The sequence below is a fragment of the Oncorhynchus clarkii genome, chromosome 29 (genome assembly GCF_045791955.1).
Source record: "Oncorhynchus clarkii lewisi isolate Uvic-CL-2024 chromosome 29, UVic_Ocla_1.0, whole genome shotgun sequence".
Classification (NCBI taxonomy): Eukaryota; Metazoa; Chordata; class Actinopteri; order Salmoniformes; family Salmonidae; genus Oncorhynchus; species Oncorhynchus clarkii.
This window is the reverse complement of record NC_092175.1, coordinates 23,017,209-23,158,230: the sequence shown is the minus strand read 5'-3', so window position 1 is coordinate 23,158,230 and position 141,022 is coordinate 23,017,209. Positions and strand designations below refer to the sequence as shown.

Sequence of the window (141,022 nt, the reverse complement as noted above, 5' to 3'; positions counted from 1 at the left end):
ACCAGGGGACCCCCTTTATGTCCCGTCTCATGGCGGACCTTTGTAAACTGTGGCAGGTGAAACAGTTGAGGACATCGGTTTACCATCCTCAGACGGACGGGCTGGTTGAGAGATTCAACCGAACCCTGAAGTCAATGCTCAGGAAGGTAATCGATAAGGATGGGAAAAACTGGGATTGCATGTTGCCGTATCTGATGTTTGCCATTAGAGAGGTTCCTCAAGCCTCGCTGGGGTTTTCTCCCTTTGAGCTGGTATATGGGAGGCATCCCCGGGGAATCTTAGACATCGCCCGGGAAACCTGGGAGCACCAATCCACCCCGTATACTAGTGTCATAGAGCACGTCACGGCAATGCAAGACAGGATAGCCACAGTCATGCCCATCGTCAGAGAGCACATGAGACAAGCACAGGAGCACCAGCGGCACACTTATAACCAACAGGCTACCCTGAGGGAATTTCAACCGGTAGATAAGGTGTTAGTGCTGATCCCCACGGTAGAGTGTAAACTACTAGCTACATGGAAATCAATTATCGGATCCGACAGCCAGGTCGACCGCCCCAGGAACAGATTTATCACATAAACCTGTTAAAAGCATGGAGAGAGAGAGAAACACTAATGGTCACATACCCCACACACACTCAGGAGACAGCCGAAGTAAATATTTCACCCACTCTGTCCCCAGTACAAGTACAGGAAGTAAAGACCCTGATCCAGAAAAACAGATGTGTTTTCAGAGGTACCTGGCCGAACTGAGGTTACGGCTCATGATATCGTTTCCCTACCAGGGAGAAAAGTGAGTATGAGGCCATATCGGGTACCCGAGGCTCGACAGGCCGCGATTAGAGCTGAGACGGAGAAAATGTTGACAGCTGGAGTGATCGAAGAGTCACATAGTGAGTGGTCTAGCCCAATTGTGATGGTCTCCAAGCCCAATGGGTCTTTGCGGTTCTGTAACGACTTTCGGAAGGTAAATGAAATCTCCAAGTTTGATGCCTACCCCATGCCCCGAGTAGATGAACTACTGGAGAAAATTGGTAATGCTCGGTACATTACGACCCTTGATCTGACAAAAGGGTACTGCCAAATTCCTCTGACCCCCAGGGCCAAAGAAAAGACAGCCTTTGCAACCCCTGACGGTTTGTTTCAAGACACCGTCATGCCATTCGGCTTACACGGGGCCCCAGCCACCTTTCAACGGCTCATGGACAAAGTCCTAAAACCGCACAAAGCATACGCCACAGCTTATTTAGATGACGTGGGGATCTACAGCCCAGATTGGGAATCCCACTTACCCCGGGTACAGGCAGTGTTAGACGCCCTTAGAAAGGCAGGGCTCACGGCAAACCCTGCCAAGTGTTATGTGGGGTTAGAGGAAACAGAGTATCTGGGATACACTGTGGGAAGAGGGTTAATCAAACCCCAACGTAAGAAGGTGAAGGCAATTAGAGAATGGCCAAAACCAGTAAATAAGAAGCAGGTTCGAGCCTTCCTAGGGCTGACCGGTTACTACCGGAAGTTCATCCCAAGTTATGCCACAGTGGCCGCCCCACTTACCGATATGACTAGAGCCAGAGGGCCAAACATGGTCAAATGGGATGAAAGGGCCACCAAAGCATTTAGGACATTACAGGAGGCTCTCTGCTGTAATCCAGTGCTGGTGGTACCAGACTTTGAGAGAGAGTTTGTGGTTCAGACGGATGCCTCAGAGGTCGGCTTGGGAGCAGTGCTATCCCAAGAGGTAGAAGGGGTGGAACACCCCATCCTGTTTTTAAGCAGGAAGCTGGAACCACGGGAAACCAACTACTCAGTCGTTGAGAAAGAGGCGCTGGCAGTAAAGTGGGCTCTGGAAAGCCTGAAATACTACCTGCTGGGGCGCCACTTCACCCTCATCAGTGACCATGCCCCACTCACCTGGATGCATAGGGCTAAAGAGAAGAACGCTCGGGTGATGCGGTGGTTTTTGAGTCTCCAACCGTTTCATTTTGACTTGAAACACAGAGCAGGGAAGGAAATGGGAAACGTGGATGGGTTATCCCGCATGCACGCATATTTTGCTGCGGTAGCCCGACCTAGGGGGTCGGATCTAGGGGGAGAGATGTGTGGCAAAGAAGGGGGTCGAGTGATAAATGGCAGATATGTGAGAGCAGAACTAATAAACGGGCTCTGCCCGATCACTAAAATGGCCACCCCTGTCAGAACTACAGATCACAAAATGGGTCAAGAAAAACCAGGAAGAGAGAGAGAGAGTGCTGGAAGGATCTATGAACAATAGAGAAAGAGACAATAGAGATTGGCTGGATTTACCGTGTATGAGCTGGATTGTTTTGGACTTACCTGTTGGCGTTTGGACCTGGACCTACCGAGAACCCGATTCGTGTACCGAACCCTGCTATCCTTGACCTCGCCTACGACCTGGGTGGACCAGGACGGAGAAACAAACACACAGGTACTGTCCTGTTCGAAAGAACTCTCATTCTTGGGTGATTTGGTGACAATTTACCACTTAATTTGTGACAAACGCTCCTAACCTTGAAGAGGTTTGCCACACTATATATATTTATTTTTCTTGTTGCTAAAAATGTGGACCATGGTAGTTTGTTGGTGATGTGGACACCAAGGAACTTAACTCTCAACCCACTCCACTACAGCCCCGTCGATGTGAATGGGAGAGAGATCGGCCCTCCTTTTCCTGTAGTCCACGATGAGCTTGTTTGTCTTGCTCACGTTGACGGAGAGGTTGTTGTCCTGGCGCTACACTGCCAGGTCTTTGACCTCCTCACTATAGTCTGTCTCATCGTTGTCGGACACTGTTGTGTCGTCAGCAAACTTAATGATGGTGTTGGAGTCGTGCTTGGTCACGCAGGCGTGGGTGAACAAGGAGTACAGGAGGAGACTAAGCACGCACCCCTGAGGGGCCCCAGATATGTTGTTGCCTACCCTTACCACGTGGGGGCGGCCCGTCAGGAAGTCCAGGATCCAGTTGCGGAGGGAGGTGTTTAGTCCCAGTTTCCTTAGCTTAGTTATGAGCTTTGTGGGCAATATGGTGTTGAACGCTGAGCTGTAGTCAATGAACAGCATTCTCAGATAGGTGTTCCCTTTGTAGTCCATAATAGTTTGCAAGCCCTGCCACATCCGATGAGCATCAGAGCCGGTGTAGTAGGATTCAATCTTAGGCCTGTATTGACGTTTTTATTGTTTAATGGTTTATCAGAGGTCATTGCTTTAGTATCCTATGGTACCATTGGTGCCAATTACATCTATAGTGCCACCAACTGTTCTGGTGCAGCCATCTAAGGTTGCAGTGACTTTATATTCCCACAGATTCTAAGGACATACATAAATTTAACATGCAAAATTTCATGGCCCCGTCAGGTCCATCGGTTCAGTTCTTATAACCCTGATGTGATATGGTGACATCTAGTGGTGTAACGTGGCCGGCTTCGAATGTAGCAATGAATCATTCTCAAATTCATTAGAGACTAATTCATTAAGTCTATATACAAAATCTGGAGTCAATCTATTTTATGGTTCATAAGTCAGATGACATGTGGCCACCCATGACTCCAGTGCCATCATCAAGTTTCCTAATGACATGACGGTGGTTGGCCTGATCACCAGGGAGGAGGTCAGAGACCTTGTAGTGTGGTGCCAGGACAACAACCTATCCCTCAATGTCAGCAAAACCAAAGAGCTGATTGTGGACTACATGAATCAGGGGTGGGTGCACAACCCCATCCACATCGACAGGGCCGCAGTGGAGAGGGTCAAGAGCTTAAAGTTTCTTGGTATCCACATCACTGAGGACTTAACATGGTCCTCTCACGCCAGCACAGTCATGAAGAACGCACGGCAGCACCTCTTCTCCCTCAGGAGGCTGAAACAATGGTATGGCCCCTCAGATCCTAAGGAACTTTTACAGCTGCACCATCGAGAGCATGGTTGTATAACAGTCTGACCGGAGTCCCTAAAGAGGGTGGTGTGAACGGATCAGCATATCACTGGGGGTGAGCTCCCAGCCATCCAGGTCATACATGCCAGGCGGTGTCTGAGAAAGGCCCAAACAATTGCAAAATACTTTTATTAGTTATACTATTTTGATATTGAATATTGCACTATTGGGGAGGGCTTGCAAGTTAGGCATTTCATTGCAAATCAAATCAACAGGTGTAGGCTAACAGTGAAATGCTTACTTACGGGCCCTTCCCAACAATGCAAGAGAAAAAAAGAGAAAAATAATATAAAAATAATAACACAAGGAATAAATACACAACGAGTAACGATAACTAGCTATATACACAGGGTACCAGTACCAAGTTGATGTGCAGGGTTACGAGGTCATTGAGGTAGATGCTGTATGTACATATACAGTGCCTTCACAACCCTTGACATTTTGTTGTCTTCCAGCCTGAATTGAAACTAAATTAAATTGAGATGTTTTGTCATTGGTCTACACACAATACCACAATGTCAAAATGTTTACATATTAACACAACATTAAAAGCTGAAATGTCTTGAGTCAATAAGTATTCAACCCCTTTGTTATGGCAAGCTTAAATAAGTTCAGGAGTAAAAATTTGCTTAACAAGTCACATAATAAGTCGCATGGACTCACTCTGTGTGCAATAATAGTGTTTAACATGATTTTCTTAAGACTACCTCATCTCTGTACCACACACATACAATTAAAGGTCCCTCAGTCGAGCAGTGAATTTCAAGCACAGATTCAACCACAAAGACCAGTGGCCTCATTTATAAAAATGTTCTTAGATTTATACTTGAAATTAGTCAGTCGTAAGTCATACTTAAGATCAAAATTGATCGTAAGTCCATTTTATAAATGAGGCCTCAGAGTACCATATACAGTTGAAGTCAGAAGTTTAAATACACCTTAGCCAAATACATTTAAACTCCATGCTCGCAGACGCTTTATCAGTTCTGTCCACAAATGTTCTATGGGATTGAGGTCAGGGCTTTGTGATGGCCACTCCAATACCTTGACTTTGTTGTCCTTAAGCCATTTTGCCACAACTTTGGAAGTATGCTTGGGGTCATTGTCCATTTGGAAGACCCATTTGCGACCAAGCTTTAACTTCCTGACTGATGTCTTGAGATGTTGCTTCAATATATCCACATAATTTTCCATCTTCTTGATGCCATCTATTTTGTGACGTGCACCAGACCCTCCTGCACCAAAGCACCCTCACAACATGATGCTGCCACCCCGGTGCTTCACGGTTGGGGTGGTGTTCTTCGGCTTGCAAGCCTTCCCCTTTTCCTCCAAACATAACGATGGTCATTATGGCCAAACAGTTCTATTTTTGTTTCATCAGATCAGAGGGCATTTCTCCAAAAAGTACAATCTTTGTCTCCATGTGCAGTTGCAAACCCAAGTCTGGCTTTTCTATTACGGTTTTGGAGCAGTGGCTTCTTCCTTGCTGAGCGGCCTTTCAGGTTATGTCGATATAGGACTCGTTTTACTGTGGATATAGATATTTTTGTGCCTGTTTCCTTCAGCATCTTCACAAGGTCCATGACTGTGGTTCTGGGATTGATTTGCACTTTTCGCACCAAACTACGTTCATCTCTAGGAGATGCATCTACTTCTTGAGCGGTATGACGGCTGCGTGGTCCCATGGTGTTTATGAATGTGTACTACTGTTTGCACAGATGAACGTGGTACCTTCATGCGTTTGGAAATTGCTCCCAAGGATGAACCAGACTTGTGGAGGTCTACAATTTTTTTTTCCTGAAGTCTTGGCTAATTTCTTTTGATTTTCCCATGATGTCAAGCAAAGAGGCACTGAGTTTGAAGGTATGCCTTGAAATACATCCACAGGTACACCTCCAATTGACTCAAATGATGTCAATTAGCCTATCAGAAGCTTCTAAAGCCATGACATCATTTTCTGGAATTTTCCATGCTGTTTGAAGGTACAGTCATCTTAGTGTATGTAAACTTCTGACCCACTGGAATTGTGATACAGTGAATTATAAGTGAAGTAATCTGTCTGTAAACAATTGTTGGAAAAATTACTTGTGTCATGCACAAAGTAGATGTCCTAACCGACTTGCCAAAACTATAGTTTGTTAACAAGAAACTTGTGGAGTGGATGACAAATTTATTTTAATGACTCCAACCTAAGTGTATGTAAACTTCCGACTTCAACTGTACCAATATTCCATAACATGTATCCAGTTTGCAACAAGGCACTAAAGTAATACTGCAAAAACAGTGTTGTAATACTGTAATACAAAATACAAAGGCAAATCCAATACAACACATTATTGAGAACCACTCTCCATATTTTCAAGCATACTGGTGGCTGCATTATGTTATGGGTATGTTTGAAATCGTTAAGTACTGGGGAGTTTTTCAGGATAAAAAAGAAACGGAATGGAGCTAAGTACAGGCAAAATTCTAGAGGAAAAGCTGGTTCAGTCTACTTTCCACCAGATACTGGAGATTAATTAAACCTTCAGCCGGACAATAAACTAAAACACATAGCCAAATCTACAACCAATTTGACAGAGTTTGAAAATTGTAAAAAATAATAATGGGTAAATATTGTACAATCCAGGTGTGCAAAGCTCTTAGAGACTTACCCAGAAAGACTCGCCGCTGTAATCACTGTGAATACTTATGTGAATTAGATATTTCTGTATTTCATTTTCAATTAGTTTGTAAACATTTCTAAAAACATGTTTTCACGTTGTCATTATGGGATATTGTGTGTAGATGGGTGAAAACAAAAGTTTAATTCATTTTAAATTCAGGCTGTAAAATGTGTGGAATAAGTCAAGGGGTATGATTACTTTCTGAAGGCACTGTAGGTAGGGATAAAGTGACTAAGCAACCAATAATAAACAGTAGCAGCAGCGTGATGAGTCAAAAGAGTTACTGACCTGTTGCACCCTCTAGTCTACAACCACTGTGATTATTATTAGACCCTGTTGGTCATCTATGAATGTTTGAACGTCTTGAAGAACAATCTGGCCTTAAATGGCCATGTACTCTTAAAATCTCCACCCGGCACAGCCAGGAAAGGACTGGCCACCCCTCAGAGCCTGGTTCCTCTCTAGGTTTCATTCTAGGCCACTGTACTTCTACATCTGTATTACTTGCTTTTTGAGGTTTTAGGCTGGGTTTCTGTATAGCACTTTGGGACATCTGCTGATGTAAAAAGGGCTTTATAAATACATGTGATTAATTAGTGTAAAAAGGGTCAATGCAGATAGTCCAGATAGCTATTGGTTAACCATTTAACTAACTATTTAGCAGTGTTATGGCTTGGGGGTGGAAGCTGTTCAGGGTCCTGTTGGTTCCAGACTTGGTGCATCGGTACCGTATGCAATGCGGTAGCAGAAGGAACAGTCTATGACTGAGGTGGATGGAGTTGTTTACCATTTTTAGGGCCTTCCTCTGACACCACCTTGTATAGAGGTCCTCGATGGCAGGGAGCTTGGCCCCAGTGATGTACTAGGCTGCCCGCATTACCCTCTGTAGCTCCTTGCGGTTGGATGCCAAGCAGTTGCCATGCTAAGTGGTGATGCAGCCAGTCAAGATGCTCTCAATGGCGCAGCTGTATAACTTTTTAAAGATCTGTCTAGCCTTCTTCACGACTGTGTTGGTGTGTGTGGACCATGATAATGCCTTATTGATGTGGACACCAAGGCACTTGATGCTCTCAACCCACTCCACTACATCCCCGTCAATATGGCCCTCCGTTTTCTTTAGTCCACGGTCAGCTCCTATGTCTTGCTGATGTTGAAGGGTAGGTTGTTGTCCTGGCACCACACTGCCAGGTCACTGAGCTACTCTCTATAGGCTGTCTCATCATCGTCGGTGATCAGGCCAACCACTGTTGTGTCGTCAGCTAACTTAATGATGGTGTTGGATTTGTGCGCAGCCACACCGTCGTGGGTGAACAGTGAGTATAGGAAGGGACTAAGCGCACAGTGTGGTGGAGGGTCAGTGTGGTGGATGTGTTGTTGCCTACCCTCACTACCTGGGGGCGGACTGTCAGGAAATTAAGGACCCAGATGCAGAGGGAGGTGTTCAGTCCCAGGGCCTGATGAGGATGAGCATGGAGTGATGAGCATTGGGGGCACTATGGTGTTGAACGCTGAACTATAGTCAGTGAACAGCATTCTCATGTAGGTGTTCCTCTTGTCCAGGTGGGAGAGGGCAGTGTTGAGTGCAATAAAGATGGTGTCATCTGTGGATCTGTTGGGCAGTATGCAAATCAGAGTGGGTCTAGGGTGTCTGGGATGATGGTGTTGATGTGAGACATGATCAGCCTTTCAAAGTGTTTCATGGCTACATGTGTGTGTGCTAAGGGGCGATAGTCATTTAGACAGGTTACCTTGGTGTTCTTGGGCACAGGGATTATGGTGGTCTGCTTGAAACATGTAGGTATTACAGACTGGGTCAGGTAGAGGTTGAAAATGTTGGTGAAGACACATGCCAGCTGGTCAGCGCATGCTCTGAGTACGCGTTCTGGTAATCCTTCTGGCCTTGCAGCCTTGTGAATGTTGCTCTGTTTAAAGGTCTTACTGATATCGGCTACGGAGAGCGAGATCACACAGTCTTCCGGAACAGCTGGTGCTCTCATGCAGGGCAGTTTGCGGCGGGGTTTCCTTTGATAATTTGCAAGCCCAGCCATATCCGACGAGCATCAGAGCCGGTGTAGTAGAATTCGATCTTAGGCCTGTATTGACGTTTTTATTACAGTTTATCGGAGGTCATAGCGGGATTTCTTTGTCCAGATTAGTGTCCCGCTCCTTGGAAGCGGCAGCTCTAGCCTTTAGCTCATTGAGAATATTGCCTGTAATCCATGGTTTCTGGTTGGGATATGTACTTACGGTCACTTTGGGAATGTCTTCGATACACTTATTAAGTGGCATTGGCTCACAGGCAAACAGGCAAGGGAATAAAAAAAATATTGCGAGAACCTATTTCTTGAATTCTAAATAATAATAATAATAATAATAATCAGACATTTGAAAGCTCTAGTTTTGACCTTCATAATACCTCTGATGACAGTAACTTTACAAGCACTAATTATGGTAAATTTAGCCTGAGAATAGTTAAGAATAGTTAATAATATCTAGTTATGGTAAGGGGTGAAATAAGTATAGCTAGTTATAATTGTAACGTTTTGGCAGATTATAAAAAAAGAAGATCAGTATTTACATAGCTAAAAGAAAAGGAATATAACATATACTGTTTACAGGAAACTCACTCTACATCCTTAGATGAAGTTGCGTGGAAAAAGGAATGGGGTGGTGAAATAATTTTCTGTCATGGACAAAGGAACTCAAAGGGTGTGATGATATTAATTAGCAAAAATTTTGATCTGAAGGTGCAAATAGTCAGGAATGATTCGCATGGAAGGTGGATCCTTTTGAATATGAAATTGGATGAAAAAGAGATTTGGCTCATTAATCTATATGGTCCAAATCAGGATGATCCACACTTCTTTGAAAACATTTATATCAATTTATTAACTTACAGGCAACAAATGATCTAATCATTATGGTAGGAGACTATAACACAATGTTAAGTACCTCAATGGACCGTAAAGGTAATCACTCTACAAACTATCATCACTGTGCCCTTAAGGAAATCAAAAATACTATGGACACATTAGAAATAGTGGATATTTGGAGACTAAAAAACCCCGACCTAGTGAGACATACATGGAGGAGACTTAATCAAGCTAGTCGTCTTGACTACTTTCTTGTCTCTTTCTCTCTTGCATCAAAGGTCAAACAAGTTTTAATAGGAGACAGAATGAGATCGGATCATCATCTAATTGGCATTCACATAATTCTTATAGATTTTCCACATGGACGGAGATATTCAAAATTTAATCAAAGTTTACTGGAGGACAACTTCTTTTTTATTAAGACAAAATAATTTATAACTGAATTTTTCAAGTATAATATTGGTTCAGCAAATCCCCTTATTGTTTGGGATACCTTTAAATATACCTTCAGAGGTCATTCAATTCAATATTCATCAATCATAAAAAAGCAGTTTCTGGCTAAAGAAATAAGACTAACAAGGGAAATCCATGAACTAATAGTACAGGTAGATAGCAATAAAAACAATACTACAGAGATACAAAATAAGTTAGAGATTCAAATTGTACGTTAAACATCATAGCATAGTTGAAAGATATGTGTTGCGTCGAAACACAAAGTGGGTGGCCAGCAGAGATAGATGGGATGGGCTGAAGGGAAGCTGAGGGTTGGTATGTGGAATTGGAGACAAGTGGGAGTGGAGTTGCTGTGTGTGAGAGAGAGAATGATGGTCAAAAGATAAAGGGAAAAAAAGTCAAAATAAAACATAATAAAAGTACATTTGAATGATACTAAGTGGCAGTGTTTTTACAACTAATGCCGGTTTGCCTGAGGCTGATGCCGTGCAGGTGTTTGTACACACGCATATACACCCACTCTCATTCAAATAAACACATACAAGAACACACACATACATGTAATAGTGCCAGACATGCACACAAACATATAAAGTAGGCATTGCTGTTATGATTTCAGTAGTCCTTGATGTCCTTTGTTTTAAATGTATTATTTTGTGAGAAAAAAAATGTAATTGTTGTTTGCTGTTTTCTTCTGTCTTCTGCTTTTTTCTCTCTTTAGTTCATTCTCTTGGTTGTTGGTGCATTGGGGGGTTCTTGGGGGTGGGGAATGGAATTGATGGTATTTTTTTTAAAGTATTTATTCCCGGGGGGGGGGGGGGGGACTGTGGGAAGGGTCTCGAATGGTTGAGGGACAGCTATTGGGGAACTGTGGGGGGATCTTGGAGGGTTGGGCTTCACAAGATTGTGATCATGAAAAAGGAAACTATGACATATATTTTATATCACTATCATGCACACGCACCCTCACACATAAGGATGGCTCTGTTGCGGAAAGACTGATACATGTTTGATAGTGTCTTGATGCTGTATTATTTGTCCTTCATGTTCTAATATTTTAATGTTACCCCTTCCTTGTGTTTTTTTGTAATAAATAATAATAAATAAATAAATAAACCCGGTGACTGATGTGGTAACTTCCTGTCTTATCCGCTTTAAGCTATGGTGATCATCTGCCTCTAGAAAATGATTACAGTGCAGAATTGGAGACCACTATTTCTTTAAGAGATGTGTTCATTACATAGTTTTTATCATGTGAGTCATGAGTCAAGAGATGACTGGAAACATTACATATAGCCTGCAGTCTGGGGATGGCACATGTTGAATGAAAGTGTCCTACCAAATGAGGATTGGAACAGTCCCCCATCTGAACTGTCCAAATTGGTCATCATCGGGGTTACCTTCCAGGGGTTGGTGGCTATCAATGATCCCGGTCAACACGTCCACCAGCTCATCTGTCTCTGGTCTTACTGGGGTCCTGCACCAGTCTTGAAAGGCTCCCTACGAGCAACAGCGTTTGTCTTCTTTAAGTTGATTTTTGTTTTTCCACAGGACCTTAGAAAGACTAGACAATATAGAAATTATATCCGAGATAATGCATGATATCGTTTGTGTTACAGTTTTGTCACACAAATACATTTAGGCCCCACTGTGTTGTGCTAGACAAGAAAAGTGCCATTTCAAAGTGACCTTTTGTTTACTTTTAATTAATTACAAATGGTAGTCCGGGCATTCTTTTTTTGTTTTCTGTTGATGAGTCATGCTGTTCTAGATAATTGGTTGGTTTGACACAATTTGCATCAAGAGGGTTTTTTCAAAGTCACTGAAATTCTTTGAACGTTTTCTTTTACCTCCGTTCATTGTTTGGTTTAGGTGACTTGTTCCAATTCCATAAAATGCTTATGTATTAGTGTCCCATCCCTGTTTTTTAAAGCATCCTCTGGTCAGCACCAAGTACTTAACTGGTTAGTCCTTACTTAATTTAAGTAGAATTGGCCTCTTAAATTAAACTCTGTCTGGGAAACCCCTGGGAGACGTATCTGTCACACAGGCAGGCAAATACAAGCTATGCAGTGCAATGCTGTTTGCATTCCATCATGGATGCATGTATGAATAATATTGAATGTAAATAGGTGAAATAATATGTGACCTTTGGACAAGACAAAAGCAGAGGATGGAGGAATTATGATTACGTACAGTGCCTTCAGAAAATATTCATACCCCCCTACAGTTAATTAAAAATCAATTCAATAGATTTTTTTCTCACCCATCTACACACAATATCCCATAATGACAAAGTGAAATTTTAGCAAATTTATTGAAAATTGAATACAGAAATATCTCATTACATAAGTCAACACATGTTAGAATCACATTTGGCAGCTATTACAACTGTGAGTCTTTCTAGTCTCTAAGAGCTTTGCACATCTGGATTATAAAATTTTTGCACATTATTCTTAAACAAATTATTCAAGCTCTAGTTGGTTGTTGATCATTGCGAGACAGCCATTTTCAAGTCTTGCCTTAGATTTGTAGGATTTAAGTCCTAACTGTAACTCGGCCACTCAGGAACATTCAATGTCGTCTTGGTATGCAACTCCAGTGTATATTTGGCCTTGTGTTTTAGGTTATTGTCCTAATGAAATGTGAATTTGTCTCCCAGTGTCTGTTGGAAAGCAGATTGAACCAGGTTTCCCTCTAGGATTTTGCCTATGCTTAGCTCTATTGCATTTATTTTTATACTAAAAAACTCCATAGTCCTTGCCGATGCCAAGCATACCCATAATATGATGCAGCCATCACCATGCTTGAAAATATGAAGAGTGGAATTCAGTAATGTGTTGTGTTGGATTTACCCCAAACATAACACTTTGTATTTAGGGTACAACGTTCATTTCTTTGCAACATTTTTAGCAATACTAAAGCAATTAGCAATACTAAATACTAATACTTTAGTGCCTTATTGCAAACAGGATGCATGTTTTGGAATATATTTTACTCTGTACATGCTTACTTCTTTTCACTCTGTCATTCAGGTTAGTATTGTGGAGTAAAAACAGTGTTGTTGATCCATCCTCAGTCTTTTCCTATCACAGCCATTAAACTCTGTAACTGTTTTCAAGTCACCATTGTTCTCATGGTGAAATCCGTAAGCAATTTCCTTCCTCTCCGGCAACTGAGTTAAGAAGGACCCATGTATCTTTGTAGTGACTGGGTGTATTGATACACCATCCAAAGTGTAATGAATAACTTCACCGTGCCCAAAGGGATATTCAATGTTTGCTTTTTATTTTTGACCCATCTACCAATAGTTGCCCTTCTTTGAGAGGTATTAGAAAACCTCCTTGGCCTTTGTGGTCGAATCGGTGTTTACAATTCACTTCTTGACTGAGGGACCTTACATATCATTGTCTGTGTGGCTTAGAGAGATGCACACTATTATTGCACACAAAGTGAGTCCATGCAATTTATTATGTGTCTTGTTAAGCACATTTGTACTTATTTAGTGTGCCATAACAAAGGGGTAGAATACTTACTGACTCATGACATTTCAGCTTTTAATTTTGTATAAAAAATAAATTAAAATGGAAAACATGATTCCACTTTGACATTATGGGGTATTGTGTGTATGCCAGTGAAATCAGAATGTTATCAATTTTATGCAGGCTGTAACACAACAAAATGTGGAAAAAGTCAAGCGGTGTGAATACTTTCTGAAGGCACCGTAAATGCCATTTTCCCATCTGCTGAGACAGACTATCCCTCCTTTGTTCCCGTCCTTCTTCCCCGTAAAAGGGGAGACACATGCAACTTTGTGTGTGTGTGTTTGTGTGGTCAGCTGTGATACATGTATCTCAATGGGTTTGCCCTGAATAAATAAGGAAGCTGTTGTTTCAGCTTCATTACTGATGAGTAACTGCGGACAGTGAGGCATATTGATGGAGTGGAGTCATGTAAATCAATGGTTTTCAGGTGGTGGCTACCAATCAAATTTGTGGTCAATGAGTCCAAATACAGCCATTACTTGGGTTTAGCACATGGACATGTTCTGAAAAGCATCCACCACAATAAAAAAATTAATGTCACACGCACGCACGCTCACACGCTCACACACACACACACACACACACACACACACACACACACACACACACACACACACACACACACACACACACACACACACACACACACACACACACACAACAATATACCATAAGTCATGGCAAATTGTATATTAATGGGCATGCATAAACAACGCAGGAAAGACATACCACTTTTTCAGAAGTCCACATCTTATAAAGACTATCCAGCCATCTTCTTAATTTAGCAAATTAGACTGGATAAATTCAAACACTGCATGAAAAGATTACTTTCTTGTCATCCTTGTACAAAACAAAACATGCTGACTTGCACTAATGCAATATTACATATACACACACACACACACACACACACACACACACACACACATATACACAATCTGAAAGCAAAAAGGCTACAGCTTAAATAGTTTGGTTGCCAAGTCCATAATATCACAAAAAAAAAGAAACAAAAAAAGACATAGCAGAAGACCAATAAATGAAATACATGAAGGCATACAGTAGGTAAAAAGCCTTTGATATTGGGTATAATTCATTTTTTGTACATGCCAGTGAACATTCCGGACTTTACCCAGCAAAGGTTTACTCAGTGACTTTTACCCTCCAAAAGACATTACGTTTGACTCACAAAGGTACACACATAAGAAATCTTGCATGGAGGCATACAAACACACACAGACATATTGTCATGCCCTGACCTTAGAGATCTTTTAATTCTCTATTTGGTTAGGTCAGGGTGTGACTAGGGTGGGCAATCTATGTTGTCTATTTCTTTGTTGGCCGGGTATGGTTCCCAATCAGAGGCAGCTGTCTATCGTTGTCTCGGATTGGGGATCATACTTAGGCAGCCTTTTTTCCCTTAGTTTGTGGGATCTCGTTTTTGTACTGTTGCTTTCCAGCCCTACAGAACTGTGCGTTTCGTTTTGTATTTGTTGTTTTTTCAGTGTCATCAATAAAAGAAAGATGTACGCCTACCACGCCGCACCTTGGTCTACTCCTTCCAACGACGAGCGTAACACATATGCACACACACAATCACCCATATACACACACATATGTCACAGTATCAATGGTAACCCCAAGCCTGATGCACTGTAGTTGACTTCACACAGACGTTTTTCAGTTACTCAGTGAGGCATGAAATCAGCACCATAAACTAACTGTGTCTATCTGCTTGGTTAATGCTTAGATTGCAGCAGAGAAGGCAAACAATGTGGAATATACAACATACAGATCTATGATGAAACAGCTTGCCTTAAACTAATCAAAACTATCTTTGGATAGGATAAATATTTAACCTTGTAGCAAAATCCCTGATCTTCAAGACAACAATCATGTTTTTGTTTAACACATACAGCACAAAGACAGCAAAAATCTATTCACATTTGGAGTCCAGTCCACCTGTTTCTCAAAAATGTGTAGTTTAAACAAATGAGAGTTTCCAGCAGAAAAATACAAACAACATAATTGAAAGGAAATCAAGATAAAGCCTATACGTAGGTCTAATGCAGCCTTTGACAGTAGGCCTTGATCAGGGAAAACTCAGATCACATCAGGAAGAACTCCTGGCCCTGTGTTCAGTAGAAGGAGCTCCAGCTGAGGGTCCCTATAGAGATGAGAGTTTGACAGGTGCTGGACGACAGCCACACTGTCTCCACCAGGCTGAAGTGCAGAAGGCCCAGGGCGAAGCCGCACGCCATGTCGGTCAGGTGGTGTCTACCCAACAGCACCCGGGACATACCCACCAGGAAGGCCCAGAGCACCAGCAGGATGCGAAGAGGGACGGCCAAGACCAGGTGGGAAAGCAAGAACTTGGACACCATGGCGGCGCGGCTGGCGTGGGCCGCTGGGAAGGAGTACACATCCATGACACAGTAGTCCAGGAATCCCGGACTTATCTCCCAGGGTCCTTTGCGTTTGATCAGCTTCTGGACTCCGGCCACTGTCATGACGTCAAGCAGGAGGGCTGAGGAGAGAAGATGTTGGATGAAACAGCCAAACTAAATAAATTAAGGTCAGTAAACCACAACACACACTATCTCCAGTCAAAAACCCATGGAGACCAATTAGCTTATAGTTCATGTAATTTGCTCTATATCTGTTATAGGGCAAAGCATCAGTAATGAAGCAATGAGGCAGGCCAGGCGGTACCCCAGCAATGACACAGTGGCTGGTAGCCCTTTCCTGCAGTCAAATGACCTTGTGGCCTCATGGTGGAATGTTATTCATATTTTTCATAATTTCATAATTAATAAACATTATTTAATTTTTTTAATCTGCAGAAAATCTGGTGTTTCTATGTCAAAGTTTTGTTTTATTTCAGTCTTCTGTGATGTACACTACCAGTCAAAAGTACTCATTCAAGAGTTTTTCTTTATTTTTACTATTTTCTAGTGAAGACATCAAAACTATGAAATAACATATATGGAATAATGTAGTAACCAAAAAAGTGTTAAATAAATATATATTTTATATTTGAGATTCTTCAAATAGCCACCCTTTGCCTTGATGACGGCTTTGCACACTCTTGGCATTCTCTACCAGCTTCATGGGGCAGTCAATTGGAATGCATTTCAATTAACAGGTGTGGCTTCTTAAAAGTTATTTGTGGAATACATTTTTTGAGCCAATCGGTTTGAGCCAATCGGCTGTGTTGTGACAAGTTAGGGGCGTTTACAGAAGATAATATAGACTTGGTCTTTTACCAAATATGGCTAAGGCAAGAACCGCTCAAATAAGCAAAAAGAAACGACAGTACATCATTACTTTAAGACATGAAGATGAGTCAATATGGAACATTTCAAGAACTTTGAAAGTTTGTTCAAGTGCGGTCGCAAAAACCATCAAGCGTTTTGATGAAACTGGCTCTCATGAGGACAGCCTCAGGAAAGGAAGCCCCAGAGTTACTTCTGCTGCAGAGGATAAGTTCATTAGAGTTACCAGCCTCAGAAATAGCAGCCCAAATAAATGCTTCACAAACTTCAAGTAACAGACACATCTCAACATCAACTGTTCAGAAGAGAATGCGTGACTCAGGCCTTCATGGTAGAATTGCTGCAAAGAAACCACTACTAAAGGACACCAATAATAAGAAGATAATTGCTTGGGCCAAGAAACACGAGCAATGGACATTAGACTGGTGGAAATTTGTTCTTTGGTCTGGAGTCCAAATTTGAGTTTTTTGGTTCCAACCGCCGTGTCTTTGAGAAGCGGTGTGGGTGAACAAATGATCTCCGCATATGTATTTCTCACCGTAAAGCGCAGAGGAGGAGGTGTTATAGTGTGGGGGTGCTTTGCTGGTGACACTGTCTGTGATTTATTTAGAATTCAAGGCACACTTAACCAGCATGGCTACCACAGCATTCTGCAGTAATACGCCATCCCATCTGTTTTGTGCTTAGTGGGACTATCATTTGTTTTTCAACAGGACAATGACCAAACACACCTCCAGGCTGTGTAAGGGCTATTTGACCAAGAAGGAGAGAGATGGAGTGCTGCATCAGATGACCTGGCCTCCACAATCCTCCGACCTCAACCAAATTGAGATGGTTTGGGATGAGTTGGACCGTAGAGTGAAGGAAAAGTAGCCAACAAGTGCTCAGCATATGTGGGAACTCCTTCAAGACTGTTGGAAAAGCACTCCAAGTGAAGTTGGTTGAGAGAATGCCAAGAGTGTGCAAAGCTGTCATCAAGGCAAAGGGTGGATATTTGAAAAATCTTAAATATAAAATATATTTTCGATTTGTTTGTCCTATTGTGCTATTTAATAGTTTTGATGTCTTCACTATTATTCTACAATGTAGAAAATGTTCTAAATAAAGAAAAATACTTGAATGAATAGTTTTTCTAAAAGGTTTGACCGGTAGTGTATATAAACTCAAAATTGAATGCATTCCAACTCTATATCCGACATGTACAGGTGTCTTCTTTTTTGAAAGGCCATAACCATGTGTGTGAAGTGTATGTTTGTTTCAAAGTAGATTTGTTTCAGACTACCAAGAAACACTCTGTGTGACCCTGATTTAGCCCACTTTAGTAAAAGGTTAAGAAGAGCCAAGAGTTTGTGGAACAGGTGCGCATCGCTACATCCCCTCTCTCTTCCCTGTGTGTGATCAGAATGTATAAGCCTCTGTGCTATGGCATCCCAATCGGCCACATTATCAGGCTAGCAGTCCAGTTACTCTCTAAATAGGTCTGGAAGCTAGCACAGAACTGAGAGCACCTAGCTTATAGTTCAGCTTTGGCTTACTGTATGTGCACTTGGTGGAATGAAGGAGGTTGGAAGCATGGAATGAGAGAGGGTGAGATGTTGGAAATGAAGGAAGGAAAGATAGGAAGAAAGGAAGGAGTTAAGGATGGAAGGATGAAAAAGGAAATTGAAAGAAGGTAGAGAGAGGAGAGTGGACATCATGGAAGTGAGTATGAGGTACCTTTGGGTCATTCTGGGACAGTGGGGGCACAGTGCTGAGCTGCCAATGAAAGTCAATGGTGCTCTGCCCCCTGATATAGCCCACCTCAGCACTACTGAAGGTGAGGGAGGAGGAGAGCCAAGCCACGGATTTCACCAGCCTAGAGTCAATGTTATCTATGATGCACTTCCAAGCTAAAAATATGTACACTACTGTTCAAAAGTTTGGGGTCACTTAGAAATGCCCTTGTTTTTGAAAGAAAAACAAGTGTTTTGTCCATTAAAATAACATCAAATTGATCAGAAATACAGTGTAGACATTGTTAATGTTGTAAATGACTATTGTAGCTGGAAATGTCTGATTTTTAATGGAATATCGACATAGGCGCACAGAGACCCATTATCAGCAACCATCACTCCTGTGTTCCAATGGCACGTTGTGTTAGCTAATCCAAGTTTATCATTTTAAAAGGCTAATTGATCATTAGAAAACCCCTTTGCAATTATGTTAGCACAGCTGAAAACTGTTGTCCTGATTAAAGAAGCAATAAAACTGGCCTTCTTTAGACTAGTTGAGTATCTGAAGCATCAGCATTTGAGTTTGATTACAAGCTCAAAACGGCAAGAAACAAAGAACTTTCATCTCAAACTTGTGAGTCTATTCTTGTTCTGAGAAATTAAGGCTATTCCATGCGATAAATTGCCAAGAAACTGAAGATCTCGTACAACGCTGTGTACTACTCCCTTCACAGAACAGTGCAAACTGGCTCTAACCAGAATAGAAAGAGGAGTGGGAGACCCCGGTGCACACCTGAGCAAGAGGACAAGTACATTAGAGTGCCTAGTTTGAGAAACAGATGCCTTACAAGTCCTCAACTGGCAGCTTCATTAAATAGTACCCGCAAAACACCAGTCTCAACGTCAAAAGTGAAGAGGCAACTCCGGGATGCTGGCCTTCTACGCAGAGTTGCAAAGAAAAAGCCATCTCAGACTGGGCAATAAGATGGGAAAAATAACACAGACACTGGACAGAGGAAGATTGGAAAAAAGTGTTATGGACAGACAAATCTAAGTTTGAGGTGTTCGGATCACAAAGAACATTCGTGAGACGAGGAAAAAATGAAGATGCTGGAGGAGTGCTTGACGCCATCTGTCAAGCATGGTGGGGGTAATGTGATGGCCTGGGGGTGCTTTGGTGGTGGTAAAGTGGGAGAGTTGAACAGCCAATTTCCTCCCACAACAGGACAATGACCCAAAGCACAGTTCCAAACTATGCAATAGCTATTTAGGGAAGAAGCAGTCAGCTGGTATTCCGTCTATAATGGAGTGGCCAGCACAGTCACCGGATCTCAACCTGAAGGCAAAATGAAGCGAGATAGAGATGCTTTTGTGAATGATACTGCATTCACAGCTGCCTTAATCAGGATGCTTGTTTAAACACGGTGGTTCCCTATCCTATCAAGGATCACTATTAATAACCTGAACAATGACCTGAACATTGCTACAAACACAATAGCCCAAATTTGACCAAATTAAACAGATTATAGACTGAACACAATATAGATTTAGTCCACAGATTTGCAGTGTTTTTCTGAGTAATCACGCTACTGGTATAACACACACAACCCTCTCACACACATCAGCCCAAAGCAACCAGGCATCCAGCACAGGAGTAACAATAAAATCCCTCAAGATTTCAGGTGTCAAAAGGGACATGGTGAATTCACTGGTATGAACCAGCCCATATTGGAAGCCCACAGAGAGTGAGGAATACCCGTTTAACGTCCCATCCGGAAAAGACAGCACCATACACAGGGCAATGTCCCCAATCACTGCACTGGGGCATTGGGATATTATTTTAGACCAGAGAAAAGAGTGCCTCCTACTGGACCTCCAACACCACTTCCAGCAGCATCTGGTCTCCCATCCAGGGATCGACCAGGACCAACACTGCTTAGTTTCAGTGGCACATAGCTGAATGGGAACAATGTGTGTATAGTACTTTTGAAGTCTCTCTCTCTCACACACACGCACCCCCCCCCCCCCAAAAGAAAATATCTGCACAGTGGCCCCAATTTGTTCTGAGAAATGCATAAATTGACACTATCAGTCTGGGGTATAGCTTGCTGGTTTCCTTCACAGACATGTGTCAAAATAACCTCATAAAATTAGTTCACCATCTACAGTTGAAGTCAGGAGTTTACATACACCTTAGCCAAATACATTAAACTCAATTTTTCACAATTCCTGACATTTAATCCTAGTAAAAATTCCCTGTCCTGGTCAGTTAGAATCACCACTTTACTTTAAAGAATGTGACATGTCAGAATAATAGTAGAGTGAATGATTTATTTCAGCTTTAATTTCTTCATCACATTCCAGTGGGTCAGAAGTTTACATACACTCAATTAGTATGTGGTAGCATTGCCTTTAAATTGGTTAACTTGGGTCAAATGTTTCGGGTAGCCTTCCACAAGCTTCCCACAAAAAAAGTTGGGTGAATTTTGGCCCATTCCTCCTGACAGAGCTGGTGGAACCGAGTCAGGTTTGTAGGCCTCGCACACGCTTTTTCAGTTCTGTCCACAAATCTTCTATAGGATTGAGGTCAGGGCTTTGTGATGGCCACTCCAATACCTTGCCTTTGTTGTCCTTAAGCCATTTTGCCACAACTTTGTATGAAGACTGTTTGAAGACTGCGTGGTCCCATGGTGTTTATACCTGCGTACTATTGTTTGTACAGATGAGCGTGGTACCTTCAGGCATTTGGAAATTGCTCCCAAGGATGAACCAGACTTGTGGAGGTCTACATTTTTTTCTGAGGTCTTGGATGATTTCTTTTGATTTTTCCATGAGTTTGAAGGTAGGCCTTGAAATACATCTACAGGTACACCTCCAATTGATTCAAATGATGTCAATTAGCCTATCAGAAGCTTCTAAAGCCATGGCATCCTTTTCTGGAATTTTCCAAGCTGTTTAAAACTTGTTAGGGATAGCCCCCTTCTTTTTTATTTTCGCCTAAATTACATACCCAAATCTAACTGCCTGTAGCTCAGGCCCTGAAGCAAGGATAAGCATATTCTTGCTACCATTTGAAAGCCAACTTTGACGTTTGTGGAAATGTGAATTGAATGTAGGAGAATATAACACAATAGATCTGGTAGCAGAAAATACAAAGAAAAAAACAACAAGTATTTTTCTTCCGCCATCTTTGAAATGCGAGAGAAAGGGCACAGTTCTAGCTATCACTTTCATTGTAATTATGATAGCGTCCACAAGATGACAGCAGTGTTTGTGCAAAGTTCCAGATGGAGAACTTGAAGTATGAGTGAACTACAAGACTTTTAGTGTGAAGTCGCCAGGCACATTTGGGCAAATCGTGAAGGAGACATTCGCATTCATATGAAAGTTTTCTGCAAGAATATTGTCAGATCTGTATACTTGGACTTTGATTTAGCTTTACATGTATTAGTAGCCATATTATAAGTTCAACATTTGCAAAACAACCCATTTTCATAACTTCATAACTCTGAAAATCCGTATAATTGTTGTCCTAAATTGAAAGGATAGCTACATTTTACGACATATACATGGTTTCCGGATACTCCCGTAAAGCCAGATCATTGGCTATCTAGCTAGCTTTGTTTGACCCTGATTGGTCTAGATACAGTCTAGCTAGCTTTGTTTGACCCTGATTGGTCAAGATACAGTCGGTCAAGTGATGGCCGCCTGCGTCATCAGCGAGCCATGAAGGAGTCGCTCTCTGACCAAATATGGTGTCCTATAGGATATACTACACCCCTAATGACATAGTGAAGTCTTGTTACCTTCTAGAATCTCTGAGGAATACATACAAATGTGATTTGAGTTGTTGAAACAATGTTTAGGGTGAGAGTTTCACAGATTCCTTTCTTTGCAAATTGAACGAGTGTAAATACAAAATCGATCGTGCATGCTATATGGACCTTTTTAAGATATGAAAAATGATTTTATCTAACAAAACGACACTACCTGTTACCTCTGGGACCCTTTAGATGATAAATCAGAGCAAGATTTCGGAATGTAAGTACACATTTCACCTTCAGAGGTGAATTTATCAAACCTATCATGGGGAAAAAGGTGTTTTGTTGTTAGGAGCGCTCCTCAAACAATAGCATGGCATTTTTTCGCAGTAATAGCTACTGTAAATTGGAGAGTGCAGTTAAATTAACACGAATTTAAGCTTTCTGCCAATATAAGACACTTATACAGTGGGGCAAAAAAGTATTTAGTCAGCCACCAATTGTGCAAGTTCTCCCACTTAAAAAGATGAGAGTGGCCTGTAATTTTCATCAAAATGAGAAAAAAAATCCAGAAAATCACATTGTAGGATTTTTTATGAATATATTTGCAAATTATGGTGGAAAATAAGTATTTGGTCAATAACAAAAGTTTATCTCAATACTTTGTTATATAACCTTTGTTGGCAATGACAGAGGTCAAATGTTTTCTGTAAGTCTTCACAAGGTTTTCACACACTGTTGCTGGTATTTTGGCCCATTCCTCCATGCAGATCTCCTCTACAGCAGTGATGTTTTGGGGCTGTTGCTGGGCAACACAGACTTTCATCTCCCTCCAAAGATTTTCGATGGGGTTGAGATCTGGAGACTGGCTAGGCCACTCCTTCGTTGCCCGGGCGGTGTGTTTGGGATCATTGTCATGCTGAAAGACCCAGCCATGTTTCATCTTCAATGCCCTTGCTGATGGAAGGAGGTTTTCACTCAAAATCTCACGATACATGGCCCCATTCATTCTTTCCTTTACACGGATCAGTCGTCCTGGTCCCTTTGCAGAAAAAACAGCCCCAAAGCAGGATGTTTCCACCCCCATGCTTCACAGTAGGTATGGTGTTCTTTGGATGCAACTCAGCATTCTTTGTCCTCCAAACACAACGAGTTTAGTTTTTACCAAAAAGTTATATTTTGGTTTCATCTGACCATATGACATTCTTCCAATCTTCTTCTGGATCATCCAAATGCTCTCTAGCAAACTTCAGACTGGACATGTACTGGCTTAAGCAGGGGGACACGTCTGGCACTGCAGGATTTGAGTCCCTGGCGGCGTAGTGTGTTACTGATGGTAGGCTTTTTTACTTTGGTCCCAGCTCTCTGCAGGTCATTCACTAGGTCCCCCCGTGTGATTCTGGGATTTTTGCTCACCGTTCTTGTGATCATTTTGGCCCCACGGGGTGAGATCTTGCGTGGAGCCCCAGATCGAGGGAGATTATCAGTGGTCTTGTATGTCTTCCATTTCCTAATAATTGCTCCCACAGTTGATTTCTTCAAACCAAGCTGCTTACCTATTACAGATTCAGTCTTCCCAGCCTGGTGCAGGTCTACAATTTTGTTTCTGGTGTCCTTTGACAGCTCTTTGGTCTTGGCCATAGTGGAGTTTGGAGTGTGACTGTTTGAGGTTGTGGACAGGTGTATTTTATACTGATAACAAGTTCAAACAGGTGCCATTAATACAGGTAATGATTGGAGGACAGGGGAGCCTCTTAAAGAAGAAGTTACAGGTCTGTGAGAGCCAGAAATCTTGCTTGTTTGTAGGTGACCAAATACTTATTTTCCACCATAATTTGCAAATAAATTCATAAAAAATCCTACAATGTGATTTTCTGGATTTGTTTTTCTAATTTTGTCTGTCATAGTTGAAGTGTACCTATGATGAAGATTACAGGCCTCTCTCATCTTTTTAAGTGAGAGAACTTGCACAATTGGTGGCTGACTAAATACTTTTTTGCCACACTGTATGTACCGACATTTGTTGTTTCTCTAAAATCTGTGATCTTGACAAAACGCGCTGCATGATTTACAACTGTCCCATTGACGGAACACCAATCCATCATTTTCTGGAATTTTCCAAGCTGTTGAAAGGCACAGTCAACTTAGTGTATGTAAACTTCTGACTAACTGGAATTGTGATACAGGGAGTTAAGTGAAATAATCTGTCTGTAAATAATTGTTGGAGAATGACTTGTGACATGCACAAAGTAGATGTCCTAACTGACTTGCCAAATCTATAGTTTGTTAACAAGACATTTGTGGAGTGATTGAAAAACGAGTTTTATTGACTCCAACCTAAGTTTACTGTGTAAACTTCCGACTTCAACTGTAGGTTGATTCCATTCACCGCTAGTTAGAGAAATCTGTTACATTCGCATTACTATATCTAATGTAGGGAAAACACCTATTAAGGAAGTAAGGATAATCAAGTATATTTACTTAAATAAGGTACTTTGGAAAATTATTCTACTGTAGATGTTGTACCAACTGCCATAGTGGGGATAAGAAGTGCTATGCTTGACACTGATGATAATGACTTCACTGAGTCTTTCGATGTAGGCCCCTGGCTTGGTAAAATGTCTACTTATAGTTCTTTAGTCCAAAGTAAACTTGTGATATGTGGAGCCTAGCACCTGTTCTCCAGGCCTGCTTCTGTGCTGGGTGAAGGAGAGAGGGACCATGAAGGGATTTCCTAATTACCTGCTTCTGATCCTCTACCATGGGATGCTTTAAATTCTGGTGGACAATGACATATTTTAGTGAGAAGCATTAACAAGTTAACATTTCATGGCATAAATATTAGCCTATTGACATGGGTTATATAGGCCTAATACAGGCCCTGGGATAATGAAGTAGAGATGTGATCATATCAGTAGACTGCCTAGCCTATACCTATTAAAAATGCATACATTGATAGACACACTATAGCATAATAACAAAACCATTAAATAAGAGCTGAATCATACATGTACAATTAAATAACTGAATTATTACACTATGTGTTTTGGGTAGAGTGAGGCGTGCATTTACCAAGTAATAGATTGACCAAGACCTCTTGTCCCGCCTGCGTATTACTCCTTGTCAGACACACGATAGTGCCAATGATCCACGTGATGCCGTGCCCCGTGAACGCAAGTAGGGTGACCATGGAACGAACCGTGCCCCAAGACGACGACGTATAGGCGCAGACCCCCAGACGCTTGGACAGACAAATGTCAATGGCGAGGAGGGAGCTCATCGCTATCCCCTTGAAGGAAGGGTTCAGCTGGATACAGTCCTCCTCGGGCAGTTTCGTGGGCTCTTTCCGATCCTTGTTGGCATTGTCAGTAGGTTCCTGCGGGTCGCACGGCAGATTTGCTTGGTGTTTGGGTTGACCAGGTCGCCTTGAGTTTCCCTGGCTCTCCGAGTTGCCGCTCCAAAGGGGCTGGTTCAGGGACATGAACTCGGGTCTGCTCAGGACGTTGTTCCGATCCCGCGTCCTGGACCTAGAACTCGGAATTGCGGGCATTTTGGGTTGGCCCCACTTCGCCTCCTTGGTGAAAAAAGTTACTGTACTACGTACGTTTCAGAAGGTCAATTTCTCGTTTTAACCACGAAGCCTAAATATCCAGAGCTAAGCCCTGTCGCCCTCTCCTTCCCCCACTGCGTCCCTACCAGATATATTTAGGCCGGTTGGAATGCGCGCTGCCCATGCTGCTGTGTTAAGCCTACAACCGGATCCATGCAGGCACAAAGAGGCTTGACTGGCATCTGCCTGGGCCAATCAAACGAGTTACAATCTAAAGTGAAACATCATCAGCTTTTAACATGTCATAAACTAAAATATACGACCATCAGCAACTAACATGGAATGGCATAATGTTTTGTTTTGATCCTGAACGGTAGAAACTAAATACACTGGTTTTACTTTGTCTGTTATGCTCAACGACAAAGACACATTTTTGTTATCGTCTTACCAGGCCAATGTATAAGAATGGGCTATCGTTCAGATCCCTCTCGTTTGGAACACGATTGGAATTTGGAGAACGCGTCAAGGAATTCTTAGTTAGACAGATAGACTGTAGCCCCGATACTATTAAAGTCAATCAAGGAACAAGCATCCATAGTCAGCTCGGCGAGTCATTCAGTATTTACAAAAGATGAGAGCTCTTTTTTTCGATCGTCAGTCATTTTCCGTGGACATGACGTAGCCTACGCACAATCCCACTTCCACCGCGCTCTTCTACGGACGCGCTCTTCCAGATGGGAGTTCTCCAAGGTGCTTAAATGGACAGCGACAGAGACGCTCTCAGCACGAACCAAAATAGAAGAAAGGAAAATAACAAACATTAAATTATGAAAACGTACTTTATCCTATAGAAAATAAAAGGGGTTTTCTCAGGAGCATTCAAAGTAGGCCTACATTTACATAATTTATTTTGTTATTGAATATTCACCAATTTATATTTTATAATTGGTAATTCATAAAAATTGATGTGAGCTATAGCCTATAGCCTATAACATCGCTCAAAAATATTCAATTACATTAGGGCTATTCATTTCACTTTGACTGATAGAAGTAGGCCTATTATAGCCTGAATTATATGTAATTTAATAAATATAGCAAAAAAGCCCATCACTACATTTCCCAGAATGCTTGCAATGGCGAGGGGAAGTGTCGTCTGAAAGGTAGGCTACTTAAAAGGAGCTGCAGCTCAAGCTGCTGAAATAGACCAAAGCGGGAGGGTGAACCTGCTGTGGCCGCAATGGGACAAGCGCAGAGAAATAACAGTCTGTTCTGGAATTGGGACTAAATTATACCCAAAGGACAGGAATCGAGGAGGGAGCCTGGTTGGGTTATCGGACATTCCATGATTAGAATTAAAATAGGTTTTTATTAGTTGATCTACAAGAAGATAGGGATCCAAACGGAGAGGGGAAAGTTGACCTGGTTGCCTTTGAATGTTGCGCGGTGTTCATTATAATAACCGACGATGAAATAACTGTACATTGAAATGGTACCACTACTGGACCTTGCAATTGATCGTAACAATAAAAGAGAAAGGAACCAACTGGGAAGAGAACGGAATTACCACTCAAACCACGTGCGCACGCATATAGGGCAGTCCAATAAACTGTCTTGAGGGGACAAGTCAAAAAGACGGTCTTGCCTTGCATTGTTCAAAAGTGTGGTGAACCTCTATTTCTTTTAAATAGAATATATTGGGTTTATGCTACAACAGGCGTTTTGCAATGATACTACGTCCAATTGTTTAATTTTAAGCTAACCGTTTCACTTGCCCTATTGCCTTTTGCATACCATGTCTAAAATGTTCGTCGACTTCGGGTACGGACAGCAATATTTATTCTTATCTCTCATATAATCCCTGTGCATAGAGTTATTATAGGATTGCACGCGGGCTGTGTGTATGTTGTAAGTAAAGACCTTCAGCAACTTATTCTAGATGGGTTATTTATTATGTACATGCTCCTCATGAGGTGTGCACCTCATTTAGTCGTAACGTATTTTTGATGTGACATTGTTATAATTGTCGTAACACTGGGGTCAGTGAAAGGGGGCTTATTACTGTGGCATTAAGTGTTAATCGTTTATTGTTACATAATTAAGACGTTGCTCAATGCAAGCCGTTGCTGGCTGCGGACCTCTTATCCACACAAAAATATTTTTGGGGAATAAAAACCTTTCACCAGTGACCGAACTGGTGGCTTATGGAAAACAGAATGCGTATCCGAGGGAAAGTTGATTTTACGCACACTCAGGAGGATAATGAAAGTGGAAATGAATAGGCTCACAGATGAGAGGCGCTGAGCTCCGCCAATATGACGTCGAAATGTTACGTTAGCAGTTTTTGTAAATTATGCGTCACAATTAGCTATTTCGTCTGCTTTATTAGATCACAAAGTAGGCCTAAATGTGAATCTTTTCTGGTGTACATCTCCGATGGTCGCAAGTTGCCAGTGATCGCGGGCGACCTCAAGCTTCTTGTGGGGGTGAAACAGATCATACAGCACAAACATCTGAATAGGCACTTCTATTGATGGAGGAAGCTTCAAGACACGGAAAAGAAAGTTGCATCGGCCCTTTTTTGGTGATGTGAGCGGATCGCTAACGAAAAGCAGAAAGCATACTGCTGTGAATGTATTCACAACAGTTCCATTATTGAGTAAAACACTACATTTTTCTTCATAGTGTTGGAATACAGAACTGGTTGAAAAATGCATGGTTTTTATGAACATGTCAGCAAAGTGATAGTCTAGTCATTCTCAACGGAGAACAGTGGAGTGGCCATTTGCCAGTGCCACCCTTTTTCGTTTTTTTTGTATTTTTTAACTATTGAAAATATGGATGCAATTGTGAATTAGTTGCTGTTTCCCATGCGTCTTTCTCCTCCAGATCTCAGGACGTTGTTGTGGATTGTGTTGCTATTTAATGCAATGGGCTGTATCCAGAGTATCAGGTGTAAGCCCAAGTGTTTCCGTGAAAGTATCATCGTTCTCGAGGTGAACTCCTCCATCGACTCCAATCCAACCAGCATCGACGAGTCATCCAACGTGGTTCTGCGCTATCGAACACCGCACTTCCGAGCCTCTGCTCGAGTATTAGTGCCGCAGGTGGCCGGTAAAGAGACGTGGACTGTTGGCTGGATTCAAGCATGCAACCACATGGAGTTCTACAACAAATATGGAACCAAAGGGATGTGAGTATAAACCTAAACTCAACTCACATTACAAGGGAACGTAAACAATCATGTGAAATGTAGGTCTAGGTCTACTTCAAGCTCACCAACGGTGCAGGTGATGGGACTAGGCTACTTAGGGCTACAGTTTGATCATGTGCAGAGGCAATCACATTTGAGTAGACTAAGACCTAATATAAATAACCCTGAATTAAAATTCCAGACCATACCTGCCATGCGTAATCTACTTCATTTTTCATATTCACCTCTCAATGGCGCTGGGGCTTTGACACCTCCAAGATATTTTTGGAGATTGGAGGGCTAACTTCAGAACGTCAACAGTCTACCGTACCTCGATGCTGGAACACACTTGCGTCATGATTATTTCCGGAGAAAAGTTCGAGAAAAGTTTGTGGAAATTAGGAAAGGCAGAAAAGCCAAGGCACATTTTTATTCATATTGCAAATCCATGCTTTTGCGAAATCAAATCAATTATTAGATTGAAAAAAACCAAACCATCAAGACTTTACAAAAATCCACTTTTATATCCCATGTCCATGGGGATAAACCTTATGTCCCTATATCATTCAAACCCTCAAATATTAATAGGTAACTTTTAGCCTTTTTGATAGAAATGTAATACATACGTGAGTGTACAAAACATTAAGAACAGCTTTTTTATTATTGAGTTGGTTTTGGAACATTGCTTGCTTCCATTTAGCCACAAGAGCAGTTGTGAGGTCGAGCACTGATGTTGGGCAATTAGGCCTGGCTCGCAGTCCCAATCCATACCAAAGGTGTTTGATGAGGTTGAGGTCAGGGCTCTTTGCAGGCCAGTCAAGCTCTTCGACACTGATCTCGGCAAACCATTTCTGTATGGACCTCGCTTTGTGCACAGGGGCATTATCATGCTGAAACAGGAAATGGCCTTCTACAAACTGTTGCCACAAAATTGTAAAGAATCGTCTAGAATGTCATTGTATGCTGTAGCATTTAGATTTCCCTTCACCTGAACTAAGGGGCCTAGTCCGAATCAACAGCCCCAGACCATTATTCCTCCTCCATCAAACTTTACTGTTGACACTATGCATTCGGGCAGGTACTATTCTCCTGGCATCCGCCAAACCCAGAATCGGCTGTTTGCATATATAGTGTATCAATTCACTGTCTCTGGTGCATAGAGAGGTGATAGTGTCCTTGAAGATGCAGTACGCTTTAGCACTGTTGGATTCTATAGAGCGGTGGTGGGCAAGGACTGAGTCCACAATTTTCTCTAAAGCCAAGGCTTTCATAAACACTCTGTTAAATTGATCCATTCAAGCTGGGTTTCATTGTTAGGTAGGCTACTGGAGTCAACAGAAGCTGTATGGTATGAGAAATCACATTATTTTCCAAATATTACGAAATGAGTTAAAGTGAGCTCAGGCAGTTAGCTCAAATTGACTTCCCCCTGTCTATTGACAGATGTCTGTGACTTACACAAATTCAGTTCGTCCCACATCCTGTGGCAGGGGACCATAAGTTGACGTATAGTGCCTTCAGAAAGTATTCATACCCATTGACTTATTTCACATTTTGTTGTGTTACGGCCTGAATTCAAAATGGATTCTTATTTTTATTCCTTGCCGTTCTACACACAATACCCCATAATGACAAAGTGAAAATATGTTTTTGGACATTTTTTGCAAATGTTTGGAAAATTAAATACAGAAATATCTAATTTACATAAGTATTCACACCCCTGAGTAAGTACATACCTTTGGCAGCGATTACAGCTGTTGAATCAATGTTTGAAATTCACTGCGCGACTGAGGGACCTTACAGACAATTGTATGAGTGGGTAACAGAGATGAGGTAGTCATTCAAAAATCATGCTAAACACTATTATTGCACACAGAGTGAGGCCATGCAACTTATGTGACTTGTTAAGCACATTTTTACTCCTGAACTTATTTAGGCTTGCCATAACAAAGGGGTTGAATACTTAATGACTCAATACATTTCAGGTGTTCATTTTTTGTTAATTTGTAAACATTTCTAAAAACATAATTTCACTATGACATTATGGGGTATTGTGTGTAGGCCAGTTACACACAACATCTCAGTTTAATCCATTTTATATTTAGGCTGTAACACAACAGAATGTGGAAAAAGTCAAGGGGTGTCAGAGTCATTTAAGAACAGTGGGTTTGGAGTCAGGCGCGGAGGGTTCAAATAAATGTACATTTTATTACCAGGAAGAAACTGTCACGCCAAAAACACAAGGCGCATCAACTGGCGCATGCACAGGACCCAAAATGTCCGGAAAAATAAAATACAATCGAACATCCACAAACTCACAGAATAACAATCCCGCACAAACCTAGGCAGGCCTAACAGGCTTAAATAGACCAAATCAAGAAACACAATAAGGAACAGGTGCAACTAATAAGACCAAACGAACAGAAAAGGAAAAAGGGATCGGCGGCGGATAGTAGACCGCCGAGCACCGCCCGAACAGGCAAGGGAGCCACCTTCCGTGGGAGTCGTAACAAGGGGTGTGAATTTTTATTTTATTTATTTAACCACGCAAGCCAGTTAAGAACAAATTCTTATTGATAATGACGGCCTAACCCGGCCAAATCCGGACGACGCTGGGCCAATTGTGTGCCGCCCTATGGGACTCCCAATCACAGCCAGATGTGATGCAGCCTGGATTCAAACCAGGGACTGCAGTGACGCCTCTTGCACGGAGTTGCAGTGCCTTAGACCGCTGCACCATCGGAAGTGAATACTTTCTGAAGGAACTGTATATCCAGAATGCAGAGGGTTTATCTACACCCGTTGCAGCATGGGATGTTTCGGGTCTGCATGTCAAAGATTACACACACTGTCCCAATATTACAATCCCCAACATAACCTCCTCCCCTTGCCCTAGTCTGGCTATGTCAAATTACATTTTATTAGTCACATGCGCCGAATACAACAACCTTACAGTGAAATGCTTACTTACCTAACCAACAATAAGAATACGAGATAAAAGTAACAAGTATTTAAAGAGCAGCAGTAAAATAACAATAGCGAGACTATATACAGGGAGGTACTGATACAGAGTCAATGTGCAGGGGCACCGGTTAGTTGAGGTAGTATGTACAGTTGAAGTCGGAAGTTTACATACACTTAGGTTGGAGTCATTAAAACTCGTTTTTCAACCACTCCACAAATGTCTTGTTAATATCAAACTATAGTTTTGAGAAGTCGGTTAGGACATCTACTTTGTGCATGACACAAGTAATTTTTCCAACAATTGTTTACAGACAGATTATTTCACTTAGAATTCACTGTATCACAATTCCATTTGGTCAGAAGTTTACATACACTAAGCTGACTATGCCTTTAAACAGCTTGGAAAATTCCAGAAAATTATTTAATTGCCTTAGAAGCTTCTGATAGGCTAATTGAAATCATTTAAGTCATTTGGAGGTGTACCTGTGGATGTATTTCAAGGCCTACCTTCAAACTCAGTGCCTCTTTGCTTGACATCATGGGGAAATCAAAAGAAATCAGCCAAGACCTCAGAAACAATTGTAAACCTCCACAAGTCTGGTTCATCCTTCGGAACAATTTCCAAATGCCTGAAGGTACCACGTTCATCTGTACAAACAATAGTACGCAAGTATAAACACCATGGGACCACGCAGCCGTCATACTGCTCAGGAAGGAGACCCGTTCTGTCTCCTACAGATGAACGTACTGTGGTGTCAAAGAAGGACCTTGTGAAGATGCTGGAGGAAACAGGTACAAAAGTATCTATATCCACAGTAAAACTAGTCCTATATCGACATACCGCTCAGCAAGGAAGAAGCCACTGCTCCAAAACCGCAATAAAAAAGCCAGACTACGGTTTGCAACTGCACATGGGGACAAAGATCATACTTTTTGGAGAAATGTCCTCTGGTCTGATGAAACAAAAATATAACTGTTTGGCCATAATGGCCATCGTTATCTTTGGAGGAAAAAGGGGGAGACTTGTAAGCCGAAGAACACTATCCCAACCGTGAAGCACGGGGGTGGCAGCTTCTTGTTGTGGGGTGCTTTGCTGCAGGAGGGTCTGGTGCACTTCACAAAATAGATTGCATCATGAGGGAGGAAAATTAGGTGGATATCTTGAAGCAACATCTCAAGACATCAGTCAGAAAGTCAAAGCTTGGTCGCAAATGGGTCTTCCAAATGGACAATGACCCCAAGCATACTTCCAAAGTTGTGGCAAAATGGCTTAAGGACAACAAAGTCAAGGTATTGGAGTGGCCATCACAAAGCCCTGACCTCAATCCTATAGAAAATGTGTGGGCAGAACTGAAAAACATGTGCAAGCAAGGAGGCCTACAAACCTGACTCAGTTACACCAGCTCTGTCAGGAGGAATGGGCCACAATTCACCCAACTTATTGTGGAAGGCTACCTGAAAAGTTTGACCCAAGTTAAACAATTTAAAGGCAATGCTACCAAATACTAATTGAGTGTATGTAAACTTCTGACCTACTGGGAATGTGATGAAAGAAATAAAAGCTTAAATAATTCTCTCTACTATTATTCTGACATGACACATTCTTTAATATAAAGCGGTGATGTCAGGAATTGTGAAAAACTGAGTTTAAATGTACTTGGCTAAGGTGTATGTAAACTTCCGACTTCAACTGTAGATGGTGAACAAATTTTAGGTGGTTATGTAGGTAGAGTTATTAAAGTGACTATGCATAGATGACAGCAGAGAGTAGCAGTGGTGTAAAGGTGGGGGGGCAATGCAAATAGTCTGGGTAGCCGTTTGATTAGATGGTGTGTCTTAAGTCTTAGCTTGGGGGTAGAAGCTGTTAATAAGCCTCTTGGACCTAGACTTGGTGCTCCGGTACCACTTGCCATGTGGTAGCAGAGAGAACAGTCTAGGAACAGGGTGGCTGGAGTCTTTGAAAATGTTCAGGGCCTTCCTCTGACTCCGCCTCGTGTAGAGGTCCTGGATGGCAGGAAGCTTGGCCCCAGTGATGTACTGGGCTGTTCGCACTACCCTCTGTAGTGCCTTGCGGTTGGAGGCCGAGCAGTCGCCATACAAGGTAGTGATGCAACCAGTCAGGATGCTCTTGATTTTACAGCTGTAGAACCTTTTGAAGATCTGAGGACCCATGCCAAATATTTTTAGTCTCCTGAGGGGGAATAGGTTTTGTTGTGCCCTCTTACAAATCAGAGTACCGGGGCATTCTTCTTTTGAACCCCAAACCAGCAGAAATGTGTCGCTTAGATGAAATAGGAGAGGCACATTTACTTTGGCCATTGATCTGCCCAGAATAGAGGATGTGTGCAGTATTTGTGCCATATGAGGTGATAGCTGCTCTGAGATGTGTGTTTGTGTGTTTGTTTGTTTGTGTGTGTGTTTGTGTGTGTGTGTGTTAATCTCTCACACTGGGCCTAAAGAGCTACTGAATGGAAAAAACAAAATAAAACAAATAAAAATACAATTATGCTGTGTGGAGATTAGAGAGACGTCCCTCGGCTCTGCAAACGAAACATAATATGAAAAGAGAGGGTAGTGAGCGAGAGAGCGAGAGAGATGAAACTGGTATTAACAGGTCCTTCTCTCTCTCTCAGAGCAGCTATCCCCCCAGATGGCACAAATACACATCTGTTGGGTTCTTCCTATCTATTTCAATAGAGCACCTCCCATGGTTCTGAATACAGTACTGAAAATAGAATAGTACTATAATAAAATACAGTCCATAAAGAGTAGGTAGATCTTGTAGTATCGTTAGGCCTCCAATAGAGGGAGAAAGAAAAAGCCAAATGTTCTCACTCTGGGGCATGTTCTGTTCTCATGAAACCATGTGTTATCAAGATAAAAATACGGGGGGTGCTTTGTTGGCCATTGTCTGTAGTAGTTGGCCCTTCACAGTGAAATTGATGTTACAATTTGGCTCCTGTCAGAGATATATTTATAGATGTAAAGATTGTTCAAGTTATTTTGGAGCCAGATCGATAGAGGGGATAGTGATTTGTAGCGACAAGAATGGACATGGATAACACACACACACACACACACACACACACACACACATGGGGGCTTGCCTAAAGATCACAATCTAGAACCTCTTTGAATAAATAAATAAATCAAATTGATTTACAAAGCCCTTTTTACATCAGCAGTTGTCACAAAGTGCTTATACAGAAACTGAACCAATGTCCATGCAGACCTGTCATGTGACTGGTGATCACACTGTTATCTACAGCAGTTCTGCTGATCCTCCACTTCTGGGAGAAAGGTAATTTTCTTCCTGCCGAGTGGGCGGACAGGATTGTTTATGAGGTGCCTCTGTCCCACAATTTCACCCGCTACATCTCAATACTACAAAATTCACCGTCACTTAATTCACTCAGATCTAAATTAAGGGTGGACGAAGCAAAGCAATCCCGATAGGCTTAGGATGTATCGCTTTCACCTATCCTGTGTTGACAGATCATTGGTCAGTGAGAAATGAGAAAAGGAAGCCATTTGAGATCATTGACATGCATCTAGTGACTTACTACACAGGAGTGGGTTAGACAGGCTGTTAACAATGGGAACCTGGTATGTGCTGTGATTGTGCTGCCCTGATTCTCAATAACAAACCCACTCAGCCAGGCTGTTTGAGCCTCTCAGGGAGATAGTCTCCACCTTTATCCTCTAGCCATTATTTAACAGTGGGTAAGAGCCTATTATGATTGACACATCTCTCAAACAAGTTTTGTCAGGAAAGCAGTAACCAAATGCAGAGAGATTCCCACATGTAAAACAAGTCTCCCCTTCTTGTTTCCACTTCCAGGTTAAAGGAATACTTTTTCCAAAATTCACATTAAAAAGGTGCTCTAAAATCGAGTTCCGTTGACAGTTCACACCATCTGTTGTTTAGATTTAGCTATATATACACACAAGGATACTTCAATCCCATATGAATGTGAGTGATTGGCACCATCTTTGATTTTGCCGTGAACTTTAAACCTCACTCTGTTTTTTAACCTTCCGGGTTAAATATAACTATAACCTGCCTTTCCACTTCCAGGTCGAGCTGGGAACTCCCTGACCTGCGGGATGGCAAGATCCAGGCCATCAGTGACTCGGATGGCGTCAACTACCCTTGGTATGGCAACACCACGGAAACGTGCACCATTGTGGGCCCCACCAAGAAGGACACCAAGTTCACGGTCAGCATGAACGACAACTTCTACCCCAGCGTTACGTGGGGAGTTCCTGTGAGCGACAGCAACATGCCGCAGCTCAGCAGCATCCGCCGCGACCAGAGCTTCACCACCTGGCTGGTGGCCATCAATCAGGCCACGGCCGAGACCCTGGTGCTGCAGACCATCCGCTGGAGGATGCAGCTCCACATCGAGGTGGACCCGGACAAGCTCCTGGGCCAGAGGGCTATGCTGCGTGAGCCCGTGGCCCAGGAGCAGCCCCACATCCTGGGCAAGAATGAACCAATTCCCCCCAACGCCATGGTCAAGCCCAATGCCAACGACGCTCAGGTGCTCATGTGGCGGCCAAAGACCGGGGAAGCCGTCGTGGTCATCCCGCCCAAATACTGACTGACCTCTGGAGGTTAAACGCTCTTTCTCTTCTCCCACTCCTCTACCTACACCTCACTTTTCCTTTCTTCTCTTTTTATCTACTTTCCTTTTCCTTTCTTCTCCTTTTAACCTTCCCTCAAGCTCCTTGCCTCTATTTGCCTCTACGTTTCCGATCTCTTCTCTCGCTTTTTGTAAAAAATTGAGCGAGAGAGGGAGAGAAAGTGAAACAAGGACAAGAGCAGCTTGGAGAAAGAGGACACTCGTTGCCTATAAGTGGGAGCTGGAGCAGACTTTAAAAACAGGAATGAACAAACTGCAACCATTCTACCTTCAATTGGGGTCGGGTTTCACTGTGCTAGATGAAGTCATTGCAAAAAAATACCCACAGAAACTTTGCATTTTTTGTTCCATTTTGGGGATTGTAATTTGGGAGGGTTGGGGAGTGTGTGTGGGTTGAACAATTAACATAGTATTCATGTTCGTGTTTATGTACATGGTACATGCACAAAGTTGTGTTTTTATTTATGGTCTTGGAGAGAGTGCACTTTTTATGAATAAGCACTCTTCTGTGCTCTACATGAGGGATAGTGAATAGGAACCACATCGGGGAGACGTGTAGTTTTAGTACCTTTTTTTTTAAAAACATGCGAGACATTCAATCCATGCTGCCTTAAGTTTACATCGCTTTTAACTTTGAGCCTTTAATCATGTGCAATGCAATATTCCTTGACATGTCTTGTCTCTCCTTCCATCCAGATTGTTGGTGCTGTTGTGTGTGGATTTAGGAATGGAACAGTGACAACAGAGTGCAAATTATACCGTGACATGTTTTTATGGGTCTAATAGTAAACACACGTCATTTAAATAGTTGAATATATGACCTTTTCATGTGGTATGTACACAACCAGTCACGATGGTTTCATCTGATTGTCAAACAAATCTCTTCAAAAAGTAGGCTACCTGCACATGTTCGTCCACACCAAAATAATTCCAGCATCCCAAACACCCATTTGATATATGGAAAGAGGCATCTGTTACAAAACACCAAAAAGTGTAATGACATTCAGCAATTGTCATTTTTGTAGAAATATTTACCACTGTAGCAGGACAAATAGTATTTTAAACAAATTAGCATTATTTACGGGGTTACAGGGAACCAAATTGGGTCCTAATACTGCTAGAACTCTTTACTCCCACAGAACATACAGAGAAAATTCATTCAAACAAACCCTTTCACAATGCCAGTATGCTCATCTCATCAATGCAAACGCACATGTTATGTTTGGCAGTGTAAAAGGTTTTCTGACAACATTCAAACCCATTGAGTGACATTCAGCTGACTTTCAGATAGACAGCAAGGGTTGTCAACAACCTCCCTTTACAGAGAGAATACTCTTTCATCATGTTATCTTTTATTTGATTTATCACCACTCCCTCCATCTCAGGGCCCCTGCCACTGTAAAGTGTTTGTCACACACACCTCCCTCGCCCCATCCATCCATCCCTCTGCCTTTCTTCTCCTCTCTACAGCTGTCAGAAGAGAGGGGTATGCTAGCACCTAATCAATATTGGTATTAATAAGCAATCACAGCAAGCAGTAGCCAGGGGAAATGACTGTGTTTCAAATCCCGGGGCAATAAGAAAGCAGTCCTCCATGCAATGCTATTGGAGACAAATAATCTTGGCTTTAGGGTCCCTGTGTGTGGGGTGGCTCTGCAGAGGTTAACTGGATGTATCCCACTGCCTTCCCTCTCTATTCTCTCTCCTTGTCCCCCCCGCTCCCCTCACCCTCTCTCCACTTCTGATGTTCTTCCCCATTTACCCTGTCCCCACTTTCTCCTCTCTCTGCTCCCCTCGATCCATCTCTCTATTTCCTCCATCCCTCCTCTCTTCACCCTCTCCTCTATCTTCCTTGTGTGGAGGAAGGGCAGGCAGTAGTAGAAAAGTGAGGCTCAGCCTGGCATATAGAAGACCCACTTGAGGGGTAGCCACCGGTGTAGAAATGCGGTGCTTTTTTTCCCTCTTCTCGCAGAGATAACGCAGAGCCCCGGCTAGCTAAATACCTCCATAAACGGGACAATGTCTAGTCATTCATTTATCTGTGGGAACGGCAGCTTTACCCCGGGCTGAAATCTCTCTCATGGAGGGAGGGAGGGAGGGAGGGGGTGTGGTAGAGGGATGACTGTGGGGCAGAATTTGGCATCAGGCTTTTTTATCTCCTTATAACATCATCAACGACAACAACGCGCTAAGAAAAAAGGAACAGGGACCGATGTTTGTGTTTTGTAACACCGGGGTCAAGCTGCCATTTTGAAGTGGTTGAGAAAACAGCATCTCCACTTTTGTCACTGATGGTATTTTTTTATGAAAGATGCTATGCCATTGTGGTTTGAGGCAAAGCTTTCTTAGTAGAGTAATATTACCATCAAATGCCACCAACAACTGGCCAAAAATGTGTTGCGTCACCATTGTTTCCTTCGTTATTTTAGCCTACCTCGTGGTTTGGTTTATTTAAAATGACTCAAATCTGTTGACGTCTCAACCAAATATCAACCTTAATTTGACATCTTTGCCTGATGAGAAAAGACAGAGCAGCCAAGTGTATAGCAGCTGAACATAATTAAAAAAGGGTTAGGAAACTAGATAGACTGATAGCCTCGCCAAATGAGATCTTCAGTATGATAGCTATGATACAGTATGTATACTGCAGCTCTCCCTTGTTATAATTACATTTTGGACCCGCATAATAGCCTAATCAGATGGCCCTCGTTGCCCTCAGCTCTGTGAGATAGCCCCTGCTCTGGACTCAATCATCTAGGCTGAGGGAGGAGGGGACTGGAAGTGCTGCCATTATTATATCTGCTGTGAAATACTGAGCCCCCTTCAGATACACTGTGTTCGGTTGTGCCAAGGGTGGCTGGAGTGATATACGATGGGCTCTTAGGGCTAGAGGGCAAAGGTCAGTGTTAGAAGGGGTGGGGCACACACACACTTGTCATAAGACAGCAGGGACAGAGGCCCCCGGGGACGGTCTCTCCTTGCATCCTACCGGATCGTCACAACATCACACTGGGACTGAGTGTGAACAGCGCTTATTGGCCCCCAGCAAAACACACACACGAGAGGGAGGTCACAGAGGAGACGATTGCCTCAATGTGTCTCTGATTCTGACCGTGTTGTTATGTGCTACTGATGAGGCCATCTCATAATGTACAAGTGCTTCCTGGAAACACACCACTTACTGAGTTCTGTTTTTAAAAATGGACATTTATGTAAACGTTCTTATGAGATTACGATAACATCATTGAATGAGTGAAATTCATTGACTTCATGTTTCTCCTTCTGGGGTTGTGCCACTGGGTAGAACCTTCCTTTCCTAAACCCACAACTCCTAGTTGAGGGCTACCCCCTTTTCTATGGATCTTTATGTAAAAGAGTCCTGTAAACAGTCCAGCAACTCTTCAGAGACCAGCAGAAAAGATGTAGCTTTAGTTCAACCAATACAGGCCCAAGCTCACTCTCAGGATTGCCCATCATTATTTCCTATCCTTTGCCATTGGCGTACCCCATGTAAACAAATGATTTGATTGGATATTCCATTTGTCTGTCCATCTTACCCTTCGCTCCCTTCACCTCTGACTAGGTTTTCAGTAGAGTAGCCCCATGGCTAACTGTAGCAGATTATACACAATAGGCTATGTATTTCTAATTTCTTTGGGTTTGTTGGTTTGTCTTCTGAAAAAGGCTCTAATATATTTCACAGCACTGAAACAAAAATACAGTATTTTCTTGTTGTGCTTTGTCATTGACACTGATACTCGATACTTGAAAATGGAACAGTACTGGCAAATATTTAAAACCGTGAAAATGCACAATGATAAAAAAAAAATACTGAAAATTAAAAGTGGTATTTTTCATGAATTAAAACAATTTGCAAATGTTATTTGTTCCCTGGCATCTGTCTCCTAAAGTGTTGTGATGGGAGAATATGCACCCTGTGACATGGTGATTCTATCTACAAAAGCACCTTGCCAAGATGCTTCACACACAGCACCCACAACACCCTAGCTTTTATCAACTCTGATACCATGTCATACATTATGAAGGAAAATAGTTGGTGACACTTATTTGAAAGTCTGCTTATAAACTATTTCTTAACCATAATCAATAGTCAAATATCCATTAGTCAACTTTGGAATACATAATATAACATCTATTAACATCAGTAAATACAGTCATTTTCTTGTTATTTTTTCACTAAAGCAGACTTGGTTTAGAGTTTGAGAGTATTAATTAAACTCCCTATTGAAGACCAGAGGCATTCGTCCTTCCCCTCTGCTCTGGCCCTGCTAAGATGATTTTCCCGGCTTTGATCAGAATGCCAGAGCTTTAATGGGCAATTACCACTGTATGTATTTGACTAATTAGGCTATTCACCCCAATCTAGTGTCATACTTGTTGACCCTTTGACGCATATGATCATGTATTTGTGATCATTGTTGAGTGGTCCCTGCAGCGAACGATCTCAAATATGTGATTGGAACAGTAGCAACATAACGTATGACGCAACAAATGCGGCTAAATAGCATTGATTTCTAAACATCATCTAAATATTATTTTTGTTGTACTGATGGAAAATAAAGGTCTTCAACTTTATTACTCAATTTGACCTTTTATTGTCAAAGATAAAAGCGAACTTCATCATCCAAGCATCACACGGAACACATCCACAGCCAACTAATTCCATAACACAGTCTAAATAGTTTAGCCACTTAGTTTAGCCACTTTTCAGCATATTACAAATTGTCAATGTACTTGTTACAGTGTATACAAGAACAGGAGCACGTGACTTGACAAGTTGTTTTCAGTTTTGACCAATCACAAAGCAAATAAAATGTTATCACCTCACAGATCATCACCCAAAACCATTTTAGTTTTTTTTTTTGGGGGGGGGGGACAAATGTATCGTGGGGGGATATGATGCAGGAAATATTACTATGATGGGGGATTTATCATTAAATGGGGGGCAAACACAAGAGAAGTTTATACGCCAAATAAAAATAAAACCCCTGGAAAGGGGCTGGCAACTCTGAAGTACCAAAGTTACAATCTGAAAATAACTGGGAACTTGGAAATCTCCAACTTCAGACTTCACTGTGTTCAAGACAACTGGGAAAAATAGTTTTGAATGGTCATCCAACTCGGAATTCCAACTCGGGACCTCGTCTGGCCCCGCGGCTTTGTGAATGTTGACCTGTTTAATGTTCTTGCTCACATCGGTTACGGAGAGCGTGATCACACAGTCGTCCGGAACAGCTGGTGCACTCATGCATGCTTCAGTCTTGCTTGCCTCAAAGCGAGCATAAAAAGGCATTTAGCTCGTCTGGTAGGCTTGCATCACTAGGCAGCTTGTGGATGGGATTCCCTTTATAGACCGTAATAGCATCAGGACCGGTGTAGTAGGATTCAATCTTACACCCGTATTGACACTTAGCCTGTTTGATGGTTCGTCTGAGGGCGTAGCGGAATTTCTTATAAGCGTCCGGATTAGTGTCCCCCTCCTTGAAGACATTACCACCATGACAGAGCCTTAAGATAGAAATGTATTGTGTACAACAGAAATGATTGTATCAGCTCTATACATGACATTTCTCTCTGCAATATTTTAAACATTGTACTCCAGTGCTATGAGTAAGGCTGGGGTATAGTATAACAAATTACATCATTGAGTTATTTGAGTAATGGGGCACAATTTTGAGCCAGACTGATTACTAGGACATGTACACAAAGCATGTGCAGACTAACTCAAACAGACCACCATAGTCCCTGTGCCCAAGAAAGTGAAGGTAACCTGTCTAAATGAATACCCTGTAACACTCACGTCGGTAGCCATGAAGAGCTTTGAAAGGCTGGTCATCGCTCACATCAACACCATCATCCCGGAAACACTAGACCCACTCCAATTTGCATACCGCCCCAACAGATGACGCAATCTCAATCACACTCCTTTCCCACCTGGACACAAGGAACACCTATGTGAGAATGCTTTTAATTGACAACAGTTCAGCATTCAACACCATAGTGCCCACAAAGCTCATCACTAAACTAAGGACCCTGGGACTAAACACCTTCCTCTGTAACTGGATCCTGAACTTCCTGACGGGCCGCCCCCAGGTGGTAAGGCAACATTATATCTGCCACGCTGACAAGAGAAGACAAAGGAGCTGATCGTGAACTACAGGAAAAGGCGGGTCGAACAGGTCCCCATTAACATTGACGGGGCTGTAGTGGAGTGGGCCGAGGGTTTCCACATCACCAACAAACTATCATGGTCCAAACACACAAAGACAGTCGTGAATTATTATGTTTTATTTATTTAACCTTTATTTAACTAGGCAAGTAATTTAAGAACAAATTCTTAAGCATTTCGCAGTATTTGCATGTGACAAATAAAATGTTATTTGTATTTTGATTTAATGTTGCGCCACCCTGACTAAGTGGGTGTCTATGCAAGGATACAAGGACCACATATCATGTGTCTGCTGTTTATTTTGTCTCCTCCTCTATACTGCCGATTCAGAGTAAAATCAGAGCCCAACACCACAAATGTAGTTTGAGGAGTTAGTAAGGTAACTTTGGTCAACTCAGAGATCAACTTGGAATAACCGGTACCACGAAAGTGGCTCACCTTTTAGCCAGGTAAATTGCTATGGCAACGAATCATTCAGATCTAACCTGCCCCGGGGCAGGATAACTCAGGACTAACTCCATTTATTCTGATGAAGTGTCTGAGCCCCGAGTTGAGGACCAATGAAATCAGATTACCCCCCTCTCGCAAAGATTGCATCATCATCCACTTCATTTGAGGACGACAACTGATTAAATATTTTATTATTAAATGTATGTGTGTGCTAAAATATTATGTTAAAATACCTATTACATTACACATTCAGTAATGGCAAATGCATTTGAAACTTCATGCACAGTAAAACTTTTGTATGACTTAATACAATTATTTTAAATCGATAGGAGTAGAAAAAAGGTGCTTGTGCATTGATAACCACACCCAAACACACCAAAGTAATAAAATAAAGACGGCACTTCTAAAAGCCTATTTCACACCACAGCCTGCTGAATTTGCAACATAATTTGTCTTTCATTTTGATTTCGGCACAAATAAAAACATGGCACTGAATTGCCTATCGATTGATGTTTTAGATTTGTCTCAATGAAGAGTTTGGCGTTTGGATAGCCACGTGCGACATGCACATGCCGTTGCAAGCCTGTTAGTTAGCTGCAGGAGGAGAGCAATATCCACAGCCATTGTACGGATGAAGCCTTAGCTGGAATGGGAAGCTAACTGAATCTTTAGAAAACCTGAGAAGATCTAGCTTGTGTCGTCGCATACCCCCAGGTGCGTAGACACCTCAATGACTAATTTACCTATAGTGTCAAGGGAAAGAACCCTGTATGCATCAGGGCCCCTTATGGCCAGGGGTTGGACACCTTGCTGTACATAGGACACACATTGCTGAACATGACTTATTTTGATCTCCTCAGTTCTGATGATGTAAGCCTTGTACAAACAAGAGGGGGGCGGGGGGGGGGGGGGCGGAAAGAGTGATAGAATAGGGGAGGATGAGCGAGGGAGAGATGGTCAAGGAGAGAGTGTGAGAGAGAGCAAGAGAGAGAGAAAAGGGAAAGAGGGGATTGGCAGGTTATTAATGATGCTGCTCGGGCATTGGGCCTGGTGAGTGCCTCTGCCACAGGGGAGCAATAAATCAATGAACTGATGTGCATGGGCTGTGAAATACCTCTGAAAAACACCACTACTGTACAGAGACAGACAGAGTGAGAGAGAGAAAGCGACAGAGAGGAGAGAGACAAGGATAAACCTGAGGGATAGATACAAAGATAAATATAGAGAGAGATTGATAGAGAGCAGTATAATCTGGGAAGAGAGATGTGTAAGCACAGAGATGGGAACACAGTGGTGATGATAACCTCTGACATCATCATCAACATCCAAAGCCATGACAGCGACAAGCCTGTTCTATGACCAGAAACCTCCATTACACCACCTCTACAGCACTTTCTTTAAGTGGGGGGACAAGAACTACTGCTACATCCAGAAGAATAAAACAGATGTGTATTTGTGGCACTATAGAGTAGTCTTTAGAGTTGTCCTGGATACATTTGAATCCTTACTATGCCTAGAGGAAATATCTTTACGTTTTATACATCTATGTGTCAGTTGGAGGGAGAGAAATCTTAAAGGATGTCACCCATCTTGGGTTGATAGTGATGATTTTGTGACTAGACTTCAAGACCAATGCCTCTGTTAAAATGACCAGAATGAGATCAGCAACCAACATGGAAAAGCTTACTTGATTGATCTGAACCTTCCTCATGCGTGTGCACATGTGTTAGAGAGTATGTCTGCCAAGCCTCCATCAAGGAGCAAGCAGCAGTCCAGACTGATTGAAATATCACATCAAGCAGACCAGCCTTGGGGCTTATGGTATTAGAGGGAGAGGTGACATTTAGATTGGATCCCAAGGCTGCTCCTCTGAGATATCTTGACAAACTGTATGAAAGGGCAGGCAAATAGAATTACAGCCACCACACCGTCAGCTAGTTTTCAGACATTCCAAAAGTATGTCTTCTGAAGATTGGGGGCTCTATAGTTTTGCTAAAGTCGTGTGTTCATGAATTATGAATTACATTTGTATAGAATAGCTTATGTTATACATGTTTAATTGACATGCGCATATTTCTACACTGCTTTAATATAACTACACAGCACGAGTGATATAAAGGCATGTACTATATAGTATGGTGTGTGAACTTCAATGGATTCAATCAGGGCAGGATAATCAGTAATTTCATCCAGTGGCAGCTCCTTTCTCTCTTCATCAACTACCTTCTTTTAGCCATTAGTAGTGAATGATCGACAGCCCATGGTTGTGTGGATTCAATCATTTCCTCTCTGGGTGATAAAGTAAATAACTGAAACAGTAATGATGGATCTTCTTTGATTGAAGCCAAGTCCATGTGACTGACTGGCTGGTGCTTTTGAAGCAGGGGTGGAGTGTGCTGTACCGTCTGCTGCGGTGAGCAGAATATCAACTCCCCCACTGGCCCAGCTGTAAACAACCTTTAAGGGAGGGAGACAGTCACTCCATCGCTCTACCCTGTTCTCTCTCTCTTCCTTTTCATCCCTTCTTTCCATCTCACAGATCTTTTTTTCCCCAACTCCGGGTCTCTCCCTTTTTGGGAATAGCCATTCCTTTCTCCTACTGTATGAATGAAAATATTCACTGCTCTGATTGTACAACCATTTGTTCCCCCAGTAGACAGTAAGAATGTCTACGTATATAAACAAGTGGGTAGAGAATTTGGAGGCGCTATTGACTCTAAAATGCTAAATTATCACGGTAAAGTGGAAGTAAAGGTAGACAGACATTAAGCAAGACAAATAGCTGCTATCTCCCCACCTATGCATTGTCTGTAAGTCCCTGTCCCCTTGGACTTGCACTACTGGGCTCTCTGCCTAACTGTCACAGTGCTGCCAGCGTGGTGTGGGGCATGACTAGTGGCACGGAACATGGACTCATACGTGTGTCAATCAAAGTGCACCCTGTGTCCCCCATGGAGAGAGAGAGGAGCGCTGGGATGGAACGGTCCGCTCTGGGAGGCACCAATCAAATGTCGGATACTGGCTGTGGCCATTCCACTGGGAGTGGAGTGGGGATGCGCGTCACATGACAGACAGAAAGGAATAGATGTGGCTAACTAGACAGGCACACAGGGGAAATGACAACAGAGAGATATACTGTGTGTGTATACAGCGCAGATTCCCATAGTGTATGTCTAAGAATCATAGTGCTAACCTACAGAAATACACCCTGAGGTACAAACACAAACAAACAAAACACAGGTTTGTAACATAACACACTGGCACCTAGAATCAAAGTCTCACAGTGGTGTACACAGATCCAGTGTTTCTCAAGTGCTGTGCATACGAAGACAAATTGAATTCGGTGGCACAGAAATACTCACTCAAAAAAAGCATTGAGAATGAAATACTGTGTGTACTCTGCGGGTATCTTTGGTTTAATTTTCAGCCTTATGTCCAAAAGATTCTAAAAGCACACCTTCCAGTGTATTGATAAAATAGCATATCATCCCAGTATACATGGAAGAGGGTGGAGTTTAGAATAAGCTTTCCAAGAGGAGAAAAAACTATTTAATACATTTTAGAATAAGGCAAATGTAACAAAATGTATAAAAAGTTAAGGGGTCTGAAGAATTTCCGAAGGCACTGTATGTGATGGGATGTATAGACATTATGGACAGTATGTGGAAAGAATATGTAGTATATATGAAGAATACAAAAGGATAGAATAGTAAATATACAGCAATAGTTGAATAGGATGGTCTTTTCTAGAATACAGTATATACACATATGAAATAGGTAAGTACTGTATGTAACAGTATGTACATTATACAAGTGACCAGTGTTCCATAATAAGGAATTTGAAAGGATTTATACTTTTACTTTTGATACTTAAGTATATTTTAGCAATTACATTTACTTTCGATACTTAAGTATATTTACAACCAAACACATTTAGACACGTACTCAAGCAGCATTTTACTGGGTGACTTTCACTTGAGTCAGTTTGTATGGTCAAATCAAATCAAATTGTATTTGTCACATACACATGGTTAGCAGATGTTAATGCAAGTGTAGCGAAATGCTTGTGCTTCTAGTTCCAACCATGCAGTAATATCTAACAAGTAATATAACAATGCCCAACAACTACCTAATACACACCAATCTAAAGGCGTGAATGAGAATATGTACATGTAAAGTATCTTTCCTTTTACACTTGGGTACTTTTTCCACCACTGGGATCATAGCTTTCAACTGGATTCACCTGGTCAGTCTAACACCTTAGCAACAGCTAACAGTCTGTGTCAACAGCTGCCAGTGAGAGAATCAGGTGTTTTATACCTGTTAACAACTTTAATTATTTAAGCTTTGTTGCAATGGTGGTAAAATGAATGACATGCTGTGTAATGGGTGCAAAAACAGTTCCTTGGAAAAAGATAGATCTGTGTAGAAAACCTGGCTGCGACCTTCATGTCTACATTATGTAACAGATTGATCGATGCTTCGTGGGCAGATTAGAGTTGACAGAGTGCAGCTGGGGTAAACGGCATGGGTAACAGAGAAAAAGTAGATCTGGTGAAAGGCCAGCTTGACTAATGATACTACAATACTGTGTGTCAAATAAATCACAACGCCTTTTGAAATCGGATCCATGCAGAATTCAATTCACTCAGCATAATTTGCAAGACTAACTATTACGACCAATACAAACACAGTAAAAGTCATTTAAGCATAATATACTTAACCAATGCAATTTATTTGAGAGGTTGCATCTGAGATCAGTTGCTTCAACACTGCTTTCAAATTCACCAACGCTTCCTTACAGATTACTGAGGAAAATAGGCTTGTGCAAGGGATCTTCTCCTGTCAGAGTTTTAAGCTGACACTGTCAGTCCTGCACCCACACACTGCCATTAATAAAACATGTGGCCGCTTCCTCTCATTTCACCCAGATCTTCCAATCCCCCACAGTTTATCATCCAACAGGGATTACACGCAATGGGGACCGAGGTAAAGAATGACAGGATTAAGAAAGGTGGGGGGGGGCACCACTGCCGACTGGCATCTGTGTGTGACAGAACAAGGAGTGCCCCATTGAAACAATATACTTTCCATGGTCAGAATGGGTTGTGTAGAGTGCACGTCCGCATCCAGTTGCATGTGCCTTGCAATAGTACCAGCATATTAATAAAACATTCTGCACATTGAACCTAGATTACACTTCTCCAGGCCATTATACGGTGCACACCTACAAGTGTGGGTCTAATCGGCGTGCACTTCAAATTCCACATGCCCGTTTCATGTGTAACACCTTACAACATCCACAACAACCGGTGTTGCCTGGTCACGAACATGTTCCCTACTATTCCCATGCTAAAGCAAGGCAGCTGATCGACAGGCAAGTCTTATTTTTTTAATGGTAAAGAATGAATGATCACCAGAAGCAGTTAAAGATCTGCCTCTACAGTGCTACAGGTAATAATTCTGCTATAGATTTGCTGGAACATAAAGGGAAGCTTTGAGAAGGAATTAAACTCAAATGAGATGTATTCATATTGTTGTGGTTCTTATGCAACATTTCAGACCGTGAGGTGTGACTCTTCAACAAGCAAGGTTTGACATGAAATATTCACTGCGCTGGAATTTTATGGGACTAATTTCTCAACCATCACTATTGATTTTGATATCAGTATGTATATTGTGCCTTCAGAAAGTATTCAGACCCCTAGACTTGTTCCACAATTTGGTAGGTTACAGCCTTATTCTAAAATGGATTATTTTGTTATTTTTTTCTCATCAATCTACCTACACACAATACCCCATAATGACAAAGCAAAAACAGGATTTTTTTGTTGTTGCTAATTTAAAAATCAGGCTGTAAATATTTGTTCATGTGAAGGGAATTTAATCACAACTCTGCTATTTTTGGATAAACTCCTATTATGGTGTCCTGGTAAGGTCAATAATGTGCTACTGTTTCTGAAAACTGCAAGGGTCCAGTGTATTTCTTGCCTGGCTACCCACACTCCTTGTTCAGGTCAAACACTACACCATATGCCCACGGACGTTAGTTTCTTCTCTGCAATGAGTCTGCATCTGAGTACCTCCTTCACCGAATAGGAACACATTTGGGGCCGTCTGATTGGTCCAGAAACCTATGGGTTGGGCCAGAGCCAGAACACACGTGAGTAAAGCGGTGGTTTGAAAGTTCGTCATTGGCTTTCATACTCTGATTGGTTAGAGACAATACAATTGCTGATTACTTCTTGTACAACACCTCGTCACCACAAACAACTTCAATGATGGCAGTCTTAGACTAAAGTATGTAGTGAATGACAGAACAGCGGAAAAATTGTGTGCGGTGTCAGGCTAGTGTTTTTCAGCATAATCCCTCACAATATTGTAAAGGTACAGTAAAGCATGACTGCCACAAACATCAAGTTTGAGTTTAATTAGGCTCTTTTCCTGTGATGAAAAATAATATATATATAATTTCTTTATGGATACTGTAGACCAAGCTTACATAATAAACATATTGTGGGCCAAAATAACAGATCTCCCTCCCTCCAAAATTAAAACAGCGTAGATTCTTTATTGTAGTCCAGGCCATCTTGGTCTGTAAAAGCACAGAAACATCAGTGTTAGACACGGCATGGCTGCACAGGCCTCCATTATTAACTGTAGCAGGTTTGTTCTCAACTTGAAAACACACCATTTAGTTTCCTCCTGGATTAGGGGACCTCACTGGATCATCTGAAAGAAACAACTTCTTTTTAGGTTATTTGTGTTTAAAGACCATTTCCTACTTGATAAGCTAATGCCCAAACAATGAAAGTGGGGGGCACCATTAACTGTGACACCAACCAAGGGATGAGTTAAATAATTGGATGAAATAAGAGGGGGGCTCAGCGGATAGTGGGCTAAGGCTAATATTTTGTTATCACATGGGATGCATTCAGCAGCTGAACTCACAGCAAGCAGTCTAAACACATGGATATATAAACCTACACATTGAGGACTATATTATCAGACGGGAGTATAAAGAGAGAGAAGGTTGTTTTTACAGTAAAGAGTGTTTCCACTCCGGGCATGAATACCTAGCCTCTGCTAAAAGCGCAAAGACCGAGAGCCTCTTAAATAACAATAGCGGCCTTCTTCCGGTATCAGTGATGAGCGTGGACACTAATTGTGATTCCTTTCATTTACGATGTCTGCCTGCGGCACTCTTATCTCGGCTGAGGTACATCCACACAGAAACACTGACAGCACACAGCCTAAGATATGGAAGGTTATTTCCTCTCTCCTCAGTTAGTGGATTGTGATCAGATAACTCGCTGGCTGATGTGATGTTAAAGTCAGGGTCGCATGGCTGATTTCACTGGCGCGCCCTCACACAGACGGCAATCAAATACAAAATGTCTGCATGTAATTACTGTAAAAGCCCTAGAGGGCACACAGACTGATTCCTGCACCCTTACTGTCCAATCAGACAAGGCAATACAGACTGGGAGTAGGGTCAACTATCTATCTATCTCACACACAGAAAGAGCGAGCAGTATTTCAAAACCTCTGACCACGTGAAGGGAACATTGGCTACATGCACTTGGCATGACATGGTGTTGTTGGGATAGCACTGGGCAGCGGGGAGATGGCGCGCACACACACACACTCATCTAACTACACCTCTAATGCCACTGTATATCAGGTAATAAGAACGCAATCACTGTTTGATTTGCGAATTTGCAAACCTCTCACTGATCTTGAATTTGGAGTCTCCGGTGTGCTCTCGCTTGCTTGCGTCCCGTTACATAATAAAATAAGCTGCCAGCCACAAAGCTAGACCATAGTGATTACTGACTACACTCTCCAAATCAGACTTTAAAACATCTGTTTACCTCTCTCCCTGTCCAATCTGTGTGGTGGGGAGAAAGGGATATTTTTTACCAAGGTTATCAAACGCTACCCTCACTGGCACCCATGCCTCTGTTGCTAAATGAGTCACTGGGGATTTGAAGACAATCAAATCCAATTCTCCTAAGATGAACGAGTTGAAAAGCAAATAAGCTCTATTAGCCAGTGACAACAGGCGACCAAACCTTCAACTTAAAGCGAATAACTTTCCCATAACATAAAAGTGGCGAGAAAACAGGACAGGTGCCATACCTCTAAATGCTAGCTACATACAGTTGAAGTCGGAAGTTTACATACACCTTAACTAAATACATTTAAACTCAGTGTTTCACAATTCCTGACATTTAATCCTAGTAAAAAAGTCCCTGTTTTAGGATCACCACTTTATTTTAAGAATGTGAAATGTCAGAATAAGAGTAGAGGGAATGATTTATTTCAGCCTTAATTTCTTTCATCACATTCCCAATGGGTCAGAAGTTCAAATACACTCAATTAGTATTTGGTAGCATTACCTTTAAATTGTTTTACTTGAGTCAAACATTTCAGGTATCGTTCCACAAATTGGGTGATTTTTGGCCCATTCCTCCTGACAGAGCTAGTGTAACTGAGTCAGGTTTGTAGGCCTCCTTGCTCGCAGACGCTTTTTCAGTTCTGCCCACAAATTTTCTATAGGATTGAGGTCAGGGCTTTGTGATGGCCACTCCAATACCTCGACTTTGTCACCACCACAACGTGATGCTGCCACCCCCGTACTTCACGGTTGGGATGGTGTTCTTCGGCTTGCAAGCCTCCCCCTTTTTCCTCCAAACGATCTATTCTATTCTATTTTTGTTTCATCAGACCAGAGGACATTTCTCCAAAAGGTATGATATTTGTCCCCATGTGCAGTTGCAAACCCTAGTCTGGCTTTTTATGGCGGTTTTGGAGCAGTGGCTTCTTCCTTGCTGAGCGGCCTTTCAGGTTATGTTGATACAGAACTCGTTTTACTGTGGATATAGATACTTTGTACTTGTTTCCTCCAGCATCTTCACAAGGCCCTTTGCTGTTGTTCTTGGATTGATTTGTACTTTTCACACCAACGTATGTTCACCACTAGGAGACAGAACACATCTCCTTCCTGAGCGGAATGACGGCTGCGTGGTCCCATGGTGTTTATACTTGCGTACTATTGTTTGTACAGATGAACGTGGTACCTTCAGGTGTTTGGGAATTGCTCCCAAGGATGAACCAGACTTGAAGAAGTCTACAATTGTTTTGATTTTCCAATGATGTCAAGCAAAGAGGCACTGAGTTTGAAGGTAGGCCTTGAAATACATCCACAGGTACACCTCCAATCGACTCAAATGATGTCAATTAGCCTATCAGAAGCTTCTAAAGCCATGACATCATTTTCTGGAATTTCCAAGCTGTTTAAAAGCACAGTCAACTTAGTGTATGTAAACTTCTGACCCACTGGAATTGCGATACAGGGAATTATAAGTGAAATAATCTGTCTGTAAACAATTGTTGGAAAAATTACTTGTGTCATGCACAAAGTAGATGTCCTAACCGACTTGCCAAAACTATAGTTTGTTAACAAGAAATGTGTGGAGTGATTGAAAAACGAGTTCTAATGACTCCAACCTAAGTGTATGTAAGCTTACGACTTTAACTGTAGGTCTCTGGGTACATCAACATAGGTTGACCCCCCAGAAATCAGCTCCGCATCCAACACTGGGTAGGCTTATTGCATTACACACTCTGCCGGCTTGTAGACAAGCCAGCGAGCAGAAAAGGCTGGACTGATGAAGCAGCGAGAGCGTGAACAATGCCAATCATCCCTCTGTAAAAAGAGGGAGAGAGAAACCGACCGAGTGGTTGTTTTTATCTGAATTCCTCAAAAACAGCTGCTGTCCCCACGGGTGCTTGTATGACTGCTCTACTCTCCCGCTCTCTGTCAGAGCAATGACAGAGGGAGAGAAAAGGACGAGAGAGAAAAGGACGAGAGAGAAGGCATTGCTGCACTCTGGGAGTTGTCATTGTTGAGCACCACAGGACACGGAGTACGTATCAGCGTTGCGCAGCAGCAGCAAATCCACAACACAAAGTAGACTGTTCTTGATTAAGTCAATTGTGGGAAGGAGGGTGGATACTGTGCTGTAGCCCGTGTAGCAAAATGTATAATTAATTGCCAAGTGAGATATTGAAACGGATCAGATATTCCACATACGTATACCCATGACTGACATTTCACACACCACACAAACACACCTCCCCTTGGGCAATAACAGCAAAACATACAGTTAAGTGTTGACACACCTACTCATTCAAAAGTTGTTCTTTATCTTTACTATTTGTAGAATAATAGTGAAGATATCAAAACTATGAAATAACAAATATGGAATCATGTAGTAACAATAAGTGGTAAACAAATCAAAATATATTTTAGATTCTTCAAAGTAGCCACCCTTTGCCTTGACAGTTTTGCACACTCATGGCATTCTCTGAACCAGCTTCACCTGGAATGCTTTTCCAACAGTTTTGAAGGAGATCCCAAATATGCTGAGCACTTGTTGGCTTATTTTCCTTCAATTTGTGGTCCAACTCATCCCAAACCATCTCAATTGGGTTGAGGTCGGGTGACTGTGGAGGCCAGGTCATCTGATGCAGCACTCCATCACTCTCTTTCTTGGTCAAATAACCCTTACACAGCCTGGAGGTGTGTCGGGTCATTGTCCAGTTGAAATGCTGTGGTAGCCATGCTGGTTAAGTGTGCCTTTAAATTTGAAATAAATCAGACAGTGTCCCCAGCAAAGCAACCCCACACCATCACACTTCCTCTTCCATGCTTCACGGTGGAAACCACACATGCGGAGATAATCCGTTCACCTACTCTGCGTCTCACAAAGACCAGGCGGCTGGAACCAAAAATCTGGGTCTAATGTCCATTGGTCGTGTTTCTTGGCCAAAGCAAGTCTCTTCTTATTATTGGTGTCCTTTAGTAGTGGTATCTTTGCAGAAATTCAATCATGAAGGCCTGATTCACGCAGTCTCCTCTGAACAGTTGATGTTGAGATGTGTTTGTTACTTGAACTCTGTGAAGCATTTATTTGGGCTGCAATTTCTGAGGCTGGTAACTCTAATGAACCTATCCTCTGAAGCAGAGATAACTCTGGGTCTTCCTTTCCTGTGGCGGGCTTCATGAGAGCCAGTTTCATCATAGCGCTTGATGGTTTTTACAGATACACTTGAACTTTCAAAGTTCTTTAAATGTTTGACTGACTTTCATGTCTTAAAAGTAATGCTGGACTGTCACTTCTCTTTGATCTGTTCTTGCCGTAATATGGACTTGGTCTTTTACCAAATAGAACTATCTTCTGTATACCACCCCTACCTTGTCATAACATAACTGACTGCCTCAAACACACTAAGGAAAGAAAATCCACAAATGAACTTTTAACAAGGCACACCTGTTAATTGAAATGCATTCCAGGTGACTACCTCATGAAGCTGGTTGAGAGAATGTCAAGAGTGTACAAAGCTATCATCAAGGCAAATGCTGGCTACTTTAAAGAATCTCAAATAGATTTTGATTTGTTTAACACTTTTTTGGTTAATATATGTTTCCATGTGTTATTTCATAGTTTTGATGTCTTCACCATTATTCTACAATGTAGAAAATTGTAAAAATAAAGCAAAACCCTGGAATGAGTAGGTGTCTCCAAACTTGACTGGTACTGTACATTAGTATGAAAGATAAGCGGTAGAAAACATCCAGAAGTCCAATACAAATGTAACTCCCTCTCTCTAGTCTTGCCTACCTCTGATACCACTGACTGTTATCCATCTCTAATATTATCTGCCCTGAACACAGTGTGTGTGACCAATCATATCCTAGCAAACAGGGGAGGATAAATTCAACTGTTACAGTGGGAAGCTAGGACTCTAGGTCACATGTGACTGCAACATTCCCCAATCACTTGAGTGTCCGGGCTTGCAACATTCCCCCCATTGCCAGGCCCGCCAGAGTTAAGGGGACAGAGCGACGGTGACATTCTCAATTGCGGTGACCATGGATGGCATTCTGGTGACAGCCACAAAGACCAGATACCACTACAAAACACTAGCACCCCTCTTTTCACTATACACTCATTCCTGCAATGTCTTAGGCTTACATCCAAATGTCTAATACTTAATAAGGGCCAGTAAATTCCTCCACATCCTCCACCCACCTGGAGCTCCCTTACCTTACTTATGCTGCATTCAATTACTTCATTTTTCGCCAGCTAATGCCAGAGACAACCCTCTTCAGCAGCTCTTCTCTGATTCAAATACTCTTAATCCAAGGTTGATTAATTAATTACATCAATTAAATACATCAACTTACATGATACTGCCACAAATGTGCAACAAATTTTCCCCACGGATACAATAGACAGTAAAGTATTTAGTCCAAAGACATCTAATTGTTAAACAGCAAGCTAATCATATATGAAATCTTGTTTAATAAGCAGACAGACATACTCCCGAGTGGCGCAGCAGTCTAAGGCACTGCATCGCAGTGCTAGAGGCATCACTACAGACCCTGGATTGATTCCGGGCTGTATCACAACAGGCCATGATCGGGAGTCCCATAGGGGGGGGCACAATTGGCCCAGTGTCGTCCGGGTTAGGGGAGGATGTGGCCGCGGTAGGCCGTCATTGTAAATAAGAATTTGTTCTTAACTGACTTGCCTAGTTAAATAAAAAATAAATAAAACAGACACAAAGGCAATAGGAAAATAGCCAGAGGCTGTCATCATTAAAACAACAAAAGGCGATCAATTAGTGCTCATCTTCAGTGCGTTGTCAAAAAAAGAGAGACTACATTAGATACAGATTTGAGAATTGCCAAGTTTATTTCCCATTTTCCATGTATAAAATATACATATTTATAGGAATGGGGGTACCAGCAGTAGGCATTATAAAAAGCAAAATATTTTCTCATATTGCAGTTCATTGTACGCAATCAAGAGTTGATACTTCTATCAACGACCTGCCGAAGTCTTGCCTGGAGTCAGTAAATTATGAATTATTGTTGCGGAGGATGGTATTTTCTACTCCATTTAGTGAGACAAGACATGTTTTGAGAAACATTAAGAACTTGATTCTTATCAGAACTACTAAAGCTTGGAATATAAGATATCTTAAAACTTCAATTGAAAGTTTAAAACTTTCCCAGATTCAAAATATGTGCGAACGAGGCTCAATTAGAATTAGAATTATTTTATAGAGGAAAACAAAGTTCATATGGATGAACAAATCTATTATAGCGTTACAGCCAACTGTTCTGATTTGAAAAACACAAAATGTAAATTCACTCATCCAAATACACATTCCACATGGTAGTCACCACTGATGTACTTGACATAAGACTATTACGATGGTCTATAAGATCAGTCTACATACTTTACAACTAGTTTGGTCTGTCTCACCTCAACCCCCCTTCCTTCCACCCCCAACCTGCGCACCCTTCCTCCCCCTTCTCCCTTTAGGTGTAGTCTACTCAAAGAGCTTGATTGCAGAGAGCAGTGTTGCTGGTCACACACACCAGGGGTGCACTCGCACGGGGGCGGGGGGGTCAACAAAAACTAGCTTCTCCAACCCGGACCGGCTCCAAACGTTTGAGAAGATGATCTGAAGAAAAAAAACAAACAATGAAGACAGAAACAAAACAAAAAAAACTAAATTCTGCTTGGAAAGTTAGCTACCTTATTATGTGATGGTTTGGACTTTTCCCCCTAGGCCCTGACTGATGATTATGAGGAATACTACTGCTGTCTGACAGTACTGTGACGGATGTACGTACTGTATACACAGGGACATACAACATATATGAAGAGGGAGTCCTGGAGGGCACACGATACATATCAACACATAGCACACTAAAAAGGGAAGATGAAGGCGTAAATGGATGGGTGGAACAGAGAAGGAGAGAGAGGGTTGAGATAGGTGGGCGAGGGGGAGAACTGAGGGAGGTGGAGAGAAGAAAGTAGGAATGGGACTAGAAGGAGGAAGAGCGATGAGAGGCACTTGAGATATGTCCAGGTATTTAGAGTCATACTAGGATGCAGCTACATGAAGAGTGGCATCAGTTTCTATGGGACGGAGGGGGGAATGAAATTAACTTCACTTAAGAACTACATATAGCTGCCGTTATGTACTGTAAATTCTGTCTACATGAAAACACTTTGCCTCATGAAAATGTATTCAGAAGTACATCAAGACTTATAAAAAAAAAACAACGCAATGCTTGCTTGTGTCAGAGTATTAATATAAACCATGTTTCTTTAAGCATATACATTCTAGTTGCATCAAATGAAACTAAAACATACACAGAGGACCCATCTGAGAGCATTTGGCAGCATTTTGCTCTAATCAACAATTATAAAATGGGTAAGATGAGGGGATGAGGAAGAGGAGAGGAGAGCGAGTGAGAAGGAGAATTAGGAAGAAGGGGGGGATGAGGGAGGGAGCAAGGTCAGAAATGGGTGTGTTAAAGGAGGGACGAGGAAGAGAAAGCAAGCAATAGAAGACAAGAACAGAGAGAAGAGGAGGGAGAGGGTGAAGCGGAACAGAGGGAGACAGAGGAGCTTATCTAACAGCGTGTGAATGACTGAGCTGGGCCGTGTTGCCACACTCTCCTGAGCACTTCAGATCACATTCCACTGCAATGCACCCTGGGGGATACACAGGGGCCATGTGACACAGCAGCACAATGAGAGGAGGCACGGGATAGTGGGAGGAGGAAAAGGAGGGCAGAGACAAAAGGAGAGAGGGAGGAGGCAGGAAGGGAGAGAGAGTGAGAAGCAGGAAGGGAGAGAGAGTGAGAAGCAGGAAGGGAGAGAGAGTGAGAAGCAGGAAGGGAGAGAGAGTGAGAAGCAGGAAGGGAGAGAGAGTGAGAAGCAGGAAGGGAGAGAGAGGGAGGGAGAGAGAGCGGGAGGGAGGGAGGAGGCAGGATGGGAAAGAGAGAGGGAGGGAGGAGGCAGGATGGGAGAGAGGGAGGGAGGGCAGAGATAAAGGAGGGATGAGGCAGGAGATAAAGAAAGGAGGGAGAAAGGGAAGAGGTAGAGGTAGGGGGAAAAGGAGAGCGGTAGATGAGGTAGGGGGAAAAGGAGAGCAAAGAGGGGGAAGCGGCTCGAGTAGGCGAGTGTCTGGGGTGAGGCCTCGAGGGTGAGGAGATCAGTGGTGTTAGAGATGAGAATGGTGAAGGGTTGAATAAGGTACAGGAGGGACAAAGGGGGAAAGGAGGGATGATATATTAGGGCAGCTTGTTATGAATTTGTGCTGCCCATCAGATTCTTATAAGTGGGCTGTGGTCACACTTTTCCTTCACACGCTACTGCCAGAGACACAAGCGAGTGCGTATAGGGAGGGTTCAAACACTCAACATACAAATGTATACACTCAAGCAAAGACACTCATGAACACAACAAATGTGAACAGACCCCAAACACCCATCCACACACACACACACACACAAAGATGAGTGATACTTACTGATTCGATCCAAAACCGCCAGCAGACCCAAAGCCTGCAACAAAAAAAAAGACACAAAAAAACAAAACACACTTAATTTAGATCAAACTCTTTTTGCCCCAGGGGCACTGAAAAATGGTTCGATTTTCTTGTCGTCAAAATGTGAAATTTTTGGGGGGTATTTTCAGTGCTCTGACTGTCTAGCTTTCATTTCAGTGATTATTAGCCAGCTGGACACAGTCAAGAAACTGTATGAATGTAGGTTCAGTATCATTTCTACAGTTTCAATTTGGTTTTAGTCATTTTAAATTTTATTGAGTTGCCTGCCACCCCCGATTTGTTTAACACCCTTGATCTAGATATAATTATCAGTAGAGACTATTTAAAATGACTCTGTAAAATGTTTACTGAATAACACAGAGAGAAACCTGGGTGAGTTACTACTACTTCCACCTTATTACCTCTGTTCCAGAGCCAGTCAACCACTTGGTTCCTCTAGACCTAACAGGATTTGAAATAGGCCCTAATCTATGAATTTCACATGATTGGGAATACAGATATGCATCTGTTGGTCACAGATACAGTACCAGTCAAAAGTTTAGACACACCTACTCTTTCAATGATTTATATTTTTATATATTTTCCACATTGTAGAATAATAGTGAAGACATCAAAACTATGAAATAACACATATGTACTCACCAAAAAACAAATCAAAATATATTTGAGATTTTTCAAAGCAGCCACCCTTTGCCTTGATGACAGCATTGCACACTCTTGACATTCACTCAACCAGCTTCATGAGGTAGTCACCTAGAATGCATTTAAATTAACAGGTGTACCTTGTTAAAAGTTATTTTTGTGGAATTTCTTTCCTTCTTAATGCGTTTGAGCCATTAAGCCGTTGTGACAAGGTAGGGGTGGTATACAGAAGATAGCACTATTTGGTAAAAGACCATGTCCATATTATGGCAACAACAGCTCAAATAAAGAAAGAGAAACGACCGTTCATCATTACTTTAAAACATGAAGGTCATTCCATTCAGAACATTTCAAGAACTTTGAAAGTTTCTTCAAGTGCGGTCACAAAAACCATCAAGCGCTATGATGAAACTGCCTCTCATGAGGACCGCCACAGGAAAGGAAGACCCAGAGTTACCTCTGCTGCAGAGGATAAGTTCATTAGAGTTACCAGCCTCAGAAATTGCTGCCCAAATAAATGCTTCACAGAGTTCAAGTAACACACACTTCTCAACATCAACTGTTCAGAGGAGACTGCGTGAATCAGGCCTTCATGGTCGAATTGCTGCAAAGATACCATTAAAGGACACCAATAAGAAGTAGAGACTTGCTTGGGCCAAGAAACACGAGGAATGGACATTAGACCGGTGGAAATCTGTCCTTTGGTCTGATGAGTCCAACTGAGATTTTGGGTTCCAACCGCTGTGTCTTTATGAGACGCAGAGTAGGTGAACGGATGATCTCCGCATGTGTAGTTCCTACGTGAAGCATGGAGGAGGAAGTGTGATGGTATGGGGGTGCTTTGTTGGTGACACGGTCTGTGATTGATTTAGAATTCAAAAGGTACACTTAACCAGCATGGCTACCACAGTGTTCTGCAGCAATACCATCCCATCTGGTTAAATCTGAGTGGGACTATCATTTGTTTTTCAACAGGTCAATGACCCAAAACACACCTCCAGGCTGTGTAAGGGCTATTTGATTAAGAAGGAGAGTGATGGTAGTGCCACATCGGATGACCTGGCCTCCACAATCACCTGACTTCAACCCAATTGAGATGGTTTGGGATGAGTTGGACCTCAGAGTGAAGGAAAAGCAGCCAACAAGTGCTCAGCATATGTGGGAACTCCTTCAAGACTGGTTGAGAGAATACCAAGAGTGTTCAAAGCAGTAATCAAGGCGAAGGGTGGCTACTTTGAAGACTCTAAAATATATTTAGATTTGTTTAACACTTTTTTGGTTACTACATGATTCCATGTATTATTTCATAGTTTTGAGGTCTTCACGATTATTCTACAATGTAGAAAATAGTAAAAATAAAGAAAAACCCTTGAATGAGTAGGTGACCAAACTTTTGACTGGTACTCTACCTTACAAAAAAATGGGTCTCATAACAGGCCTCAGGATCTCATCACGGTACCTCTGCATTTAAATTGCAACCGATAAAATGCAATTGTGTTCGTTGTCCGTAGATTATGCCTGTCCATGCAATAACTTCACCATGGGGCATTCTGTTCACAACATTGACATCAGCAAACCGCTCACCCACACAAAACCATACACGTGGTCCGCGGTTGTGAGGCCGGTTGGATGTACTGCCAAATTCTCTAAAACAACGTTGGAGGCGGCTTATGGTAGAGAATTCTCTGGAAACAGTTCTCGTGGACATTCCTGCAGTCAGCATTCGAAATGCACGCTCCCTCAAAACGTGAGACATCTGTGACATTGTGTTGTGTGACAAAACTGCACATTTTAGAGTGGCCTTTTATTGCCCCTGCACCTGTGTAATGATCATGCTGTTTAATAATCTTCTTGAACATTTCTGGCTCATGAAACATGGGACCAACATTTTACATGTTGCATTTAAATTTTTGTTCAGTGTAAAATGCTGAAAGAGTTCTTCCCACCCTCCTCTACCCATCTTGAGAAAACTGCCATATACAAACAAAAAAGATAACTTGCATGGCGGCATGTGACCGCAGTAGGAATGTGCGTTAATAGGAAGCCACTTGTGGGATTCCACCATCCCCACGGCTAGCCTAGCCTAGCCTAGAATGAACCTAGTGCTACATCTTGTGGCCCTGTTGTACTGCACAGCAGACAGAGTGCTGGGGATAGTATTAGCCACTAGGCTAAATGACTGCTATTTAAAACAGTCACTAATGGGCTTAGGAGGGGGCGGCAGGTAGCCTAGTGGTTAGAGCGTTGGGCCAGTAACAGAAAGGTTGCTGGATCGAATCCCCGAGCTGACAAGGTGACATCTGTCGTTCTGCCCCAAGGCAGGCCGTCATTGTAAATAAGAATTTGTTCTAAACTGACTTGCCTAGTTAAATAAAGGTTACATTAAAAAAACAGTGGCTTTACTTCAGGGGAATAGGGGAAGGGACTCACTGGCAAGGCTTCAAACAAGGACCTTGTTTATTTTTCCTTATTAGCGTGGCTGGGGGAGTGGGGAGGAGACTGCAGGGGCAGAAATGACTAAACTGGGGGTTGGACTCCTTTCATACAGTTTAGTCACAAGAATAGGGAGGGGAGGGAAGAGAAATTGTCAATTAAGGCTTGGGGTGCATCAGGATAATCTGGAGCAGCGTTCCCATGCAATGATCTGAAAGAACTGAACGGGTGAGATATTACTACTCACCTCCTCCTCCCTGCTGTCCGAACCCAGAGAAGCCACTGGGCTGAGGAGCTCCGAACCCTGACCCCTGCTGCTGCTGGGCCAGGTTACCAAATGATGGGGCACTCTGGTTGGCCAGAGCACCAAACGACAGTGTGCTTTGTTGAGTGGAAGCAAAGCTGTGAAGGAAGAGAAATGCACATATAAGATTAAAAACATTAAAAGACTGAATATTCAATATTACAGTCTAACAATAGCCTAATAAACATTTCATGGAAATGTGTTGAATAACCATTGGTACATTTGATTTCTTACGTTATTGAGGCACTGGTCCGTTTACATCCACATTATAATACTCTATGTCTACGTCAGTCCTGAGACCATACAGTCAGAGAAAGAATTACTATGCTCTGTGCTCCTTAACTCCCTCTCCCTCCAGTCTGTAGACTGTTTAGTACAGCTAGTCTAGCACACTACCCCAGTCACTCTACTCTGTCCCCATTACCATTCTAACCCAGAGAGGAGAGGTAACCTAAAATATGCAGAGGAACAGCCTTGCCTGGAATAATATCAGAGCCCATTACATCAAAGCATATTGCAATAAGCCTTGATTTAAATGACAATGGAATAAGTCGCTAATGCTCCCACGGCTCTTCCCCTACTGATCTGGGATCTGTGTGTGGAAGCTGCGACAGAGTTTGTTTGATGTTTTATTGAGTTTAAATGTAGTAGAACAGTGTGAGGGGAAGCTACTTCTGACAGAGGCTTCAGGTGCCCTGAGCGAGACAGACAAGACCAGTGCCAGTCACACAACCGAACCAGGATTATTTGACTAGAGTCATCAAACATCAGCAGAGATGAGGGGATGAGGACGAGTGAAGGAGAGACATACTATACTATGTGCATATGTAATAAGTGTGTTGCAGTAGTCAGAGGAGACAGAGAGAGAGGGGAAGAGGAAAAATAGACAGACGAATAAAGACATGAAAGAAGAGAGCGAGAATATAGAGGGATAGTGAGAGAGGGGTAGAGAATAGTCCGGGCCGTCCAGCCAGCTCAGTTGCTCTGCTGGTTTTAATCTTGGAGGCAGCATGGGTAGACCCCTGGACAGAAATAAAGGCTGACCTCTGACCCTAATACAGGAGCCAATCTTTTTCTGCTCAGCCCGCCCACCTCTACCGCCCTTGGGTCAATCGCCTCATCACTAGGTACGGCAAACTGCTAAATTGAGGAGCGACTTTAAAAAGATAGGGAGGGTGACATTTACTGGTTGTAGGGAGTCATGAAATACTGTATCATCGAAACCATCTTTCAATAAATATTTGCAGGGGTTTGGAAAACAAAACTAGGACCGACAAGACGGCAGGGTGATAACAAGTGAGAGACTGCAAAAAAAAAATACCTCACGAGTCCTGACATAATAACACAAAAAATAAAAAATCGAAATAAGCGTGACTGAATGGAGGAAGGGAATGAATGAAAACACCAAGCCACTTGGCCTGCTGCCATCTGACAGCCCAATAGGATGAAACCCTGACAACTTAAATAGAGAAAGGAGTGAGAGAATGGGAGAAGAATAAGAAAAACAGAGAGATGAGTTCACGCACGGCAAGGCTAGCTCCCATCTCCCTGCAGCCAACAGGACCCGAGGCGGAGGGTGTAAATCGTGTGTGTGTGTAGAGTGTGTGGTAGAGAATTGAGGGGTGGGGGTTTAGTTGGCAATTCCCTCTAGAAGACATGTGCCTAATACAACAACCCCAGGGAGAGAGAGAGGGAGGGAGGCTAGAGAGAAGGGGGAACTAGCCCATCTTAATCTGCTGGCGGTATGACCTCAGAGTGGGATTATCTGGAATAATCTAGCTCTGCATGCCTCTGTGGTTTGGGGCTTGGCAGAGGTGCCCAACGCCTCAGCAGGCCTGCACATGCCAGGGGGCTGCTCCAGGGGGAGAGGGAGCTGAGCGGGAGGGGCTGAAGGAATAATCCCATTTTCTCCCATAATTGTACAATGAGGGTTGAGGTTAAATTCAGAACAAAGGTTGACTCTGCAGGAGGTCTGGGTGGTTATAGCTGACTGATTTCCATCCCCTGATGTATAGTGATAAACAAATACCAGAAATACTTAAATACTTGATGTAAATGCAGTAAGTAAATCTTCAATACTCATCTACTGTGGACTTTTCTAAATTAAATGTCAAGCTCATTAACGTGTGCCAGTGTAGCCGAGCAGGGTTTAGGGTATTATGCCCCAAGTTGAGAAAGGAGGTTGGGGGTTAGCAAGGTATTATTTACTTATCAGGGAGTGTTGGTGACAAAATCCGTGTGTTAATATGAAAACAGTGGCTAGGAGGTGTCAGCGTGCTCTCAGTTGGAATGGCTAAAGCCCCTCGTCCCTATATTGCTTTCCTTTAATTTGTCAACCTTAAAATCATATTTTTTAAATTTATTTAACCTTTATTTAACTAGGGAAGTCAGTTAAGAACAAATTCATATTTACAATGATGGCCTAGGAACAAACTTGTTCAGGGGCAGAATGAGATTTTTACCTTGTCAGCTCGGGGATTCGAACTAGCAACCTCTCGGTTACCCGCCGCCCCCTAGGCTACCCGCCGCCCCCTAGGCTACCCGCCGCCCCCTAGGCTACCAGCCGCCCCTAGGCTACCCGCCGCCCCATACATAATATACATAACAAAATCAAGACAATAACCAATATACAGCAATAAACGCATAAAAACTTTGCAAGACATTCTACAGCCTTTATGGTCAGTATTATCAAGAATATTGACATCTTCTACACTGTCATTTTAGAACAATACAAAACATCGCACTCTGCATATCCAATAAATGTCTAAGAGGGGTGTCTCTCTTACCCGAATCCTCCCACGTTGGCGGCTGCCGTGCCCTCTCCAAACACCTTGCTGGCTGAGGAGCCCATGGGACTGCTGAAGGACGGGGTCGAGCCAAACGCTGCTGACCCCCCAAACGCTGGGGAGCCCCCGAAAGCAGGGGGGCTACCGAACACAGGGGCGCTCCCAAAACCACCTGAAGGGGTACAGATAGAGGGGTGTGAGGAAGAGTAAGTTGGCTGACTTTGATTTGATAACAATACGTGAGCGGGACGGTTACATGAATAAAGCTGACACGTATATGAGCAATATTCTGGAATTCGTTGAGATGGGCGGGCAGGACAGAATGTCTCAGGGGACACTTACCACAGTCTAATACTAACCATACATAAGTAAATACTTCAAAAATAGAAGCAAACACAGGCAATGTTTATATTCTTCCTCAACTTTGATGGATGTGTATGTCACACCTGCTGTTGCCCTGAAACTAACAGCACCAACATGATTAATAAAGTTTTTATTTGCTCTACAACACCTCCATTTCTGTTCAGGGACAACAGCGCGCACACACACACACACACACACACACACACACACACACACACACACACACACACACACACACACACACACACACACACACACACACACACACACACACACACACACACACACACACACACACACACACACACACACACACACACACACACACACACACACACACACACACACACACACTCTCTTGCGGCTATGAGGGCTTGATGGGAATCAATTTCCAGCCACACACTCTTTGGGATGAAAAGAGAGTCATAAACAGAGGGGCTCACTGAAATGACAGCCTGGCTACGAACACGGCCCAGTGAATAATTGATTGGGTTAATGTAATGGGATTACATTCCTTGGAGCCTGGCCAGTGATAGTAGCTATAGAAGTGACAGCAGTACCAAAAAGACACAGGTTCCGTATTAATAAAGCGTCTCAGAGTAAGAGTGCTAATCTATGATCAGGTAATGAATAAGAGGGGTGACCTGATCCTTGATCAGCACTCCTATTCTTAGATGCTTTGTGAATATGACCAGAAGAGTTTAGGGGTAGATGCTACCGCTATATAGCTAGCTGAGTAAAATGCCAAGACAAAACTGCAGTGGTGCTAACTTTTAGGGAACGCTATGACCCTAATTGCTAAGATATGCTATATTATTTGCTAAATTGAGAAAATATAACTGCGTTGACAAAATTGATTGATGCTTTGACTTCTTTAGCCAAGTAGACGCCAAGACTGTTCATTAGCTCGGAAAGATGCTACATTGTGGAATGTAGCCTAACCATGATCCACTAGTGCTGTACTGGCAGAGAGAGAGAGATAATGTGACTGTAGCTATAACTCAGATGATAAAGGAGTACAGAGTGAGTCTCTCCTTGGGGAGCAAGCAGTGGCGGCAGCTGAGGTTGCAGGGAGTGGATCTGCTGCTGCCACAGGGCCAAAGAGGAAGTGATGCGTGTGTGGAGTGTTCATCCACAACCACCTGCCTTTCTCTCTGACCCTCACACATCACAGAGCCGCCCGCCGCATCAACAGCCCGAGGCGGACAGGACAACAGAGACGGAGCCAAGAATGTAAATGGCTGTTACTATTACAGTCAAAGAGACTGGAGGGGATAGTGATGGGGAATACGTTCACAGAGGGTAGAAGGTATTGTAAAGAGACCGCTGCGCTACTCGGGAGGCCCAAGGCACTGCAGCATAGTGCTAGAGGCTTAACTACAGACCCGGGTTTGATTCCGGACTGTGTCGCACCTGGCCGCGACCGAGACCCATGAGGCGGCGGACAATTGGCCCAGCATCGTCCGGGTCAGGGGAGGGTTTGGCCAGTCGGGATGTCCTTGTCCCATTGTGCTCTAGCGACTCCTGGTGGCTGACCGGGCTCATGCACGCTGACTTCGGTTAAGCGGGCAGTGTGTCAAGAAGAAGTGCGGCTAACAAAAGAAGGGTTATTTGTAACATTGTTGGATAACACTTTTGAACATATACAGTACATTACCATGGGCACAAAAGCCTGGGGTTGACAGAGCTGGGTGACTTGTCACTTGTTTTGGGATGAGGGTGTAGCCTACCTGTTTGTTTGGTGGGGGTGGAGAAGGATCCGAACCCCTGAGCGGCCACGCTCCCCCCTCCCGTGCTAAAGGTTCCACTGGCCGTCTGCTCCCCCCCTCCGAATGTTGACGCTGGTGAGCCAAAGCCAAAGGTTTTGGCCCCGCTGTTCCCAAACAGGGTAGTTCCTCCTGTAGGACAAACAGAGGTTAACAGTGGATTTATAGCAGTGCTAAACTGAAATAGGTGCCTGTACTCATTTTGAGTGCTGGGACTGTTCATATTTAGGTGCAATAGTTTTGAGCTAATATTCTATAAGAGGTGTAGGAACTCAAGCAGCAGAACATTTGAAGGGCCGGTACTCAGTTCCAGTTAACTTATAGTTAAGTCAACAGCCTTAGTGTTTCCAATAGATAGAGAGGAAAACAAGAGTTTCTACACAAAAGTAAATCAACCATGTGTTTCCCATAAGAGTTCAAATGAACCCAAAAGATTTCTAGACAGAGCGCCACTGAGCTAAGCATCCTGCATAAGAAATGCTATGGGAAACCATTGACAGCTTCACAGAGCTCTCTTTCCTGCCCATGATTCCTCACTCAGACACATCCATTTCAAAATCCTAATTATGCGAGGAAAATCAGCCGCCTAACTTCTTTCTCTTTCTCTCCATCCAGCTCCCTCCAAGCTCATTAGATGTTCATCTCTAGACCGATGTGGTGGAATATTGTTTGGGGGTGTCATGAGAACAACACACTTTCCGGTTGACCCAGGTCTCCCTCTGTCTTTTGATCTTCACAGTGCAGTGCATCTCACTTTTAAATGGCTGGGAAGTCGGCCTCTTCATCTGACTTGGGATCAGCTGCAACCTCACAGCCCACTGGTCACTTTCTGTTCCGACTGCACTGGCAGATGTGGCCCCCATGTCAACGCTGCCAATGTTTCAATACTCATGTAAATCTTTCCTCTCTTTTTGATAGAGAGACACTGGAGAGATGTTTAAAAGTCTTATTTCGGATCGTTAAATTCTAGTTTTCGAATTAAGGTTTCCTGCTCATGTTCATTTCACACATATTTTCCAAGTCCCAGACATCATATATCAAATCAGCATAGAGTCCAGACTCTTTTCTAGGAGCCATTTTCATACTTTTTTTGCACAATGCTTTCACCATAATGGTAATACTGAGCATGGAAAGTACTTGTGTGTAAATGACACGCAACACTGAAATCTAATTTGAGATGCAATTTAGCACTTCACGCTTCAACAATTTGCAACATAGTAACTTGAAAGCAAACAACATGAGAGAAAATAAAATAATCACCTTTCAAATCAAAATGGATTCTCCTGTGGCTGGGTGGTTACATAGACAAGTTACCTGACTACCAGATAAAGGGGGTCACTTTTCATCATAAGAGACAAGGAGGGAGGAAATGGATATGTGGCTAAATGGTATTAGGTGTGTGTGGAAGACATTGGGACGGACACTTGATGTATTACGCAGCATGGCACAACGCCTACTGTCAGTTAAGAGCTACTCAGGGAAAATAGTCATTTGCAGTGCTCTTCCTAAAGGTGATTGTGTCCAAGAGACAATGGAATTGAGGAATTTGACTAAAAGCTAATGGTCTGCATGCAGCAAAGACATGGGTGAAAATGTGGGTAAGAATATGTTCAGGGAAAATGTAATAGAAAGCAATACGAGTGCCATTGCATGACTTATCTCATAAGAATCAAAGCCGTGGGCAAACAAGCGATATACTATCACATAGTCCCTATGAAATGGGTCATACATATTCACATAGCCATAATCAGAATACTGCACCATTTCAATTCGGAACAAAAGAGGGCATAGGAGGACAGAATGGGGGTGGATATTTCTACTCATCAAACCTACATGTACAGTACCACAGTGAAATATAGCTTGGAAGAAAAGCAGATTAATGATTTCATTAACATTGTTTAACACAAATGAATCACATACCACCTCAAGGTCTCAAAGGTTGAGAAAATATTAACATATTTGCATTCATCTACAGAACAAACATGGATGATTCGATGCAGTTTATGTGCATTAGAGGAATAAGAAAACAAGAGATACAAGCCTATTTGCTATGGAAAACTATGCCAGTCTGTTGAGCAGTAACATATGACCGGGAGCTATAGAGGATGGTTGTGTTGACTCATGTTGTGTCATAGATAGGACAGCACAGATACATACGCTGTCAGTGTCTCCAGCTGCAACAGGCTAAATCACTGCTCTGCTTATGAGATTAAGACTAGCAGCATAATGCTGAGGAAAATCAATTTACGCGAGGCTGTGTTTAGAAACAAAAAATATGATTATATTCGCTACCCCCCCCACATGAAAACATCGGTCTTGATAACATTAATGCAAAAATATTTGAGCTATGAATTTATTGCAGTGGACTTTGTCATCCTTTTTCAAGAGGGATGTCAATCAAAGGGTTCCCCCCTGCTGATGATAACTGCACCCTTCCGTCTTAAAATTGAACAGGAAGTTTAAATCTAAGATCAGTCATCCTTTCTGCTACAACCCCTCTCGGCCCCTGTTGGTTCTCCCACCTGTCTGGTTGGGCTGTCCGAAGCCCCCGGTGGCAGCGGCAGTGCCGAAAGGGTTCTTGTTGGCGGCGTCCTCACTGGGTTTGCCCCCCAGGCCACTGAAGAAGCCTCCCCCTGCCTGCTGGGAGGTTGCAGCCGGGGCAGAGCCAGATCCAAACAGACCCCCACCGCTGGATGGCTGCTGCTGGGTAGGATAGGGGGAGGGGTGCACAGCCACGGTCACAACAAGGTCACAATGATCAGTGTTGGTTATGTAGTAATAAGTACATATGAGCCTCCCTGATGAGTTCTCTCCATGATTCTTACCCAAATGCATCTCATGTGTATGTGAGTGGTGCGGCGTGTGCACATTTGAAGAGGGGCATTTGGGAGTCTTTCCCTGAAGTGTTACATATCAAAATGGTATGATGGTTGTCTATTTTGTACACACTGTCAAATGTGAATGTTACCTGTCCAAAGACACTCCCAGTACTGGACTGTTGACCGAACACTGAGGTAGTGGAGGAGTTTCCGAAAGCTGGGAGGGAAGAGGACAGAAAATAATAAGTAGCACATAAAATACATTAAGCAGGCTCTGTACAATACAACCATGCAAACTATCACAATTTGCCCTTTAGACGTACAGTCATTTAAGGTTAGCGATGATGACAGTGGTAGGAAGTCAGAACTGTGTGTGTGTGTGTGTGTGTGTGTGTGTACACGCTGATAGTGCAGTCGTTTTATGGATGGTCTCGTTCCAGCAGCATTAGACTATGGCGACAGAACTATTTTCTTTGCAGGTTATAGATGACTGAGAGGGGAAGACAGTGGAGCAGAAAAAGACAAATCCCCACATTTACCTCTGACACAATGCCACCATGTACACTGGATATGTATGCAGTGTGATAAGCCCTCTGACAAACTCTAGATGGATGCGTACATGCTGTGTGTGTGGCAGAGCGTAAGCTGTGTGTGTGGGCGTGCCTGCGCGTGTGAGAAAGAAAGGCATACTGGCTGGTGGATATCTTCCACCAGTCAACTCCACATTTCCCTTTTATTCCACTTCCATTTTTGCCTGGGCCTCTGCTCGTTTTCCCTTTAAATTGGTGGCTTTTAGAAAGCGGGCTGTACGACTGTCCATTAAATCCCTCATGCCGAGAGTCAACTCCCCTATAATAAATCAGGCGGAACATGAAATGTTATTCTCTCAGAGTATGGGGACAGGTCTACAAATTAATGCTGGGACTGCCTTTAGTCTGGACCTGGGACTTGGCAATGACTCATTCATTCATGACACCCACCCTATCATTTACTGTGGCTTGAATTAGTCCATGTGGTGACCTTGTTTGTGAACAAGTTTAGGGCGTAGATGAAATGCTTCTGACTGTGTATGCTAATTTTCTATAAAAGAAACAGGCTGACTCTATTTAGTCGACTGGTCGATTGTTTGGTTGATAGGCTGTTGGTCAATCGAGAATATTTTAGTTGAGCAGTTGTAGCAACAAAAATGTATTGCACATGTCTTGACTGACGCCTGTCTGAGTGGACTAATCCATTGTGGAGAATGCGGGGATGGCACACCAGTATCATCAGCAGTACATGTACTGTTAATTCCCATCATATATCATCTACAATGTTTGTTTGGTTACAGTAATTTCTGTTAATGCATTCAATATAGGCGTTCAATATTACAATATTTTACAGTTCTCATTGTCGGAGGGGATACGTTGTTTGCAGAGCGCACAACCTAGGTTACACTTGGTTTATTTCATTCCATTTACGAGTTGTCCATTTATTAATTGTGTTTCGTATGGAGGGCTCCTGTCAATGTTGAGTAAGGACACGTACCTGATTACACAGAAGTAGGCCTTGGCTACCTGGCCTGGGGGCAAACATAGGCTTATAAATGTGCCCATTTGGGAATCTGATAGTATTTCTGATTTAACTCACCACCACTACTGAGCTGTGGAGCGTCAAAGGAATGTTTTCTTCACCGCAAACAGCAAGTAAACTCAGTCTGTTTTTACATCCATTGAAAATGCCAATAGTTCCTCAATGTAGCCTATTTGAAAAATCTTTCCAGCTCTCTCCCATTCAAAAAAACTGAACTGAACTGTTCCACAAGAATGTGCATATGAAAATCATAACTGGCACACAGATTGGTAGAAATGGTAAGATAAATTGGCACTTCAAATGGAAAAAGGTTACCGACACCTGGTTGTAGCCTATTACCGGCAACTTCTAGAGCGTAGTTTCAGACTCTGCGAAGGCTAGCAGCAGAGGGAGGAGATGATTCGGGAACATATTTATTTATTTTGGTTAGGCTATCTTGATCTCTGTCTCCCTTGAGACATTTGTGTGTTAAGTATTTAATCACAGTGGGCTTAAAGCATCAGACAAGCTCAGTAGCCTACATATTTAGTTGATTTGATCAAATCACATAAGGTGTGTCTATATATGGTGTGTCTATATTTTTTCTGACCAGTCGATTGGTCGAAATAAGTGACAAGTCTTTCCCCCCCCCCCCCCCCCTCTCCCCGGGGACAGCCCTAAGGAACAGTCAACATTAATTTTTATGAACGAATACATTCACAAATGTTCCTGTGCAGTTTGCGGGCGACGGACGTGCAACAAAATCAAATGTAACAGCAGCCCTTTTGCTAGTTCACATAGCTATGCTGACAATATACTGCCTGAAATAACTAGCCAGCCGTGAAGGGGACAGAAATAATACATGGGAATGCATAACAGATATCCAGACTCAATAGGAATTCTAGGGCCATTTATAGCGTAACACCTGTTGCTGTCCTGGCGTTGGTAGCTAGTTGGCTATTGTAGCTATAAGACTGGCTGCTGTCACCTCAGACCTGCACAAAGACATTTAGAAACAAACATGACCCTGGTTATTAACACTCCCTTAGATACCCCTAACTGCCCTCTCTACCAAACTGCTAATAGAGTTAAGAGAAATCACCCCTAGGCTTACAGAGCAAAGCCAAAGTCTCTCCGATTTCTTCCATGTCTATGATGTAAAATTGAGCTTTCTTATTAGACAAGTTCAGGCAGTTCCTCCTCTGTTTCAAGACAGATTTAATGTAGTCTGGTCTTTGGTTATACCATCTTAATCCAGCTCTGTTAAGAGCGACATCGACCAGGCGTGCTCTGATGCAGGGTAAGTAGGCCTAATTCATGTTTAACCTGCTGTGGGGCTCCGCGGATAAATGACTGGCCAAGGGCTGCTCTCCTCACATATTGCCTATCTAATACAGTAAAGACCGACAAAGGCACCGACAGTGGTACAGACCATGCGCACCAGTGAGCTCAATTAACCCCCATCACAACCTCCTCCGTTACAGATAACTAGTTCAGATTTCCTGTTCACCACATCACTTTGACAGCGTAACTAACCCTGCTTCCACATTCAATTCTTTGTGTAATTAAAATGAAAAAGTAACCCAACGTGGCTTTGAAGTGTAAGCCTATCTCCACTATTAGTACATGCATATGGCCAGACAGACACATTGTCACTATGATATAACAGAAAGCCTATCTGGGTGGGAACACAGAGCCCTAGGACAGTCAGAACCGAGACATTGCTTCAGTAACTGCTGAGTTGTTGTGACACACACAGACAGGTCAACTGTCTTCCCGCGGCCCAGCACCTCTTAGCATGGATGGGAAATCAGAGAATCCCTGGGAATAGGGCAACTCCCGGCTCAACATTACTTCACCACTCAAATTATTTTTTAACGTGGTGCCATAATAATGGCTTAAAGTGGAACTGACAGTGTTTTAACTACTTTGCAATTATGAAACAGAATCATAGCAGTAAAAAATATAAAATTCCCAGTTTATGCTACAAAACCAATGTTACAAGAGGTTTTAAAAACAGGTTTGATTTGATTCAACATTCCATGACATACAGTAAGGCATTTTTGGCAGAATAAATGGATACAGTTCAATGAATGATTAATATAATTTACCAATACATTTCTTGGTAGTCCAAAAAATATTACTATCAGGTTATAAATCACAGCTGGCCTGGTACATTGTTTGCGGCCTCCATTTGGGATTCACTGTTTCAGTTTCAATTACTCAATATGCTGGACAAAAACAGACGACTGTAACGAAGGCTGGGAATGTCAATACAATCAAACTAGCCAGAGCAATGATCACAAGTCAGTCATAACATGGCAAATAGGCTAGCATATCTATTTATGTAGCATGCTCAAAACACAGAGCCTAATGTTTGCTAGCTAGGAGGATGTCATTTCATTGGAGGAATGGGTGAGTGACTGACTTTTTTCCACTCATACTGTTTTTCAGTTCCTACATAGCTAGGAGATACAGGTGTCATTTGGTTAGCTAGCAAGAAATGTAAATATCTTTGCTTTGCTAGCAAGCTATGCTGAACAACTGTTATCCAGTTATCATATCTCCTGCGTTTGCAAATTATCTACTCCAATTTCAGAGCACTCATCTGAGTGTTCAGAATAACTGATGAACTTACAAATGTGCAACACCCGCTGAATATGACCAGTGTCAGTAAATGTAGGCAAAAAAGTAAGTTAGTCACGAACGCTCTAGATAATCAGCTCTGCTGGGGCGAGTAAAACGGTCAGAGTGAGGTGTTCTCTTTGTGTCTGGAAGTAGCTAGCTAGCAAGTTCGACAACTTTAGCCAGTTAGCTTGGGTGCTTGGTTGGGCCAAATATGCATTGGCAGGCAAGCTGCAGATGGACAAACAGGCTACCCATCTTTTATCAGTGAAAATCTGATGGCCAACTAGCTGAAAAAGTTTGAAAGGATTTATTGAATGTTCCCTCGTTTGATTTTAGTTCATCTCGCTCTGACTAGCATTAGTTGTTGATCTTATTGTTGATCTGCATAACTGAGGGAGAGAAAGCCTATCTTTTCATGGTTGTTTGACCAATAGGACTGTAAAGTAAAAAAATGTAAGAGAACTTGTGGTATTTACATTTTTTTTAAAATCCATTCAGGTGTATTTTGTGGATTTTGGTGAATGCGTTTTAATGATCTAAAGTCGCCAGTTGCTACTGCCTGTAAACATCCAGTACAGTTCAAAGTGAATGATGGCAGGACCGCGTGGCAAATGGGTTATTTGTATAAAGGCCTACTGAAGCGCCGATTGGCTATGGCACACCGGTCTCCATAGATTCCGGTCCTGGAGGAGAGGCGTTTTTATTAGGTATTCTTTCCTGCAGTGTCTATTAATTGTCCAAACGCACGGCTGCTTTCCCACTCTATATTGCTATCGAATTTTCACAAATGCGCTTGTTTGGGAATTATGTATACTTTCTAAGAATTTATGAAAACGTGAAAATGACCATATTTAAGTGCTCGTTTGTCAGAAAAAAAATAATGGTGTTATATTCTTCCTGGGGGTGTATATGAACAGATTATAATAAGTTTTAATGTTGCTAAAATGCTATCATTTGCATAATCAAACAAAACATAGAATCTTCTCTAATTTGCAGTTCTGAAATTTTTGCTAACATGTATAGTAGGGTTGTGACAATACCAGTAGCGCGAACATTTTAAACAGTAACTCTTGGTTCTTTAAAAACCTGCAGTATGTACATTTTGTCTATATTTTGGAAAATAAATACATGTGATTCTGGATATAAACAATGTTTGTTTCCAAAATTAGGGCTGTTTTCTAAAGAAGTTAAATTTGCCTTGTTTTTGTTTTCCTTGTCACGATACTAACGACTATCGAAATACTGGTATTATCCCGGCAATAAGTAGAGTGTTTACCTTATACTTGCGTTAACAGGGTCAAGGTAGAGCTTACCCCTAGAAGTAAACATCAGGGATCAGCTAACCACCATCCTCAACCCTAACCAGATCGGTACCAGGTGAAACAAAACTGACCACCCTATACCAGTGGTCAATGCCAACTTCCTCCAGCATAGTGGTTTAGAGAGGCCTATGACCCATGGAGGAGAAAGGATCTGCTGGTATTGGCTGGCAGACCAAACGGGCCCTGATGGATGGATGGGATTGGACTGGATAAGACCATCAGAGAGTAGTGGCCTTCTCCTAGTGCTCCATTATCCTAATGGCGTGATAAATACCCATCCTAATGATGCTGCTCAGTCCCACAGAGGGAAAACAACTACATTAATTTAAGCACTTTGGCAGCAGCTCTGACTGGATGAGTAACTGAGGTAACTGCCTTTATCAGGATGCCCCATTGCTTCGTTCCCTAGATACTGCGCCTTCGGAAAGTATTCAGACACCTTGACTTTTTCCATATTATGTGCCTTATTCTAAAATGGCAATAAGAATTCCTCAAAAATCAATCAAAAATACAGTATAATGACAAAGCGAAAACAGGTTTTTAGAAATGTTTGCATATTTATTAAAAATAAAAAACAGAAATACCTTATTTATGTAAGTATTCAGCCTTTGCTATGACACTCGAAATTGAGCTCAGCCCTGTTTCCATTGATCATCCTTGAGATGTTTCTACAACTTGGAGTCCACCTGTGGTAAATTCTATTGATTGAACATGATCTGGAAAGGCACACACCTGTCTATATAAGATCCCACAGTTGACAGTGCATGCCCATGAGGTTGAATAAATTGTCCGTAGAGCTCCGAGACAGGATTGTGTCGATGCACAGATCTGGGGAAGGGTACCAAAAACATTACTGCAGCATTGAAGGTTCCCAATAACACAGTGGCCTCCATCATTTTTAAATGGAAGATGATTGGAACCACCAAGACTCTTCCTAGAGCTGGCCGCCCAGCCAAACTGAGCAATCGGGGGAGAAGGGCCTTGGTCAGGGAGGTGACCAAGAACCTGATGGTCACTCTAAACTCTTCTGTGTCCTTCCAGAAGGACAATCATCTCTGCAGCACTCCACCAATCAGGCCTTTATGGTAGAGTGGCCAGACGGAAGCCACTCCTCAGTAAAAGGCACATGACAGCCTGCTTGGAGTTTGCCAAAAAGGGACCTAAATCACACAGCCAAGACCATGCAGGAGTGGCTTCGGAACAAGATGTCCTTGTGTGGCCCAGCCAGACCCCGGACTTGAACCCAATCTAACATCTCTGGAGAGACCTGAAAATAGCTGTGCAGCGACACTCCCCATGCAACATGACAGCGCTTGAGATTATCTGCAGAGAAGAATGGGGGGAACTGCCCAAACAGGTGTGCCATGCTTGTAGCATCATACCCAAGAAGACTCGATGCTGTAATCTCTGTCAAAGGTGCTTCAACAAAGTAGAGTAAAGGGTCTGAATACTTACGTAAATGTGATCACATTTTAATTGATTAACTAAGCAAAATTTTAGAAAACCCTGTTTTCACTTTGTCCTTATGGGGTATTGTGTGTAGATTGATGAGGAAAAATCCATATTTCATACATTTTAGAATAAGGCTGTAACTTCAAATGTGGAAAAAGTCAAGTGCTCTGAAAACTTTGCGAAGGCACTGTATGCTGCAATTATATAGGTCAACATACCATGGCTGAAATAATACCAGCCTAGTAGTCCTAAATATGGATTTTGGAGATCAATCAAAATCAACTAGAATCTGGTAATCCAATCCATAAGCATTTAAGGTATCATCTGATTCCTAAAGAGATTGTACATCTAGTCAATAAGAAAGACAGGTTGGCAGCTTGAGTGGCCATCTGTGTAAATGCTAGAGGCTTAAAACAACTTAATATAGTGTCATGGTGATGTCCAAGGGATGCTCTTCCAATAAGACCACTGTCCTGAGCTGTCTGCCACATATAAAATATATAACATTACATTGACGATTAATTTCCAGTTTTGTGATATGGAATGCAGAGGCCTAACAGCTACTTCGTATTAGTGCATTTTCACAAACATGTGACATATCACAGATACACTCACCTGCAGGCTGTCCAAAGCTGAAGCCAGTAGAGGATGTGGTGGTTGTGTTGCTTCCAAACATAGAGCCTTGTCCAAACCCAGCACTCTGCTGCCCGAAGGCCGGGGTTGCGCTCGGCTGCCCAAACAGGCCCGTGCCTGTACTGCTGGCCGTACTGGCGCTGGGGGAGCCAAAGGAAAAACTGCTGGCATTGCTGGCACTGGGGGCTCCAAATAGACCACCTCCACTAGCAGCGGTACTAGCAGCTGCAGCAGTGGTGGCCGCTGCAGGCTGTCCAAATCCAGGGCTGGCCCCGAACGCAGACTGGCCAAAACCGAAGCCACCGGCTGTGTTAGGAACAGGTTGGCCGAACCCGCCAACTGTCTGCCCAAATACAGGTTTTCCAAAGCCAGCCCCTGCACCTGCAGGTGGAGCACCAAAGCCGGTGGAACTAAAGCCGCCGGCAGTCACTGGAGCAGGCTGTCCGAAAACTGTGCCTGTGGCCGGGGCTGCGGTGTTTATGACCGTCGTGAGGCTGGTGACAGCTATAGTGGTGCTATCTGTGGTGATGGCAGGTGGCTGGGTGAAGATGGAGCCAGGTTTGTCAGAGCTGGGGGCCGGGTAGGCTGGTGGTGGGGCCTCCGGAGTAGGGGTGATAGTGGGTGGTGATGCCTCGGGGGCAGGGTCTGGGGTAGTGCTGGGGGCTGCCTGGGCTGGTGGGGTGGTAGAGGCAGGGGGGACAGGGGTGGTGGAGGCAATGGGGGGAGCTGGGGAGGGGGGTGAGGCAGGGGAAGTTGTGGCCTTTTCAGGGATGGTAGGGGTGGGGGTGACTGAGGACACTGTGGAGGTAGTAACCTCAGGCTCAGCAACAGGGGGGCTGACAGAGGGGCTGGGCTGTGAGGGAACAGGCTCTGTGGGTGGAGTGGGGTCTGATAAGGGGGTGGGGGCTTTGGGGGGCTCTTCCTCCAAGGTGGGGGAAGGAGAAGAGAGGGGTGCAGCTAGGAGGCTGCTGAAGGAGGTGGCTGCTGACGTTGAGAACGCAGGCTTGGTGATCGACAGGGCTGCCAGTTCGGGAGGCTTGAATGCAGTCTTGGATAAGTCTGTCACGGTAGAATCCGCCTCACCAAACGCAGCCTCAGCTGGCTTTCCTTGCTGGAGGGTCGACCCGAAGCTAAACTGGGCCGTGCCCGTGCCTAAACCTAGCCCCATTCCATTGTCCGGCTGGCCAAAGCTAAACGCGGCCGCTGAGGGCTTCTCTTCGTCCCCCTGGCCCACGCGTAGACCCGAGAAACTCCCCAGGGTCTCTCCTCCTACCACCTTGGGTGCCTGGGGCTCCACTCTGAAGGTGGGGGTGGGCCTCACAGGCTCCCCTGACATGCTGGGAGGAGGGGAGCTGGTGCTCCCCAGGGTGGGGGAAGTGGATTTTGGGATGAAGGAGAAGGGTTCCTCTCCGGCAGAAGAGCTGAACATCATCTTGCCGGTGGCACCAGCGCTGCCAAAGAAGAATTTACTGGCGTCCTTCACTGGGAGGAAGAAACATGGACAGCAGATTTACAAACTATGCCAGACATTGAAACACTTTGAACAAATAGATTTAATACATGACTACCGCAAAACTTCAATTAAACGCTGAGTCTCAAATAGCCGCCTATCCTTTTTAATAGTCGGGCAAACGCACACATTTAAGTAAATACTCGCTGTTTCAAATAAATGGCGGGTCTAAATTAATTGCTTACGAGGTTTAATGTTTTATTTGATAATTGATTTAAATTATGTAAGTGAATGCTGGAATTAAACAATTAACTATGCAAATGAGAAAAAGCTGTGTGCATTAAAGAAAGAGACATCTGGCTCAAATAGAAAGGGAAATGGGAATACCTAGTCAGTTGTACAACTGAATGCATTCAACTTAAATGCCTGTCTCTAATGCGTCTGTCTTCAGTAATTTAAGAAAATAAACACCCGGGATATTAATTGAAGTTACTGTATTCATTGATATGGCATTCAATGAACTATAGCACTGACTTTAGTGTCTAATAACACCAATGAGAGGCATATATGGCGGTACATTTGAGAGAGGTACCTGGTGGAGCTCCTTGGGGCACAGAGGAGAAACTGAAGGCCCCGGCAGACCTGTCCGAAAGCATCATAAAGTATGAGAAAACACAGTCAGCCAGAACTAAAAAAAAAACATTCCTGTTTTCCCTCTCTGACCCCTCTCTGACCCCTGACCCCCAGTGACTCACGCTGTGGTAAAGGAGGAGAAGGCTTTGCTGCTCTGCTCCCCTATTGACGGGGCTGAGCTGGAGGAGGCCAGGGAAACTAGGGCGTCAGGTTTAGGGGGTCCGCCTGGGAGAGAGGGACAGTAGGAGATGACATTAAAATAAGCATGACAAAAGAGTTCTAACACACCTTATACAAAGAGCTAATAAAATATGTAATATAATGAATGTAATCAAATGGATGTAATGTATGAATGGTTCAACCAGAAATTGTGTATATTTGTAGTATATAAAAACCATAGAAACAAATATTACCTGGGAAAAGGTGGAAGGCATTTTCCAATGTGTCTTGATATGATGAGCATCTAAAACATCTTATCTTTATGTACTTACCAAACACAAAACCCTGGGGGGAAGCTGAGCGGATACTCTCAGCAGACACCTTCAGTATGCCTTGAGTAGAATTCTGAGGAGAAAAACAACAGAAGGAAAGTTTATACATCTCTCATTGCCATGGCTTCAAGAATAACTACACACAAAGTAAGAGGGTGTTTTAGAGAACCTAACAATCAATGTTCATGTTTATCTTAAGTCAAAGCTAAATGTAATTTAGTTCATCTCACTACTCAGACTTTGGAGTCTGTTTCTTGCAAAACAGTGTTTTAGTGTTATACGCAGTGTTTTCTGTGAGTGTTTCTGTGTGTAGGTTTATGAGTCATGCATCCCATGAACTTGAACCTGTTTCGGACTGAGGTGTGATGTGTGAGAGAGTTCCCCTGTATGAATCCGTTCCCACCCAGTCGCCACTTGTATCACTCCTCCGCCGGCACATGGGAGAAACCTGGGGCATTTTACAGCCCTGTCATAATGACCTTCCACTCTATGCTATAACATCGCAGGCCAGCGGTCAGCCAAGTACACTGGAACTCCAGGAACTACACGGAGTTGCTGAGTTCTTAGAGATGGGGTGTACAAGAGATATTCAGTCTCTGATAGCGGAAAGCACACAGATGATACGCCTTGACAGTTGGGAGGATGTTAGATGGACTCTTCATACTCACTCGTTTGGCCTGGTTGGTGTTGGCTACCGTTGCCAAAACCTGCTGAACAACCTGACCAACCGGGGCTGGGACTGACGAGCTGAAAGAGAGAAAGAGAGAAAGAGAGGGGAAAGAAAATAATTGAGCAACGACCTGGATTTACACAGCACATCAAATTTTAAATGTTGCCTAATTTCTCTTCTCCACACTCTCTCATCAGGATTTGCTTTCTGAAAGTAAGTGAATGCAAGTCAGTCATGAGGAGACATGCACATACCTACAAATGAGGTATGATAACAATTCATGCCACGTTGATTAATTGGGGTGTGTGTGCGCATTAGAACTTTGTATCAGCCTATAATTTACTGCCCCATCTGAAAATACGTGGCATAATCCAAGGCTAATGTCGTCCCAGATAAAAGCCACAGAACACAGAAAACAAAAGCTATGGTGAACTGCACTGCCTCACTAATTATTCTCCAGCATCAACCCTATAACTACTGCCACAGACAGACCATAGCCAACTGAACCATACTGACGTGGATAGACACATTACAGGCCCAGTGTTGTGACTGAGAGACTGACTGGCTGGGGAGTGCATCTCTAAAATAAGCCCCCTATCTGACTGTTTGGCTGGGGTGGACTCGTTATTGTGAGCAGGGCTAATTTGGAAAATGGCCCCAGGGGGAGTCCTGCCTAAAATGTATTCAACCTCAACACAACAGTGGAACGAGGCCTGGCCCAGCAGAAAGTGAGAGAGTTTCTGCATTAATTACATAATCTCAGAGCGATAGAGTTGGCGAGAAAGAGAGAGAGGAAAGGGGTGGAAATCAGGGCTGAGCGATTAGTGGTTTTTGAGGTCTGTTCGGTTCGATTACTTAAAAATAAATCACCTTTAGAGATTTAAATTATTTTTCTTGAACATTAAATGCATTATGAAATAATGACAAAAATTATAAAGAGCTTTTTAATGGAAATTCCAAAGCCAAAAATATTGAATATTCAATTGCCAAAATATTGAAAATGTTCCACATGGAGAAAAAGGAAATTACTATTAAATAACAAAATATTTCAGTCGTGTATATTACTATTTTAATTTGATGACTTCATAAAACTTTAAATTCCTTAAATTCATCATCTCATCTCTGCTTAGGCAGTAGCAGCCAGCCAACCAACCATCTAATGTTATCTCTGTTCTCCCCATACTGTACAGTCTTTAATCAACCTATTTAGCTAAGCTAGCCTGCCTAAATATGTTGCAGAGCTGTCTGATTAAATCATTTAACTAGTAAATAAGACATACTTTCAACTCTCTATCCCATTCTCTCGTTGTGTTGTGTACATTCCTCTCTCATGCGGTGGCTTATGCGGTCTGTGTGTATCTAACTTAAAGTAGCAGGCATAAAAGTGTATCCATCTGTATCATAGACGGAAAAGAACAGGCACAATGGATTATGGTCAATTACCATGTTTCTGCGCTGAACTAGGTTGAATATTTGTTTACTGAAAACTACAACTTCCTTCAGCCCAGTGTCCCATATAGTTCTAGACTTCAACTCTCTTGTGAATAAATTCCCTCTGGAGAAACGGTGTGAATAATTGCCCGATGTCGGTTCACTTGTTTAATAACCCCCACAAAATAATGACAATTTGGTTAATCGATCAGCACTAGCATAGATGGAAAGAGAAAGATTTTGGGAGAAGGCAGAGAGAAAATGAAAGACAGTGAGCGACTGGGAGAGAGAGATGGGAGAACCAAAGATGAGGGAGGGAGGGGACAGACAGCTGTTTGATTGAGAGAATGGGAGAGGCTGAAAAAAAAAGAGTGATAAAAAAGGGAGATTGGAGCAGTGAGTGCTGTGAGGGATGAAAGAGGGGGAGAGACAGTTGGGAGAGGAGAGAAATGAGAGGAGAGATGCACTCAGATTGTTAGCCTATGCTTGCAGTGAATCAGATGCGATGGAGGCAGTGACCCGCTATCTAGCTGGGGTCTATTTATCTCGGCTGAGGGCCACATACACAAACCAGGGCTGATGGCTCGTTTGATGGACTCACCTCGACTGTGCCATGACTCTACATCAGAGATACTGTATATCAGCCTGACTAGGGGCATAGCTCATCTCCCGCTCTAGTGGAGATATGCCAGGGAGTGTGTTATAAGAGTGTGCGTGTGTGTTTCACATAAGGTTGGTGGGTTGTGATATGGAATGTGCATGCTTTATTACTATGAAATTATGGACAGGGCACCAAATAGTTACAATTATAACTAAGGTTAAGTTACAATTCTGAAGGCAATTATGTTCTTAAAATGACAAGGCAATGCAAGACGGTAGATATTTTACCAAAATAACCAGCGTAAAGCAATGAATGTGCAGGATAAATTAATAATGAATATTGTGATGGCAAAATGATGTACTAATGTGATAAGCTACAGAATCAGAGTCAGACAGGGAATGGGGATTAGAGGGCCTAAGATCAAACAATTATTCTTTATATTTCAGAATGAAACAAGGCAGGAAGGGATTATAGGAGAAATATAGATAGTAATTATAAAAGTAACGGATACAGGTTACACACACATTCAAAGCAGGGAAAAGATAGGTGAGATCGAGCTGGTTACTCATTCAAGGGTTTTTCTTTATTTTTACTATTTTCTACATTGTAGAATAATAGAAGACATCAAAACTATGAAATAAAACAAACAAAAAACTTCAACAAATCAAAATATATTTAATAATTCTTTAAAGTAGACACCCTTTACGTTGACAGCTTTGTACACTCATAGCATTCACTCAACCAGCTTCACCTGGAATGCTTTTCCAACAGTCTTGAAGGAGTTCCCACATATGCTGAGCACTTGTTGGCTGCTTTCCCTTCACGCTGCAGTCCAACTCATCCCAAACCATCTCAATTGGGTTGAGGTCGGGAGATTGTGGAGGCCAGGTCATCTGATGCTGCACTTCCTCACTCTCCTTGGTCAAATAGCCCTTAGAGCCTGGAGGTGTGTTGGGTCATTATCCTGTTGAAAAACAAATGATAGTCCCACTAAGCACAAACCAGATGGGACGGCGTATCACTGCAGAATACTGTGGTAGCCATGTTGGTTAAGTGTGCCTTGAATTCTAAATAAACTACAGACATTATCACCAGCAAAGCACCCCCACACCTCCTTGCTTTACGGTGGGAACCACACATGCAGAGATCATCCGTTGACCTACTCTGCGTCTCACAAAGACAGAGCGGTTGGAACCAAAAATCTCAAAATCAGACTAAAGGACAGATTTCCACCGATGTAATGTCCATTGCTCGTGTTTCTTGGCCCAAGCGAGTCTCTTCTTATTATTATTATTGGTGTCCTTAAGTAGTGGTTTCTTTGCAGCAATTCGATTATGAAGGCCTGATTCACGCAGTCTCCTCTGAATAGTTGATGTTGAGATGTCTCTGTTACTTGAACTCTGAAGCATTTGTTTGGGCTGCAATTTCTGAGGCTGGTAACTCTAATGAACTTATGCTCTGCAGCAGAGGTAACTCTGGGTCTTCCTTTCCTGTGGCGGTCTTCATGAGAGCCAGTTATCATAGCGCAATGGTTTTTGCGACTGCACTTTCAAAGAAATGAAATGTTCCGGATTGACTGACCTTCATGTCTTAAAGTAATGATGGACTGTCATTTCTCTTTCCTTATTTGAGCAGTTCTTGCCATAAAACGGACTTGGTCTTTTACCAAATAGTGCAATCTTCTGTATACCACCCCTACCTTGTCACAACACAATTGATTGGCTCAAATGTATTAAGGAAAGAAATTCCACAAATTAACTTTTAACAAGGCAACTGTTAATTGAAATGCATTCCAGGTGACTACCTCATGAAGCTGATTGAGAGAATGCCAAGAGTGTGCAAAGCTGTCATCAAGGCAAAGGGTGGCCACTGAAGAATCTTTTTTGGTTACTACATGATTCCATGTGTCATTTCATAGTTGGTCTTCACTATTATTCTACAAAAAAAAAAAAAAAAACTTGAATGAGTGAGTAGGTGTGTCCGAACTTGACTGGTACTGTATATCTGTCTGGAACCAATGTCTTCAGAGGACATTGGCAGGCAGTCCAAAACAAAGCACTTCAATAGTCCGGAGAATTCTTGCAATGTCCCCGCGTCGGGTGTCCTTGGACTGTTTTGTAGTTCATAATAGTAACCATATGGCTGGTCGCCGTCCGAACACAACAGTCCTTATTCTGAGAGCCCATATGAGTTTGAGTCAATAATAATAATCTATTATGTTAGCCTGAAACGGGCGCGTAATCTGTAAATCCTTATTGTGAATTAAGCCTATGAAGTTGTTCCTTATGATCAGACCCACCCTGTATAGGATTCGTTTTAGGTTTCGTTTTAGGATTATTAGAATAATCGCTTGCCTCTATCCTTAGTTTAGCCTAGTTGAATATATCCCTCCTCCCAGATTAGGAGCCAAGGCAGTCGTGCATGATTCATACTCTAGTCCCTATTTCTTAGACAATTCTATTGTTGGATTCTATTGCATTGTGTAACCTATGGACTTGGACAAATCATATTATTCTGATATTGTAACTTGGTGGACATTGTGTTGATCCCTTTGGACAAGGCGTACTTTAAGGTAGTGTTTTAATTAAGTGATGATTGAATTAGCCTAGCTCCTCTGCTAAATATAGTGCCTTTGAGTTGAGTTACTGTTTTTGGAATACATATCTAATTAGGCTGTCCAGTATCTGACTGGTAGCCTACGATTATTGAATTCCTGCTAGCAATAGAGTAAGGTCTGATCAACCTAACTACCGTTTTTATTTTTCTGATAGTGAGTTCAAGGGGAGCTGCCATACTCCCTCACAAAGACTACAGCAGACTTTAATTAGTTTAATAATTGTAATTTTGACCCTTGTAGTAGGTGATAAGCTATATATTTTGGTACCCTTCTCTTTTAATTAGGTGTCCAATGTAGTTTTATCCAGGTAATATTCAGTGTCCGCTGGTATTGCTAATGATTTTCTGCTAGTTAATGAGGCTGCTCAACCTCCATTGCCCATACTAGTGTAACTTGACCTTGAGCCATAATTTTGATTTGAGACTTACGTTAGTTGACAACCTATAACTGTTGTCTGAAAGTGCCCTGCTCTTTGAGTTAGGCGTAAAATTTTTGTTTGCGTGACCACGTTAGCATTGCTAGTGATCAAAGCCTATACGTGACAGGGTACACAACCTGAACCAGTCATAATTTATATGTGTATTTCCCAGAGCCAACAAGCTCTTTATATGTACATGCAACTCTTGCAGGAGGATAGTCTCTCAACATGCAATACACTGCTCCAGGTAGTCTATTGGCCACAGATGACACAAGATGGCCCTAAAGAGGCAAAAGCTGCCTAGTTTGTTCCCAATTTCAACCAGTCCCACCCACTTTGCAAAGCAACTCAAAAAGAGTTCCAGGGGGGTGACCATAATTTTAATGCCCCAGGGTTAACCAAACCCCATACGGTCTTCCTCGTTCTGTAAGCCAGGCACTCCCTGGTCGATGTGCATTCAGATAAACGCTAAATAGTATATTAGTTACTATTGGTTATCCATAAACAATTGTCTTGGTTGTGTATTCTAATCTTCTAATCTTTGAGGTAAAGCTCTATAGTGTATAGTCCTCGTAGTCAACTTGAAGTCAGACTTTTCACACCATTAGAATTTGTGTGTGGGATTAGCACTCCTCCTGTGTCAATTGTTGTATTATACGTCAGGTCATAGACCCGATGAACAAGGTATTGGGACTTCAAAAACCTACTCCCAACTGACATGAATTTTACATGGTATTTCTTTCAAAATGTTTGACTAGAGTACCAGTCAAAAGTCTGGACACATTCAAGGGTTTTTCTTTATTTGTACTATTTTGTACATTGTAAAATAATAGTGAAGACATAAAAAATATGAAATAACATATGGAATCATGTAGTAAAAAAAAAAAGAAAAAAAGTGTTAAACAACTCAAAATATATTTGAGATTCTTTAAAGTAGCCACCCTTTTCCTTGATGACAGCTTTGCACACTCATGGCATTCTCTCAACCAGCTTCATGAGGAATGCTATTCCACCTATCTTTTCCCTGCTTTGAATGTGTGTGTAACCTGTATCTGTTACTTTTATCATTACTATCTATATATTTCTCCTATAATCCCTGCCTGCCTTGTTTCATTCTGAAATATAAAGAATAACTGTTTGTTTGATCTTAGGCCCTCTAATCCCCATTCCCTGTCTGATTCTGATTCTGTAGCTTATCACATTAGTACATCATTTTGCCATCACATCATCCTGTACACTCATTGCTTTACCCTGGTTATTTTGAAATACATTATTTATTTTGTAAAATATCTACTGTCTCCAATAATGCATTGCCTTGTCATTTTAAGAACTAAATTGCCTTCAGAATTCCATGTTAACTGAAGTTGCATTGTAACTATTTAGAGAGAGACGCAGAGACAGAGAAGAGCAGGTGGCAGAGCTGGGGATGATCACTCAGCTCATCAGCCGCTTTCCTCATGGCCGTCTCAGTGCTGCATCAGTATGAGCACCACGTCACCCTGGGGAGCCCGCATGGATCAATAGACACACAAGCAAAGGACTGTGTGTGTGTGTCTGTGGAGGAAATAGCCTAAGCACTAAACAAGACAGACACACTGAACAGGCTTGACAGATATGCAATCTAAACGCTAATAGATCCTGGATCATCCGCTATAGACGTATAGCCAGTGAGGTTAGAGACAGAGGAGGATGTGTAGTGTAAAGTGACAGCTGGTCTTCTGACAAAGTTTAATCACATGGTGATGAGTTTGAACTGTGGGGTGCCAATGCTGTCATCTTGAAGCCCACACTCACTCAAGCATGCCCAAGTCAGGCCAAGAAAAGCCAGTGAAATCCCATTGCCAACAGGGTCCCTTCCAGGGATAAGCTCTCTCATCAGGCAGTGCGAAAGATACTGGTAACTAGAGGTCGACCGATTATGATTTTTCAACACCGATACCGATTATTGGAGGACCAAAAAAAAGTCGATACCGATTAATTGGCCGATTGTCATTATTACAAATAAATAAAAACAATTACAACAATACTGAATGAACTTATTTTAACTTAATATAATACATCAATAAAATCAATTTAGCCTCAAATAAATAATGAAATATGTTCAATTTGGTTTAAATAATGCAAAAACTAAGTGTTGGAGAAGAAAGTAAAAGTGCAATATGTGCCATGTAAGAAAGCTAACGTTTAAGTTCCTTGCTCAGAACATAAGAAAGCTGGTGGTTCCTTTTAACATGAGTCTTCAATATTCCCAGGTAAGAAGTTTTAGGTTGTAGTTATTATTGGAATTATAGGACTATTTCTCTCTATACCATTTGTATTTCATATACCTTTGACTATTGGATGTTCTTATAGCCACTTTACTATTGCCAGTGTAACAGTACAGCTTCCTTCCCTCTCCTCGCTCCTTCCTGGGCTCGAACCAGGAACACATCGACAACAGCCACCAGAGAAGTGACACAGTTTCACCTGCTTAATATTGCCTGCTAACCCGGATTTATTTTAGCTAAATATGCAGGTTTAAAAATATATACTTCTGTGTATTGATTTTAAGAAAGGCATTGATGTTTATGGTTAGGTACATGTTGGCGCAACGACAGTTCTTTTTCGCGAATGCGCACCGCATCGATTATATGCAACGCAGGACACGCTAGATAAACCAGTAATATCATCAACCATGTGTAGTTAACTAGTGAGTATGATTGATTGTTTTTTATAAGAGAAGGTTAATGCTAGCTAGTGGTTAGAGCATTGGGCCAGTAACTGTAAAGGTTGCAAGATTGAATCCCCGAGCTGACAAGGTAAAAATCTGTCGTTCTGCCCCTGAATAAGGCAGTTAACCCACTGTACCTAGGCCGTCATTGAAAATAAGAATGTGTTCTTAACTGACTTGCCTAGTTAAATAAAAGGTGTAAAAAAAATGATATATATTAAAAATAATATAATAAATAAAATCGGCATCGAAAAATAACGATTTCCGATTGTTATGAAAACTTGAAATCGGCCCAAATTAATCGGTAATTCCGATTAAATCGGTCGAACTCTAATGGTAACTAACTCAAGATCTGTCACTGGTGTCGTTTTCAATGGGAGCAAATTAAGCATAGTGCGCAGAACAAGCAAGGTGGTGGGCATTGCCAAGCACAAGCTAGCGAGATCACATTGGTGCGTTTTAGCATATTTCCGTTATCCAATAACTCAATTCACCCATACACTCCTAAACAAAACCAAACAAAACCAAAACCAATGGATTCTAGTTTTGGGAACAGAAACCTGAATTGAGATTGAATGTTTCATCAATGAGAAAATTAGCAGAAAGTCAGCCAAGTTTCATCTAGTTCCATCTTCTCTCACTTCACACCACTAGACTAAACAGGTGTTTCAGATTGCTACATCTTGTGAGACATTTGGCTCCTTCTTCCATCTGTGGCAGTACGGTGCACTGGAACACGAGTAGATAAGTAGTTAACCAACAGTGAAGCATACAATAATTCAGAATTACTCCAAGCACGGTAAGGATTAGATAGGTGTAAGCAAAATGATGATGGCAGGTTTTTATTGGAGACTCCTCCATTTTGCTTACACCCAACTAATGATTTCAGATCTGCAAAGGCCGCGGCTAGGTGTTGTTTCTCCATGCTACAACGCATCCATAGTTAAAAACATGTCAGTTTGGTGAGCAGCACCTGGGTGTTGACCGCTCCCCCTACGGCTTGCCTTGGGTCAGCCACACCCACTGAATAATTCAGTGTCTCTCCATCAAAGTTGCATGGGCAGGCCTTAGCAGTGCATTAACTCAGATGAGAGAGAGCTCTGCTGTCGCCTGCTCTTTCCTAGGTGCTATAAAAGTCAAGCAGACACACGCGTCAGCTCTTCATTCCCAGGAAATATGAATAAACACACTTTTTTTTTTTTTTTTTTTACCTTTATTTAACTAGGAAAGTCAGCTATGAACAAATTATTATGTACAATGACAGCCTACAGGGGAACAACTGCCTTGTTCAGGGGCAGAACGACAGATTTTTACCTTGTCAGCTCGGGGATTCGATCCAGCAACCTTTCGGTGCTCTAACCACTAGGCTACCTGCCGCCCCATGATGGTCTTCATCCATAAGTCGGTTACATGGTAACTGAGCCAGCCCTACACACGCACGCACACAGCGTAACCTGGCACCAACAGACACACACATTTACAAGCACTGCTATGAATCAGCCCAGGTTTACAAGTCAGCTGGCTTTGACACTGCCAGCCAGGCTAGGCCAGGCACCAGTGACCACCCAACTCCAGTGCAATGTTCCTGCTGTTAATTGGAACATAGTACACTGTAACTCTATCACACAGGCACTGAAGCTTGAAATTAAAAGACCACCCACGGATAAAATGAAATGAATTAATCAAAGTAAATCTTAATAGGAAGGATAGGAAGCTACAGCTGGCTATATGCTTGGAGGTGCTCTGCTCAAAAGACCATGACTGGCATGTTTAAGTAAGATACATTTTGTCAGTCGTGTGTGTGTGTGTGTGTGTGTGTGAGTAAGTAAAAGGGCATGAGATGACAGATGTAGTAACAAGAAAGAGAAATACAGGAAAGGAAGGACAGAAGAGAGAGAAAGGTTTTGTGAGAGAAAACACTATTACTGCTGCAGTTAGGTTTCCCCCCCCCATACACCAAATCCCATTCTCCGTCCGGACGTTGGCACGCCATCAAGTGAAAGGTCACAGTGGCTCTTGGCATCTGGCTGGCAGCAGCAGCTCTGATAATCTATACTATGTCCCCAGTTACACACCGTAGCTGGGGCAGGACAACACCACTACTGCAGTAAAGACAGGACAGGCTGGGGACATGGGATTAGTAAATGGCTGTTCCTGCGTACAGCTCTTCTGGGAAGTAATAACCTGCTTATAGGTGACTATTAGCCATGGATGATGTAGCTTGATGCTGTGGTGAAAAATAGGGAGCAGTGTCAAAGTAAGAGACAAAGAAGATCTCCCTAGACAAGGATGATGGGTAATGTGCATTTGACAGTCTTAAATGTAATCAAAATGTAAGGAGTCGTCTGAATAAATCAATTTATTCAAACTATTTCATTCCCAAATACCAGTTACTGTCTACAAAGAGTAGAACATTTGTGGGTTTATTCGTTATCTACACTTCAGAAGCATAAAATGCACTTTCAACTGCTCCTTCCCCCAAGAACAATTATTATGAAAACAGAAACTGCTGACGGTACAAATTGAAGGTCCTCCTCCACCCTCCAGTCTGAATGTGCTGTGACATTGGGGAGTGACATTCTCTCTCTGTCATTATGACAACAGGGACACAGGCCTGTATTAGGGCTGGGAATTGCCAGGGGCTTCAAGATATTACAATACTTAAGTGCAGATACGATATGTACTGCGATTCTCTTGATTCTATATGTAATGTGATTCGATACAGTGATTTTTTATTGCGATTCAATGTTCCAAACATATTGCTCACCGTATGTCTGCTACAGAGGGACAAGCGAGAGCATGAGGAAACGAGTTTTGATCAGTCATGGAAATAAAAGTGCTGAAAGCAAATTTGCCCCCAATTTAAAAAGATGGAGAACAACACTATGAAGGAAAAATACTGGAGTTTTGGTGCAGGTACAACTAACTAACATAAAAATAATATTGCGATATCAAAACGATACATCATCAAAAATAATATCCCGATATGTAACTATTTATCCCCCATCACTAGCCTGCACCCGTATGCCAGCTGCCAACATCTGTCCATTCTGTCCAACCTTGCACCGCTCAGTCCCTCTGGCATTGACAAATGACATGCACAGCTGTCATCAACAGCCATTTATATCAGAAATTGCAGTGACACAAGAGGTCAAAAATTGAGCACACTCACGCAAGCATGACGGGAGTCTGTGTGTGCATCCAATGTATGTACTTTTTGGGAAGTGTGCGTATGTGTGTGTGATCTCAAAGCTCTAATACACATCTCAAATTATTGAGCAACGTTAAGTCTTTAATTAGCAGCGTTCCATCTGACTCTTTAAGTCACAAGGTCAGGATGTCAGCCATCTAACCGTCACTCTAGGCTCTAAAGGCACCCGTATAGTAGGTTCGGTTTGATCTTAGCAGAAGGCGACACAAACGTCTGTTCCTCCAAATACTCCCTTTAAAAGAAAAAAGTGTGTGCCTGAACAGCCTAAAGAAACCTGACGAACGCAAAAAGTCCGAACACTTCCATAATTTGTGCGCAAACTGTTTCCACTGGGAAGCATGTGACAGGCTTATGGTTGGTAGAAATCTACTGTTTTATGAATGCTTCTCTAAGCATGTTTGGAGGGTCTTGATCTTGCCAATCCAACCTCAAAAACAGCTGGTTACATGCTCTGGAACTTTGGTGACTACTGAAAATTGTTTTAAACCTCCCGCTTTGGGCTGAATGTGTCAATGTGTACTTCATACAGTGGGGCAAAAAAGTATTTAGTCAGCCACCAATTGTGCAAGTTCTCCCACTTAAAAAGATGAGAGGCCTGTCATTTTCATCATAGGTACACTTCAACTATGACAGACAAAATGAGAAGGAAATAAATCCAGAAAATCACATTGTAGGATTTTTAATGAATTTATTTGCATATTATGGTGGAAAATAAGTATTTGGTCACCTACAAACAAGCAAGATTTCTGGCTCTCACAGACCTGTAACAACTTCTTTAAGAGGCTCCTCTGTCCTCCACTCATTACCTGTATTAATGGCACCTGTTTGAACTTGTTATCAGTATAAAAGACATCTGTCCACAACCTCAAACAGTCACACTCCAAACTCCACTATGGCCAAGAACAAAGAGCTGTCAAAGGACACCAGAAACAAAATTGTAGACCTGCACCAGGCTGGGAAGACTGAATCTGCAATAGGTAAGCAGCTTGGTTTGAAGAAATCAACTGTGGGAGCAATTATTAGGAAATGGAAGACATACAAGACCACTGATAATCTCCCTCGATCTGGGGCTCCACGCAAGATCTCACCCCGTGGGGTCAAAATGATCACAAGAACGGTGAGCAAAAATCCCAGAACCACACGGGGGGGACCTAGTGAATGACCTGCAGAGAGCTGGGACCAAAGTAACAAAGCCTACCATCAGTAACACACTACGCCGCCAGGGACTCAAATCCTGCAGTGCCAGACGTGTCCCCCTGCTTAAGCCAGTACATGTCCAGGCCCGTCTGAAGTTTGCTAGAGAAGAAGATTGGGAGAATGTCATATGGTCAGATGAAACCAAAATATAACTTTTTGGTAAAAACTCAACTCGTCGTGTTTGGAGGACAAAGAATGCTGAGTTGCATCCAAAGAACACCATACCTACTGTGAAGCATGGGGGTGGAAACATCATGCTTTGGGGCTGTTTTTCTGCAAAGGGACCAGGACGACTGATCCGTGTAAAGGAAAGAATGAATGGGGCCATGTTTCGTGAGATTTTGAGTGAAAACCTCCTTCCATCAGCAAGGGCATTGAAGATGAAACGTGGCTGGGTCTTTTAGCATGACAATGATCCCAAACACACCGCCCGGGCAATTAAGGAGTGGCTTCGTAAGAAGCATTTCAAGGTCCTGGAGTGGCCTAGCCAGTCTCCATATCTCAACCCCATAGAAAATCTTTGGAGGGAGTTGAAAGTCCATGTTGCCCAGTAACAGCCCCAAAACATCACTGCTCTAGAGGATATCTGCATGGAGGGATGGGCCAAAATACCAGCAACAGTGTGTGAAAACCTTGTGAAGAATTACAGAAAACATTTTACCTCTGTCATTGCCAACAAAGGGTATATAACAAAGTATTGAGATAAACTTTTGTTATTGACCAAATACTTATTTTCCACCATAATTTGCAAATAAATTCATTAAAAATCCTACAATGTGATTTTCTGGATTTATTTTCCTCATTTTGTCTGTCATAGTTGAAGTGTACCTATGATGAAAATTACAGGCCTCTCTCATCTTTTTAAGTGGGAGAACTTGCACAATTGGTGGCTGACTAAATACTTTCTTGCCCCACTGTATATGCATAATCTATGAGCAGTACTACTGTGTTACCTCAATTAGCCACAAAATCCAGTTTGAAAGTTACTTTTTCTGGAAACTTATGTGCCATTTTCCCTGGGCGAGCCCCCTAGCAATTCGATTTATAGCCAATGAACTTCAGCCCCTCGCTATTTGAGTGACAAATAGCAAGATGCACACACAGCAGAACTACTGGCTAAAAAGTATACAAAAGTACCGGAGAATCTCTTTAATGCTTAGTCTCTAGACATATTCACATAAAAATACTTGATGTCTTTTTGTGTGTGTTGATCTTAAGGGTTCAATATCATGCTTTAGTCTAGTCTATACACCAATGCCCTTCACATATACCCCATTAGCGTTACAACCTGGGTGTCCTACGGTTGTTTATTTCACCCTTGCGTTTTATGATTGCTCAATTCTGTGCGCATTTGTGCTCTCAGATTAATTTATCAGTTTATTGCTGGTCATCTTGTCCTGATAAGGGAGACGAGGGGCGAGGTTTTAAATGTCAGACCTAACACACACACAGAGACAGAGAGGCAGAGAGAGGAGAGAGTGAAAGAATGGCAGTGCTATGCCTTGTGCTGTTGTGGCCCCCAGCATATGGACTAGAGGCCTGGGATATGCCAGCTGTGATGGAACTCGCACAAAAGATCCCAAACCACACATATTGTACATGGGCGTATGCAGCCACACGCATAGACAAACGGCATAGGCTAGTACCCCCCCCCCCCCCAGGACGTAAACTCACAACACGCACACACTCTCACACACTTTATATCATGGTCCATTGCCCACGTGTATGCCCATCCCCCACATACACATCCCCCCCATGCAGCGCCAGTCTAGTGCTGTGACCGTCTATGTGCTGGACCAGGGGAAGTATTTCACAGTATGTTTTGTGTACTGTATATGGCACACTCGCTCCCCACGTTCTTTTCATTGCCCCTATTTGTATGTGGCTGTATCTTTCTGCCTCAGCGAGTCACTGTAAACATGCCTCACCAAGCTAAAATAACGATTCTCTCCCTCTCCCCCTCTCTTCCTCTACCGTGACCTCATTTTAAAGCCTGGCCAATCGGAAGACCCTGCATCGCTCAAACTCAAAAAAAATACACGTTATGCTTATTAGACTAAGGAAGACGTATTTCCGTGACTTGAGTTGTTTAAAAAAAGAGAAACAGATTCACTGTGGCAGACCCTAAGGGACACCGTGAGGGACACAGCACTGTCAGCAGACCCAACACTGCAGTGCACAGTACTTTAATTTAGACAAACAGAAACACACACAAGAAAGCTGCTGTGTACAATATTTATGTGCTGTAGGTTCAGTGTAAAGTAATGGTGAGTCAGATTGGAATCATCCAATTATTGTAATATTGTAGTGGTATGAGATAGGAATCCTTCAGCCGTGCTCCTAATCACGAGAAATGTATTTACTTTGTCACATTTCTTATCTACATATATATTTTTTAAATATAATGTCTTATCTATGTGCATATATTTTATGTTTTGGGAACTGCAATCAGAAAAAAGTAAAAGTAGGCTGTTGAAAGTAGGCTCCAGGTAAAGCCTTGATGAAGAGGGATGGTAATAAAGATGAAGACTTACTTGATCACAGTGGATACAGGCAGTGGCGGTCCTTTGTCCTTGAGCTCCTGGACGTTGACCACCTGGGGAACGGTCTTCAGGGTAGACTCTCCCAGAGAGGAACTGACCACTGGTTGTCCACAAAGGAGAAAAATCAAATGATCATCATCATTATACAAAAGTGATAAAATACATGCAAAAGCATGTTGCTATTCTTGCAAAGGATGCAAACATTTTACTCAAACTATTATATTAATCTGACTATCCACAATAATAGCATAATTGTGTGCATCTAACAGTACTAAATGTCACGTTATGTTGGGTTACTGACACACAGACGTATACTAGCATGAATAGGCCTAATTGATTAAAAGTACTGTTTAGATAATTGAATTTGTTGACTAAAGTTTTATCAACCATAATTCTGCATCGTAAAACCATGGGGTTGTCAGTTCACCAGTGATCCTGGTCTTTGTCTCCCCATGGTGTCAGAGTATGAATATGGCATGAAGACAGATGGGAGAAAAGCTTTACCGGTCACTAAAGCTCTGCTGGTCAATACATCGGATTGTCAAACTGTTTTCAGTGTAGCGAGACCACCAATGAAAGCTTCTTCCCAGATTGAAAAATTAACAAACCAGCAAGTTATACTACGGAGGTTAAAAGAGCATAATATGGTCGAACAATACGGAAACAGGTCCCATGTCCTGTGCGGAGCAGAAAATGAAACATTGATAGATTCTTTACTAGGTAAATGCAACGTTGTATGGGAGTTACAGTGACAGAAAAACAGTCACAAAGGCATTACACTTTCCATTATTTGCAACCTACAAAGGTCAAGCCCCGCCTACCTGTTTTCTGATTAGCCATTTGCCTGAGGAAAGCAGCTTTAGCAGCAGCCTGTTGGGCAGGGAGGGGGACGGGTGTGGCCTTCTCAGTGGGAGGGGCTCCGTGCTTCACCGTCTTAGTGGCTAGTGCCGTGCTGTCCGCACCTCCCATGTTGATCTTATTGGTTGGAACTAGAAAAATCGCTAAAGATGTTAGTACATTTGATAACTTACTGTACAACAGACCAGCTCTCTGAAAACCACATTGAACAACACATTGTCATATGGTTGGCTGTCCCCTCTCTGTCCTGATGGTTGTTACTAGAAGATAAAACATGCAATACAAACTACATAGTACAACAGCAAAGTTTTAGAACCTCTTGTCATCTGACCAACCTGGTTAAATAAAAGGTCAACTAAAAAGTCAATGGAGTTTCCTACCTGTGCTTAGGATGGGGCTGAGTCCCAGGCCCATGCCCTGGTGCACCTTGCTGAAAGGAGTGGACTGGATGGCACCAAACCCTGGGGCTATGGAAGGGGTGCGTACCACCGTGGGGTGGCGGGGCATAGAGGTGGGCAGCACGGGGAGGGGGGCAGGCTCGGGCTCCGGTTCCTCCTCAAAACAGTGGGAGTAGTCTGGGTCAAGGGCCTGAGACAGGGAGGAGGTGGAGCTCACATCGTCCAGATCCTCGTAGTAATTGGGAGAGAGGAAGGCCGAGCGGAACAGGTTGGCTGGGGTAAAAGATGGAACCATTCAGGAGAAGTACATTCCACACATTACTTACACTACACTGCTCACTATGTTCTGTGTGTTGGGAGTACCTGGAGCGGTGGAGCGGACTGGTGGTGTCTGCCTCTTGGAGAGGAAGTTACGCAATTGAGACTGCTTCACTGGAGACATCTTGGCTGAGGAAGTGGAAAGAATCATAATACATTTACATCACTCAAGAGCAATAGTTAACACAGTGAGACATGGGTTGGAAAGTACTTTACCTGAAGACTGTAAGGTCTTAGGAATGGTGTCTAGACTGGCTTTCAGGAGTGCATCTCTCAAACTCTCCAGCTCGTTGTCCAAACTATTAAACACAAAAGTATTTTTTTTCTATAACCAGGTAGGCCAGTTGAGAACAAAATCTCATTTACAACTGCGACCTGGCCAAGAAAGCAAAACAGTGCGACAAAAACAACAGTTACACATAGGATAAACAAACGTACAATCAATAACACAAAAGAAACATCTGTATAGTGTGTGCAAAGGAAGTAAAGAGGTAAGGCAATAAATAGACCAAGAGTGGCGAAGTAATTACAACTGATCAATTTACACTGGAGTGATATATGTGCAGATGAGGATGTGCAAGTAGAAATACTGGTGTGCAAAAGAGCAGAAAAACAAAAACAAATATGGGGATGAGGTAGGTAGTTGGTTGGATGGGCTATTTACAGATGGGCTGTGTACAGCTGCAGCGATCGGTAAGCTGCTCTGACAGCTAACGCTTAAAGTTAGTGAGGGAGATATAAATCTCCAACTTCAGTGATTTTTGCAATTCGTTCCAGTCATTGGCAGCAGAGAACTGGAAGGAAAGGCGGCCAAAGTAGGTGTTGGCTTTGGGGATGACCAGTGAAATATACCTGCTGGACCGTGTGCTACGGGTGGGTGCTGCTATTGTGACCAGTGAGCTGAGATAAGGCGGGGCTTTACCTAGCAAAGACTTATAGATGACCTGGAGCCAGTGGGTTTGGCGACGAATATGTAGCGAGGACCAGCCAACGAGAGCATACAGGTCGCAGTGGTGGGTAGTATATGGGGCTTTGGGGACAAAACGGATGGCACTGTGATGGATGCAGTCTAATTTGCTGAGTAAAGTGTTGGAGGCTATTTTGTAAATGACATCGCCAAAGTCAAGGATCGGTAGGATAGTCAGTTTTACGAGGGTATGTTTTAGAGGTCGACCGATTATGATTTTTCAACTCCGATACCGATTATTGGAGAACCAAAAAAAGCCGATACTGATTAATCGGCCGATTTGTTTTATTTATTTGTTGTCATTGTCATTATTACAATACTGAATGAACACTTATTTTAACTTAATATAATACATCAATACAATCAATTTAGCCTCAAATAAATAATGAAATATGTTCAATTTGGTTTAAATAATGCAAACAAAGTGTTGGAGAAGAAAGTAAAAGTGCAATATGTGCCATGTAAGAAAGCTAACGTTTAAGTTCCTTGCTCAGAACATAAGTACATACAGTGCCTTGCGAAAGTATTCGGCCCCCTTGAACTTTGCGACCTTTTGCCACATTTCAGGCTTCAAACATAAAGATATAAAACTGTATTTTTTTGTGAAGAATCAACAACAAGTGGGACACAATCATGAAGTGGAACGACATTTATTGGATATTTCAAACTTTTTTAACAAATCAAAAACTGAAAAATTGGGCGTGCAAAATTATTCAGCCCCCTTACTTTGTAGCGCCACCTTTTGCTGCGATTACAGCTGTAAGTTGCTTGGGGTATGTCTCTATCAGTTTTGCACATCGAGAGACTGACATTTTTTCCCATTCCTCCTTGCAAAACAGCTCGAGCTCAGTGAGGTTGGATGGAGAGCATTTGTGAACAGCAGTTTTCAGTTCTTTCCACAGATTCTCGATTGGATTCAGGTCTGGACTTTGACTTGGCCATTCTAACACCTGGATATGTTTATTTTTGAACCATTCCATTGTAGATTTTGCTTTATGTTTTGGATCATTGTCTTGTTGGAAGACAAATCTCCGTCCCAGTCTCAGGTCTTTTGCAGACTCCATCAGGTTTTCTTCCAGAATGGTCCTGTATTTGGCTCCATCCATCTTCCCATCAATTTTAACCATCTTCCCTGTCCCTGCTAAAGAAAAGCAGGCCCAAACCATGATGCTGCCACCACCATGTTTGACAGTGGGGATGGTGTGTTCAGCTGTGTTGCTTTTACGCCAAACATAACGTTTTGCATTGTTGCCAAAAAGTTACATTTTGGTTTCATCTGATCAGAGCACCTTCTTCCACATGTTTGGTGTGTCTCCCAGGTGGCGTGTGGCAAACTTTAAACGACACTTTTTATGGATATCTTTAAGAAATGGCTTTCTTCTTGCCACTCTTCCATAAAGGCCAGATTTGTTCAATATACGACTGATTGTTGTCCTATGGACAGAGTCTCCCACCTCAGCTGTAGATCTCTGCAGTTCATCCAGAGTGATCATTGGCCTCATGGGCTGCATCTCTGATCAGTCTTCTCCTTGTATGAGCTGAAAGTTTAGAGGGACGGCCAGGTCTTGGTAGATTTGCAGTGGTCTGATACTCCTTCCATTTCAATATTATCGCTTGCACAGTGCTCCTTGGGATGTTTAAAGCTTGGGAAATATTTTTGTATCCAAATCCGGCTTTAAACTTCTTCACAACAATATCTCGGACCTGCCTGGTGTGTTCCTTGTTCTTCATGATGCTCTCTGCGCTTTTAACGGACCTCTGAGACTATCACAGTGCAGGTGCATTTATATGGAGACTTGATTACACACAGGTGGGTTGTATTTATCATCATTCATCATTTAGGTCAACATTGGATCATTCAGAGATCCTCACTGAACTTCTGGAGAGAGTTTGCTGCACTGAAAGTAAAGGGGCTGAATAATTTTGCACGCCCAATTTTTCAGTTTTTGATTTGTTAAAAAAGTTTGAAATATCCAATAAATGTCGTTCCACTTCATGATTGTGTCCCACTTGTTGTTGATTCTTCACAAAAAAATACAGTTTTATATTTTTATGTTTGAAGCCTGAAATGTGGCAAAAGGTTGCAAAGTTCAATGGGGCCGAATACTTTCGCAAGGCACTGTATGAAAGCTGGTGGTTCTTTTTAACATGAGTCTTCAATATTCCCAGGTAAGAAGTTTTAGGTTGTAGTTATTATAGGAATTCTAGGACTATTTCTCTCTATACCATTTGTAATTCATATACCTTTGACTATTTGGATGTTCTTATAGGCACTTTACTATAGCCAGTGTAACAGTATAGCTCCCGTCCCTCTCCTCACTCCTACCTGGGCTCGAACCAGGAACACAACGACAACAGCCACCCTCGAAGCAGCGTTACCCATGCAGAGCAAGGGGAACAACTACTCCAAGTCTCAGAGCGAGTGACATTTGAAACGCTATTAGCGCGCACCCCGCTAACTAGCTAGCCATTTCACATCGATTACACCAGCCTAATCTTGGGAGTTGATAGGCTTGAAGTCAAGAGTCAGGGTGCTTGAAGCGAAGAGCTGCTAGCAAAACGCACAAAATTGCTGTTTGAATGAATGCTTACGAGCATTGCTCTTGCTCTATCAAATCAAAGACTTAATTATAACATAATAACAACACACAGAAATACAAGCCTTAGGTCATTAATATGGTTGAATCCGGAAACTATCATCTCGAAAACAAAACATTCATTTTTTCAGTGAAATATGGAACAGTTACGTATTTTATCTAACGGGTGGCATCCATAAGTCTAAATATTCCTGTTACATTGCACAACCTTCAATGTTATGTCATAATTACGTAACATTCTGGCAAATTAGTTCGCAACGAGCCAGACGGCCCAAACTGTTGCATATACCCTGACTGCATGCAATGAACGCAAGAAAAGTGACACAATTTCACCTGCTTAATATTGCCTGCTAACCCGGATTTATTTTAGCTAAATATGCAGGTTTAAAAATATATACTTCTGTGTATTGATTTTAAGAAAGTCATTGATATTTATGGCTAGGTACAGTCGTGCAACGATTGTGCTTTTTTCGCAAATGTGCTTTTGTTAAATCATCCCCCGTTTGGCGAAGTTGGCTGTCTTTGTTAGGAAGAAATAGTCTTCACACAGTTCGCAATGAGCCAGGCGGCCCAAACTGCTGCATATACCCTGACTCTGTTGCAAGAGAAGTGACAAGGAAATTCATGTTAGCAGGCAATATTAACTAAATATGTAGGTTTAAAAATATATACTTGTGTATTGATTTTAAGAAAGGCATTGATGTTTATGTTTAGGTACACGTTGGAGCAACGACAGTCCTTTTTCGCGAATGCGCACCGCATCGATTATATGCAACGCAGGACACACTAGATAAACTAGTAATTTCATCAACCATGTGTAGTTAACTAGTGATTATGATTGATTGATTGTTTTTTATAAGATAAGTTTAATGCTAGCTAGCAACTTACCATGGCTTCTTACTGCATTCGCGTAACAGGCAGGCTCCTCGTGGAGTGCAATGAGAGGCAGGTGGTTAGAGCGTTGGACTAGTTAACCGTAAGGTTGCAAGATTGAATCCTCGAGCTGACAAGGTAAAAATTTGTCGTGCTGTCCCTGAACAAGGCAGTTAACCCACCGTTACTAGGCCGTCATTGAAAATAAGAATGTGTTCTTAACTGACTTGCCTAGTTAAATAAAGGTGTAATATATATATATATTTTTTAAATCCGTGTCCAAAAATACCATTCCAATTAATTGGTCGACCTCTAGTATGTTTGGCAGCATGAGAACTGAGTTCATGAGGACTGATAGCCTACTTCATTTTTAATCCACTGTGCATCATTATTTGCAACACACACATGCCCCAATGAACATTTGACATATAAAAAAACTAAACAGACCAAAAACATCCTCGTGCTGCTACATATCTGGCCATTGTATTTCAGGTATACACCCTTGTACATACCCCTGTTCTGTGGGGGTGGCTGCAGCGGGCTGGGTGGGGCCAGGAGTACTCCAGTCTGCAGTCTTGTTGTAGAGCCGCAGGGCATGGAGGTCTTTGACCAGTGTGTCCAGTCTCTGCTTCTGCTGGTTGATGATGTCCAGGTTGTTGGCCAGGGCCGTGAACAGAGCCTCCCTTTCTGGGACAATCATGTGTCTGGGAGAGACAGGAGTTAGAGGGAATTGGTTAGAAAGGAAACATTTAACATACAATGAATGATAATGAGAAAATTGTCATAGGAAATGAATTACAGGTCAAAAACTAAAGTGATCTATTTTCTTTTTCTCACTCACTTCTGTTTCTTCTTCTTCTTCTCCAGATGTTTCTCCCACTCCAGGTCCAACACGTCGTTCACATCCTCCACAGCAAACTTCACATACTGGTACAGCCTGCGGATCTCCTGGTTAAGGGGAAAAAACCATGAGGAAATTAAGTCTGCTGTACAAAAAAACTGTTTAACATGGGTCATCTTGTTCAATAGTGTTTTGCCTTTGCCATTTCTAAAACATCCACTCTGATGAATCATGGAAGTTCCCTTTACACACCCAACCATCCATCTCATCCTCCCATAATGTATAGAGCAATCATCCTCCTCCCCCCCTGGCTTACCTTGAGTTGGTCTTCACTGCGTGGATCCAGTGGTTTCTTGTACAGCAGCTGCAGGTAGCCTCTGTCTCTGTTGAGCTCACTCATGGCCTTGGCGTCCTCTGCACCGGCAAAGCCCTCCAGCATGGTGGTTTTCAGAGTGCTGATGTCCCCATGGAGAGACTGGGGAGAACAAGAACACACACATGGTTAGAGCCTATGAGGGATAGAAAGGGTCTATGTCTTTAGGAGGTTGTAGTGTGTGTGGTACCAGTTTGTTGTGTGTTATTTTGAATTGGACACAACTGGATACATTAACAATGGCAACTTCACCAAGCTTCATGTCCTGATTCAGACTGGCTTTACCTCTCATTTTAATAATACAATCTAATCAAATTCAGTTCGTACCTCAGTGGTTTCTTTAATCTCCAGGGTGAAGACGTGGAGGTCTTTAGACTCTTTCCTCAGCTCCTTCATCTCCTCTATGGTGCCCACTCTAAAGTCTGCCTTGTGGCTGCGCGCCTTCAGGTCAGCCAGCTCCTTCTGGAAATGGCCAATCTGAGAGGAACACAATCAGCATGAAGCTACCACGAGGACAATATACTTACTGTAAAATGATTGGAGCATGGTGCTGGAAATAGCCAAGTGGTGGGTTCGATTCCTTTGTGGGTTAACTACAGTGAGGTTATGACAACAAACAGCATTAAGTAATACAATTAGAAAGTAATTAAATAGCAGTAGTTTACATCTGTAATCCTTACTTGGTGAAACAGCTACGCCCATTTGGAATATTAACAACAAAGAAGTTACTTTAAACAACGTCCATCAATGCACACGCAACAGAACACCAGAATATACAGTACCAGTCAAGTTTGAACAAACCTACCGATTCAAGGGTTTTTATACATTTTTACTATTTTCTACATTGTAGAATAATAGTGAAGACATCAAAACTATGTAAGGCCATTTTACTGCCAGTGTTTGTCTATGGAGATTTTATACACCTGTCAGCAACGGGTGTGGCTGAAATAGCCAAATCCACTAATTTGAAGGGGTGTCCACATACTTTCTTCTATACAGAACCATTTTTTACATTTTCGACATTGTAGAATAATAGTTTAGACTTCAACACTATTAAACAACACATATGGAAGCATGTAGTAACCAAAAAAGCGTTAAAACAAATCAAAATATATTTCATATTTGAGATTAGTAGCCACCCTTTGCCTTGGTGACAGCTTTGCACACTCTTGGCATTCTCTCGTCACCTGGAATGCATTTCAATTAACAGGTGTGCCTTGCTAAAAGTTAATATGTTCTTAATGCGTTTGAGCCAATCAGTTGTGTTGTGACAAGGTAGGGGTAGTAGACAGAAGATAGCCCTGTTTGGTAAAATACCAATATTATTGCAAGAACAGATCAAATAAGCAAAGAGAAATGACAGTCCATCATTACATGAAGGTCAGTCAATGTGGAAAACTTCAAGAACTTTCAAAGTTTCTTCAAGAGCAGTTGCAAAAACCATCAGGCGCTATGATGAAACTGTCTCTCATGAGGACCGCCACAGGAAAGGAAGACCCAGAGTTACCTCTGCTGCAGAGCATAAGTTCATTAGAGTTACCAGCCTCAGATTGCAGCCCAAACAAATGCTTCAGAGTTCAAGTAAGAGACATCTCAACATCAACTATTCAGAGGAGACTGCGTGAATCAGGCCTTCATGGTCAAATTGCTGCAAAGAAACCACTACTAAAGGACACCAATAAGAAGAAGAGATTTGCTTGGGCCAAGAAACACGAGCAATGGACATTAGACAAGTGGAAATCTGCCCTTTGGTCTGATGAGATCAAAGTGGAGATTTTTGGTTCTAACCACCGTGTCTTTATGAGACGCAGAGTAGGTAAACGGATGATCGCCGCATGTATGGTTCCCACCGCATTGAGGTGATGGTGTTTTGCTTGTGACACTGTCAGTGATTTTTTATAATTCAAGGCACACTTAACCAGCAAGGCTACCACAGCATTCTGCAGCAATATACCATCCTATCTGGTTTGCGCTTAGTGGGACATTTACCCGACCTCAACCCAACTGAGATGGTTTGGGATGAGAGACCAAGAAGTGAAGGAAAAGCAGCCGACAAGTGGTCAGCATATGTGGGAGCTCCTTCAAGACTGTTGGAAATACATTCCTCATGAAGCTGGTTGAGAGAATGCCAAGAGTGTGCAAAGCTGTCATCAACGCAAAGGGTGGCTACTTTGAAGAAACTAAAATATATTTTGATTTGTTTTTATGGGTTTTATTTCATAGTTTTGATGTCTTCACTATTATTCTACAATGTAGAAAATACTAAAAATGAAGAAAACCCCTTGAATGAGTAGGTGTGTCCAAACTTGACTGGTACTGTGTATATATATATATATTTTTTTAAATCACAATGCCGGACACTCCTCGCCTCTGTTTCATCAACAAAACAAAACAAAGACGCTGGGACGAACAGTGGTGCTGTTTCACGTGTGCAGATTACAGCTTTAAGAGAAAGACCATTAGGTTAATCTGTTACCTCCTCCAGTATTCCAGCCATGACTGGGTCCGAGTCCTTCCTCTGCTGCAGCTGCCTCTCCAGGGCCTTCACACTCAGTGCTGCCTACAGGAGGGAACACAGACAGATTTTGTCTCTACTATTATGACCAGTACTACAATAAATGGATTGGCCTAATACCTGAGAAGGCTGATGATTTAATACCTGTGGAGTGGGTGCACTTGTCTGGGTGGCTGGGGCAGGTTTCTGTGCAACCATGGGGGGTGTACTGGTTTGGACTGGGCGAACTGGGGATGAGACAGAAAAGATAAAGGATCACAAACCAAACTACAACATGACTGAATACAAACAGTGTAGCTATTCCCTCCGCAAGGCAATCAAACAAGCTACGCGTCAGTATAGAGACAAAGTAAAGTCACTATTCAACGGCTCAGACATGAGAGGTATGTGGCAGGGTCTACAGTCAATCACGGACTACAAAAGAAAACCAACCCCATCGCTGACCACGATGTCTTGCTCCCTGCAGACTAAACAACTTTTTTGCTCGCTTTGAAGACAATACAGTGCCACTGACACGGCCCGCTACCAAAACAAGCGGTCTCTCCTTCCCTGCAGCCAACGCGAGTAAAACCCTCGAAGGCTGCAGGCCCAGACGGCTTCAAGAGGGCCACCATTGTTCCTGTTCCCAAGAAAGCTAAGGTAACTGAGCTAAATGACTACAGCCCCGTAGTACTCACTTCCATCACCATGAAGTGCTTTGAGAGACGAGTCAAGGACCATATCACCCCCACCCTACCCACTCCAATCTGCTTACCACCCCAATACGTCCACAGACAATGCAATCGCAATCACGCTGCCCTAACCCATCTGGACAAGAGGAATATCTATGTAAGAATGCTGTTCCTCGACTATAGCTCAGCATTTAACACCATAGTACCCTCCAAACTCATCATTGAGCTCGAGACCCTGGGTCTCGACCCCGCCCTGTGCAACTGGGTCCTGGACTTCCCGACGGGCCGCCACCAGGTGGTGAGGGTAGGTAACAACATCTCCACCCCGCTGATCCTCAACACTGGGGCCCCACAAGGGTGCGTTCTCAGCCCTCTCCTGTACTCCCTGTTCACCCACGACTTCGTGGCCATGCACGCCTCCAACTCAACCATCAAGTTTGCAGACGACACTATAGTGGTAGGCTTGATTACCAAAAACAACGAGACGGCCTACAGGGAGGAGGTGAGGGCCCTCGGAGTGTGGTGTCAGGAAAATAACCTCACACTCAATGTAAACAAAACAAAGGAGATGATCGTGGACTTCAGGAAACAGCAGAGGGAGCATCCCCCTATCCACATCGACGGGACAGTAGTCGAGAGGGTGGAAAGTTAAGTTCCTCGGCGTACACATCACGGACAAACTGAAATGGTCCACCCACACAGACAGCATGGTGAAGAAGGCGCAACAGCACCTCTTCAACCTCAGGAGGCTGAAAGAATTTCGGCTTGTCACCAAAAACACTCAAACTTCTACAGATGCACAATCGAGAGCATCCTGTCGGGCTGTATCGCCGCCTGGTACGGCAACTGCTCCGCCCATAACCGTAAGGCTCTCCAGAGGGTAGTGTGGTCTGCACAACGCATCACCGGGGGCAAACTACCTGCCCTCCAGGACAACAACCACCCGAGCCCCTGCCTGTTCACCCCGCGATCATCCAGAAGGTGAGGTCAGTACAGGTGCATCAAAGCGGGGACCGAGAGACTGAAAAACAGCTTCTATCTCAAGGCCATCAGACTGTTAAACAGCCATCACTAACATTGAGTGGCTGCTGCCAACATACTGACTCAACTCTAGCCATTTTAATAATGGAAAAATTGATGTAATAAATGTATCACTAGCCACTTTAAACAATGTCACTTTATATAATGTTTACATAGTCTATATTACTCATCTCATATGTATATACTGTATTCTATACCATCTACTGCATCTTGCCTATGCCGTTCAGCCATCGCTCATTCATATATTTTTATGTACATATTCTTATTAATTCCTTTACACTTGTGTGTATAAGGTAGTTGTGAAATTGTTAGGTTAGATTACTTGTTAGATATTACTGCATGGTCAGAACTAGAAGCACAAGCATTTCGCTACACTCGCATTAACATTTGCTTGTGTATGTGACAAATAACATTTGATTTTACAAATATGCTAATGTTGGTATACAAATAAAAATTGTATTATTTTATCAAAGCCATTCATATAAATATGTATGAATAATGCTGTAAAGCTCATCATTCTCCTTACCTGGCATGGCTGTGGGCCTGGTGACAATGGGCAGCGGGGCGGGCTGGCTGGTGGGCTCAAAGAATGCAGGTTTGGGGGTGAAGGAGAAGGGTAGGGAGGCTGGAACTGCAGCTGGAGCAGGGTTCTCCACTGCCAGGAACCTGAGGAACAGAAACATAAATATATCTAGCCAAGTCAGCCAGCTCGCATCTAAGAGATATGTGAACACAGTAAGTTATTCAGCAAGTTATATCAAACTCTCCTCTCACCTGTCACTGAGGTTCATCTTCACAGCGGGAGTGGCTGGCTCGGGGGTACCTCGGAAAACCGTGATAGGGGAGGCGGTGGCCAGGCGCTGGGGGGTGGGCGTCGGAGTGGGGGAGGGTTCTGGAGTAGTTTCCACCACTGGAGGCTTTGGGGCACTGAAGGAGAAGGAGGAGGCTGCGGCGGGGGTATCCGTCAGAGGCTTGGAGGCGAAGGAGAAGCCAGCGGAGGTGCCCGAAGCTGGGGCCGCGCTGAAGGCCGTGTAGCCCCCGAGGGACAAGGCGGGAGGAGCAGTGGAGGAGGAAGTGGGCATGGAGAATGAGAAGCCGGATGAGGAGACTGGAGCTGGGGCAGGGGCTGTGGTGGTGAACAGGGAGGCAGGGGGAGTCTGTGTGGGGGACGAGGGGGGGCGGAGAGGAGGGAACGACCCCAGGGTTGATGCGAGAGGGGTTGGGTAAGGGGGCGGGGGGGCTGCAGAACCTGCAAAGCAGAGGAGAGCGCTGCTTTTAGTGGGCCATATCACAACACTATTATAAGTACTATATAGGTATAGCAAGTATCATAAGACAAATGTCTCCAGTGAGACAGAAAATAAATACAACTATTTATAAATATGAAAAAGTTCCTCCAGACCCGCAGGGGGCAGTCTCTCTCCGTCCAGAGCCAGGTTGGTGGGGGCAGCGACCAGCTGCTTGGCCCCAGGGTTAAGGTTGAGCAGTGAAAAGGGGCACAACACTCCGTCTGTAGACAGAAGCAGCAGAGTGGGCACCGGGGGAAGAGTCTTCTCATCAGCTGTAACGACAGTTGAGGTGATAGATATGTTAGAGGGCCAACGAGAAGCGCAGTACAACTATGGGTAGTCAGAGAGAAACACACAGGCATAAACACACAGACTTCAATACAAAAGCAAACCCACAGCCATTGAAAGGCACACAAACACCCACATGGTCAAACACACTAAAGCTCTTGAGGCAGATGTACACCCACACATACACAAAGCTGAGATAAGTACAAGGACAGAGCATAGGAAGGGCTATGTCTGTGTGAATTAAGAGACCTTAAGGTCTTAATAAGAAACAAAGCCTGAGCACCATCACTAAGGCCAGTGTGATGAGACAAATAATGAGTGTGCCTGAGACTGCTCTCTATAGAGAAAACAAAAGTTTGGAAAGCTCAAGGTAAACCTCATCAACATTCTCAGATATGCTTGTCTGGCTATGCTGTTTGTTGTAATTTCATTTGTCTGAGTCATTCTAATGAGCGTGGGCCTCACCATCTCTCCCTTGCTCTTTCTCTCCAATAGAGCTGAGGTCTCACTTGGGTTTGATCAGAGTACAATCATTTCAAAATGCTGCACAAACTGCTGATTTGTTTTGCTGGTGGAGTCCTTTTGAGTGGGTAGCCCAGACAGCAACATCAGCGGTGCTATGTGACTGTCTGACTGCCTTAAACAGTAGATTCTGAGACAGTAGCTTTTCATCTCACAGCTGCCCCAAAAAAACACTGCGCCAACCAGCGTTGCCTACCAACTGCTACTGAGGAGATGAACGTTGCACAGTGTATTACAAAAAGTTTAACTATGCATCTAATTGAAGTGCAACATTCACTGATCCTGCCATGGTTGACCAACATATCAGCTGATTCCAAATGGTTCACCATCTTATTTTGCTTGGAGCTTCCAGTGGTCTACATTCTCAGATCTGGGCGAACTGGACTGGTAACAATATGGCAGGTTGGCAGAAGTGCCTGTCAAATAGCTTACTTTAAACATTTACAAATCCTAATGCAGGCCAAGGATCAAGTGATAAGTTTGGAATGGGGTCATAGAAGAATGTGGAAAGTTGGAAGAAGAGAGAGCAGCAACCACTCACTGATGTGGATCTCCTGCTGGCTGGTGTAGACGATGGCCAGGCCCAAAGGCAGCGTGTCGTCGTTATTCTGTGAAACGGGCAGCTCTCCCCTACTGGCGTCCTCCAGCAGCCACAGCTCCCAGTTGGACTGAACAACACCACAACAGCACATGGCAGAGGTTACATAACATAGACACTCAGTTGCTCACTTGATCAACATCAGTTGGCCTTTGGGATGGGAAAGGCGATACCTAGTCAGTTGCAAAACGGAATGTATTAAACCGAAACGTGTCTTGCGCATTTAACCCAACCCCTCTTAATCAGATAGGTGCAGGGGGTATTTTAACCGACGTCCAAGTCATTGCGCCCGGGGAGTAGTTGTTGTTTGGGGTTAACGGCCTTGCTCAAGGGCAGAACGGCAGATATTTCCACCTTGCCAGCTTGGGGATTCGAACCAGCAACTTTTCGGTTATGTCCCAACGCTCTTAGCCGCTAGGCTACATGCCACCCAGGCTTTGCTACTCTATAATAATTTATCAGAAGATGCTGAGGTGATGTTTGCTTGTGGGAGGTACCTAATGGATCTGACTATGTGGTGCACAAAGACATCTGAAGTTGAGAAATCCACATTGACCTGCTACAGTTTCTAAGACCTAAGGTGAGAATCAAACCAATAGCGGGTCCCCAAATATTACCTTATCTTCTTGCTTAGCGATGACACTGACTTCAATGGAGGCTGCCGAGGCGGCAAGAACAACATCCCTGAAAGAAGGAGAAACAACGAGTATATGTGATTAACCAACCTCACGGTTGTTCCTCAAAACAGAACAGAGCTTATACCAACTCAGTACGCATACAAAAGCCACTTTCTACAAACAAGAGCTTTTTAGCTTTAGCAGTGTTCTGTACAGAGTGGGCAGCGTCTCACCAGTCCTCTATGTGGCTGAGGAAGTAGTGCAGCTGTCTCTCTGTGCAGGTGCCGTAGACGGGGTCGTTGAAGTTCAGGTACCTCTCCTCCCTCTTCTCGGTCTTTGTCTGTCAGATCAACATGTTAATTGTCAAAATGTCACAATCTATCAGGAAGGAAAACATTTGTCACTGCGTGAAATGAACCTTGTAATATTATAACAATTAAACACTGCAAAATGTTCTAATCATTCCGCTGTACGACAGAGCAGCGGTACTACTCACAGGGAGGGAGATCACCACCAGTTCAGGGGGTGTTTCTGGACAGCCATCGGCTGCTGCATACACCACGGCAAACACAAACGTACTCAGCCACTGCACATCAAGTACTGACAGAGAAAGGACAACACAAAGAAAACATATGTGAGATTCGGGTTATTTGGCTAAGAGGTTTATTGCTTCAGGCCAGCGGGATCTGTGTCCAGTTTACCTTTGACAGGGTTGTCGGAGCTGTAGAAGCTTGGGCAAGGGATCACTTTCTTCTCCTGAAGCCCCTGTTCAGGAGAGCAGAGTCAGAGTCACACCAGGGCATATACTACATCATACACACGACACAGGAATAATGAGTGTGTCTACAATTACTGTACTATGCTGGAGTTGATGGGTCAGACTTACTGGAGTGTACTGACTGACTGTCGCATTCATTTTTCCTGCTGCCACTTGCTTTCCTTTGGGACTCCAGCATACTGTATGAAGAGAGAGGATGACAGAAATAGTGAGCAAAACTGTATAAATGATAATCACATAAAAATGTAAATCATTTCAGCATGTAATCTTTAAAGTGATGACACACTGTCACACTCACCACAGGTGATTCCTTCGGTGGCGGGGAGCTGGGCCTGCACTGTGACGCTGTCTGTGACCTCAAGCACCATCATGCTGCCGTCAGACAGACAGGTGGCCAGCATGGACGCCTGCACCGGGTTCCATTTGAGGTCCTGCACAATTATGCCCAGGCCGACTCCAGGTCGCAGAGTCACAAACGGCAACTTCTGTTGTCGGGCCTGGAGAAAGAGGACAGCCATAGAAGTGAGGGGATTAAGTGTGTGGGGAAAATACGGAATTGAAGAAGTGGGGGTGACTAGTCTTATTGTGCTTGTGGCTGATATCAAAGCTTGGACTCTGAACTCTGTTTCACCATGACGAAACCGTATCACTTCACCCTGAAAAAAAGTGGTTTTCTAACACTTTGGGGGACAGATGGACATATTGCTTCTCAAAAAAGCAGGCCATAACAGATTATAATGAAAAATGAAGAGAACACACATATTGCAGCAGATACTAGAACATAAAGCGATCCATCTGCTCCATTAGCAGGTGGGGGTTGTTATGAGTCAGTTAATCACCTTGTTGATGAAGGTACGGACGTCGTAGAAGTCCAATGACAGGCCAGACTCCTCTGACATGCCGCTGACTGACAGGGTGAGCTCATCACTGCTGAGGCCCAGGTTGTGCACAGGAAACTCCACAGCAACATCAGCCAAGGCTGCTATCCCCTCAACTAAGGGAGAGAGAAAGGGGATAACAGAGAGAAGGGAGTAAGATGTAGAGAAAAAGGTAGAAATCAAGTCAATTTGGCCAAGGCAAGCAATTAACAGTCTTCGCTTAGCAAAAACTGTACAAGATGGAATGACCAATTTAAGGACATTCTTACTTATTTCATTGGAGTTCCCATCAACTTTGTCTGCAGCTAGGATGTCCCGCGTGCGGTACACCTTGATCTTTTTGTCTTGTCCGACAAATGTTAGTCCGAATTTGTTTGAGATGGCAAGTAGACTTGATCTATCCTTTGGCAGGTCATCAGGTGAATCAAATACTCTGGTTTTCTTCATTTGCCGGAACTGAAAATCCTGCATAAAATAATAATAAAATACTTAATGACCGTGATAGCACTGAAAGTCTTGTACTGTAGGCTACTGGTTTAAGACCTGTAAAGAACATTGACTATGTTAATAAACATATATTGTTGATAGGATGAGTTAGATTTGTAAATAAGTCAAAAGGGTAGTTAGTGGTGCTTTATTATAGTACTACTACCACCAATGTTGGGATAGCTAGTAGCTGAATAAATGCCTTCTGGGCAAAAATGCTCCTATTAATAGCAAAAACAAGATTCAGAGCACAACATTCATAAATGGTTATCGCTAGAGTAGCAGTTTTAAGAGGTACATTTAAAGGAAAGGTCATCAGTAGTAGGTAACGTTTTATTTGACACCCACCATTATAACATTATGACAGTTATAACCATGTCATATCAGCAGACATAACACTGCCCTGACCCATATATTTACACCTGTTGTGACAAACTACCATTCAAAAGTTGTGTCACTTAGAAATGTCCTTGTTTTTGAAAGAAAAGCACATTTTTTTGTCCATTAAATAACATCAAATTGCTCAGAAATACAGAGTAGACATTGTTAATGTTGTAAATGACTATTGTAGCTGGAAATGGCTTGCTTTTTATGTAATATCTACATAGCCGTACAGAGGCAACCATCACTCCTGTGATCCAATGGCACGTTATGTTAGCTAATCCAAATTTATCATTTTAAAAGGCTAATTGATAGAAAACCCTTTTGCAATTATGTTAGCACAGCTGAAAACTGTTGTACTGATTAAAGCAGCAATAAAAATGTCCTTTAGACTAGTTGAGTATCTGGAGCATCAACATCTGTGGGTTCGATTACAGGCTCAAAATGGCCATAAACAAAGCTCTTTCTTCTGAAACTCGTCAGTCTATTCATGTTCTGAGAAATGATGACTATTCCATGCGAGAAATTGCCAAGAACTGAAGATCTCGTACAACGCTGTGTACTACTCCCTTCACAAAACAGCGCAAACTGCCTCTAACCAGAATAGAAAGAGGAGTGGGAGGCCCCGGTGCACAACTGAGCAAGAGGACAAGTACATTAGAGTGTCTAGATTGAGAAACAGACGCATCACAAGTCCTCAACTGGCAGCTTCATTAAATAGTACCCGCAAAACACGAGTCTCAACGTTAAAAGTGAAGAGGCGACTCCGGGATGCTGGCCTTCTAGGCAGAGTTGCAAAGAAAAAGCCATATCTCAGACTGGCCAATAAAAATAAAAGATTAAGATGGGCAAAAGAACAGACACTGGACAGAGGAACTCTGCCGAGAAGGCCAGCATCCCGGAGTCGCCTCTTCTCTGTTGACTAAAGAAGGCCAGGTTTATTGCTTCTTTAATCAGGACAGTTTTCACAGTTTTCAGCTGTGCTAACATAATTGCAAAAGGGTTTTCAAATGATCAATTAGACTTTTAAAATTATAAACTTGGATTAGCTAACACAATGTGCCATTGGAACACAGGAGTGATGGTTTTTAGGCCCATTATCAGCAACCTACGTAGATATTTCATTAAAATAAATGTTTTGGAGAAAAAAAAATCCAGCTACAATAGTCATTTACAACATTAACAATGTCTACACTGCATTTCTGATCAATTTGATGTTATTTTAATGGACTTTTTTTTTTGCTTTTCTTTCAAAAACAAGGACATTACTAACTGACCCAAAACTTTTGAAAGATATTGTAAACAAAAGTATGTGGGGACACCTTCAAATTAGCACATTTGGCTATTTCAGTCATACCAGTTGCTGACAGGTGTAGAAAATCAAGCACCCAGCCATGCAATCTCCATAGACAAACATTGGCAGTAGAATGGCCTTCTTTTAGAGCTCCGTGACTTTCAACGTGGCACCGTCATAGGATGCCACTTTTCCAACAAGTCAGTTTCTCAAATGTCTGCCCTGCTAGAGCTGCCCCGTCAACTGTAAATGCTGTTATTGTGAAGTGGAAACGTTGAGTGTGGCTGAGCAACAACGGCTCAGCCACAAAGTGGTAGGCCACACAAGCTCACAGAATGGACACAAGCTCACAGAATGAGGCCGCTGAGTGTTGAGGCGCGTAAATATAGTCTGTCCTCAGGTGCAACACCCACTACCGAGTTTCAAACTGCCTCTGGAAGCAACGCCAGCACAATAACTGTTCGTCTGGTGCTTCCTGAAATGGATTTTCATGGCCCAAGCAGCCGCACACAAGCCTAAGATTACCATTCGCAATGCCAAGCGTGCTCTTCTGGCTGAATGGAAGCAAGTCCCCGCAGCAATGTTCCAACATCTAGTGGAAAGCCTTCCCAGAAGAGAGGAGGTTGTTATAGAAGCAAAGGGCAGACCAACTCCATATTAATGCCCATGATTTTGGAATGAGATGTTTGACGAGCAGGTGTCCACATACTTTTGGTCATGTAGTGTATATTGTGTTATTTTATGGCTGGTTATGACAGCTACACAAGTGTGTCAAACCACATTTATTCTAATGCGTTTTTTCCCTGCCAAGAAGTTTCCTCTTGTTTGAAAATGTGTTTCTTACAATGTTGTTGTTATGAATTCTTTATAGCCAAGTGTTTTTCCCATCATATTTTAAATAACTTTCAGAAAATACACTTTATGACACTCATGAAGCATTACGACCATCCTGTGTCACTTTACTTGGACTAAAGAAAAATACACTTTATGACACCGTCAAGAAGCATTATGACTATCATAGGCATATCGGTCTTGTGATTATCACATACATGCCCTTATGAGAGTCATCAGTTAAAAAGACGGTGTCTTGTCCTGCTCCTGCATTCATCCCAGTCATCAGTAAAAGAGCATTGGTGTAGCTGCATGTCTGACAATTTTGTACGCAATTACAATAATTTCAGATTGTCCATTTCTGAAAATGTAATATAAACATACTGTGGCCTTGTGTAGTAGGTTTAGACACGCTTACGTAGGTGTCATAACAAGCCATAAAATGCAAGATATGTCACAACAGGTCTAAATATGTCATGACAGTGGTATGACCATATTATGACAGGTTTTGACAGTGGCATAACATGTCATGACGCTGCGTGTCAAGTGTTAAACAAAATGATCCTAGGTGGAGATTTTACCTCTGTTTTTAATGTGATGATAGATATCCCACTCCTAATAGATCCAGCATTGTTAATCCTGAGTTTAATCATCTATGTCTTGGGTTATTTGGTACGTGGATAAAACCTGATAAAAAGGACTGTGTAACAAGGTGTAACAAGGATATGTCCCAGACAGTAAAGAAATGACTTCTGGTTGACTTCTAATTCATTAGATAATACTGTAGTCAAGGTATCCATTGAACCATCTATTCTTAATGACCATAAAGTTATATTGTTATCAGTAAATATGAATGGCTATGAAGTTAATAAACCGAACTGGTGTTATTGGAAACTCAATTTTGGGAGATGATAAATTCAAGATGGATGCTAAAGATATTATACAAGAAAATGGGAGAAAAGCCAATCTACTTAAGTCTATTGGGAAATAATGAAGTATGAAATTAAGACAAACAGCCATGAAGAGCGGTAAAGAAATTGCTTAACTTAAAAGATTGAGAAAAGAGAAAAGTGTTAAAGTAATACTTTATTTAATCTCTATTGAGGACCTTGATGAAGGGTCAATAAAAAAAATGTACAGCTAGAACTGGACCGAATGTATGGAGAGAGAGAGCAAAAGGGGGATTTGTAATATCAAGATGGTTAGAGGAAGGTGAATACTTTTTGTTTTGTTTTACAGCTTATAGCAAAAAGAAATATGTACTGAATGTACCTCTATTCATAAGCTTAATATAGCTATGGTAATCTTTATCTATACAGTCACTTCACCCCTACCTACATGTTCATATTACCTTGACTAACCTGTAACCCTGCAAATGAACTAACCTGCAACCCTGCACATTGACTCGGTACCAGTACCCCCTGTATAGCCTTGTTATTTTGTGTTACTTAAAATAAAATAAAAAACTAGTTTATTTAGACAATATAACTCTTATTGTTCTTAAAACTGCATTGTTGGTTAAGGGCTTGTATGTAATAACCTATTGTATTAGGCGCATGTGACAAATTTGATTTGACACCAGTGTTGCCTGTCCTACTAGTGACATGTATGCCTTTCTAGACTATGTTAAAGACTATGCAAAGTTCATAGACGAAGACTTCATGTGATGAATTTATTTGAATTTTCATGTGATGAAGTCATGTGATTAATTTATTTATATTATTGAAATCACTTTTTTTTAAATCAGCAAATGAAAAGAGAACAAATCTCCAGGGAATGATGGCATTATTAGTGAATTCTCTAAAGATTTTCAGGAGGATATTGTTGAATATATATTGAATGTCCCTTTAAGGAGGCAATTGATTAAAGGTCCTGCCTGTTTCTATGACACAATGCCTCATTCTGTAATCACCACACCAAACAAAGATCCCATGATGATAGAACATTGCAGACCAATCATATTGATGAACAATGATGGAAAGCTACTAGCATCCATCTTTGCAGAAAGACTTCAAAATAGTCTTGAACAAGTCATTGACGATACCCAGTCTAGTTTTATGAAGGGCAGACATACAGTGCATTCTTTCCGAATGTATTCTGACCCCTTCACTTTTTCCAAATGTTGTTACATTACAGCCTTATACTAAAATTGATCAAATTTAAATTTTCCTCATTAAATCTACACACAATACCCCATAATGATAAAGCAAAAATAGGTAAAAAAAAAAAACTGAAATATCACATTTACGTAAGTACGGAAGCTAATCAGTCTCTTCCGTTACAAAAATACAGAATCGTAGGAGTCGATTCCTAGCAGAATTGAATCTTGACACTCAAAATTGGGAGTCAACTCCGGAAGTTGACGTGCAATAAGTTTGAGGTATCCATTATTTTTTAGTTAAATCTCCACCACTATGTCATCGTCGTTAACATTTGGGGAAAAAAACTGGAAATATTACATTTACATAAGTATTCAGACACTTTACTCAGTACTTTGTTGAAGGACCTTTGGCAGCAATTACTTCGTTGAGTCTTCTTGGGTATGACACTACAAGCTTGGCACACCTGTATTTGGGGAGTTTTTCCCATTCTTCTCTGCAGATCCTCTCAAGCTCTGTCAGGTTGGATGGGGAGCATCACTGCACAGCTATTTTCAGGTCTCTCCAGAGATGTTTGATCGGGTTTTATTGGAAGGTGAACCTTCGCCCCAGTCTGAGGTCCTGAGCAGGTTTTCATCAAGGATCTCTCTGTATATTGCTCAGTTCATCTTTCCCTCGATCCTGACTAGTCTCCCAGTCCCTGCTGCTGAAAAACATCCTCACAGCATGATCCTGCCACCACCATGCTTCACCATAGGGATGGTATTGGCCAGGTGATGAGGTGCCTGGTTTCCTCCCAGAAGACGGACAATTTTTTACAAACTTCACGATTCTGCAATCTGCGGTCCTGTTCTGTGAGCTTGTGTGGCCTACCACATCGCGGTTGAGCCGTTGTTGCTTCGAGACGTTTCCACTTCACAATAAAAGCACTTACAGTTGACCGGGACAGGTCTCGCACGGCAGAAATTTGACAAACAGACTTCTTGGAAAGCTGGCATCCTATGATAGTGCCACGTTGAAAGTCACTGAGCTCTTCAGTAAGATCATTCTACTGCCAATGTTTGTCTATGGAGATTGTGTGACTGTGTGCTCAATTTTATACACCTGTCTGCAACAGGTGTGGCTGAAATAGCCAAATCCACTAATCTGAAGGGTTGTCCACATAATTTTGGTATATATAGTGTAGATATACATACAATCTGGAATAATAAAGACATAAGATACAAAAACAAGTTTTTATTTTTCCAGACCTGTTTTGACGACAGCATTATCTGGGTTAAACAATTATTGAATAACAATGAACATATAATAATCCAGAATTCATGAGAACTCACAATGCTCCAATCATCCTGAAGAGTTTAAAATAGTTGTTGGAGCTGTCATTACAGGTGAGATTCTCGTTTTATGAGAATATAACAGTACTCCAACTGTTGAGGAATTTGTAGCCTCAATTCAGGGAATTTACATTTTAAACTTTTATGCAATAACATACACATACATACTTTACATAGATACATACACCACTGTTCAAAAGTTTGGGGTCACTTAGAAATGTCCTTGTTTTTTAAAGAAAAGCACATTTTTTGCCCATTAAAATAACATAAAATTGATAAGAAATACAGTGTAGACATTGTTAATGTTGTAAATGGCTATTGTAGCAGGAAACGGCTGATTTGTTGTGGAGTATCTACATAGGCGTACTGAGGCCCATTATTAGCAACCATCTCTCATGTGTTCCAATGGCACATTCTGTTAGTTAATCCAAGACTCATTTTAAAAGGCTAATTGATCATTAGAAAACCCTTTTGCAATTGTGTTTGCACAGCTGAAAACTGTTGTGCTGATTAAAGCAGCATTAAAACTGGCCTTCTTTAGACCAGTTGAGTACCTGGAGAATAAGCATTTGTGGGTTCGATTACAGGCTCAAAATGGCCAGAAACGAAGACTTTCTTCTGAAACTAGTCAGTCTATTCTTGTTCTGAGAATTGAAGGCTATTCCATGCGAGAAATTGCCAAGAAACTGAAGATCTCGTGAAAAGCTGTATACTACTCCCTTCACAGAACAGCGCAAACTGGTTCAAACCAGAATAGAATGAGGAGTGGGAGGCCCCGGTGCACAAATGAAGAGAAGTACATTAGTGTCTAGTTTGAGAAACAGACGCATCACAAGTCCTCAACTGGCAGCTTCATTAAATAGTACCCTCAAAAACCAGTCTCAACGTCCACAGTGAAGAGGCTGACTCCGGGATGCTGGCCTTCTAGGCAGAGTTCCTCTGTCCAGTGTCTGTTCTTTTGCCCATCTTAAATCTTTGATTTTTATTTGCCAGTCTGAGATATGGCTTTTTCTTTACCACTCTGCCTAGAAGGTCAAGATTATTTATCCATAAAGATGAAGTGGGTGAAGAACAAACCCATCTTTACATTGTTTAAGATAGAACTGAAACGATATTTTGAAAACAAACAAAAAAGTACATAAAATAAAACTGACAAATTGAAAATGTATTTAGACATGTAATACCCCTGTCTATGTAGCTAGGTTTATGCACCCTTGTCTGTATATTTCTGTTTTTGTATGCGTGCTATTGTTAATAAAAAAAAAATGTATATAACAAATAAACGTACAGTAGTTAGTAGCTAACTAACGTTACTTACTAAGTTACAGCTTAAGGTCAATGTTAGACACCCTATTGTACACAGCTAGCTAGGTAACGTTAGCTATCAAATGTTAATCCATAAAGTTACATTGCTTTTATGGAGACATATTGATGTTCGTGGTGTTGTTAGCTACCTAGCGGAGTCTGGTTTAGCTAGTCATCTTTCACTAAAGTACATGCAAGCTTCTAACGTTAGCAAGTAACATTGTGGGGATTTTGCAGTAAGGAATCGCCCGTACAGTACTTCAGTTGGAAGGTTATCCCCAGGCCGACACTAAAACGAGTTAACCCGTCTATGTTGCCTTTAGCTAACGTTTTCCAGCTAGCTAACAAACCACTTGCTGCGCAAGTAAGCTATTGCCGCAACCTGAACCTAGCAAGCTACACTACGTACAATAATATGCCTACCTTCATTTCCCTTTCGGGAGGAGAGTCCGGGTCGTCACTCATGTTGAAATTACAGCAGGTATAATTGTTTTGGATACAGCCGAACTCTAAGAAATATACACGGGTTAACTTTTCGTTTCCACATGAAACGAAATCATACCGCGCTCGAATTTAGCGAAATACAATACGGAAGTGACACTAGCATTATTCACGAAGGTATTATGCCGCGTTCATGTATTAGTCGGAACTAGAAAACTCTGATATTTCCGATATGCTATTTGGTTGTAGTTTTACACGTCCCACTTTCAAAGACAGTGCAAGTCAGCAATGTTGGAGTTTCCTAGTTCCAACTTGTCTTTGAACGCGGCATAATATAAGAACGGATTTTGTTTTTGTTTTTGTGATGAACAAGCTTTTATTTGTATTTTACATAGCTTAAACATACCTACTATCACATTGTTAACATTGTGTACATTGTGACTGAAATAATTTAAAATACTTTATCTGGGCTTGATTGAGTTTGACTGGCGTGAACTCCGGACTGACATTGTGTTTGTATACATTTCAGTAGGCTTACATTAAATAAGATGAGGACTGTAAGTGATTTATGGATGTGTAAGTACCTAGTGGCCCCCTTCACCCCAAATCATTCCAAAATTCATTGTGTTTTCAATGGTGTCTATGGCAACCTTATGTATTTTTTTCTTGTGTGCGCTGGTGTACTTTAAGATGGGTTGATTGAGCAAAGAATTTCCCCACAGACAGAGCAGAGGTCAGGCTTACAATTTACATTTAAGTCGTTTAGCAGACGCTCTCATCCAAAGTGACTTACAGTAGTGAGTGCATACATTTTCCACAATATTTCATACTGGTCCCCGGTGGGAATCGAGAGACTCTTCTCTGCCTCGTCAGCTTGTTGTTGTTGAGGCTCCCCAGAGGATCCACAATAGTCACGTCTCTCACCCTTGCCAGCCTTCCTTCTGAGAAGCAGTCAGTCACCCGGCTGTTATAAGAACGGGTATTCTACCAGCAGCACAAATTATGACATCACTCGTATGGTAATGAGGAATTCCTTAAAAATATAAGCCTGAATTTCAAAACATTGCAATGTGGACAACTCATTCAAAAGATATTGAGGTTTAATCAATGGCCACTTTTATGGTGCCAACAAGAAAAGTCAATAAGTAATTTATGAAAACAATAAAACAATATATGGTTAACTTTTGCGGGGGAATACAATATTGGGATGCAGAGACAACTTTTATACCTGCCTCAGCTAAAGTGGGTTGGGAAATACTCTGTAGGGTCTCTACACGAACAAAATATGTTTCGTTTTGGAGGGGGACTGTGTCCCACCGCCTGCTGAGGGTTTTCACTCCACCCCCTCCGTAGCCCCCTGTGTAATACATTGTACATAGAATACATATTGGATTGTAGAGAGAAAACCTTTTACCCGTATCATCTGAAGTCGGGTGGAAAATACTCAGTAACGTCTCTACTAACCAAATATGTGTAACTTTGGAGGGGGACTGTGTTATAGACATATGCATTTAGTCTTGAATGTTATATTAATTCCAAAATAATAAATTAATGTACTGTTATTTTGATGAATATCAGTTGGGAAGACAAAACACTATAACACTTTTTCTTTTGCTTACCCTGCTCGCTTCCAGTGTGAAATAAAATGCCATTTAATTCGAGACTTTCATGCACTCTTGCCTTGCCCCAATGGAGGTACCAAATACCAATTATTAGCAGTTGATTAGTCGAGAAGTCAACTGCTTCAAAAACACAATGTAAACAATGATGGACTAACATATCTGTTAAACAAATTAGATTAACGTAATGGAAATGGCTGCAACTTTACACATATAAACCAGCCCAAGTCCAGTCCTGACATGAACCAAAAATGCATCATGTCAATCACTTGGCCTGACAAAATAAAATATTTTTTAGGCAGTATGCTAGTAAAATCATGTTGATGTATGTTTATATCACCCCAATTATGTACAGCCTTCTAACAATTTTCTTAAACCCACCTCTCCAAATTGTCATTTCTTAGAAAAAGTTATTATTACTTAGCCTTTGTATTGTCTTATTTAAAGAGCTTGGTTGTGTATGTGTGCCATTCAGAGGGTGAATGGGCAAGACAAAATATTTAAGTGCCTTTGAATAGGGTATGGTAGTAGGTGCCAGGCACACCAGCTTGTGTCAAGAACTGCAACACTGCTGGTCAACATGGGCCAGCATCCCTGTGGATGCTTTCGACACCTTGTAAAGTCCATGTCCCAACAAATTAAGGCTGTTCTGAAGCCAAAAGGGGAGATATGTCCATACTGTATGCACAAAAAGCTTATTTCTCTCAAATGTTGTGCACAAATTTGTTTACATCCCTGTTAGTGAGCATTTTTTCTTTGCCAAGATAATCCATCCACCTGACAGGTGTGGCATATCAAGAAGCTGATTAAACTGCATGATCATTATACAGGTTCACCTTGTGCTGAAGACAATAAAAGGACAAATAAAATAAAATTGTATTAGTCACATGCGCCGAATACAACAGACCTTACAGTGAAATTCTTAATTATGAGCCCCTAACCAACAGTGCAGTCTCTAAAATGTAAAGTTTTGTCACACAACACAATACCACAGATGTGTCAAGTTTTGAGGGAGTGCGCAATTGGCATGCTGACTGCAGGAATGTCCACCAGAGCTGTTGATTATGTGGCCTATTTAAAAAAAGAACAATGATAAACAGGGAATATAAAACAAGAAGACAGAAGATATGGTGAAGTAAGGAGTTTTATTAAAAAGCAGACTTCTCAATATTGCATTTGAAAGAAATCAGTTACTCTTGAACTACACAAATGTCAACCTCAACTAAAACTGATGGTGGAAGGAAAAAACATAACGAGGATGGAGATTTTGTATTCTTTATGCAACATCAAAAGTGTCATCTTGTGTTTCTCTTGTATATATTATTGATGCTTGAGTTAGAAAGCGCATACACATTTTAATCATCGTCATTTAAAATTTAAAGCAGTCACAGAGTTCCATTAAAACCATTTTGCCAGGTTCCAACCCTAAGGAACCCAATCTCTAAGAGATCGACAAATGTCAAGTCACTTGTCCTATAGATTTGTCAAGTAGGCTAAGTTACCCCAAAGCGCTGCTCTAGGATCAGCTTAAGCTACCCTCATCCTGAACAAGACATTTAGGAGTAAAAACACAGCAGGTCCTGGATCAGTACTTAAGTGGAACTTCTATCTAAAAACAATCAGGTTCTCAATCAAATCTACAGCAGCTGAGAGAGGTGCACTGAGAACCAATAAGTTGCCTTAAGCCAGTGTTTCCCAACTCCTGTCCTCGAGTACCCCCAACAGTACATATTTTTGTTGTGGCCCTAGACAATCACAACTGATTATACTTGTCAACTTATCATCAAACCTTTGAGAAGTTGAATCAGGTGTTTTTGCCCGGGACTAAAACAAAACGGTGTGCTGTTAGGGCTACTCGAGGACCGGAGTTGGGAAACGCTGGCCCAGGTAATCCTGAGGGCTGGAGTTGGAACTGCCACGGGCCTCCACTCTGGAGTAAGTAGCTCACATGGACCAATAGCAAAGCTGGAAGCAACAAGGCAGGAATTAGCAGGAGCCCAGCTATTGACGACAGATCTCCCATAGTGCACGTGGGTCCTCCCTGTTCTGATTGTCAGCGCTCTGAGCACATGGCTTTGAAGGTTGCTCCCAGAGACTTAAGTCTGTCGTCCAACCTTCTCTCTTACATTTTTTAAATTAAATGTATTTATTCTTTATTTTAATGGCATTATGTCCAAAGACAAACAAACAAACTTAGTGCAGTTATTTTCTTAGTCTGTCCATAGGTTCACATGCACATCCATTGCAATAGTCAGTCTTCCAATTCCTCAGACTTTACTGTAGTAAGCTGGGTGGGTTTATGCTAACAGTCAATAGGTTTTGTATTGGTAGACAAAATGGACACTCATTCATGGCCGTCTGCTTTGTCAGAAGCGACCATAGCAAAGAGCTTGATATAATTTCGAAGTAAAATGTGTCAAGATCATAGACTTTAATAAGGTAGGAATAATGGGTGTCTGGGTATCAGCATGCATTACAGACATTTAACAAAAAGCCTGTTGTTACTGAGGCTGATCCTATTTCAACATGTCGAAAATCCATATGAAAGGACTTGTAGTTACTGTATTTTAGAACCTCTCCTTTCAGGACTAAAAGCCAAACCAGGGGTACTGAGTTAGAGCTGTGTAGAAGTGTGTACTGTAGGAATTGGGTAACCATATGCCACACAAAGCAGTTGGTTATGGGGAACACTTAACAGCTCAGATTACTGTGTGCAGACTGTTGACATTGCATTGCCAAATGGTGGATTTACACACCCACTCAGCACAATCCCATATTCTATCCTACTCATTGAATTCATAGGTTTTGTTGGACAAGCTGGACCAAAATGCAATGTCAGATTATCGCTGATTTCTGGTAGTCAATAGGCCTCTATTTGAAGAAATAGCAAAGTGCTACACTAACGTAAACACAGTAAATTATAGCATTGTATTATGTTACATATGGGACAGAACTTTATTTCTTCAGCCACCACAAAAAGAGCTCATTCTCTTTCGGTTAGCCACAACATTCTCTGAGCTTCACTCAGTTTTCTAGTGCAACATCATTTCATTTCCAACTTCACCCCCACAAAAAGACGTTAGGGCGAGAGCTAAGAGTACAGTTTGTGAGGGTGTTTTTTGGGGGCTTGGAAAGAATCAGGTACAGAAGATGCAGAAAGGCAGGCAGGAAGCGGATCAGATATAAACAAGTTGAAGCATTAAAAAAGGTAAATAAACAAAGAGAATGTACATAAGGGCTCCTATGGGTGAAAGTCTGTACTACTGTAGCCTACTCCATGGGTCGTCTGAAGCTTTTCCAGTCTTTGTGGACATTTATGGTGATAACTGTTTGAGTGTGTGATATATCTTGCAGATTGATCAAGTTCACATGTTATCCAAGTTGTTTTGAAATAACAAAGTGACACCAATAACTAAATAACCTGCCACTCAAGCAGTATAGACCACTACTGACAAGTCATGGAGTAAACCTGGTTGTTATACGATCCAGTAGCATGAAACTAACAAAGGTTTCTAATATATGTGATAATATGTCACTATTGTAGTCTGTCAGATTCTCTAGACCTATACAAGCAGTTCCATGCAAAATGTCACAGTATTGTTTTTCTCGAGTTTACACATGTTTTGCTGAGATTTAGGAAGGCAAATGGTTCGGGGCATAAGTCCAAAGTCATTATTATTATTTGCTTACAAGAACACAGTTCTTAAAGCCTTAGGGGTTATTTTCCAAGAAAAAGCAAGACATCTCCATCCTAACCTCACCTGCCAATGTATTCTGAGAAAACAGAGCCTATTTCCCGTCAGCATCATTTACATTAGCATTCAGAACTGTACATAAAACTCTCCATTATGTCATTAGGACTCTAAAGCTAGTTTCTGTATTTGTTGATGTCCCAATGCAAACAGATGGTGACTAAGCACAACACTCTCTCCCCCTGCAGTCTCAATTAAGGCACTGATCCCCGCCCCTTCTTCAGAACAGGAAAACTCACCTCCCTAATGACAGTATTTTACTGGAAAGCCATTTCACTTCCCCTTAGAGCCAGTAGTGGTTGCACATGCAAATTGACCAAAGGAGTCGATTTGCAGTTATTACCTCTATATTACAGGTTTGGTTTACAGTCTATCTTTCCTATCTTATTAGTGATTTGCAACAAGCAGGTTTACTTATAGATGAATAGAGATTGAGAACAAGGAAGATAATTGGTTTCTTGTCGGGATGTGGATAGAATAAGTATATAGGCCTACAGTACAAACATTGCTAGTTTGACTGTATATTTGGAGATTTTCCACAATGGAAGACTTTCACAGTGCTACTTTATTGAAATCACACAAGCAGCTCTAGTGGCCTCTAGAGGGAAAGTCAGATACCCCACCTTTGTTTTCAAAGAAGTGTCATGTTATTCCATTCTCTGGCCCACTTTTAAATGAGTACATACAACACTGTACAAGGTGCTAGAAAATAGTTATCTTGTGGTACCAAGATACTGTATTTTACTGTACAGTACTGTTCCCGTACTCTACCAAGGCTAGGTGAAGCAGTTCTACAGTTCACATTTACCCATAGTCCCACACACCCATTCACCCATCCCCCTCCCCTGCCTTATTCTCCTATGCAGGTCACATTTCTCCAAAAAATACTCTTGTAAACATTTTTGTTTTCTCATTACCTAGTGCAATTATAACCCTGTGCTCCTTATTAAAGAAACCGGACCATGTTAATGCCTCCCCAAAAGAACCATACAACAGGATCATATAGATATTCAATACAACATAACGGGCCCAGTCTAAAAAATGGCACATATAATAAAGCATTTGAATTTGACAGAGGAAATGTGATCTTGTTGTTTCATTGTTATGAGATCCCAAGTCAATATGATAACTGCCAGCGTCTTGAATCGTGGCTTAGTGTAGGCTGATTGACATTGATATTCGCTTCTAAAACCAGATCAATCTTATTTTCACTGAATATAGAACAATAACATATGACAAACATGATGTGCTTTTGCATTATAAGACTATAAGACAACAATTCAAAGCAAGGCTTTTCAGAAGGCTGACCATTAAAATTATTGTCTTGGAAGTTGATTATTTAGGTTTTTGGGACCACTCCAATTCTACTGGCTCCTTACCTTATGTTTTTACCCAGGTCTTATGATCAAGTACACATTCATAAACTACAACATACAGTGTGGGTGTCTGATAGGCCTATCAATGTGTTACCCCAAGCAACTTATTCCGGTGGGTTATCGACCAACCATTTTCGTTAGAAGCTATTTATAGACTTCTTCCCTACTTTTGGCAAAAAGTAACAGAGCGAGAACAGACAAAATATATAAAAACTAAAGTGCAACAAAACTAGTAAATGTCGCTGTGCAACATTTTGTCTCTCGTCTCCCCCCTGCCGTAGAGCAACAGTCGCCGTCAGCATGACCGACCATCCAAGTCCACAAACCTCAAATCCTCCAATCGAACACGGAGATATGGGGGCAAATTTCAGTTAGCCTACTTCTTTAGAACAGTCTAGGCATCTCCATAAGCTCCCCATCAATCTCTTCCTATAACCTCTTCAAGTGCAAATGCAATAAGCCAACAGAAATGTATCATATTAGTTTCATTCAATAAATTACAAAAAACAAATAGCGGATGCAAGAAAGCTGTAGGCTGGGTGCTGTAGTCTTAGTGCTGATCCTTTCGAGCACGCCGTGACGCTAGTAAAACCGTGCTTTTCACCGGCAACTCACTTTGAAGTCCTCACTACTATGTAGTATGCTCAATTCAGCATGTCTCTAGTGCCCTCCACCCCAGATGAAAGCCAGGCCATACCCAAGTTAACAAACCTGGGTGAAACACAGGCGAAATGCATGACTCTGAAAAGAAACGCATATATAAAGGTACCTCCTTCCATATTAATGATATATCTTCAGGCAACTGCAGCTGTTGTTTCTTTTCTGTATGCATATTCATAAGTGGCTCTGTTGTTGATGTATTTTAGAATCTCTGTATTCGTTTTGCATGCAAGCTTTCTGTTAGTGCATGTTCGTGTCTCTGACATTTCCATGACTCAGTCTGTGTTACTGTGTACTATTGTAAGGGTATGCTAAGTTTGCAAGCACTGTTAATCTGATTTGTCAGAGTCTCAGATGCATCAGTACTGTATTAGAGGTTAAAATCACAAGGTGTGTGGGAAACAGTGATTGTGCGTGTGTGTATATGTATTGTATGTACGTGCGTCTATCCGTTAAAAGACACAGGCATTGCATTGACTGGCCAATCGAAGATGACGTCATCTTGTCTAAGGATGATCCATAGACAAAAAGCTCTTCGTGTTTCCAGATAATCTTTTCAATTGCGTGGAAAACCACAACCCTTAAGCAACACAAAGGGAGGTTAAAAGTTTCTTCTCTCTCTCTCACAACATCACACGCTATTTTTTTTCCCAACGTGAAATTGTTCAACTGATTTGCTGTATGTTGCGACGAGATCGTATTATATCTTCCAAGAATTTGTGTGGCACTTTAAGAAGGAATATGGTAAATTGTATTAAATACACTGAGCCATGTTGCTGCTGTAGAGTACTGTATGTTTAGTCCCTCACACCCCCAGTGTAGTGTGATCTGTTTCAAGGTTACTTAGGTTATTTATAGAACCCATGCTGCTTTCCTAGAAAGAGGACTATCATTTTACAGTCTTATCTGACCCACACTCCATAGATGTACAGTAACTGTTACTGTTGTGTAGCAAGTTCTACAACTATGCAGGAAGGATAACACAACAGTGTTACTTTTTTCAGTTTTAACTACAATGTGGTCTTGAAGATGAATACTAAAAATAGTCCGGAGAAAATTACCTGATGTCTCAGGTCTAAAGTAAAGTTCTTCCATGTTCAAATGAGAGATTTTTTAATTCTCGCTAAGTAATTCTGTTTGTTCCCCAGCAATGCTTGTGTCTGTTCAACATAGCACATCTTGTACTCCCTGCCCTGCTAAAGAATACACCGTGTGTGTGTGTTGTACTGTAAGTTCTGAGAGCATGGCTTTTTGTACTGAGAGGTTACCTTAGGAAAGGGCGGAGGAGGAGGAGGGGTGGAAGAGGAGAGAAAGAGCGAGTGAAAGAAAGTGTTGTGGTGGATGGATCAGAGATAGACGCCAGAGGATGTTCACTGCCCGTTCATTCTCAGGTCCTCTCCTAACTCCTTCCCTTCCTGTCCTGGGGCCATGTCACCCCGCCCCCCGGCCTCGCCTCCCGGCATCAAGGCCCCCTCCAACCCAGCCTCTTCCTCCTCCTCCTCTTCCTCCTGTTCCTCCTCCCCTGCCTGGGGACCGACAATTTCTGCGTCCACTCCCTCCCCTCCAGCCTCCCCCAACCCTGGGCTGACTGTGTCCAACAGAGAGTGAGTCCTGCGTGGGTCCTTCTGCTCCGAGTACAGCCTCTGGTCCAGGGACAGGCTAGAGGGGGTCAGGGATTTAAAATCGGTTTCGAAGGGGAGCACCACGCCAGGTCCGGCGGCTCCCAGGGCCAGGCCCAGGCCCACACCAGCAGCCACCCCTACACCGGCCCGGTAGACCTCCATACCATCAGGCAGCATGGACTTGATCTTGGGCAGCCAGCGTTTGCGAACGCGCCGCGCGTTGGTGCACATGTCTGCGGCGATCACGTTCATCTCACTCTCTTTGAAGTTGGGTGCAAAGTTCTGACAGTAGACTGAGAGAGAGAGAGAGAGAGAGAGAGAGAGAGAGAGAGAGAGAGAGAGAGAGCGACAGAGAGCGACAGAGAGCGACAGAGAGCGACAGAGAGCGACAGAGAGAAAAAGACAAAGAGAAAGAACAAGAGACAGAGACAGAGGGAGAGAAAAAGAGAGAGCGAGACAGAAAGATACAGAGAGAGAGAAAGAGACAGAAAGAGACAAAAAGATTTTTTTAAATAACCCGCTGTTTTGCCTGTGTCTCAGTCTATATGAATAGTTGATCAAAACCCCCAAAAATGAATATTACAGTATGTTACAGTATGATTTTTTTAAATGTTTTTTTTAAAATGTACTCACACTTTCATAAATGCTTGTGTTTTCATAACCTAAAATTGCTAATGGCTACAGACTAGTCTGGAACATCACACTTCTTAATTCAAAGTCTCATAAACCATCTACAATAGTTTGACTCTGAAACAGTAACATCATTCAACAGAGGCTGCCATCCCCCTGAACCATTATCCTCCATTCTAAACAACCAGATATTTGATCATGTAAGATCACCGTTTGACCAACTTCAGACTCACGTTTGACAGCGTTGAGCACACGGCTGTCCAGAGGTTTCCTACTGGGGTCACTGGTGGAAGAGCGGATGCCAGTCCCACAACTGTTAGCCAGGGTGTTCCTGCAGGCACACAGAGCCAACACCAGAGGGCAGCATGAACACCACTTTCATTTGAAACGTCCGCACTGCAAAACGTAGGTTTATGTTGACTTGAGAAGATAGATTCATACATATATACTAAACTTTGTGCAAGTAATGGCATTGAAAACAAGGAATCTAAATGTAAGTTGGATATGTGTATGGATTCTGAGTCTGAATACGAGCGCATATGAAACAGACACTTCATCATGAAAACTATACTGATAAAGCTAACAGCTTCTGGATCTGAGTCACACCTAAAACATGTAAATCATTTAACTGTTAATCAATACCTTTTAGATTGGCTTTGACTTACCTGTCGAAGAAGGTGGCGAGCAGGCGACGCAGTAGGACTTTGTGTTTGATGCCAGCACACAGGTGACAGTTCATTAGCTGGCCCCGTGTCATAAACACAGATGTACCTTGGGTGGTGTGAGAGAGAGCTTCCTGATTGAAATAGGTTTCCCCATCACGACTCCATTACCCTATGTATTTCTATCGCTACTTTATAACCCAACTATCATTTCTTTCATTAAACATTTATGCTGTAAAAGTACTCTCACCGAGACAGTGCTATTTCACCCCATCACTTATCTTCATTCCCATCACTTATTTTATGTGACACCTCTTGAATAAATAAGATTTCCATCGTATTCATTACAAACATCAACTTGAACATTTCATACAGCATTTGATCTAATCTCTACCTTCTACCTCAACCCTTTTACCAAAGACTAACAGAGACCTCAGCCTTGCTACTTCAAAAAAACTGGTCTCATCTAACCAGTATTCACCAATCCACCTCTCATTCTCTCCTCCTGCTGCCTACCTCCCACCAGCTCCAGTTTCTCCCCCGGGTCTCCTTCGGTGTAGAGCTTGGGGTGGCAGCGGTAGCCGATCTGGCTGACGAGGCTGGCGGGCAGGGCCACCAGGTCCCTACGGATCAGCACACAGGAGCGGCTCTCCAGGGACAGGGGCATGGCTGCCATCTCTGGCTTTTCCTGGACTAGAGAGGGACAGGTGAGGAGAGGGAGTGGGTTAACTCTGTAGTGGAAGAAATCATAAGTGTTATGGAAATAACAATAAACCCTTTCTAAAGAGTGGGAGGCAAAATCTCCCTGGGTGAAATACAGAGAGACAGGCAGACCTACAGGCTACGATCTAGTCCTTCTACAGTGCTCTTACATATTTCAAGGAGAAAGCTAGATAGAATTTAACATCAGCCTACACACAAGGTTAAGGTGATCTCCATTAAAAGTGAGGGTGTTTAATAAATGATTCAAGGCCTAGCACAGCTAAGTTCCAGATTCGCAACGTGCCGTATCAGCATCTTGAGAGACACAGGGGGGATTAATTTCCCTCCCAAAACCTTCACATTGACCTCTAAGATGGCCAGCACACACTCTCACTCTCACTCTCTCTCTCTCTCTCTCTCTCTCTCTCTCTCTCTCTCTCTCTCTCTCTCTCTCTCTCTCTCTCTCTCTCTCTCTCTCTCTCTCTCTCTCTCTCTCTCTCTCTCTCTCTCTCTCTCTCTCTCTCTCTCTCTCTCTCTCTCTCTCTCTCTCCCTCTCTCTCTCACACACATATCCCACAATGTCACCCTGGGGTGTTCTGACTGATTGTAGATAGAATGGATTTCATAAATATCTGAAACTCTAGACTTAGACAAACCTGTCCAATAGCAATGCCCTCTGCAACAAAAAATAAAAACCTCTGCAGTAGGGACAGTGGGGTGTTTTAATGTCGGTGTGTGTGTGTGCGCGCATGAGTGTGCGGAAAGTATTCAGAACCCTTGACTTTTTCCACATTTTGTTAAATTACAGCCTAAAATGAGTTCAATAGTTTCTAAAAAATAAAAAAATAAATATCACATTTACCTAGGTTTTACTCAGAACTTTGCTGAAGTACCTTTGGCAATGATTACACCCTCGAGCCATCTTGGATATGACGCTACAAGCTTGGCACATATGTATTTGGGGAGTTCCTCCCATTCTTCTCTGCAGATCCTCTCAAGCTCTGTCAGGTTGGATGGGGAGTGTTGCTGCACAGCTATTTTTATGGTTCTCCAGAGATGTTCGATCGGTTTCAAGTCTGGGCTCTGGCTGGGCCACTCAAGGACATTCAGAGACGTACTGAAGCAACACCTGCGTTGTCTTGGCTGTGTGCTTATGGTCGCTGTCCTGTTAGAAGGTGAACCGTTGCCCTAGTCTGAGGTCCTGAGCGCTCTGGAGCAGGTTTTCATCAAGGATATCTCTGTACTTTGCTGCATTCATCTTTCCCTCGATCCTAACTGGTCTCCCAGTCCCTGCCGCTGAAAAACATCCCACAGCATGATGCTGCCACCACCATGCTTCACCGCAGGGATGGTGCCAGGTTTCCTCCAGATGTGAAGCTTGGCATTCAGGCCAAAGAGTTCAATCTTGGTTTCATTAGACCAGAGAATCTTGCTTCTCATGGTCTGAGTCCTTTATATGGCTTTTGGCAAACTCCAAGCGAGCTGTCATGTGCCTTTTACTGAAGAGTGGCTTCCGTCCTGCCACTCTACCATAAAGGTCTGATTGGTGCAGTGCTGCAGAGATGGTTGTCCTTCTGGAAGGTTCTCCCATCTCCGCAGAGGAGTTGTCAGGGTGACCATCGGGTTCTTGGTCACCTCCCTGACAAAAGCCCTTCTCCCCCGATTGCTCAGTTTGGCCGGGCGGCCAGCTCTAGGAAGAGCCTTAATGGTTCCAAACTTCTTCCATTTAAGAATGATGGAGGCCACTGTGTTCTTGGGGACCTTCAATACTGCAGAAATGTTTTGGTACCCTTCCGCAGATCTGTGCCTCGACACAATCTTGTCTCGGAGATCTACAGACAATTCCTTCTACCTCATGGCTTGGTTTTTGCTCTGACATGCTTTGTCAACTGTGGGACCTTATATGGATAGGTGTGTGACTTTCCAAATCATGTCCACAGGTGGATTCCAATCAAGTTGTAAAAACATATCAAGGATAATCAATGGAAACAGGATACACCTGAGCTCAATTTTGAGTCTCATATCAAAGGGTCTGAATACTTATGTAAATAAGGTATTTCTGTTTTTTATTATCGACATTTTCAAAATGCTTGCAAATGTATTAAAAATCTGTTTCACTTTGTCATTATGGGGTATTGTGTGTATATTGATAAAGAAAAATAAATAATTTGATTCATTTTTGAATAAGGCTGCAACATAACAAAATGTGGAAAAAGTCAAGGGATCTGAATAATTTTCGAATGCAATGTATGTGTGCGTGCGTGTGTGTGCATAAAAGCCAATTCATGCTCGATCCGAAGATGGAGAGTATGATGCAATTGCGGAGCCGCCGGAGGCATGCAGAGGCCAAATTGAGCTCTGTACCGCATTGCCGTGCGCCACCTACATTTTTTAACAATGTGGACGCCTCCGTATAGCACCGCATTGACATGATTGGTTGATGGTAGGTGGTGGCAGGAGATCCAGTATAAAAACAAACTCACTTCCTTTACAACTTCCTTCACAACAGCTTTGCTCGCAATAAGTATAAATGCCCTGAAAACTGCAGATGCTATATTGCAGTAAATGCTGTACAGCCTCTGCAGAAGTCGGATTGACCATGCAAAGCCTTTTAGTTGTATAATTAATACAGTAACTATAACCTCATATAACATTTTCGTAAGTCTACATAAATAAGACTATTTAAAGCCCACCATCAAATGAGCATGACAAGACACAATGCTAATAGTGCACAATGTTCATGATTGATGTTATGAGATGCATTATATGAAATCCCATTTTATGAGGCCACGTGACATAATTTATGACACATTCATGATTTTGTAAAAACAATGTATAGGTCAGCCTGGAAGACTGGCATGCACGGCTATCAAAGTGTTATCTGATACAAGATTACTAACCTGATCCATTCTCCAGCTCACACACAACACTCAGTAATGTGTTCATTAAAAATTGCCCCTTAAAACCAATTTTATACATGGCTGTTTTTGTGTGTATAAGGTGAATGAATTTACCTAACATGCATATTCTTGATTCTAACAATGAAAAATGAAAAATATATTGCTTAATTTTTGCATGTTTCATGAACAGTGTTGGGGTAATGTGTTATAAAGTGACATGCTACTGTACTCTGATAACTTTTTTGTGGTAAAGAAATAACCTAACAACAGTAGTTTTTCAATTTAAGTAATCAGTTACTATGTTACTTTTTCAAATAAGTAACTACTTACTTTTACAATACTTCTAAATGTTTCCATATATAGACACACCCTATGTGTTTTAATAAAATCAACTATATGCACTGAGCTTGTATAATACGTTAAGTGTACTGTTTGATGAAATAATTAAGACACATAAATGACTCAAGAGGGAGCCAGAGATCAAGATAACCAGAAGAAAAAACCTGTTCCCAACCGTCCCCCTTCCGCTCCTACTGGCCTTTGCCTTTTTCATGTGGAGGGCCAATTTACAATTTATCTTACAATTTCTACCGATCTGCGTGCCAGTTATGATTTTCATAAGCACATTTTCATGGAACAGTTTAATTTCAATTATAATAATGTATTTTAGATATATTGCAAACTAGGTCAAAATAACCTACATAAAGCAAACAAACAAAAACAGGTAGAAAATATCTTGATAGAAATAAATATCCTATAAATCACTGGCTACACATGGAGGATTGTTCATGTTCTCCAATCGCATTCATCTCTCTACTCTGCCTGTCTTCAACAAACTTGAAACATTGTATCAACTATCAACTGGGTATGGCCTGCAACTGGGTCTAGCAAACTTACAACATTGTATAAATTACTCTGGGTTCTCAAAGTTTCCTGTGCCAGTAAGCTTCAGACAGACACAGCTGTATTTGTGCAAGGGATAAGAAGTAATCTTTTTTTTATGACGTTTACACTGGATCAGAGCATGACATTTTTCCCATTCACACCGAGAGTCGGTGGTTATTGAAAGGGGTAGAGCTGGATAGATTTTTCAAATACATTGAGGAACTATTGTCATTCTTAAAGGATGTCAACTATTCTGCCTGCGGATATGGAATCCTGACCTGTTCACCGGACGTGCTACCTGTCCCAGACCTATTATTTGACCATGATGGTCATTTATGAACATTTGAACATCTTGGCCATGTTCTGTTATAATCTCCACCCGGCACAGCCAGAAGAGGACTGGCCACCCCTCATAGCCTGGTTCCTCTCTAGGTTTCTTCCTAGGTTTTGGCCTTTCTAGGGAGTTTTACCTAGCCAACGTGCTTCAACACCTGCATTGCTTGCTGTTTGGGGTTTTAGACTGGGTTTCTGTACAGCACTTTGAGATATCAGCTGATGTACGAAGGACTATATAAATCAATTTGATTTGATGTAAAAACAGACTTTGTTTACTTGCTGTTTGAGGTGAATAAAAAAAATACTTTGAGAAGCTCCAAAGTGGTGGTGCGTTAAAACAATTAGAAATACTATCATACATGCCCAAATGAGCACATTTATACTTTTGCGCGCAGGCCAGGTGGTTTAGGCCTACATGTATACGTAATCAGGTGTGTCCTTACTCAACAATATGACAGGAGCACTCCAAACAAAATACAATTAATAAATTGACAACCCATAAATGGAATGAAATAAACCAAAACTTGTTTCTCACAAGTGTAACATAGGTTGTGCGCTCTGCAAACAACGTGTCCACTCCGACAATGAGAATGACAAAAGACTGGAATAATAATATATTGAATGCATTAACAGAAATGACTGTAACCAAACAAACATTGCAGATTAGAAATTATAGGAATTAATGGTAAATGTACTACTGGTATATATATGGTGGTATATGTAATGGTTTTAATTAACAATCAAAGGGCAAACAATTCACACAATTAAGTTATAAAACATTGAATGCGCACAAATTGGCTGGAGACAAGCCTGGTGTATCTAAGCCACAATCCCTTCTTCTTGAATCAACATTTTTAATTATACCCAAGACACATTATTTTCACACCTACTGTAGGCCTAAGGATAACTCTCACTCTTGCCGATATCTGTCTAAGAGTGATGGACTGTACCATCTCCATGGCCTCCGCAATGGATTAGTCCAACGAGACAGGCGCGAATCAGTCACGTGTCTAGTGTGCCATGAATTTTTTGTTACAATTTTATTTTTTATTTTTTTTAATTTTACCCCTTTTTCTCCCCAATTTCGTAGTATCCAATTGTTGTAGTAGTCTCATCGCTACAACTCCCGTACGGGCTCGGGAGAGACGAAGGTTGAAAGTCATGCGTCCTCCGATACACAACCAACCAAGCCGCTGCTTCTTTAACACAGCGCACATCCAACCCGGAAGCCAGCCGCACCAATGCGCCGGAGGAAACACCGTGCACCTGGCCACCTTGGCTAGCGTACACTGCGCCCAGCCCGCCACAGGAGTCGCTGGTGCGCGATGAGACAAGGACACCCCTACCGACCAAGCCCTCCCTAACCCGGGCGACGCTAGGCCAATTGTGCGTAGCCCCACGGACCTCCCGGTTGCGGCCGGTTACGACAGAGCCTGGGCGCGAACCCAGGACTCTGATGGCACAGCTGGCGCTGCAGTACAGCGCCCTTAACCACTGCGCCACCCGGGAGGCCCCTTTTGTTACAATTTTTGACGGCTGAACTAAAAAAATCTCAGTCGAACAACAACCTATCGGCCCAAAAAATTGTAACATAACGGGTTACTTTTAATGCAAGTAATGTTGTAACATAACAAGTTACTTTTAAAAGTAACGTTCCCCATCAGTGCTCATGAAGTGAGATGTTGCAAGTGAGCCCTTGCTTTGACATGAAAGGATATTCTCATAACAAGAGGTAGTCAGAGAACTGGGCAGCACTTTATTTGATACCGTCCTGTAAAGTATTTGAAACAATTGGCAGTTTGGCAGGTGTTGGTATTCATTGTCGGTATTCATTTTGGGCTGCTTTGTACGAGTTCATTTGAAATGGTTAAATACAACTGGCAACTTTACACCAAATGGAACTTGTGCTTATTTTCCCTATGAAGTAATAGAAACCAGGAGGACTATATATGGTAATAATGATGACAGCAGCTAGGCAGTTATGTAAGGGATAAATGCAGACATTCTGTACATTATCTTGGAAATAATGGACAACGTAGTGGAGTTAATTCTTCCATGGTAATGTATAGAACAGAAGAGTTTATCCCGCTTATACCACAGTTACCAAATAAAACAATATTTACCGGTATAAATAAAACATTATTTACCGGTAGAAATAAAACATCTTCATTCATATTTTCATTTTTTATAACAAATTCATACTTTCTCATCTTTTGGTTGCTAGAGATGCGACCCAGTCGTTGACTCGATTAGTTCTATATTTAAGGACGCAACCCTGATGTTAATTCTATATGTTCCATTACTATGCTCACTAGCAATGTTCTTATCCCTTGCTTGCTAGCTAGCCAAATAGCTACAGTCAACAGTTACGACGTCTGCAGACAGCGAATAACAGCGAACTAGCTGAATTTGTATTTGCTTAAGCTGTTTTCTATTGACATTATTTTGGATACATCCATAACAATGAGCAGATGATGCCCAAATTTTGCTTGGCATTAGTGCCTTCTCTCAGGAAACTCGTCGATATAAATAGTTTGTTGCTAGCAAACCTGCCAATATGACAACCAATTAAAAAAATATCAGTTGCTGAAAACAGCTGGTCAGAAACAGAAACATGTCGGAGGATTTGACAACATAGCACCACTTGCGTCATGACTACCATAGAATTTCATGTTCATCATTCACCACATTAGGTCATCCCAAAAATATGTCTCTACAAAAACAAATCAATTGCTAGTTAGCTAGCAATGTTTTTCTTTGTTGGACCTGCTTTTACAATGTATCCAATTTCGGCTTTGTGTGATTGTTGGTTTAGCTTTCTGTAACTTTGTAGCAATGGTCTGCATATGTAGGTGCATTTTGCATCATGATTGCAAGGTTTCCCAGTATCTTTTCCAACTGTCCCGATATCTTGTCCAACCGTCCCGTTATTTGGTTTTAATGTCCATTCTAGAATGCTCTTCTAGCCAATCAGAAACGAGTATTCAACAATGCTGTGGTATAACATGTATTATATGTTATTTCTACCGGTAAATGTGTGCTTAAGCATTGTTTTCTTTGGTAACTGTGGTATATGCGGGATAAACACCTCCGTTCTGCACATTACCTTGGAATAATGAACTCCGCAAAGGGACTCGGCGGTCATCCATTCTTTTCAAGGTGATGTATAGAACGTCACATTTATCCCGCACATCAAAGTGAACACCAAGGAAATAGCTGGCAGTTAAACAAATGAGTAGCAGTTATACTAATATACAGTAACAGAGAACTGCATTATTAAGCAACAGTTGATACTTACTTCCGTATGGGTTGGCTGAGCGCCCATAGATCTGACTGTAGGCCTCTTCCGTGATCCCGTCATACGGCTCTTCCTCAAACTCCTCATCCTCATTCTGGTAGGAGGTTGGGCTGTCCGTGGTAGGCAGGCTGGAGGCCCCAGGACTGGACCTCTCTCCCCCTGCCACTGGATAGGGCTGCATCCCCGGGAAGATGGTGGTTCCCCCCGCCCCCGTGTAGAACAATGAGCTTCCCTTGGAGAGCCGCCCTCCCAGCTCAGATGAAGAGGACCCTTTCTTATGGTGACTCAGGCTGGGCAACGGATCGCACCCCTCCAGTTTGATCCTCCGCGTGGGCTGCACCAGGGAGGGGGACCAGCCCGGCGGCCCCAGGATGGACGTCCCTGACCCGGCCAGTGTGTTGTTACTGGGGCTCTGGGGCTCTGAGCCTGGTTGCTGCTCCTCCATGGCTGCCGTCTGAGAGTCACAGTGGGGCGAGTTGGCCTTAAACATCAGGTCCATGCCCCGCTCCACAATATGCTGGATCTGAAGATACCCGGCGGTGTACATCACCACCAGCTGCTCACTGGCTGCCATGGTCAGCTTTCCCGTGTAGCAGAAGGATAATATCAGCTGGAAGCAGGCGGGAGTCACCGACGAGGGCAGCTCAAACTGGCTCTTGGACGAGCTGCTAAACAGGTCTCGGAAGTAGAGGCTGCTGGCGGCTAGTACAGCCCGGTGGGCCTTGAAGGCCTGGCCTTTAACCAGGATGGAGACATCGCAGTACTGACCGAGCAGGCGCTGCTCATTGAGGGAGCCCAGCACCGTGCTGCCGAAGTTGGGGATCTCCAAGTGGAGCAGCTGGGACATGGTGGTGGAGAAAGAGGAGGAGGAGGAGGAGGAAGAGACTTCAGAGAGTCACCACTGACAGGGCCAGAGAAATGGACATCTGTACAAGGAGAGAAGGAGGGATGGATTAGACACATTGGAAAACTTGAGAAGAGAGGAGAATAGAGTATGTGAAAGACAGAGAGCAAAAAGAGACGTGAGACAGATAAGTGAAACCGATGTGTGAAACAGAGGGTACAGCGGGAAAGGGAGGAAGAGAGAGGGGGACGTTGGAGAGAGAGCAGAAAGAGACATGTGACAGAAGAATGTGTGTGAAGAGAGAGACATGGGAGAACTGCAGAAATATGGTATAAAAACATAAATTAAGGTAATATGCAAAGTAAGTATTCAAAGTAGTAGGCCTCAATGACCAAAAGAATAGTTAATATAATCAGTGTAATGATATACAGTGGGGCAAAAAAGTATTTAGTCAGCCACCAATTGTGCAAGTTCTCCCACTTAAAAAGATGAGAGAGGCCTGTAATTTTCATCATAGATACGCTTCAACTATGACAGACAAAATGAGAAAATAAATAAATAAATAATGAATTTATTTGCAAATTATGGTGGAAAATAAGTATTTGGTCAATAACAAAAGTTTATCTCAATACTTTGTTATATACCCTTTGTTGGCAATGACAGAGGTCAAACGTTTTCTGTAAGTCTTCACAAGGTTTTCACACACTGTTGCTGGTATTTTGGCCCATTCCTCCATGCAGATCTCCTCTAGAGCAGTGATGTTTTGGGGCTGTTGCTGGGCAACACGGACTTTCAACTCCCTCCAAAGATTTTCTATGGGGTTGAGATATGGAGACTGGCTAGGCCACTCCAGGACCTTGAAATGCTTCTTACGAAGCCACTCCTTCGTTGCCCGGGCGGTGTGTTTGGGATCATTGTCATGCTGAAAGACCCAGCCACGTTTCATCTTCAATGCCCTTGCTGATGGAAGGAGGTTTTCACTCAAAATCTCACGATACATGGCCCCATTCATTTTTTCCTTTACACGGATCAGTCACCCTGGTCACGTTGCAGAAAAACAGCCCCAAAGCATGATGTTTCCACCCCCATGCTTCACAGTAGGTATGGTGTTCTTTGGATGCAATTCAGCATTCTTTGTCCTCCAAACACGACGAGTTGAGTTTTTACCAAAAAGTTATATTTTGGTTTCATCTGACCATATGACATTCTCCCAGTCTTCTTCTGGATCATCCAAATGCTCTCTAGCAAACTTCAGACGGGTCTGGACATTTACTGGCTTAAGCAGGGGGACACGTCTGGCACTGCAGGATTTGAGTCCCTGGCGGCGTAGTGTGTTACTGATGGTAGGCTTTGTTACTTTGGTCCCAGCTCTCTGCCGGTCATTCACTAGGTCCCCCCGTGTGGTTCTGGGATTTTTGCTCACCGTTCTTGTGATCATTTTGACCCCATGGGGTGAGATCTTGCGTGGAGCCCCAGATCGAGGGAGATTATCAGTGGTCTTGTATGTCTTCCATTTCCTAATAATTGCTCCCACAGTTGATTTCTTCAAACCAAGCTGCTTACCTTTTGCAGATTCAGTCTTCCCAGCCTGGTGCAGGTCTACACTTTTGTTTCTGGTGTCCTTTGACAGGTTGAGTGGAGGACAGAGGAGCCTCTTAAAGAAGAAGTTACAGGTCTGTGAGAGCCAGAAATCTTGCTTGTTTGTAGGTGACCAAATACTTATTTTCCACCATAATTTGCAAATAAATTCATTAAAAATCCTACAATGTGATTTTCTGGATTTTTCCCCCTCATTTTGTCTGT

General features: G+C 42.4%; 4 protein-coding genes across 13 annotated transcripts in view; 1 reads left to right on the top strand and 3 right to left on the bottom strand.

Moving 5' to 3' along the window:
• Nucleotides 1-14,908: 14,908 nt before the first annotated feature.
• Nucleotides 14,909-26,467, bottom strand: LOC139387774 (inactive phospholipid phosphatase 7-like). Its single transcript, XM_071134016.1, has 2 exons — nucleotides 25,305-26,467; nucleotides 14,909-16,011 (listed from the first exon to the last, which is right to left on the bottom strand). Exons 1-2 carry the CDS (start codon nucleotides 25,780-25,782, stop codon nucleotides 15,623-15,625), a joined length of 867 nt encoding a protein of 288 aa, XP_070990117.1. The 5' UTR covers nucleotides 25,783-26,467; the 3' UTR covers nucleotides 14,909-15,622.
• Nucleotides 26,468-28,677: 2,210 nt separating this feature from the next.
• Nucleotides 28,678-40,443, top strand: LOC139387775 (protein FAM78A-like). Its single transcript, XM_071134017.1, has 2 exons — nucleotides 28,678-28,972; nucleotides 36,015-40,443. The coding sequence occupies exons 1-2, from the start codon at nucleotides 28,710-28,712 to the stop codon at nucleotides 36,538-36,540; spliced, it is 789 nt and encodes a 262-aa protein (XP_070990118.1). The 5' UTR covers nucleotides 28,678-28,709; the 3' UTR covers nucleotides 36,541-40,443.
• An 8,642-nt stretch (nucleotides 40,444-49,085) lies between these two features.
• LOC139387893 (nuclear pore complex protein Nup214-like) lies at nucleotides 49,086-120,128 on the bottom strand. 8 transcript variants are annotated; one of them, XR_011629231.1, is made up of 38 exons: nucleotides 119,916-120,128; nucleotides 112,032-112,227; nucleotides 111,724-111,878; nucleotides 111,183-111,381; nucleotides 110,993-111,063; nucleotides 110,808-110,871; nucleotides 110,603-110,706; nucleotides 110,340-110,446; nucleotides 110,107-110,173; nucleotides 109,433-109,559; nucleotides 108,195-108,353; nucleotides 107,567-108,041; nucleotides 107,319-107,458; nucleotides 105,225-105,307; nucleotides 105,042-105,125; nucleotides 102,893-103,042; nucleotides 102,509-102,667; nucleotides 102,193-102,299; nucleotides 101,864-102,055; nucleotides 97,131-97,213; nucleotides 96,960-97,043; nucleotides 96,579-96,869; nucleotides 96,162-96,329; nucleotides 95,332-95,440; nucleotides 80,611-80,689; nucleotides 79,943-80,015; nucleotides 79,574-79,676; nucleotides 79,411-79,460; nucleotides 77,351-78,850; nucleotides 69,932-69,999; nucleotides 69,486-69,666; nucleotides 66,928-67,095; nucleotides 64,835-65,006; nucleotides 61,992-62,146; nucleotides 58,631-58,664; nucleotides 56,682-56,767; nucleotides 49,914-49,954; nucleotides 49,778-49,817 (listed from the first exon to the last, which is right to left on the bottom strand). XR_011629231.1 is itself a non-coding variant. In XM_071134237.1 (37 exons), exons 1-36 carry the CDS (start codon nucleotides 119,955-119,957, stop codon nucleotides 49,951-49,953), a joined length of 6,003 nt encoding a protein of 2,000 aa, XP_070990338.1. In that variant the 5' UTR covers nucleotides 119,958-120,128; the 3' UTR covers nucleotides 49,634-49,817; nucleotides 49,914-49,950. The 8 variants fall into 8 exon arrangements, 6 of the variants coding, with proteins under 6 accessions (XP_070990336.1, XP_070990338.1, XP_070990339.1 ...); XR_011629232.1 differs by lacking the exons at nucleotides 49,914-49,954; nucleotides 56,682-56,767 and adding an exon at nucleotides 49,196-49,356 and having other exon boundaries at nucleotides 49,725-49,817; XM_071134237.1 differs by lacking the exon at nucleotides 56,682-56,767 and having other exon boundaries at nucleotides 49,634-49,817.
• Nucleotides 120,129-122,678: 2,550 nt separating this feature from the next.
• LOC139387773 (nucleus accumbens-associated protein 2-like) overlaps nucleotides 122,679-141,022 on the bottom strand; it is a 56,323-nt gene continuing 37,979 nt past the window's right edge. For all 3 annotated transcript variants that reach the window (XM_071134013.1, XM_071134014.1, XM_071134015.1), the window contains exons 2-6: nucleotides 138,376-139,301; nucleotides 130,771-130,947; nucleotides 130,258-130,363; nucleotides 129,826-129,923; nucleotides 122,679-129,255 (exon numbers count right to left, since the gene is read on the bottom strand). In XM_071134013.1, the coding sequence (XP_070990114.1) occupies nucleotides 128,711-129,255; nucleotides 129,826-129,923; nucleotides 130,258-130,363; nucleotides 130,771-130,947; nucleotides 138,376-139,222 (1,773 nt within the window). In that variant the 5' untranslated portion in view covers nucleotides 139,223-139,301 and the 3' untranslated portion in view covers nucleotides 122,679-128,710. The remainder of the gene's footprint in view (nucleotides 129,256-129,825; nucleotides 129,924-130,257; nucleotides 130,364-130,770; nucleotides 130,948-138,375; nucleotides 139,302-141,022) is intronic.

What these genes read in the sequence shown, in the direction of transcription:
- LOC139387774 (XM_071134016.1), bottom strand. Translation starts at nt 25,782, where the DNA reads ATGCCCGCAATTCCGAGTTCTAGGTCCAGGACGCGGGATCGGAACAAC. An exon ending in CTTGGTCAATCTATTACTTG is followed by an intron (nt 16,012 to 25,304) that starts GTAAATGCACGC and finishes TTCTCTCCTCAG; the next exon opens with CCCTCCTGCTTGACGTCATG.
- LOC139387775 (XM_071134017.1), top strand. Translation starts at nt 28,710, where the DNA reads ATGGGCTGTATCCAGAGTATCAGGTGTAAGCCCAAGTGTTTCCGTGAA. An exon ending in AAATATGGAACCAAAGGGAT is followed by an intron (nt 28,973 to 36,014) that starts GTGAGTATAAAC and finishes TTCCACTTCCAG; the next exon opens with GTCGAGCTGGGAACTCCCTG.
- LOC139387893 (XM_071134232.1), bottom strand. Translation starts at nt 119,957, where the DNA reads ATGAGTGACGACCCGGACTCTCCTCCCGAAAGGGAAATGAAG. An exon ending in CCAGCAGGAGATCCACATCA is followed by an intron (nt 108,354 to 109,432) that starts GTGAGTGGTTGC and finishes CTGTCGTTACAG; the next exon opens with CTGATGAGAAGACTCTTCCC. An exon ending in GGCGGTTTTGGATCGAATCA is followed by an intron (nt 56,768 to 58,630) that starts GTAAGTATCACT and finishes TTTTTTCTTCAG; the next exon opens with ATCATCTTCTCAAACGTTTG.